The following is a 117,500-nucleotide window of genomic DNA, read 5'->3' as shown; positions in this document are numbered from 1 at the left end:
GACAGAGAAGAGCTTTGTGACAGTTTTCGTTTCATGATAGAGACGGCCATTCCAGAGACGTGACCCATGAACCAAAGCCTGGTCTCTGTGTGAATGAGATGCCGCTGACACACTACAGCGCTTTTCTGTCATTATTCCCGCCTCACGTTCAGTTCTTCACTTTCTTTAACACACGACGCCAACGAGCTACAAACGCCAACGAGCTACAAACGCCAACGAGCTACAAACGCCAACGAACTACAAACGCCAACGAGCTACAAACGCCAACGAGCTACAAACGCCAACGAACTACAAACGCCAACGAGCCACAAACGGCAACGAGCCACAAACGCCAACGAGCTACAAACGCCAACGAGCTACAAACGCCAACGAACTACAAACGCCAACGAGCCACAAACGGCAACGAGCCACAAACGCCAACGAGCTACAAACGCCAACGAGCTACAAACGCCAACGAGCCACAAACGCCAACGAACTACAAACGCCAACGAGCCACAAACGCCAACGAACTACAAACGCCAACGAGCCACAAACGCCAACGAACTACAAACGCCAACGAGCTACAAACGCCAACGAGCCACAAACGCCAACGAGCTACAAACGCCAACGAACTACAAACGCCAACGAGCCACAAACGCCAACGAGCCACAAACGCCAACTAACTACAAACGCCAACGAGCCACAAACGCCAACGAGCCACAAACGCCAACGAGCCACAAACGCCAACAAACTACAAATGCCAACGAACTACAAACGCCAACGAGCTACAAACGCCAACGAACTACAAACGCCAACGAGCCACAAACACCAACGAGCCACAAACGCCAACAAACTACAAACGCCAACGAGCTAAAAACGCCAACGAGCCACATACGCCAACGAACTACAAACGCCAACGAGCTACAAACGCCAACGAGCTACAAACGCCAACGAGCCACAAACGCCAACGAACTACAAACGCCAACGAGCCACAAACGCCAACGAACTACAAACGCCAACGAGCTACAAACGCCAACGAGCTACAAACGCCAACGAGCTACAAACGCCAACGAGCCACAAACGCCAACGAGCTACAAACGCCAACGAACTACAAACGCCAACGAGCCACAAACGCCAACTAACTACAAACGCCAACGAGCCACAAACGCCAACGAACTACAAACGCCAACGAGCTACAAACGCCAACGAGCTACAAACGCCAACGAGCCACAAACGCCAACGAACTACAAACTCCAACGAGCTACAAATGCCAACGAACTACAAACGCCAACGAACTACAAACGCCAACGAGCTACAAACGCCAACGAACTACAAACGTCAACGAACTACAAACGCCAACGAGCTACAAACGCCAACGAGCCACAAACGCCAATGAGCTACAAACGCCAACGAACTACAAACGCCAACGAGCCACAAACGCCAACTAACTACAAACGCCAACGAGCCACAAACGCCAACGAGCCACAAACGCCAACTAACTACAAACGCCAACGAGCCACAAACGCCAACGAGCCACAAACGCCAACGAACTACAAACGCCAACGAACTACAAATGCCAACGAACTACAAACGCCAACGAACTACAAACGCCAACGAGCTACAAACGCCAACGAGCCACAAACGCCAACGAACTACAAACTCCAACGAGCCACAAACGCCAACGAACTACAAACGCCAACGAGCCACAAACGCCAACGAACTACAAACTCCAACGAGCCACAAACGCCAACGAACTACAAACGCCAACGAGCCACAAACACCAACGAACTACAAACGCCAACGAACTACAAACGCCAACGAGCCACAAACGCCAGCGAGCCACAAACGCCAGCGTCCCGTGAATCCGATCGACGAGAGCGTCTTTGTCTCACGGCAACGGGACGAGCTTTACGGACAAACCCAATCACAGGAGCGAGCTTATGAAAATCACACTTAGATCTGTCGAGCACTAATCCCGCTGCAGCCCGCAATCCCATAAAACACAGCTCGGCAGATTAGCCACGTATCCGTGCACATATTTAACTGATTAAAGGTCCCACCGCCGCCTCTCTCGGGGCGTTCGGGGGCCCGGGGCCAGAGGTAGGAGAGACCAACGCCCGTCGCCCCGTCTGAGGACTATAATGGAGATTAGTTTCAAGCTTTGAATACATTTCGTACTTATCCTGGTCCATTTAGAAGTGTTTACGTCGGTTTAAAGTGCTCGAAAAGTGTACTTGAAGCTGCAGTACGTGACTTTCATCCGGGCGTAGGTTTTTAAATCTGTGTAAGTCGTTCCTCGTTGTCACACGCACTTCGTTAATATTCACGTGCATTCATTTTGGGGCTGAAGCTGGACCACCCAAGCGCAGCCCCTCAGAGCGCCGCTTTAAGTCCTTATTTCTGAGTTAACGAGACAGAAGAGTCGTTATGATGAGGTACAGACGGTGTAATGTTACCTCAAAGTGTTATAGTGAGTATTTGGAGAAGCTGCGACTGTCGGGACGTTAACGTTAATGTCACTGTAAAGACGAAGCACGACGTGATTCACAGCGTCTCGTGTTTTCAAATGACGGACACAAAAATCATATCTGAAGAAACACAAATGTGCAAATGATTTCAGTTTGTTCTTGTTTTCAGATTCTCCAGCTTCATTCTGTGTCCGCCCCAGTGTGACTCTGACGACCGATAATGAAGATGTCCTCCTCCTCGCTCTTCCTCCCTCCTCACCCTTCCTCCATCCTCGCTCTTCCTCCCTTCTCGCCCTTCCTCCATCCTCGCTCTTCCTCCCTCCTCACCTTTCCTCCCTCCTCACCCTTCCTCCCTCCTCGCTCTTCCTCCCTCCTCACCTTTCCTCCCTCCTCACCCTTCCTCCATCCTCGCTCTTCCTCCCTCCTCACCTTTCCTCCCTCCTCACCCTTCCTCCCTCCTCGCTCTTCCTCCCTCCTCACCTTTCCTCCCTCCTCACCCTTCCTCCATCCTCGCTCTTCCTCCCTCCTCACCCTTCCTCCATCCTCGCTCTTCCTCCCTCCTCACCTTTCCTCCCTCCTCACCCTTCCTCCCTCCTCGCTCTTCCTCCCTCCTCACCTTTCCTCCCTCTTCGCTCTTCCTCACCCTTCCTCCCTCCTCACCTTTCCTCCCTCCTCACCCTTCCTCCCTCCTCACCTTTCCTCCCTCCTCGCCCTTCCTCCCTCTTCCTCCCTCTTCGCTCTTCCTCCCTCCTCACCCTTCCTCCATCCTCGCTCTTCCTCCCTCCTCGCTCTTCCTCCCTTCTCGCCCTTCCTCCCTCCTCACCCTTCCTCCCTTCTCGCCCTTCCTCCCTCCTCACCCTTCCTCCATCCTCGCTCTTCCTCCCTCCTCGCCCTTCCTCCCTTCTCGCCCTTCCTCCCTCCTCACCCTTCCTCCCTCCTCACCTTTAGTGCACCGGGATGTAATGGAAACACAAATTTGCTCCCATTCTATATGAATTAAACATAAAGATGTGAAACTTTTTCTGTAAACAGAAAATATCTCATAAATAGTTCAAAGATTTGTCCAAATCCATTCACTGAGTAATTAATATGAGCATGAATAACCCCTCCTACCTCAAGGGTGTGGCATGTCAAGAAGCTGATGAGACGGCATGTGTAATGCACTGGTGTGCCTTAGGCTGGCCACAGTAGAAGGACACAGGGTTTGAACGATGAGGTGACGCCGTTGTAACAAAGTTAAAAGCTTTGAAGTTGTTGTTCATCCCCTTTAAGCATCATCTCATGTGTGTTTTTGCCATTCTACCAGTGACAATCGGTGTCAGGGCAATCAAGGCAAGTAGTGATTGACCAGTCCAATCTAAAATTACCGCGTGTCACTCACAACCATATTTAAATTGTTCTAAAATGAATCCAAATGAGCCTGTTTTCCCCTCACTTCTGCTGCTGCTGCTGCTTTTAGTGGCCTCTACAGGCCGCTGAGCAGTACTGCAGGAACCCTGTTCTTCTTCTCCCACCTCTTTTCACTAACTGAGCATGTGCAGAGGAGAAGAGAAGCTCTAACTGAGCATGTGCAGAGGAGAAGAGAAGCTCTAACTGAGCATGTGCAGAGGAGAAGAGAAGCTCTAACTGAGCATGTGCAGAGGAGAAGAGAAGCTCTAACTGAGCATGTGCAGAGGAGAAGAGAAGCTCTAACTGAGCATGTGCAGAGGAGAAGAGAAGCTCTAACTGAGCATGTGCAGAGGAGAAGAGAAGCTCTAACTGAGCATGTGCAGAGGAGAAGAGAAGCAACAGCAGCGCCAAGATTCAACAAACAGACGTAAAAACTATCTTTTAGAGACAAGTCTGTGTTTGTAGCTCAGGCTCTGTTCATGTTTATGATTCGACTTTAGTTAGAAATACAGGCGTTTAATAACAGAGCACTAATTTGTGTCATGAATTGAGCAGTGAAGCTGAATGTTACTTATCTCACTTCACTGCTCAATTCATGACACAAATTAGTGCTCTGTTATGAAATGATTTCTAACTAATGTCTAATGTCTAATCATCATGTAAGTAACATTCAGCTCTAAGTCTGATGCTCATCCATAAAAGTTGTCGGTGTAATCCCTCATTCGTCCAGGCGTGTTCCATAGTAGAAAAAGCTTCAGTTGTAGTCATCTGGACTCAGTTTTAAAAAATAGACGTTTCGACTCTCATCCAAGAGTCATTGTCAATAAAAGAATTTAGATCGAGAACTCCGATATTTATACTCTTCTGTGGTAAGACCCGCCCATTGGGCGGAGCCTTCCTGAAGTAGCAAGAGTTGTTTGTTTCAACAGAAACTCCCCCCTTGTATCTACCGAGCTAGCCTATTCAGAATCTTAATGGGCTATTAGAATCCTCTTTGTCTTTGTGAGACCCTGGCTCAACCACCCTGAGTACCTGATTAGCATCTAAATGTCCTGGTCCTGGTCCTCTGCCTCTCCAGGGGTTCAGTATACCATTATAGATACCAGGAAGATTGAATCTGAGCCCTCCATTTCTGTTTAAAGAAGGTCTTTCTTTTTTAACAAAAATAGCTTCTTTGACTCCTCTTTCAAACCATCTTTTCTCCTGCTTAAAACCTTCACCTCACCGTCTTCAAACGAGTGATTAGAGGCTTCAAGATGGAGATGCACGGCACTCTGAGGTCCTGAACTAGTATTTCTTCTGTGCTGATAGAGCCTCTTGTGTAGAGGCTGTTTTGTCTCACCTATGTACCGTTCTTTACAGCTTTCTTCACTGCATTGGATCGAGTAAACTACATTGCTCTGTTTTTGAGTCGGCAACTTGTCCTTAGGATGAACCAGTTTTTGTCTTAAAGTGTTTCCTGGTTTAAAATAAACAGGGACTTCGTGTTGTCTAAAAATTCTCTGCAGTTTTTCCGACAGGCCAGACACATAAGGGATAGAAACACCCTTCCTTCTCTGTTCAGTTTCCCTTTTGTCCTGCTTCTTGGTTCTCTTCACTTAACTCCTTCTACTTCAGGAAGGCTCCGCCCAATGGGCGGGTCTTACCACAGAACAGTATTAATATCGGAGTTCTCGATCTAAATTCTGTTATTGACAATGACTCTTGGATGAGAGTCGAAACGTCTATTTTTTCAAACTGAGTCCAGATGACTACAACTGAAGCTTTTTCTACTATCCATAAAAGTCAGTGATTTTGGGGCATTTATTCCATTGAAATGAGTGAAATCCTCTCTGTGATGTACAATAGCCTTTAGTTCGAGTTAGATTGTTTTGAACCTGAATCCTAAACACACACGCCTTTTATTTATCTTTTATTTATCTCTACGTCCTATTGAGTAATTCTGCCGTATCCCATGTGAAGGATTATTACCCACAATCCCCTGCAGCAGCTGATTTGTGGGTTGGTGGGAGTTATCGTCCCGCTGCAGCAGTGAGAAAACACACGGATGTAAATATGAAGAGTGTTTGAGTACAGGACAGTACAAGTACAAACACAAATAAAAGATTAATAATACTAAAGTCGCGTCATGGGCTGCGCTGGTTCTGTGTTTTTTCCTCTCATATATTTATAGATGTTGTTGTGTTTAAATATTATCAGTTTGATTTTATTTTGTATTCAATATTTTCTATTTTAGTTGTAATTGTTGAGATTTTGATTGGTTCTGTGCATGACTTTTCCTGTGGCGCCTCCGTCTTGTCTCTGTGGAGCTGTGATCGCTTTGCCTGGAATGTTCCACAGTATGGCATTAAATAAAAGTATAGTTTTAGGCAATACAAATGTCCGAAAACTCCTTAATTCTATCTCTATGGAGTTTTTTCTGACTAAAATAATGTGTACGGACTATAAGTGGCACCTTTTTTCATAGTTTTGACCGGGGTGCGACTTATACTTATATTTATATTTATATGTGATATTATTGTTATTTTCACACTTGCAACCGCATTTCATACTCCAGTGCGACTTATATACCGTATTTTCCGCACTATAAGGCGCACTTAAAAGCCTTTCATTAAAAAAAAAAAAAAAGATTTATAATCCAGTGCCTTATATATGGATTAATTCTGGTTGTGCTCACTGACCTTTGTTTTGCTTAATGCACCTTATATATGAAAAATTATCGAAAATAGACGATACATTGACAAATACTGCATGTTTTTTTCCCTCTACTATGCATTTTTTGGCTTATACTCCAGAATATACGGTATTTAAATCTGACGCGGCGGTTAAGCAACAGCTCCTCCACTGAGAATGACACGGAGCCGCTTCTTATGTTCATTAAAATGTTCCAGTAAATAATAAACTGAAATATACTGCGGGCTCTTACATGACACGAGCACAAAGCCATTACGCCGTGTAACTTCACCTTTATAAATCCACCTTTATAAATCCACTTAACTCTCACATTTCCGGTCCTTTCGCGCGCACTTTAGCCCCGAGTTCAGGCCAAATCCGGGCGCGGCTGGAGTGTAAAGCGTGTAAAGTGCGTCCCGTGTCGGCGGGAGGAGGAGGATTCGCATCTTTTTGTGTGGCGTCGAGATAAATAGGATTAAGGATTTGAGTGATTTAGGCTGAATAATCCGTGTGTGTATCGCGGCGAGGCAGCGGCGGCGCCATCAAAAGAGAAACGCTGGCTAATCCGCGCCAAAAAAACTATAAGACTAAATAAAGTAATGATTCCAAAGAGGTTTTTTTTTCTTTCCGCTCGGCTCTCCAAGGATCTTTGACGGTGAGAGCTGTAATTAGCAGCTTATCTCCTCGTGTGAACTTCAAACGACTCAAAGGAATTCAGAATCTTGATCTGAACGGATTAGACTAATAGTTAGATTTATATTTTGTATTCGGCGTGGACTTTTTTAGTTTCTTCTGACTCGTATCAGTGTATTTCTCTTTTATTCGTCACTATTACCATTTTCTCTGGTAAACAAAACAATCTGTCCATCAAATATGATTAATAACATCTCTTTTTTCTTCATTTATTTTCAGTTTTATCATTTTATCAAGGTCAGTTTATGCTCCAAACACACAAATGGCCTTTTATCTGCACATTTTAACTCTATAACAAGCCTCATTTTTTATGTTGGCTCCAGTTTTGAAATGAGACCCCGACAAATGCATCAATATCTCGCAAAAGCAGCTTCACTCTTCTTTAAAGTCACCAAAACACATCCAGGCGTCGTTTGAAATCTGATTTAACTGTGATTTTGAATTGTTCTCGCTCATAATCAGAGTGAATCAGTGTCAGAAAAGCTTCAGTTTTATTTGGGGCTCATTTAAAATCTCCAGAAATGAAACAATAATGCAGTATTCAGTTTATTTTAAAGATGACGTATTCAAAATCAGCTTTACCTTGTTCAAACGGCGCCTCTTCAACAGTATTTTCTTCAAAGTTGTGATATTTGTACATATATAAGTTGACAAATCAAAAAGTGTTTCTAAACTGGCGTAAATCTGACAATTAAAAACATGTAAATGACAATCTGCTGCTTGTTATGAGGAGGTGGGGCTTCCCAGTTTTGCACAGGAAGTCAATGGACCAGTTTATATCACTTTACTGAGCGAATTTAGTTCAATATTGACGATTACAGTGAACAAAATGTAAAAATTATGATCAACTTCTACTTCAATACCTGAAAAAAGCATAATGTTGTTCCTTTAATAAGCTCCACCTTCCTTTAATGAGAAAAATGACAATGAAATACAATAAAACCAGTCCAAAAAATATCTAAAAATACAAATTCAACATAAAAAGCCTCTTTAATGATCCCGATCGCTCTTTTTGCAGAGTGTGCGCGCAGTGATACGCCCGGGCTAATTAATAAGCTTGTGCGCGAGCGAGGAGAGGCTGTTTGTTGTGGCGTTAGCGCTTAGCGGCGTTAGCGCTCAGCGGCGTTAGCCATCGGATTTGGACGGTTTAAACTGTGTGGGTTTGCACAGCTGGGACCGCGTGCTGTCGTATCGGCGCCGCATCAGGGATCAGAGAGAGCGTCGCAGAAAGGCCCCGCGGACGTTAGAGTTATGTCGTTATTGCTTTGACTCTCGAGGTCGTGGAGAGGATGCTCATTGGTCGATCGGGTCGTCGAGTTGGGAAGTGTTTGGCGCTCGGGAGAAGAGGATCATCAAATGCTTTGCGTGTGGTTTTGACGAGTTTGAACTGCTTTTATATTCAGTTTATGCCTTTTTGATTCGATTTGCTGATATTTGGCGCTGATACTTTTGGGGGGGAGGAGCCTGTGTGCCACTCCCAGTTTGTCCTCTTCAGGTTTGTGTGTATGAATGGAAAGAGGAGCCACTGTGACGTTTCAGCCTGGAGGATTACCGCCGACTTCACCTGCGCCCCGCCCACACCTGCGCCCCGCCCACTCCAGCGCCCCGCCCACACCTGCGCCCCGCCTTCACCCGCGTCCCGCGATGATTTGTATTTATAAATAGTTCAAATGAGAATCTAATTTTGATACTTGTTTTGGTATCAGTTCAGAGGACATGGGATTTTATATTCTTTTGACAACTCTCATTTCAATGGAGACAAGATATATTTTCTAGCAACATAAACACCTTAAATTAAATAAATGCAAATAATTAAATCATCAAAACAACTAAATACAATAAAAAATGAATAAAAATAATAAACTAAATAAAAATAAAAAATAAAATAAATAAAAAATAAATAAATAAAATAATAAAAAATAAGTTTAAAATACCATAACAAAACGAAATTCATTTCATGCCATACTAATGTTGAGTTTAGGCCAAATTCACCCTGGACGCCAGAGTTGGACGACCGAACATTTGAAGGCGATGAAGGACTCTTAATACACAGACTGTTCTTAAACAAGTTAGAAGCTGCAGCCGTAAACCTTCTCTCAGGTGAACTAAAAAACACTTCCTCGTTTTCGTCAAGCTTCACTCGGGTCGCTCCATTTGCATCTCTCTTTTCTCGGGTCGCTCCATTTGCATCTCTCTTTTCCAGTATTATGAGACGCAAACCAGAAAAGCTCACATCCTGTACATCGTGAACTCTGAAATCTTCAGGCTTTTGTCTTTGGCTTGTGGTTCAGCCCCAGGTCACATCCAGGTATTAGCCTTCAGCGAGCTCCGAGCCACGGGCGGGGTCAGGAACATGCAGTTTAGATACAGAAGTTAGATTTAATAAAGCTGCTCACATGTCAGAGCAATGGAAATTCAACTGTGAAAGATCCATCCATCTTGCATCTACCGTATTATCCGGACTATAAGTCGCACCTTTATTCATAGTTTTGGCCGGGGTGCGACTTATACTTATATTTATACTAATGTGATATTTGTTATTTTCACACTTGCAACCGCATTTCATACTCCAGTGCGACTCATTTATGTTTTTTTCTTCTCTATTATGCATTTTTTGGCTGACTTATACTCCAGTGCGCAAAAATGTGTAACGGAATAGGCTTTGGTCTGCTCTAGTTCAAGTCGATGTCTTCTTTAGCGCTGTAGTTGGACAAAGTGAACGCAGCCGCAGGATTTTACAAAAACACATTTATTGTCTAGACATTTCAACCGTTTGATTAGCTGGCATTAAGACCATTTAGTAGTTCTCCTGATTTGTTCATGTAAAAGACGTACAAAAGCTGGATTTCTAAAGCAATAATTCCTGTAAGAAAAGAAACGACATATTTACATTTTTACAAACATCCAACAGGCAAGACAAAAACAATAGCACAACGTAGAGACTTTATCCACCTTCTGGGGAAACCACCAGAAATAGATTCTTGTGACGCCATTTGTGTCTCGTAAGACTTTTACATCGTATTTCTTTTAATTTTGTTTAATTTTTTTTTACAGAAGTATAAACCCTTTGAAAGTTTGTGACAGAATACAATCAAAATAACATCATTAATTGGGCCATAAACAATATTAGTAATACTTTGTGATCATTTTTAAAAGCCACTGCATTTGGCATTACATCGTGGCAATAATTGTAATTAACTGCACGAGGTTAATTTTAGATTGAGCGCTTGGTTAACGAATGTATTTTAATTTATTTGACGATTTAACTGAAGGCAAAATCGTGTTTATTTTTCTCAGTACTTGACCTGTAAAACCTAAAGACTTGAGTGTAATTATTGAGCTGAAACTAACGATGATTTTTGTTGTCGACTCGTTCAGCGATCATTTCTATTGTGCAGTGACACTTTTAAACACATTTAATCCAAATAAAGGCTGAAATATGGCGACTGAAGGCTTCCAGACCGACAATATTTACGAATAAAGTTTATTATTGAGTAAAAACAGTAATTGTTGATTCTTTTTTGACATTTTGATTAATTAATGCCACTGCGTTTGTTATAAAAAGGCATTTTCGTACATGTTTTGAGCTCGTTTAGTCCAGATAACGATACCAAATATTATCGTTTAATCCTTCATCATTGCAGCTCTAATGTATTCATAAATCCTACTTTATTTCCTACAATTCAGAGGCTAGAATATTAGATCTGTCATTAAAAAAACAAGAAAATTACATTTCTGCACTGGAAAATTCAATTGCATGACTGAAATAAATCACTAGCGTTTACCTTTGAAGGCAGCTCGTCATCGTCAGTAATTATCTTTCTAACCATCGTTTCTGATGCCAAACGTTCGAAAGGGTTTATAGTTGGTCCATATGTAGTAAGACATCGCGGGAGACGTAGGCAAGGCTCGGTACCATTTAAATAAACCTAAAAAATCATCTGTCGTTATTTAATATCGTGACAAATTTATTCCTGTTAAACGTTTCATAAATCCTGTCTATATCTTCGCTCCGTCTCTACGAGCAGGACTTGGTGACTCGCTCCGTCGCGTTCCCACGACGACGCGGCTCGACAGGACGAACGACACAAACGCGAGCTGAGGTTCTAGGGTCGAAAAAGAAAGGCTGTGGGTCGAAACGGTTCCTCCCGACTGTCCGTCCCGAGGAATAATCTGCGTCTCCGTGCGACGCTCTCATTCTGTACAAACGTGGAGGAGAATCGTGTCCCGTCATTGTCCGCGTGGCTCTCCAAAGGAACCCAAAGCGTCTCCGGTTTGCGTTTCCCGCGCTCCGACACTTAAGAGTTTGTGGTGGGACGGTCCCGTCTTTAGAAGCAGCAGTGGAGCTCCGTGGTTCCCGTGGTTCTCAGTAGATGACCTCGTAGACCGTGGCCTTCTTGTCTCCCGAGCCGGTCACGATGTACTTGTCGTCCACGGAGATGTCGCAGCTCAGCACGGACGACGACTCCTTGGACTGAAAGAAAAAGAGGGCGTAAGAGGTCGGTTCGGAGGGCGGAGGAGGTTATAGTGGAGCTGTGTGACGGAGGAGAAAGATCTGATGCAGAGAACTTAAAAGAACTCAAAGTACTAGTAGAGGAGGGCACAGAGGCTTGTGGAGAGGGAATGTGTTGTCGTGATACTTTAAACAACATGAAGACATTAGAAATAGAGTTCTACACTTGTGAACCTCCAGACTGATGCATCAAGGCTGAATCTGAAGAGCTGAACATGTGACTTAAACATAGGACAGGCTGAGAAATAGATTCTCAAAGTTAGGGGCCTGGGGGGCCCCCCAAGCAATTTCAGGGGCCCACAAGCGCGCGCGGAGAACATAAGAACAAGATAAATGTGTTGTTTTAAACCTGGTTATTAGCATGTAAAACAATTTAAAGTACTTTTATCTGTTATTTGATATGAAGAGCACAAATACTGAAACACTGGACTCATCAGCTTAATCTCTTTATTTACTTCAGAGTTTGTCAAAAATAGTACTTAAAGAGAACGTGTGCTAAAGCCGAGCAGTGGAAACAGACATGGCGTAAATGACACTTTTGATCTACAGTCAGATCTCACCTGGAATATGCTGGCTCCGTACGGCGTTCTCCAGGCGTTCAGCAGGTTGTCTTTCCCTGTGCTCACAAACCATTTACCTGCAAAACAACAGAATTTAATTACAACCTTCACGATCGACTGGGCCACGGCCAAACTAGTAAGTCCCATTTTCAAAAGATAATTTCCATTGTAGTTTTTTTGAATACATTTTGAACCAAATAAAGATTCAAATATGGTGACTGAAAATACTCATGAATCAGAAATGTTTGATTCTTTTTAGACATTTATCTTGAATAATGACGCTTCTGGCTTCATGTGTTTTGGAGTCGCTGTCGTCCAGATCTTTAATGTTCGTTATTGTGTTTATTGTGACACTCACCGCAGTAAGCGAACTGCAGGGAGAGGACGCAGCTCTCGTGGAGGTGGAGCTGGTATTTGTCCGGCTTGGTGACGTGAAGGACCTCCACGTTGCTGCTCTCCATCCCCACGGCGAGCCACTCCCCCGTGGGACAGTAGCCCAGAGAGAAGATCTGTAAGCAGAGAAGGCGCGGTTACACTTTGAGAAGGCGCGGTTTGAGAAGGCGCGGTTACACTTTGAGAAGGCGCGGTTTGAGAAGGCGCGGTTACACTTTGAGAAGGCGCGGTTTGAGAAGGCGCGGTTACACTTTGAGAAGGCGTGGTTACACTTTGAGAAGGCGCGGTTACACTTTGAGAAGGCGCGGTTACACTTTGAGAAGGCGCGGTTACACTTTGAGAAGGCGCGGTTACACTTTGAGAAGGCGCGGTTACACTTTGAGAAGGCGCGGTTACACTTTGAGAAGGCGCGGTTACACTTTGAGAAGGCGCGGTTACACTTTGAGAAGCTGCGGTTACGCTTTGAGAAGGCGCGGTTACACTTTGAGAAGGCGCGGTTACACTTTGAGAAGGCGCGGTTACGCTTTGAGAAGGCGCGGTTACGCTTTGAGAAGGCGTGGTTACGCTTTGAGAAGCTGTGGTTACACTTTGAGAAGGCGTGGTTACGCTTTGAGAAGGCGTGGTTACGCTTTGAGAAGGCGCGGTTACACTTTGAGAAGGCGTGGTTACGCTTTGAGAAGGCGCGGTTACGCTTTGAGAAGGCGCGGTTACACTTTGAGAAGGCGCGGTTACGCTTTGAGAAGGCGCGGTTACGCTTTGAGAAGGCGCGGTTACACTTTGAGAAGGCGCGGTTACGCTTTGAGAAGGCGCGGTTACGCTTTGAGAAGGCGCGGTTACGCTTTGAGAAGGCGCGGTTACACTTTGAGAAGGCGCGGTTACACTTTGAGAAGGCGCGGTTACGCTTTGAGAAGGCGCGGTTACGCTTTGAGAAGGCGCGGTTACGCTTTGAGAAGCTGTGGTTACGCTTTGAGAAGGCGCGGTTACACTTTGAGAAGGCGCGGTTTGAGAAGGCGCGGTTACGCTTTGAGAAGGCGCGGTTACGCTTTGAGAAGCTGTGGTTACGCTTTGAGAAGGCGCGGTTACGCTTTGAGAAGGCGCGGTTACGCTTTGAGAAGGCGCGGTTACGCTTTGAGAAGGCGCGGTTACACTTTGAGAAGCTGTGGTTACGCTTTGAGAAGGCGCGGTTACGCTTTGAGAAGGCGCGGTTACGCTTTGAGAAGGCGCGGTTACACTTTGAGAAGCTGTGGTTACGCTTTGAGAAGGCGCGGTTACACTTTGAGAAGGCGTGGTTACACTTTGAGAAGGCGCGGTTACACTTTGAGAAGCTAAACGTATGGACCGGCTTTTCTAGGTCTTGTCTGCACCATTTCCATGACGACTCGACTGATCAATGACAAAAGGTGCAAAAGGGCGTGAGCTTTTTGACTGAACTCAATAAAGAATATTTACAGACTTTTCTGGCAATGGTTTTTCACATTTTCCTTTTTTGAACCAAATTTGACTCGAATGAAACCAAACTGATGCTGCCTGAGAACGTCTTAAAGACCAAATGTAATAATGACTACTCTGTGTGTCCGGATCATGACTATTTTATCACCAAATGACAATATAATCATAATTCTAAAATCCCTGAATACTAAGCACCTGTGACATAGTACAGAGCGGTGAGTGAATGCTAAGCACCTGTGACATAGCACAGAGCGGTGAGTGAATGCTAAGCACCTGTGACATAGCACAGAGCGGTGAGTGAATGCTAAGCACCTGTGACATAGCACAGAGCGGTGAGTGAATGCTAAGCACCTGTGACATAGCACAGGGTGGTGAGTGAATGCTAAGCACCTGTGACATAGCACAGGGCGGTGAGTGAATGCTAAGCACCTGTGACATAGCACAGGGCGGTGAGTGAATGCTAAGCACCTGTGACATAGCACAGGGCGGTGAGTGAATGCTAAGCACCTGTGACATAGCAGAGCGGTGAGTGAATGCTAAGCACCTGTGACATAGCAGAGCGGTGAGTGAATGCTAAGCACCTGTGAGGTGAAGTCGTGCTGCTGCAGCTGGCGGCCCTCCCTCAGGTCCCAGGAGCGCACAGTGTTGTCCAAACCTCCGGTCCACAGTTTGGTCCCGTCGTTGGAGATGTCGATGCAGCTGGCTCCGTCTGTGTGGCCCTGGAACTGCCTAAAAGAGCCACAAGAGCCACAAGAGCCACAAGAGTCAGACAAATGCATTTCACAACAAGACTGGTTTGACTGATCAGGACCAAATGAATCTCCCAATACATATACGTTTATGATCTTGATGACCATATTAGGTGATCAGGAAGGTGCTAAAATGTATGCGCCATATAATGAACCAGAAATATTGCACAAATATCAATTCATGCCCATATTTATGTCCCTTTGAGGTCATTTTAAATCAATATACTCTATATTCTAATTTTGCTCCTCTCCAATTGTATAATGCAAAAATGACTGAGCTTTAAATCATATTATAACACTGTTAGTACCTCATCAAAAACAGTTGTATTTATTCATGACGTCTTCTCCCTCTGAGCCTCATAAACACTCAGTTTCAAATATCACACATGTGTGAAGATCTACGTGCTGTGGTGTTTTTAGGTCCATAAATCATCTCCTCATTCTGAGCATTGCAGCCGTCAAATCACATTCATTACAACTGCGTGCTTTCAACAGCGTGTAGGTGCTAGCTAGCTTTTGTTTTTTTCATATGGCTATTCTCTTTGCCAGTAGATAAATCATGGTTCATAGAAAGTGCTGTTCAGTTTCAGTAGATTAATTATTTAAAGTTCTAAAACATGAAATGCCAACGTAAACATTCTCTAGAACATGTTTAAAGGCCAAGAACAAAACAAACTATGCAGAATATTGCCACACAACACAACACAACAGATATGTCGGTGTAATCCCTCATTCGTCCAGGCGTGTTCCATAGTAGAAAAAGCTTCAGTTGTAGTCATCTGGACTCAGTTTGAAAAAATAGACGTTTCGACTCTCATCCAAGAGACATTGTCAATAAAAGAATTTAGGTCGAGAACTCCGATATTAATACTGTTCTGTGGTAAGACCCGCCCATTGGGCGGAGCCTTCCTGAAGTAGAAGGAGTTAAGTGAAGAGAACCAAGAAGCAGGACAAAAGGGAAACTGAACAGAGAAGGAAGGGTGTTTCTATCCCTTATGTGTCTGGCCTCTCGGAAAAACTGCAGAGAATTTTTAGACAACACGAAGTCCCTGTTTATTTTAAACCAGGAAACACTTTAAGACAAAAACTGGTTCATCCTAAGGACAAGTTGCCGACTCAAAAACAGAGCAATGTAGTTTACTCGATCCAATGCAGTGAAGAAAGTTGTAAAGAACGTTACATAGGTGAGACGAAACAGCCTCTACACAAGAGGCTTTATCAGCACAGAAGAAATACTAGTTCAGGACCTCAGAGTGCCGTGCATCTCCATCTTGAAGCCTCTAATCACTCGTTTGAAGACGGTGAGGTGAAGGTTTTAAGCAGGGAGAAAAGATGAAAGAGGAGTCAAGGAAGCTATTTTTGTTAAAAAAGAAAGACCTTCTTTAAACAGAAATGGAGGGCTAAGGTTTAATCTTCCTGTTATTTATAATGGGTTACTGAACCCCTGGAAAGGTAGAGGACATTCAGATGCTAATCAGGTACTCAGGGTGGTTGAGCCAGGGTCTCACAAAGACAAAGAGGTTTCTAATAGCCCATTAAGATTCTGAATAGGCTAGCTCGGTAGATACAAGGGGGGAGTTTCTGTTGAAACAAACAACTCTTTCTACTTCAGGAAGGCTCCTCCCAATGGGCGGGTCTTACCACAGAACAGTATTAATATCGGAGTTCTCGATCTAAATTCTGTTATTGACAATGACTCTTGGATGAGAGTCGAAACGTCTATTTTTTCAAACTGAGTCCAGATGACTACAACTGAAGCTTTTTCTACTAAACAACACAACAGAACACAACAGAACAGAACACAACAGAACACAACAGAACAGAACAGAACAGAACACCACAGAACAGAACAGAACAGAACACCACAGAACACCACACAACAGAACACAACAGAACACAACAGAACAGAACAAAACACCACAGAACAGAACAGAACAGAACAAAACACCACAGAACAGAACACAACAGAACAAAACACCACAGAACAAAACACCACAGAACAAAACACCACAGAACAGAACACAACACAACAAAACACCACAGAACACAACCGAACAGAACAGAACACAACACAACACAACACAACAGAACAGAACACAACCGAACAGAACAGAACAGAACACAACCGAACAGAACACAACAGAACACAACAGAACAGAACACCACAGAACAGAACACAACACAACAGAACAAAACACCACAGAACAGAACAGAACACAACAGAACACAACAGAACAGAACAGAACAAAACACCACAGAACAGAACAAAACACCACAGAACAGAACACAACAGAACAAAACACCACAGAACAGAACACAACAGAACAAAACACCACAGAACAAAACACCACAGAACAGAACACAACACAACAAAACACCACAGAACACAACCGAACAGAACAGAACAGAACAGAACACAACACAACAGAACACAACCGAACAGAACACAACAGAACACAACAGAACACAACAGAACACAACAGAACACAACAGAACAGAACAGAACACCACAGAACAGAACAGAACACAACACAACAGAACACAACAGAACAAAACACCACAGAACATAACATAACAGAACACAACACAACAGAACAGAACACAACAGAACACAACACAACAGAACAGAACAGAACAGAACAGAACACAACACAACAGAACACCACAGAACAGAACAGAACACAACACAACAGAACAGAACAGAACAGAACACAACAGAACAAAACACCACAGAACATAACAGAACACAACACAACACAACAGAACACAACCGAACAGAACACAACAGAACACAACCGAACAGAACACAACAGAACACAACAGAACACAACCGAACAGAACAGAACAGAACAAAACACCACAGAACAGAACAAAACACCACAGAACAGAACACAACAGAACAAAACACCACAGAACAGAACACAACAGAACAGAACACAACAGAACAAAACACCACAGAACAGAACACAACAGAACAGAACACAACAGAACAAAACACCACAGAACAAAACACCACAGAACAAAACACCACAGAACAGAACACAACACAACAAAACACCACAGAACACAACCGAACAGAACAGAACAGAACACAACAGAACAGAACAGAACAGAACCGAACAGAACACAACAGAACACAACAGAACAGAACACAACAGAACACAACACAACACAACACAACACACCACACACAGCTGGAGTTGAACCTTCAGCCTTCAGGCCACATTTCCTCCGGTTCGTACCTGACCAGCGTCTGGTTGTGCAGGTCCCACACGGCGATGTTCCCGTCGCTGCAGCAGGAGAAACACACTTTGGAGTCTGGGCTGATCGCCAGCGCGTAGCACGCCGGCGCAGATGAGGTGAGCTCCGCCTTTATGCGAGGAGTGGGCGTGGCCAGATCCCAGATGGACAACGTACTGGCCTCGCCTCCGACGATCAGCGTGCGACCGTCGGGGAGCAGGCGACACGAGCGGATGTAGTTGTCCCGGTTCTGTGGAAACAAAAGACGTACTCGATGTTCAAAAGGATCGTCACTATTACATATGTTTTATCCTCGTGGACTTCTAATATATTGATAAACTCCTTGGGAAAAACACAATTGTAGACCCAATTTGACCAAAGAATGAAGTTTTAGTTTTAAGACTAATGAGAATGTTTTTTTTCACAATAGCTTCTGAGAGTCGTGCCATTATTCAACCACAAAGACTTTATAAGATTAAAATGGCACGTTTGTGGAGCCCGTTTCCCACAAATAATGACAAGGTTCAACATCTGTGGATATTCTTTTCAAAGGCAGTGACTCTCCTGTAGCGTTACATAGGCTCCTCCCCTCCATCTGATACCATGACGATCAGATACAAGACCTCATACCGTATTTTCCGGATTATAAGTAACATCTTTTTTCATAGTTTTTTTTTTTTTAGACTTATGTGTAATATTATTCGTTATTTTCCCACTGGCAACCACAAGAGGGCGCTCTAGGCTCTAAGCGACGCAGAAAAGAATCTGCACTTCCTCTTCCTCTGGAGTTTGTGGAGTTGTTTAGAAGTGACACAGAGGAAGAAGAATTCAATGGATTTAGTGATTTGGGGTAAAACTGATGCTTTGCTAAACTTGTTAGCATGTTCTTTATGCTATAATTATCTGAATAACTGTTCATATGTTACGTTAACATACCAGACACTTACCACAGTTCTGTCTGTGCCTCATGTAGCTGAAGGTGTTAGCGTTAGCATACGTCATGTAGCTGAAGGTGTTAGCGTTAGCATACATCATGTAGCTGAAGGTGTTAGCGTTAGCATACGTCATGTAGCTGAAGGTGTTAGCGTTAGCATACGTCATGTAGCTGAAGGTGTTAGCGTTAGCATACGTCATGTAGCTGAAGGTGTTAGCGTTAGCATACGTACACCTATTCACCATGTTCTCTCATCTGTTATTATTTTAAACTGCATTTCAAGATGAAATGTCTGTTCTTGGTCTTGGATTTTATCAAATACATTTCCCCAAAACATGCGACTTATACTCCAGTGCGACTTATATAGGTTTTTTTCTTCTCTATTATGCACTTTTTGGCTGGTGCGACTTATACTCCGGACGCCCTACTTCCTGATCCTAATGTGCGGCCGGTGCGTGCTTGCCGAGGCCCCTCACCAGGCAGTCGAGCTGGGACACGGGGCTCTTGTTGCCCGGGTGGCTGATGTCCCACACTTTGACGCAGCCCTTTCCTCCGGTGTAGACGTGTCTCGTGGGGTTACTGATGGTGACGGCGCACACCACCTCGCCGTGGTTCAGGGTGTTGATCTGCCGAGCGTGCCGAGGGATGCCGGGGCCGACCAGAGCGTCCGGGGGGAACGGCACCGGCTGCATCTGCCCATCGGCCGCCACGTGGAACGAGTACGCGCTGTGGAGAATCAGAAGGACACGATTAGCCCTCGAGAAAACGTTTATTACACACGTGCAGTTTTCAGCTCTGATAATGTAGATATGGATAAAATCTAATAAACGGACAAATCTGATGTTATGAGGACAAACTGGTAAAATATCAGTGACAGATACTAGTGTACAAATATATCATCCTAATGAAAAACACTTTCCAAAAAGCCCCAATAACAGAAGTATTAATCTTCTTATTTGTTTAAATTTGAAGATAAATTAAACGTTAACCAACCTGTGGATTAAGTTTCAAATGCAGTCGTCCGCACAATGTTTAAAAAATCAAGACATATTATCCACAAACTCAGGGATATCTGATGTTCAATCGAGTCAGATGCCCCGCCGCGCCCGAATCCTTTGATGTCACAGTAAATTGGTTCTCTTTAAATCCACCCGATCCTTTCACGTCGTCGCTAAACTGGGAATAGGCTTTCGAGGTAAAAGCCGTGTTCGGCCGCAGCGTTATTAAAACTGTGGTGGTTTTTAAGTCGTCACGTTTGGCTGGAGTCGCCCTCCGTCCTCGACCGCTCTGCGCAGTGAAGCAGCTGATGAGGAGCGTGTGCAACCCCAATTTTTGTCGTTTAAGTTTAATGTTAAAAGATGTTAATAAAATGAGATTAAATTATATTGAATTGTCCTAAAGGCAAGGCAAGGCAAGTTTATTTGTAGAGCACATTTCATAAACAAGGCAATTCAAAGTGCTTCACAGCAGGAAAAATGGATTCAAATCACAAAGAAATTACAGAAACAGAAATACAATAAAATTAACTAAATTAAAAATTATCAATCCAACTGATATTCTAAACTAATAAAATCACAAACAAAAGAGAAGAGTGCAAAGAAAAAATCCTTTCAGTCATATGCGCAGCTAAACAAAACTGTTTTTAGCTTAGATTTGAACATTGTCAGAGTTGAAGCCTGTCTCACATCTTCAGGAAGACTGTTCCAGATTTTAGCTGAATAAAACTGAAACGCAGATTCCCCATGTTTTGTCCTGACTCTGGGCACCAGCAAGAGGCCGGTCCCTGAGGTCCTCAGAGTCCGAGATGGTTCATATGGCACTAACATATCCAAGATGTACTTTGGTGCTAGGCCATGGAGAGACTTGTACACAAGCAGAGCTGCTTTAAAGTCTATTCTCTGAGCCACTGGGAGCCAGTGCAGAGACCTGAGAACAGGACTAATGTGATCATACTTCCTGGTTCTAGTCAGGACCCGAGCAGCAGCGTTCTGGATGTACTGCAGCTGTTTTACAACTCGTTTGGAGAGACCAGTGAGCAGGCCGTTACAGTAGTCTAATCTACTGGAGACAAACGCATGGATAAGTCTCTCTAAATCTGGTTTTGACACTATATTTTTGATTTTGGCAATGTTTTTTAGATGGTAAAAAGCTGCTGATGTTATTGATTTGACGTGGCTATTAAAGTTCAAGTCTGAGTCCATTATTACCCCCAGATTTCTAATTTGGTTTGTAGGTTTTAGAGCGAGACTCTGGAGGTGACCGCTAACACTTTCTCTTTGTTTCTGTGGGCCAAAAACGATTATTTCAGTCTTGTCTGAGTTCAGCTGGAGAAAGTTGTTTTGCATCCACAAACTGATCTGTTGGATGCAGTGACAGAGTGAATCTACTGGTCCATAGTCACCTGCCGATAGTGAAACCTAGATCTGAGTGTCGTCTGCATAATTGTGATAGGACACATTTTCACTGCGTATCAACTGACCTAACGGCAGCATGTAGAGGTTGAACAGAAGGGGACCCAGGACTGACCCTTGGGGCACTCCACAGGTCAGGGTCATGTGGTCTGAGACACAGCTACCAATTTCAACAAAGTACTTCCTGTCTTCCAGATAGGACCTTAACCAGTTTAGGGCAGTGCCAGTGATGCCCACCCAGTCCTCTAGTCTCTGTAAGAGGATCCCATGATCGACAGTGTCAAAAGCAGCACTCAGATCTAACAGAATTAAGACTGAGGCTTTGCCCGTGTCAGTGTTCAGGCGGATGTCATTTGTCACCTTGACAAGAGCAGTCCTCAGTGCTGTGATGAGGTCTAAAACCTGACTGAAAAACATCAAATGAGTTGTTTATTAAGAGGAAATCTGTGAGCTGTTGGTAAACAACCTTTTCAAGGACTTTGCCCAAAAATGGCAGATTAGAGATGGGCCGGTAATGACTCAGTACTGCGGCATCAAGACTGCTCTTCTTTAGGAGAGGCTTTATGACCGCAGTTTTCAAAGACATTGGGAATGTTCCAAATTGAAGCGACATGTTAACTATGTGAGTGAATGGTGCTAACAAACTGTTCAGCACAGACTTTAGAAATCTGGTGGGTAACACATCAAGGCAACATGTAGATGAACTCAGACTGGTGATGATCTCATGGACAGTTTTGTCAGTTACTGGTGCAAAGTGAGTTAGCTCTAAGTGTCTTGGTGGTTTTAGGGTAATTTTTTGCATTGTGGGATTTATAGCATTTTTAATGCCCTGAACTTTGTCATTAAAGAATAATGCAAACTCATTACACTTGGATGTGGAAATGAGTTCTAACGGCAGCTGAGCTGGAGGGTTTGTTAATCTGTTTACTGTGGCAAACAGGACACGCGAGTTGTTACTGCAGCTTCCAATTATTTCAGAAAAATATCTTTCCCTAGTTCTACATAAGATTAGGTTGTACATGTTCAGCTTTTCTTTGTAAATCTCTTTTTGAACCTGGAGCTTTGACTTGCGCCATTTCCGTTCGGCCCTGCGGCACTCCCTTTTCTGTGCCCTGACCGAATCATCATTTCTCCACGGCGCCTTCTGCTTATTTTTAACCATTTTAGCCTTTATAGGGGCGATGGTGTCCAGAACATTCAAAACACTAGATGTAACAGAGTTCAACAAATCATTTACATTAGAACATGAGACATTTTCAAAGTTTATCATTTCCATAAACAGTGCACCTGTGCCATCACTTATGTGTCTCCTCTGAACAACTGCAGGACCAACCGGAGGTTGGGGAGAAACAGACAGGTCAAAGAAGACACAGAAATGATCAGACAGAGCAACATCGATCACATTAACATTTGAAATATTTACCCCCTTTGTAATTATGAGATCTAGAGTGTGTCCTTTGCTGTGGGTGGGGCCTCTCACATGCTGAGTAAGACTGAAGGTTTCAAGGACAGCATCAAGCTCTTTAGCTTTTCTGTCACAAATATTATCAACATGCACGTTGAAATCACCTGTAATGACCAAACCATCAAAGTCTGTGCATATGACTGAAAGCATCTCAGTAAAATCATCAATAAAACTTTGGCAGTGCTGGGGAGGCTTGTATAAAACAATGAAGAGAATGGATGGAGACCGTTTTAGCTCCATTTTAAAGGATACATACTCAAATGATGAAAATACCCCAAAAGACAACCTGCGGGTAATTATTTCATCTCTAAAGACAGCACAGACTCCACCCCCTTTTTTGTTTTCTCGTGTTTCAGATTCAAACTTAAAGTTGGGTGGAGCAGATTCTATCAGAACTACATTTCCTGTGTTTTTGTCAAGCCATGTTTCAGTTAAAAACATAAAATCAAGATTATAAGAAGAAATACAATTATTAATTAAGAGAGATTTGTTACATAAGGATCTGACATTTAGCACAGCAAGTTTCAGACTAGTTTCAGTGGGACTGGGCTTTATCTTTTCACAGGGAATATGAATCACATTTCTCAGATTGGGCCTGACTCGCATTTTGTTTTTCCATCTGTGTGATGATGTGACTACAGAAATAGCACTAGGGGGGGCTCTTTTTACACACATTTAAATGTCTAATGCAATTAAAAACAAATAAATTACATCCTGTGTAGAAAACAAAACATTACAAAAACACTGATGCACTCACGGCTTTCCTCCGGGGATCCCTGTCAGGCTGGGGGGCATCCCTGGGACCCTCATGTGCGGGTGTGGATCAAAGCCCACCTGAGGAGTCAAAACACACAATGAGCACACAGTTAACAGGCTAGCAGGCTAACAGGCTAACAAGCCAACAGGCCAACAGGCCAACAGGCCAACAGACAAACAGACAAACAGACAAACAGACAAACAGACAAACAGACAAACAGACAAACAGACAAACAGACACATTACTGACTGTTGCTGACTGTACAGTGTATTTAGGGCAGAGATCGATCACGTTTGAATCAAATCAAGATCCAATTTGTTCTGATCAACAATGAAAAGCGCTGGGCTTTTTAATCCCGTGTTTTATTGCCGAGCCGCTCTTTGTAAAGCCTGCACCGGGAGTTTGGAGCAGTTCTTTACGTTAAATGCCACACATTTTAAGTGTTACATTTGACATCAAGTCTAGACTAAAATCTAACTGAAGTCATTCCAGGGTGGGGCATTTCTTTTGCATTATTACCATAACAATATTTTGCATCAGGAATGTGTCTGTGAATGTCTTTATCGCGGTTTCGAGTCACAGATAACGTGAATGGAGTGTCACTGCCTTGTTATATTACACTAGATAGTTCTGTAATTCTGATATTCAAATTCACATTTTCAAAACGTTTGCTACAGCCACAGTTTTTATGAAAATATCTCACACTTCTACAATCAATAAGAGGAGGGATGTGTTTCATCTAACTATATCATGATGACAAAAAAGGACTCCGAGCTCCTGACTCGGCCCCTCAGAGCACAAACAGAAGATCCGAGTGGGCAAACACACGGGGCCCGCTCTGTAAACAGCCGCGCAGCTCTGAAGCCATTTAAACACTTTAATGAACGCTGTGCAAACACGCAGGAGTGACGAGGTGATGGAGAGGAGCGTAAAACTACTGCTCCGACACAGACGGGGTGAGATGCACGCCTGTGATGTTTACAGCTGCTACGACGCTCTGGCAACTCCTACACACGACAGATGTAAACTACACGTAAAAGGCCTGGCAAATAATGACTGAGTGGAACCATGTTTTTGGGGTTCAATATTTACATCATGTGTAAACGATTTAAACCTTGTCGGTGTAATCCCTCATTCGTCCAGGCGTGTTCCATAGTAGAAAAAGCTTCAGTTGTAGTCATCTGGACTCAGTTAGAAAAAATAGACATTTCGACTCTCATCCAAGAGTCATTGTCAATAAAAGAATTTAGATCGAGAACTCCGATATTTATACTCTTCTGTGGTAAGACCCGGAAGAGCCTTCCTGAAGTAGCAAGAGTTGTTTGTTTCAACAGAAACTCCCCCCTTGTATCTACCGAGCTAGCCTATTCAGAATTTTAATGGGCTACTAGAATCCTCTTTGTCTTTGTGAGACCCTGGCTCAACCACCCTGAGTACCTGATTAGCATCTAAATGTCCTTGTCCTGGTCCTCTACCTTTCCAGGGGTTCAGTATACCATTATAGATACCAGGAAGATTGAATCTTAGCCCTCCATTTCTGTTTAAAGAAGGTCTTTCTTTTTTAAGAAAAATAGCTTCCTTGACTCCTCTTTCAAAACATCTTTTCTCCCTGCTTAAAACCTTCACCTCACCGTCTTCAAACGAGTGATTAGAGGCTTCAAGATGGAGATGCACGGCACTCTGAGGTCCTGAACTTGTATTTCTTCTGTGCTGATAAAGCCTCTTGTGTAGAGGCTGTTTTGTCTCACCTATGTACCGTTCTTTACAGCTTTCTTCACTGCATTGGATCGGGTAAACTACATTGCTCTGTTTTTGAGTCGGCAACTTGTCCTTAGGATGAACCAGTTTTTGTCTTAAAGTGTTTCCTGGTTTAAAATAAACAGGGACTTCGTGTTGTCTAAAAATTCTCTGCAGTTTTTTCCGACAGGCCAGACACATAAGGGATAGAAACACCCTTCCTTCTCTGTTCAGTTTCCCTTTTGTCCTGCTTCTTGGTTCTCTTCACTCTGTTGAGGGCCCAAGCGGGGTAACCACAGGCTGAGAGGGCATTTCGGACATGTTTTTCCTCTTTCTTCTTGCCCTCTGAGCTGGTGGGCACACCTTGAGCTCTGTGTTGTAAGGTTCTGATCACACCCAGCTTGTGCTGTAGTGGGTGGTTGGAACCAAAGAGAAGATACTGGTCTGTGTGTGTAGGTTTCCTATATACTTCTATTTGGAGTTTCCCGTCCTCTCCTCTGATCGTGGAACAATCAAGAAAGGCCAAGCGATTCTCCTTAGCGTCTTCTCTTGTAAACCTGATATGTGGGTCCACAGCATTGATGTGATCAGAGAAGGTTTCCAGCTCTTGTTTCTTGATTGTTACAAACGTATCATCGACATAGCGAAGCCACAGTTTTGGGGCTATGCCTGAGAATGAGGCCAGTGCCTTCTTCTCAAAGTGCTCCATGTACAGGTTGGCCACTATGGGAGAGACGGGCGAGCCCATGGCACAGCCATGAATCTCTGTAAAATTGTCCCCGGAATTGAAAGTAAGTGGTGTGCAGACAGATGTCCAACAGTTTGCATATGTGTTCAGGTGTCAGTTTGGTAATTTCCTGTAGGGTGGTGTCTTCCTGCAGTCTGATCCTCACTGCTGCTACTGCATCAGAGGTCGGGATGCAGGTGAACAGGGACACAACATCATATGAAACCATGAGGTCATCTGGGTCCAGTTGGAGATGTTTCACTTTATCCACAAAGTTGTGCGTGTTTTCCACATGATGTTCCGAATTCCCCACAAGCGGAGCCAATATAGTTGTTAAATGCTTGGCCACATTGTAAGTGATAGAATCTGTGCTGCACACTATGGGTCTGAGTGGAACTCTTGGATGAGAGTCGAAACGTCTATTTTTTCTAACTGAGTCCAGATGACTACAACTGAAGCTTTTTCTACTACGATTTAAACCTTTCAAACATCTGCTCTAACACCACCTGCTGAACGAAACCATGCACAAATCAAACTGGGGAAAATACCAGCTCACAACAAAGAAAAGCCCGAAACAAGTCTTTACCTAAAACCCTAACAACTGTAGCCTACCGTATTTTCTGGACTATAAGTGTTTTTTCATAGTTTTGCCTGGGTGCGACTTGCAATACTTTACTAGAATGTGTTCCTTATATTTCTATTTGGATCAGTTGGTTGGATGTATGGAGTGTGGCGCTGACCATGGGCGAACGTCCGTACGCAGCCACGGCGGCGGCGGCGGCGGCGGCGCTCATCTGCGGCGACATGTTGTGAAGTCCGGCAGCGTACGCTGCAGCTCCGGCTGCTCCGGCCAGCTCGCCGTTCATCCCGGCCGCATGGGGCAGCATCCCGAACGCACCCGGGTACGGGCCGGGTACAGCCAGAGGAGTCCTCAGACCTGCACCTGCACAACACGGGGATCCAAGACAATGATTATGCAATGTTTCCATAGAAAAATGATTCAAATTGCACATATTTGATATTGAAAAAAGATCCAGGTGTAAATTTCTTTCACTTTGTTGACATGTTGGATACAAAAATGAGTGAAATTTTCATATCATATTTAATGTTTGCGTAAACTAGATCTGACAGGAAATTAACCTAGAAATTATAATTCCACCTGACTGTTTGGAGCAAAAAATCTGGCTAAAAATGAGAAATAATTAAACTCTCTTGTCGTGTGTAGGTGCGACTTTAAGGGCTGATCGTTATGTCTCTGTGGGAGAAAAAGCATTGCACTACTACTACCTCTGCTTCCGAAGAGTGCACACGCTTTTTTGCTCGCTCCGCTTGCTATCGCTGTTTTCCTTATTTATTTCGCTTTTTAATCAGTTTTTGTCTTCCAAACATTTTTGCTTTAGACTTTTTCAAGTAAACCAAGGATTTTAAGAACATTTTTCCAGTTTTAATAACATATCTGACGCCAGTGACATGTCCGGGAGAAGAAGGGAGAAAGACTGTGAACGCTGTCGGAAATATCAACAAGAAATTAATGAGCTGAAAACACGGGTATTTGTTTTGGAATCTGAAAAAGTTCTTCACGATACCATTCCTGTGTCAACCGACGGTAAGAAGAGCACACTTTTTACAAGAAAAACTGCTACTTTCAACCTAAACCGCAGTGACTCTGTCGTTTCCAAAACTGTCTAAAAACCAGAAAGACCAGGCTGTTTCTTGGAACAAACTTGGAGCAAAGCCTAAACGATACAAAGATAACGTGAAGTCGCCTAAAATACAGCTCACCAAGAGATTTTTACCACTTTCAGAGATGGAATTAAATGAAAAAAGGAAAGATGACGTGGCCAAAATACAGCGAGGAGGATCTGTGCCAGGAGCCAAGGTCACGAAGATTGTTTTAGTTGGGGACGGCGCGATAAGTCACGTGACGCATGAAAAGATAAACACACATTCTTTTCCAAGCGCCACTGTTTCTGAGATAACGTCACTCCTTCCAAATATTATGGCTAAGCATGGAGGAGCTAAACAGCTGATTGTGCACGTGGGTGCAGTGGACATGCGGCGGGAACAGACTGAAGTTTTGAAAAAAGACTTCTTGAAGTTATTCCACGTGCTTGATAAAATGGAAATCAAAACATTCATAAGTGGACCTCTTCCAAACATCGACAGGAGGATAAACAAGTTTAGCCGGCTTCTTCAGCTGAACACATGGCTGTCCAAAGAGTTTCCCGAGAGGACTACACTACATTGAGAACTTCTATCTATTCTGGAAACGAGAGGACCTGTTTAAGAGAAATGGCCCCCACCTATGCAGAGGTGGAGTGAGGGTGCTGACAGAGAACCTGCTCCACGCTCTGAGGCATTAGACTGGGCCTGGACAGGGTCCTGAGCAGATAGTTAGAGAAGAGAGGAATGAGAGAAGAATTCCTGCTCCATCAGCCAGAGACCGAGCCAATGTTTCAACATCAAAAGCACCACAACCTCAGCCTCCACCAAAGGATTCATCAGCAGCTGCTCCACCACCACCAGCAAAGGATTCAGCTCCAGCTGCTCCGCATTCACCTCCACCGCCTCCAGCAAAGGAACAATCTTCAAAGGCCTTGGACCCATCTGTGACAAGCCCAACAACATCCCTGTCATCGCCCCTGCCTTCACACCAGCCCTGGGTTCCCCCTGCAACATCTACTCCCACTAAAGATTCATCATTCTCCTTCTCATCTCCACTCTCACCCATGGGCCTTCCCAGCCATTTTGAAAGTCTGATCAAATCAGGCATTAAGATGGCTCCACTCACGGCCAATATAGCAAGGGCTATGTCTTCCCTGCACAAGCCGACTACACCAACAAAAGCCCCACCACCCATCCCCCCTCGCCTCTCACCTGGTCCTAAACTCCCCTTGGCTACAAAAGCCCCACCACCCATCCAACCTCGCCTTTCACCTGGTATCTCCCATAGCTAGGATGCACTGGGTCTCAGCGTTGCCGGGACTTATTGTCACATTAAAAATCAAACCAACCCGGGGCCCTATGTAAAAAGAGCCCCCCCTAGTGCTATTTCTGTAGTCACATCATCACAGAGATGGAAAAACAAAATGCGAGTCAGGCCCAATCTGAGAAATGTGATTCATATTCCCTGTGAAAAGATAAAGCCCAGTCTCACTGAAACTAGTCTGAAACTTGCTGTGCTAAATGTCAGATCCTTATGTAACAAATCTCTCTTAATTAATAATTTTATTTCTTCTTATAATCTTGATTTTATGTTTTTAACTGAAACATGGCTTGACAAAAACACAGGAAATGTAGTTCTGATAGAATCTGCTCCACCCAACTTTAAGTTTGAATCTGAAACACGAGAAAACAAAAAAGGGGGTGGAGTATGTGCTGTCTTTAGAGATAAAATAATTACCCGCAGGTTGTCTTTTGGGGTGTTTTCATCATTTGAGTATGTATCCTTTAAAATGGAGCTAAAACGGTCTCCAGCCATTCTCTTCATTGTTTTATACAAGCCTCCCCAGCACTGCCAAAGTTTTATTGATGATTTTACTGAGATGCTTTCAGTCATATGCACAGACTTTGATGGTTTGGTCATTACAGGTGATTTCAACGTGCATGTTGATAATGTTTGTGACAGAAACGCTAAAGAGCTTGATGCTGTCCTTGAAACCTTCAGTTTAATGTGATCGATGTTGCTCTGTCTGATCATTTCTGTGTCTTCTTTGACCTGTCTGTTTCTCCCCAACCTCCGGTTGGTCCTGCACTTGTTCAGAGGAGACACATAAGTGATGGCACAGGTGCACTGTTTATGGAAATGATAAACTTTGAAAATGTCTCATGTTCTAATGTAAATGATTTGTTGAACTCTGTTACATCTAGTGTTTTGAATGTTCTGGACACCATCGCCCCTATAAAGGCTAAAATGGTTAAAAATAAACAGAAGGCGCCGTGGAGAAATGATGATTCGGTCAGGGCACAGAAAAGGGAGTGCCGCAGGGCCGAACGGAAATGGCGCAAGTCAAAGCTCCAGGTTCAAAAAGAGATTTACAAAGAAAAGCTGAACATGTACAACCTAATCTTATGTAGGGAAAGATATTTTTCTGAAATAATTGGAAGCTGCAGTAACAACTCGCGTGTCCTGTTTGCCACAGTAAACAGATTAACAAACCCTCCAGCTCAGCTGCCGTTAGAACTCATTTCCACATCCAAGTGTAATGAGTTTGCATTATTCTTTAATGACAAAGTTCAGGGCATTAAAAATGCTATAAATCCCACAATGCAAAAAATTACCCTAAAACCACCAAGACACTTAGAGCTAACTCACTTTGCACCAGTAACTGACAAAACTGTCCATGAGATCATCACCAGTCTGAGTTCATCTACATGTTGCCTTGATGTGTTACCCACCAAATTTCTAAAGTCTGTGCTGAACAGTTTGTTAGCACCATTCACTCACATAGTTAACATGTCGCTTCAATCTGGAACATTCCCAATGTCTTTGAAAACTGCGGTCATAAAGCCTCTCCTAAAGAAGAGCAGTCTTGATGCCGCAGTACTGAGTCATTACCGGCCCATCTCTAATCTACCATTTTGGGGCAAAGTCCTTGAAAAGGTTGTTTACCAACAGCTCACAGATTTCCTCTTAATAAACAACTCATTTGATGTTTTTCAGTCAGGTTTTAGACCTCATCACAGCACTGAGACTGCTCTTGTCAAGGTGACAAATGACATCCGCCTGAACACTGACACGGGCAAAGCCTCAGTCTTAATTCTGTTAGATCTGAGTGCTGCTTTTGACACTGTCGATCATGGGATCCTCTTACAGAGACTAGAGGACTGGGTGGGCATCATTGGCACTGCCCTTAACTGGTTAAGGTCCTATCTGGAAGACAGGAAGTACTTTGTTGAAATTGGTAGCTGTGTCTCAGACCACATGACCCTGACCTGTGGAGTGCCCCAAGGGTCAGTCCTGGGTCCCCTTCTGTTCAACCTCTACATGCTGCCGTTGGGTCAGTTGATACGCAGTGAAAATGTGTCCTATCACAATTATGCAGACGACACTCAGATCTAGGTTTCACTATCGGCAGGTGACTATGGACCAGTAGATTCACTCTGTCACTGCATCCAACAGATCAGTGTGTGGATGAAAAACAACTTTCTCCAGCTGAACTCAGACAAGACTGAAATAATCGTTTTTGGCCTACAGAAACAAAGAGAAAGTGTTAGCGGTCACCTCCAGAGTCTCGCTCTAAAACCTACAAACCAAATTAGAAATCTGGGGGTAATAATGGACTCAGACTTGAACTTTAATAGCCACGTCAAATCAATAACATCAGCAGCTTTTTACCATCTAAAAAACATTGCCAAAATCAAAAATATACTGTCAAAACCAGATTTAGAGAGACTTATCCACGCGTTTGTCTCCAGTAGATTAGACTACTGTAACGGCCTGCTCACTGGTCTCTCCAAACGAGTTGTAAAACAGCTGCAGTACATCCAGAACGCTGCTGCTCGAGTCCTGACTAGAACCAGGAAGTATGATCACATTAGTCCTGTTCTCAGGTCTCTGCACTGGCTCCCAGTGGCTCAGAGAATAGACTTTAAAGCAGCTCTGCTTGTGTACAAGTCTCTCCATGGCCTAGCACCAAAGTACATCTTGGATATGTTAGTGCCTGAGGGACCTCAGGGACCGGCTTCCTGCTGGTGCCAGAGTCAGGACAAAACATGGGGAATCTGCGTTTCAGTTTTATGCAGCTAAAATCTGGAACAGTCTTCCTGAAGATGTGAGACGGGCTTCTACTCTGACAATGTTCAAATCTAAGCTAAAAACAGTTTTGTTTAGCTGCGCATATGACTGAAAGGATTTTTTCTTTGCACTCTTCTCTTTTGTTTGTGATTTTATTAGTTTAGAAAATCAGTTGGATTGATAATTTTTAATTTAGTTAATTTTATTGTATTTCTGTAATTTCTTTGTGATTTGAATGCATTTTTCCTGCTGTGTGAAGCACTTTGAATTGCCTTGTGTATGAAATGTGCTCTACAAATAAACTTGCCTTGCCTTGAGAAGTTCCACATAAATTTGTGGATAATAATAAAATATCTAATCTAAATATAGAATGCCATTTCCAGTTGAAAGCGTATTTAATACAAAAAGCATGTGTCATTTTTCAAGTGTATGAAGCAGTATTTCTACAGACGCGTTTTAGAACATTGCTCATGGATTGAAAAATAAATATTGCAGTATCGTTGTCGGGATAATCACCCAAACTATTAATACATTCACTTTTGCCGCCATCTCCCGTGTCTACAGTGGAATATGAGCCATGACGAGGCCGGGACACCGAGCCCTTAGTGTGGGGACGGCGTTCTTACCGGGAGGATGTGGGAGCTCCATGGAGGGCGGTTTGGCGAGGCTGGGTCTGATTCCGGGGGTGGAGCTTGGTCCTGGGGTGGAGTCGCCTCTGGGAGTGGGCGTGCTCGACTTCAGCCCTGGTGTCCCCGCCTTCTCTCGCTGTGGGCACAAGTTTGAGATATGAAAACTAAATTCATTACATCTGTGCCCGTTTTGCAGACTAATCAATAAAATCTACGACTGATTCTGTGTCGGTTATTCTCTTTGAACTCAAGACTCCCTCCATCTTATCCGTACCATGGCCATCTCTTTGGACTTGAGGGAGGAGGAGCTCGCCGACGAGGCCGTGGAGGCGGGACTGCACGGATCCTTCTTCAGCAGACGGGCTTTATCCAAACCGTTCTCTCGCGGCGATGGGAGGGGCGTGCCGCGAGGGGAGGCGGGGTCCTGGACACACAAACGGGCCAGTTAAACTCACGCCCCGTCAGAAAACGACACGACATCCGACTTTAACCGCTCGATACAAACCTCATTTGAAACGTCTACCACCAAGTTATCGTCGCTTTTCTCGCCGTCGCTGTCCTGCGAGAGAGGAAAGCCAAAGAGGACTCAGTACGTGCGCGTTACGGCGTTTGAACTGAAATGAGGCAATACTCAAAACGTACGTAGTGACTGGAGTCCTTGTCCTCCACCTTTCGCTTCTTCGTGTCGTTGGGGAACTCGGGTCCGTTCCGTCGCTTGTCCGAGTTTCGCAGACTTTCAGGAAGCATCGAGTTGCTCTGAGAAAAGAGGGAGGGAAATGTTATTCCTGACATACATTTATTCACATTTAAGATATTTGTGGCAGAATACAGTCACACAGCACGCACAGCACGCACAGCACGCACAGCACGCACAGCACGCACAGCACGCACAGCACGCACAGCACGCACAGGACGCACAGCACGCACACACTTTATCTCATGGCACAAATGTAACTCAGCATTTAAGAGAACGCTAAACTATAATTCAAGATGTGGATGTTCAGGGTTGGGAGGGCTTTTCTGAACACATGGAGGCTACATATTTTATTATTTGTGCCCAGTTATGTTAAATTAAATGGCATTTTTTGTTTATTGCAATTTCCCTTGAGTATTCATCCAAAAACAACAATTCAACAACTGAATTATTGTGCCGTTTTAATTGGATTCAGTTCAATTGAAAGACATGAATAATGCCTTATGTACAAGTCAAACTGCCCTTTTACATCCAGATTATACTTTTCCATTTTTTGATTTTTGCGTCAGGCCAATATTGCACGATCCATATTTCTGCAATATACTGTGCAGGATTAATGTGTCGTGTCATGTGTGGACAAAGAAAGCGCATTGACCCGACAGAAGGTTAAGAAAACATTCGATCAGCCTTGTTACTGTTATTTCAGTCCGAGCCGAGAGGTTATTCATTCAGAGGAACACGAGTTGGTCTTCCTCTTGATCCGGCCGCTCTTCACTCGACCAAAGGCAGTTAAAGCCCGCGGAGCTGGAGATGCTGATTATGTTAAGTGGCTCTTCAACTACCTGTGCTCCCTCCCGCCGCCCTGACCCCGCGCGCCTCGCCGCGGTGGCTCTCCGCTTCCCTACGATCTGACCGCGCCTTTTACCCCCCGACGCCATGAGCTCAGGAGTCGGACGCAGAAAAGTACTAGTAAACTAAGTATTTGAGTGTTAAAAAGGCAGAATAAACTTAACATTTACACCTACATTTACAGATAACATTTTCCTATGCCTTTTTTCTGCTGTTGTCCAGTTAAATCCTTATAATCCTGATAAAATAATTGGGTTGAATTCTGTATAAAGTCATTTAGATCTCTACAAATAGGTTTTTAAATACATGGGATCCTTGTATTAGTTCTTGTAGTTCTACATTTGTTCTTGTACTAGTTTATTCTCCTCGAGTGCATATGACGGGTTAAACTGCACGTGTCGCTCAAACGATTATATCATAGAAGATTTCGCTAAAACAAATCGTATATTGAGCATGAGCAGCAGGTGTGACATAGGTCGAGGCGATTCCGCAACCGTTACCAAGCAACCGTATTGTAAACAAAGGCTAAAATCCTTGCGCAACAGTTATGACTTGACAATTATAAAGCCTGATAACACCTTTATTTGCTGAATGATTGTTTAAAACTGTCTGAATGTCACTTATTGACGACAGAGAGGAGATATTGTATTAGAATTCTATCAACTTTGACATTTTTTCAAGCTGCCACTGGAATAATATGATATAATATGATAAATATTTACCACAGGAACTGAGAATAATGTAAAGAAAAAGTTGAAAATGTATGCGCTTTAATGTGAAAAGTCACCTACGATGTAAAAATGCTTTATAAATAAGACCCCAGAAAGGTTACTTAGAGCATCTTTACAGTTTAAGCACCACTTCCGGAGCGTATAGAACACCGTTACCACCTTTTTAATTTACAAATAACCACAATTGAAGCCTGACCTCAGAGATATTGCTCGCTCGCCGCCGCAAGTGCCCCAAAAGTGTCTAAAAGCAGTCTGTCAGTGTAATAAACACCCAGACCACAAACGCCCCGGCCCCTCCCCCCCTTCACTCCTCCCCCCTTCGGCCCCCTGACCAACGCATCCCATTGTTAATGGATTACAGCTTCATGTCGAGTCCATTATAGCCGCAGACTGTCAATGAAATGTGCATCCAACAAACACAAACACATTTGAGCACAAAGCGCAGTGGGAGAGGGGGAGCGCGGGGAGGGATGGAGGGAGAGAGGGAGGGTAAAGGGTAAATGAAGGAGGAAAGGAGGACACAAGAGTAGTGTGAGAGCAGAGAGGAGAGGGAAGAGAATGAAGAGACGAGAGGAAAGTGAAAGATTGTGCGAGTGTGTAGGGGAAGAGCAGAAAACGACAAGAGGAGGGAGAGAAGGAAAGAGGGGAGAGAGAAGAGAGGGAGATAGATCACGTGAGAGTTTGGGGAGGAAAAAAGGGGGGATGGCAAGGGAGAGAGAGGGAGAGAGAAGGGGGGGTAAGTCAAAGAGCAAGTGGAGTGAGAAAAAAAGGGAAATGAGAGGGGTGGTGTAGAGGAGAAGAAAGGATAACAAGAAAGAAGAAGGGAATAGAGAGAAGGGGGAGAGATGGTGCGGAAGAAAACAAGGGAGGAGAGAAACAAGGGAGTGTGAGTAAAGGGGAAAAAAGGGATGTGAGAGAGGGATGGTTTAAGTGTGAAGAAAGGGCAACAGGGGAGGAGAAGGATAGAGAGAAACAATCAAAGGAGGAGAGAGAAAGAAAGAGGAGAGAGGCGGTGCAAGAGTGTGGAGAAGAAGGAGAAGAAAGAAAAGAGGGCGCAATGGTGCACGAGTGTTGAGGCGACGGGATAACAAGGGAGGAGGAGGGAGGGAGAGTTAAAGAGAGAGAAAGAGAGAAAGAGAGAAAGGGGGGAGGATGCCCGAGGGAGGGGTGTAAATCCGTCTTCTACTCCGGTCCCCCTCCTTCACTCCCCCCGGCATTCAAAAGCCTTTAGTGAGCCGAGCACTGGAGCACTGACCCGCAAAACATAAGCAATTTCTCCCTCTCCATCCCTCCCTTCCCCTCTCTCCATCCCTCCCACCCCCTCTCTCCATCCCTCCCACCCCCTCTCTCCATCCCTCCCACCCCCTCTCTCCATCCCTCCCACCCCCTCTCGCTCTTCACCTCCCTCGCTCTTGTCTTTAGCTACATGTGGGGCTTAACCAGACTAAGCTCGTAGGTGGATTAAGCCCTTCAAACTGTATTTCTCTCAGTCTGAGGAGGGAATCAAAGTGCTGGGCCGCTGCTAATGCTAATGCTAATGCTGGGTTTAAGGCTAAAGGATTAAACCCTTTGTTTACAGGAGGGAAAAGGCACCTGACTCGCCTCATGTTTGCACAGTTTATAATTCCACTCTAGTTAGATTATCAGTATGAATATTCTACTTTTTGATTTTTTTTTTTTTTTTATACAAAATGTATGAGAAAAAGAACATGAAGATAAAAATACATCCTGCGTGAGCTCCTTCTTCAGGTTATTTTTGTTGGTAAATTCTAGATTTTATTTGGGTTATTTCTAGATGTTATGCATGCCTTTTTATATATATTTTGCTACTATTATTATTTGTTGTTGTATGTTGCACCTTGATGCCAAAGCAAGTTCCTAGTTTGTGAACAATGGCAATAAACCTGTTCTGATTCTGATTCACAGAACAGCTTAGCTCATACTTTAGTCCTATTGCAGATCTGGAATAGACTTTTTATTGGCCTGGTTCAGATCTGGAGGCAAATATTTACTTAGGTTGTACTTGGTGTGAAAAGTTTTAGACCCACTAACTTAGATCCTAATAAAACAACGTACTCTTAAATGAATTTCAAATCTGGTGTTTCCTTCTTAAAATGGTTAACGCTGCAGTACCAAAACCAGGTATTTTAAAAAGGTGCTGTACTTGTTTTTTCTGGCTTAAAAACAGAAGAAGTTCATTTTAAACTCTTTGCAGGGGTCGACATGTATTGCTCACTTACCCAACACACCCCCAGCATCACAATGATTCACCTCGATGAGTTTATAAGAGCTTTTCACAGCTTTTCGAAGCCGGAGCAGAGTTTAAAGCTAGCAACAACTAGCGTGCAAACGGTGCACTTCCAGCGTCGCAGAGAATGCTTCATAATAAGACGCAGACAGCTCACCGCGATCTCATTTTCACCCAGAGAGCCGACAGCCCCTTCAATTCAAATTGCACACATGCACGATTCCCCCCCCTCCTTCTCCACTTTACTTTACCAGTCCCATCTTTCTTTCCTCTCTCACTTCCTTGTTTTCCGACTCATGTACAAGCCCGGTGTCATATGACTGCCCTCCTCCCCTGCCATTTCCCAAGCCCCCTCCCCCTGTGCACTGGTGATATTAAGCACAATGAGTCTTTAAGCGCGGGATCAGAAGCAGGGGGGAGAGCGAGAGAGAGAGGGTGAGAGCGAGAAAGAGGGGGTAATCTGCTCACTGAGGTGTTAAATAGGCACAACAATGCGGGGCCGGGGCCGGAGCCTGCGTGGAAGTGTGACCGTGCTAAAAAGCCCCGTTTGCAGGAGGGAGCCGAGCCGACAGCTCCGGGGAGACGAGAGGGAGGGGGCGGGGATGAGGGAGAGAGGGGGCGGGGATGAGGGAGAGACGCCCGGGCATAAGCGGTCCCCGCGGACTTCCCCAAAACACTGACAAGTCAAAACACGGGCAGCTGTTTAGGGGCACGCTGCAGTCAAAAACAGAGCTCTCGATGAGGACGGGACGGACAGGAAACGGTGCTGGAGGTCGGACGTATAACGAGACATGGAGAACGCCACACTTGTGATTCTGGGGATCAATTAAGATCATCAGGTGCTATACAGTGTCTATAAAAAAATAAAACTAAAAAAAACTCTTATATTCTTCTTTTTAATATGAATATAAGAGGATTTATTTTTAAAGGAGCTTTTTTATCTATTTAAAGTTTATAAGTTATCTGTTCTTTGTTGTTTACTTATGTACCTACTTTGTGTTGCAACCCTGGAATTTCCCTATTGTGAGACAAATAAAGGCTTATCTCATCTAAAAACTATTAATGACCACAAAAATACGATTAAAAATGTGTAACCTTCCAAACAAGAGTATAGTTTGTACATTTGTATGATCCATTCGGGTTTGTGTACTCGACTTCCACCTTTTTTTTTGTCGGAATATAGTCTGAATAAAAAAACCTATATATAATGAGAATAATTTTGCAACTAGCATAAACCACAGCTGCCCTGAAGCTGACCGACATGAGAAGTGGCTGCTAATCTGTGCCACCGGCTTCAGCCACTGCCACCATACACTCTCACACAGCGCTCATACAAAGTGACGCGTCTTTGCCGAGGGGACGATTGTGTAAAACATCTGACTTGTTGAATTCTCTCTTCATTATAAATCCCGGGGCCAGTTTAGCACGACAGTTTTTTTCTTTGAGATAATAAGAGTTGATTGACAGACATTTACATAACAAAGCGTGGTTGAAAAGGACAATGCTTACTGTGCCGGGCTCTCGGTCTGATGCGGCGAGGGAAGCGGGTTTGGAGCGGCATCGCAGGGGCAAAGGGGGGAAAGTAAGAAAAGACTTTTGTTAGAAATATATTTGTACCTGGAGTGGTATTTCCCATCAACATATTTAGTACATTTAAACTGACCTGCGCCGCTCGTAAACTACGCTCTGTTCCATCTTAACACTCATGTCAGTCTAAAGCAGCTATTGTTTTTAGCTTTGGTTAAACAAGTTGACTTTAAAAACCAATGCTGCACAATATTACTGCAGTATTAATGTAGTGCTGCACAATATTACTGCAGTATAAATGTAGGGCTGCACAATATTACTACAGTATAAATGTAGTGCTGTACAATATTACTGCAGTATTAATGTAGTGCTGCACAATATTACTGCAGTATAAATGTAGGGCTGCACAATATTACTACAGTATAAATGTAGTGCTGTACAATATTACTGCAGTATTAATGTAGTGCTGCACAATATTACTACAGTATAAATGTAGTGCTGTACAATATTACTGCAGTATAAATGTAGTGCTGTACAATATTACTACAGTATAAATGTAGTGCTGCACAATATTACTACAGTATAAATGTAGTGCTGTACAATATTACTGCAGTATAAATGTAGGGCTGCACAATATTACTACAGTATAAATGTAGTGCTGTACAATATTACTACAGTATAAATGTAGTGCTGCACAATATTACTACAGTATAAATGTAGTGCTGTACAATATTACAGTATAAATGTAGTGCTGCACAATATTACTACAGTATAAATGTAGTGCTGTACAATATTACTACAGTATAAATGTAGGGCTGCACAATATTACTGCAGTATAAATGTAGTGCTGTACAATATTACTGCAGTATAAATGTAGTGCTGTACAATATTACTGCAGTATAAATGTAGTGCTGTACAATATTACTGCAGTATAAATGTAGTGCTGTACAATATTACTGCAGTATAAATGTAGTGCTGTACAATATTACTGCAGTATAAATGTAGGGCTGTACAATATTACTGCAGTATAAATGTAGTGCTGTACAATATTACTGCAGTATAAATGTAGTGCTGCACAATATTACTACAGTATAAATGTAGTGCTGTACAATATTACTGCAGTATAAATGTAGGGCTGCACAATATTACTGCAGTATAAATGTAGTGCTGTACAATATTACTGCAGTATAAATGTAGTGCTGTACAATATTACTGCAGTATAAATGTAGTGCTGTACAATATTACTGCAGTATAAATGTAGTGCTGTACAATATTACTGCAGTATAAATGTAGGGCTGCACAATATTACTACAGTATAAATGTAGTGCTGTACAATATTACTGCAGTATAAATGTAGTGCTGCACAATATTACTACAGTATAAATGTAGTGCTGTACAATATTACTGCAGTATAAATGTAGTGCTGTACAATATTACTGCAGTATAAATGTAGTGCTGTACAATATTACTGCAGTATAAATGTAGTGCTGTACAATATTACTGCAGTATAAATGTAGGGCTGCACAATATTACTGCAGTATAAATGTAGTGCTGTACAATATTACTGCAGTATAAATGTAGTGCTGTACAATATTACTGCAGTATAAATGTAGTGCTGTACAATATTACTGCAGTATAAATGTAGGGCTGCACAATATATCGTTAAAGTATCAATTTAGCTCCAATGTAAATATATATGTTTTTAAAAATGAAAAGGTTGAAACATCCGGATCTTACTGATGGTTTTCCTTATTGAGTGGAAATTAGCCTTGATTTGGTCTTAGTTTTGGCTCATTTTTATAAGTTTGTCAACCGTAATACATTAAAGCATGTACAGTTTTGTTTTAATAGAACTGAAGTTGTCAGAAAGTACATTTCCAATCACAGCAAATAACAGTCCAACTTAAATATGAAATACTAAGCTGCACAAAGTAGGTCAAACATGATATAACACTTCTGCCAGTTTAACATTCCTTTATTGGGCAGAGTTTGTACCTCTTAAGTGCTCCGGCCCTCCAGGATGCGAGTCGGGCCCTGCCAGGTGAGGAGGTTTCTTATCGGACCCGTCTTTGCCCAACAGGTGAGGGGGCATCGCGCCAAGGGCCCCGGAGAGCGCCAGGAGCCCCGCGGAGCCGCTGAGCTGGGACGGGTGGAGCCCGGCGGGGTGCGGCGTCATCGGGACGGGTGCGCCGCCGTGGTTATGGGAGAGGTGCTGCTGTTTGGGAGGAGCGCAAGAGGAAGAACGAGGAGGATCAGAGGCAAGTCAAACACCTGGAGACAAACGTGAAGACTCCAAGATGTCTTTCTACGTGAACTCTGATCAGGATCCTAGAACTATTAACAAACTATTGCAATTGTTACGTCAAACGCTCATCAGAAAAAGAGCTATTAGATATATTGGACGTATAAGATCTGGAGAATGAATGTGAATGTGAAATGGTGTTGTATCAGGTTCGGTGGACTGTGCTGACAGACGCACGATGCAAGAAAATAGTTCTTACTTCCTCAATACGTTGCGACAGAAACGTGCACCACAGTAAGTTCTGACCAATCAGCGCGACGGCGGCTAAAGCCCAGCTAGCACGTGCTTAGAGAGAGGCTAGGCTCAACTTTTAGTCACTAAGTTTATGTTAAATAGAGAGGAATTCCTTTCAAAATCCGACCTTTGTGAAAGCCAAACACAAGCAGACTTCTTCTTAGATTATATGGTTATACTTTTCAACATGAAACAAAAACTGGCAAAAAGCTCCAAAATGTGGTGACGGTATTGAATCACAACGTGGCAATGGTTCCCAGTTAAAACACTGTCCATTTAAGAATTCCAGACACAACATTTCAACAGGGCCTCGTCTTCCATCTAAAAACACGTGAACTCGTAAAACCTGGGCGTAAAAGCCGCTTTAACGCCGTCGGTGTCAAGTCGAGTGCTGGAGTAGAATAGAAAGAGGCGCTGCCTGTCTTTCACCGACGGGTAAATCAATAACGGTCTGTAATTTCAGTAGAAGTGAAGCTCTGTTCGAGTTGTCAACAGATGGGTCGTTTTCCTGAGCATCTAACTTTACGGCAACTTCAGTGAACGCATCCTCTGTGCATCCACTCCAGCCCTTTACTCCCCCCCCCCGGGGTCAAACACTGAACAATACTGACAGCTGGGATCACAGAGCCAAGGATGTGCTGAGGAGGGGGGAGACGGGGGAGAGGAGCCCCAGCTGCTGCTCCACGGACAGCTCAGTGAAGGGAGAGAGAGAGGGGAGGTGGAGAGAGAGAGGGGAGGTGGAGAGAGAGAGGGGAGGTGGAGGGGGGGTTTGGCTGGCAGCCCTGCTCTCTCTTTCACACCAAATCAAGCGCTCGTCGGTGCGTGAAATGTCTTTGTGTTCCAAAACATCATTATTGCCTCCTCAGACAGTAGCCGCGGGAATGGGAGCTCGGTGATTCGCTGCAGGGAGGGGCGGAGAGGGGGAGATTAGAGGGGAGAGAGAGGGAGAGAGGGAGAGAGAGAGAGAGAGAGAGAGGGAGAGGGGAGGCAGATCCGCAGGGGTGGGAGGAGTGCTGAAGGTCAAACCCACTTTTATCTCACCTAATTGACTAACTCGCCCTCCCTCCCTCACCCGCGCCCCGTCCCCCGTCCCGCTCTCTGCGCCTCTCAACCATCCCTCATTCTCTGCGTCCTGCCCCTATGAATGAAAGCAAAACAACTAAATAGTCTTTTAACCCGGGGGCCCTCGTGCTCGCACACAACACTCACACACAACACACACACACACACCACATAACACACACACACACACACACACCGCGGTTGGTTTGCCAAGCAATCAAAGACAAACACACCCACACGTCACACTCGATCACTCCGACATGCTCACAGGCCGGGCGCGTCGCATTGGGCCGGGGCGCGGGCGAGCGGGCCGACTCCGGCGTCGCACCGCTGCTCGCCGCCGCCGTTGTTTAGCGCGAATCAGCGACGCCTGGCTCCACACGGACGCGCGCACACACACAAACGGACGCGCACAGCAGATGCAAAACGCGGCCCCGGACTCCTGCCGGGCGTAAATGGAGGGGAAGGATTGATGTATGGGGGGGTGGCGGGCTGGCGGGCGGGGGGAGAAAAGGGGGAGAGCACGGTTTGTCATGGGAGGTTAGTGCGAGCTGGTGATGTGTGCGCCGAGGTAGGGCCGCCACGCTTCATTACACTCATTTAACTCACAAACGGGGTGAATGACAGGCTGGCGTGGGAGACTGGAGGGGGAGGAGGGCGACGCTTTGACCCCCTGCTCTCTTTTACAAACACTGGAATCCTGCAATTAAAACTCAAACACAACTGCCAAAGAAACGCTGCCCCCGACCCAGACCGCCTCTGTCCCGCCAACTAACAAGCCACCAGACTGCACTCCTCGCAAACTCACGGTGAAGGGGAAAAAAAGGACTTCCACAGCTTTTCTCTTCCCCAAAGTTCTATCAAACTTACTGGCAAATGGTCAAAGGCCTCCACCCACCCACACACACGTTTAATTACCACCCAAAAACAAGGCTTTATCAAAGAAATTAAACTGATTAAGCGACTGACGGACAAAATATTGTACTGGGAATGTGACGAAACGATGGAAAATATGGAAGAGATGACCAAATAAGGAGAAAGGTCAGGGTTGGCAAAGCATGAAGCGTGGCCTTGCACAAAGTACGCAGAGCAGATGAAGTCAAGACGTTCCCCACCGACCGATGAGTCGACAAAAACGATTAAAAAAGTACATGTGAGTGCGCAAGACTACAACTGTTCAGGAGCTCACGCTAAACTAGAAATATAACAGAAGTGAATGGAAAAAGGACTAAAATCTCCCCCGTTGTGACTCGTCAGCAAGCTCGCTCCATGACTGTCCAGCAAAAATCCTCGTTTTTGATTTTGTCTGTACTATTTCTAAAGTTTACGAGTCGGGACCAGAGGCAGAGCCTAGCACCGGTTTGACCACTCTGATTGGCTACGGCAAAGTTGTCTGGACCTTACAGTTTTTCGCAAGAATGACCATTTTGTCTAAGCTAAATCTGAACACGAGGAAAGAAACTGTCACAAGAGATGAAGAGAAAATAGCACGTTCATTTTAAATAAAACACGCACAATAAAAGGATTCTCAAATATTAGGTGTACAGGTCATTGCATATTGCTTTTTATTTGACCAAATGGTAAATGTATAATGTTATTAAGTTCCACCAACTCTTAATACAAAATAAAATAACCATTCTATCCAAATTCAGGCTGTATTTTTCACATTACATATTCTTCCTTCACAATAATTGCACAATAATCTTGATTTATTATGTACTCAGATTTCTCATTTAATTATTATTAATGTTGTTTGATTTAAGAGAATTCTTGGGAAAGTATTTACCAAAATAGCCTGAAAGAGGAGCACCGAGGCCTCGCCCATCACCTGAACTAGTTTGTCTTCATTCCTACTCAGTGAGGCTTTATTAACGTTAGAGTTGGGTGTAAATGAAGAGGCACATGTTCTCACAGTTTATAAGACAGAAGCTCCTACATGATCCAGAACTGACAAAAGAGTTTAACCATGTTTCCTGATCAATAACAAGAGGGTTTTGAACTGCTCAGCTTCATCCAAAGTTTAATTTTGTATTTTCTGTGATGTCATTTTAGCTCCATAAATTAAAAGAGCTAAACTTTGTGACTCATTTAGTGTGGGAGGATTTAAATGCAAAGATCCTTACTATAATACATCCACATACCGTATTTTCATAGTTTGACTTATATGTGATATTATTATTATTATATCATTTTGTTCGCCACAAGAGGTTGTCAGTGTGAAAAATTTCCCCCAAAAATGCGACTTATATATGCATTTTTTGGCTGGTGCGACTTATTCTCCAGAGCGACTTTACCTTTGTGGAACCGCCCTCTGCACCTGTGTAATGATTAATTTGTGCCCGTTTCATTAACTCATTAGGCATTTATTTAAACTAGGGCTGTACTCAGGAAGTTCAAATGCATTTTGATTGTCTACATAATAAACGTACATTTCGCGACCTTCTAAACCCTTTTGCATGAATGTATATGAATCAGGACACATCGTAAAGCGGCCCAAACTGCAAATGTGTGGCGTGTAAAGTAAAAGGAGGAATACGCACTGCTGGAGGGAGGCCTGGCAGTCCGCGCACCCCAATGACGGCGTTGAGCTCAGCCATGGTCACCTGCTTGGCCCGCTCCACGGCCTGGACCACCTGCTGCTGGTGCTGGACGAGACACAGGCGCAACGGGTTAAAACGCTGCGCTCGCTTCAGTTCCGGGTGTTTGAAAGAGACCGAAAAAGGAACACATTCAAATCGCGCCGTCACACCGGGGAGCTGGCGTTCAGCCTCCGCCTCCCGTTTTGATTACCAAAATATTACGCACGCAGAGGAAACGTAATAGTCGACGAAACGAACGCCGGAACGTGTGGCACTTACCTCCTGTGATAAGAAGGGAATGACTTGTGCGCAGATGGTGTTGAGTCTCTTGGCGATTTCGGTCTGATGGAGAAAATAACAGAGAGAGTGTGGAGAATTAATGGTTAATCACATAATTACATTCATTATGGAAAAGGCAGCTGTTACTGAACATCAAGAGCATTTTGCTTTGGTTGAAATCCCATTTGTTAAAGAGAATTACTTGGGTTTTTGCGTGCAATCATAGTTTTGAGCCTGTAGTCTGGTCCTGATGTAGACTTGGTTTGGTTCTGTTCTAGTCCCGTTTTAGTCCTGGTTTAATCACAATCACAGCCAATTTTAATGGTGAATATTCCGTGTGAAGACGATTTAATAGATGTTTTAGTTTACTTGTATAGTTTTTTTTTTTTGCTTTATGAAAAGGCCTGGGATTAAACCAAGACTTAAACAAGACATAACAAGTCTACATCAGGATTAAAATTGGTGTTAAAAGTGTTAAAATGGGTAATAAACAGTTCCTTGTGCGTTCCAAGTGGAGGATTTGTTTTTAAGTGGTTGGCTACTACTCACTTATCAAAATCATAATGTTCACAGGTGATGGCACGTGCTGGTTTCCTCCCATCAGCCTAAAACATGACTAATCCTCCAGCTCCTGACTAAACCTTTCTCAAGCTTTATTAAGGCCATTAAATGTGGTTAAAGTTATTTAGAGTTAAAAGAAAGATGGGTGCTCGAGCGTGGCACTGCTAATGTCAGGTTACCTCAGTGGTAATAAAGGGTGGGTCAAATGCGGCCCTACCCAATTTTCCTTTGTAATTAAAAATAAAATGTGTTTACATCCATAATTCAGGAAGTGCGCTAGCATTAGCATGCTAGTTGTTGGCTGTGGCGCGATGGCAAAACTCTGCTCTGGCTTCTGAATGTTGTGAAAAGTGCTTATGAACTAATCGTGGTGAATAATCAGGACAATAGGAAAGTGAGGAATAACTTTGGACAAATGCAACCCGTTTAAAATGAACTTTTCTGCATTTTTAAGACGGTAAAAACGATCAGGTTCAGAGTCTTTAACTGAGCGCCCTGCCCGTGGTCGGGTTTCCTGCTTTCTCACACTTTATTCTTGTTCCTTTTCCCATCAGCAGTTCGGTGTAATCTCATCACTGCCAACTTCACCCCCATCCGCGTATCCATGGCAACACATCCGCAGGCCCCCCAGCTCCCGGAGGTGGGTACGAGTGGCTGAAACCCGATACCCCCGCAGTGGCACCAAATCAGATAAGGCCACTTGCGTTACATATCACGCAATTAAAATGGATACGCAGGCTGCCACGGCGACGAGGCAACTGGAGCAGCCATGAAACACAGTATATTTGCCCATCAGACGTTATATTATTGTAGGATTTTAAATGCATTTTATATCTTAGTGAGATGAAAATTTTACCATGAGCCAACACTAGGGCTGCGTGATTTTGGAATAAAAACTAAATTGCGATTGGACTTTCATATGATATATTATGAAAAAACAAGGCCGTGGCTGCAGAGCCGCGGCGCGGCCAAATGGCCCAGCAGTTTCAGGAGCCGCGGCACTGCCATATAGCCTCATGGCTAACCCTGACCCTAACTTTAACCCTAACTTTAACCCTAACCCTGACCCTGACCCTAACCCTAACCTTAACCCAGCGCGGTCAAATAGCGCAGCAGTTTCAGGAGCCGCGGCACAAAATCACATGGCAGTTTTGACCGCGCGCCGCGGCTCTGCAGACACTCCCAAAAAACAAATATTTGGTTCTTTGTAGAGCACAATCCATTGCATTTGCGATTTGATAATTGCCTCGACTCAAATTATGGCATGATAGATAACCTGAGATAACTCTGTGTGAAACGTACGGCAAGTTGAAAAATGACTTGTAATCTTGAATTTTCTTTGGGATCCATCCTCCAGCATCTATTTTTGCTCATTTGTCTGTGTGGTCCGTGTCGTCTCAATCCTGGTTTATTCAGAGCAAAGTATTGATTTTTGTCTATTGAAGAGATCATTTTACTTTGACAAACTAATCAGCAAAATGAATAAACCGTCATCAAAAATTTAAAAAGACTGAGCACAAATTGAATATTGCTCACGTTCACCTGATGCATCACCTTATATGCTCCCTTTTCATTTAGACAACCTTTGAACGCATGACTTTAAACCGCGTTAATCCATTTAGAACGACGTGACACGCGGGCTGTCTGCGGGCTATAAACGGAGCCGTTTGCAGATTCTTTATGGGTCCTCGCAGGTTATATCTCGCCGTAAGGACACCCGGCGCTGCCTTTAGACCTCAGACAATGCCACAGTTCATCCAATCATGTAGTTTAACGGCGCCAATTAAAGCGGCGCTGCCGACTAAATACGGTCCGGACTGGCTTTACCCCGGATAACAGTTGGCCCGCCGCCAGAGCTATAAGAGGTCCGTGCTAATGCTATCGTTCTGAAGCCAATGAGTATCACGTATAATGGATTGTTATTACTGCTGCCACTTCCCTCGTTCATCTCTGCATAAAGCGCTGCTGGCAGTATTATTGTGATATTTGGTTACTGCCGCAGTTAAAACAAACACCGTCTTTTCCGGACTATAAGTCGCACCGGAGTATAAGTCGCATCAGCCGAAAGATGCATAATAGAGAATAAGAAAATACATGCAAGTTGCACTGGAGTGTGAAATGCAGTTACAAGTGTGAAAATAACAAATAATATCACATATAAGTCGTATAAATATAAGTATAAATCGCACCCCGGCCAAAACGATGCAAAAACTTATAGTCCGGAAAATACGGTACGTTCACGCTGTAACGCGCTAGTCAAACATTGGCAAAATAAAAACAGACCAAATCAAGGCAAATTTAGACTGAATAAATAAATCATGAATACAATCTGACAATTTCAACCTTTTTCCCTTTGAAAAACACTTAATTTGTGTCAGATTTAGGGGGTTATTTGGGGTAAGATTTGGGGTTAATACAATCTTGATTATTGCGTTAGCGAGTGTTACGACTTTGAGACTTGTGTACGGCGATATGCGTGCTCAGGCTGGACTCAAACTGGCATCCCTCGAACGCTTACCTCACTAGACAACCGCTGACCCATTTTCAAACACGGGTCTTCTGGAGATATAAAAAGCGCAGTATTTTTAGCATAAATTAGCATAGGTTGGCGCAAACACGCACTCATCCAATCAGTCAATCTCGTTATGTCCAAATTATCCAATTGCCGAGCGGCTCTAAATAAAGAGCCATTTGAAACCGCTTAACCTGTGCATCAATTCCCCGAAGCTGGACTGACGGCGAGGCCTTCGAGCCCCTCTCAAAAGCCCTCCAAAACACACTCTGCATCAAAAGCGCGTGAAGATGGACCGCTAAAGGTCGATAAAGCGAGCGGCCTCATTTTGTCCATCGAAGCTGAAGCTACATTTACTAAACTGCAACAAATGTGCCAGTGCGTCTCAGTAACGCCACGATATTTAGACTCGGTTAAATGAAACATGAGCTTTCGCTGTCAAAATATGGGCGATTTGGAATGTTGCGAGGTCCCACGATCGACAACCTTTACGCCTTAAGTCCATTTATGCGGCGCTATTCTGGGAAGCACGATGTGTTACGATGTAAAGCCTGTACCGAAGCTTAAGGGCAGTAAAGCAGGGCGTCTTTAAAAAGGGGTTAGGCATAACATCTGAGGAAACCCAGCCAAACTTTAAGCTAATTCTCCCGAGCCAACGACCTAACAGAGTAGAACGCCAGCGGGCGACGTGACAAGTGTCTAAACTACAAACGAAGACTGCACCAACGGGACCTAGATCTTCTGCACAACTTTGAGAACGCGAGTTAGTCTAAACTCTACCACGAACAACTGAACTACCGGTAGTCGAGGACAAGAAAACAACATTCGGGTAACGTGGGACGGTGGCATTTGCAAAGTGGGATCGGATCGGAGAGCGACGCAGAGATCGAGCACGTTCCCGATGCTTTAAAGAATGAGACGCGCCATCGACGGCGTGGTACTCCTTGGGAAATACAAGCTCAGAAAAGTTCAGAGGATTCATCAGAAATAAAGAGCAGTCTGTGATAAAACAATATAGTTTAGTTACTTTTGTCGGGACTTTAAAAAATAAATAGAAAATCCTTGAATTTCGCACTTTAGAAAATGAATCACTGAACAATGAGTGGCTAAAAAGACATTTATGCTCATTACTGTAAGCTTAACTTGAATATTGTTGGCCAGTCTATAGTACAGTGAGCCTTCCCACAATATCTCAATAAAGATTGTACCGTGAGATACACAAGTATAAGATAAAGAGTCTTGCCCAATGGCAGTGGTCTGTTTTGAGCTGGGATCAGACCACCTTCAGTTGGTGGTCAAACACTGAGCCCCTGCCATCTTTCCTTTGCAATACTGTGTCATTACTAGAACTGCTTTGTCAAATAACCACATTTCAGAATCCAAGCAGGTACAATTTGTCTTTTTTGGTTCCAATTTGAAGCTGAAACTTAAGTTCCCGAGAGCGCGCCCAGAGAACAGACTTCTCATTACACATATAATTGGAGAATTATTGGCAGAGCGCGTACACACACAAGCCAGTGTACCCAGCGGGGGGCCGGTTGTTAGTCTGCCTCCCCCAGACCCCCCGCCTACACAAGCTTGTTGCTCTGACAACTGCAGCCCCAAGCTAATGACCTCCCCCTGCGCTGTGCCGTGTGTTTGTGTGGACCACTCAAAGGTGCATGTCCTCAGAGGAAGAACAGTAGCTTCAGCTCAAATGAAAGGGAAGGAGACATTCCAGAACAGGAGAAATAATCCACACTTTGGGACAAAAATAAATGATTGTCAATGGAGGACGGTGCCTCGGTTACCGCGGTGACACAATGCACACATTAGCACAGTAGGATTTACGTTGTCTGAAAAGAGGAAAAAAAATTAAAAAATGGATTCAAACGACACATTTTCATGGTCCTGTGTGTGCCTAATGACCCGAACCCTAACAGACCCCAAGACATGAAGGTATCGATCCATCTAATGCTAATGCTAATGCTAGCTTGTGAATGTAACCGTAGCCTTTATATAGAAGTGGACGTAGGGCACCGTACTGTTCGGCTGGAGCCATTAAAGCAGTTATAGCGGCTAACGTAGCTGGAGACTTAGAGTGTGCATTTAATGGCAACCGTGTGGCCAATCAGGAGTGAGGATGTAGACGGTACCGCTGGTTTCCATGAGGCGGACGCTTAGCAACGAGAGTTGCTAGCGGTCAACCTCGCAAAAGAAGGCACCGGATTGTAAATGAAGATATGAGTGACTGACCAAAGACGAGAGCAAAAAAGTATAAATTAAGATCACAGGGATCGTAAAGTAAACACAAATCAAATGCTAATCGATACTCAAACTAGTATTGAAACTAGATAGTCATTTGAATAAAGGAAACACTTAATTAGACAAAATTCTGGCCTTTTGTGAACAGTTTTAGGACGATATTGAGCTTTAATATAAGACTACAATGTTCAAGAAGATGCAACAATTTTGTGGTGAAAATGTCAGTTTATTGTCTGATATTTTGACTAAAAAAAATTGCTTTTTAAATGATCATTGTGGTAGAGAATCGAGTATATTCCCCAGTATCGATATTGAGTTTGAAAAGTGAGTATGTAGACATCAGGCTGTGTTAAAACAAAGCTCAGATTAATGTCTAACTTGAGTGACATAGAGCTTCAGACAGAGCAGTGCCTCCAGTTAGCTAATGATATTCACGTGAAAGGAATAAAGACTGTATAAATGTAGACGCCAGGGGTCTATGTCAACCCCATGTGGAATTCATGTTTCTGAAATAAATAACCAATCAGAAAACCCACCAAAAAGCATTTCGACACTTAAGAGGTAATAGTCTATCGCCGAATTCTGATTTCACACGAACAGTAAATCAGAGGAGCCCTGCTGACGCTCGACAGTGATAATGAGAGGAATGTAGAGAGAGAAGTATCCCTCGCCCCCAGTGAAGGAGCCGAGCCAATCCACCTCCAATTTCCTCTCTTCTCAGCGGTCGATAGCTGCAGTAATTACTGGTAAATGCCCTGAGCCGGGCAGCTCCGTGCAGAGAACAGCCAGAGACACCGACAGGCCTCAACGATTTTTGGGAGAAGAACTAATTGGGATTTTTCCTGACAATCATTCGGAGAAATCAAATCTTAGTTAATTGTTCGATGATTGTGTAAAGTTAAATGCAGATTAATCCCGATATCGAGTGCAAAACTAGACGAGTTTTCAGTCCATACGATGTGCTTCTCTTATTACAAGTAATATTCTCAGTATTCTAAACGCATAGCTTCAAAACAACTAACGTATTTTCCAGAGTATAAGCCAAAAATGAAGAAAGAAAAAAGAAAAGAGAAAAACATATATAAGTCGCACTGGAGTATATGTCTCATTTTTTTGGGGGAATATATTTGATAAAATCCAAGACTAAAAACAGACATTTCATCTTGAAATGCAGTTTAAAATAAATAACAGATGAGAGAACATGGTGAATAGGTGTACGTATGCTAACGCTAACACCTTCAGCTACATGACGTATGCTAACGCTAACACCTTCAGCTACATGACGTATGCTAACGCTAACACCTTCAGCTACATGACGTATGCTAACGCTAACACCTTCAGCTACATGAGGCACAGACAGAACTGTGGTAAGTGTCTGGTATGTTAACGTAACATATGAACAGTTATTCAGATAACTATAGCATAAAGAACATGCTAACAAGTTTAGCAAAGCATCAGTTTTACCCCAAATCACTAAATCCATTGAATTCTTCTTCCTCTGTGTCACTTCTAAACAACTCCACAAACTCCAGAGGAAGAGGAAGTGCAGATTCTTCTTCTGCGTCGCTTAGAGCCTAGAGCGCCCTCTTGTGGTTGTCAGTGTGAGAATAATATCACATATCGATGTGAAGTCGCTCTGGCCAAAACTATGTAAAAATGTGCGACTTATAATGCAGAAAGTGCAGGTGTTGCCAACATCCAACTCTGAAATCTGAACTTCTGAACTAATACAATACAATATTTGTTTAGGTCTAACCCGAGTCAGGTTTTATGGATTCATAGTATTAGTTTGCAGAGATGTAAATAACTTCAACCTTTGTGAAGTCTCAATAGGACTGTAATTAATCCCGCCTCCCCAGTGAGAAAACGGTCCCCTCGGTCTGTTTCCTTAGCCACCTTTGTTTACCTCTCGAATGCGCTGGTGCATGAACACGTTTGCCATGTGACGTCTGTGTTCAAATGTCACTGTACTCATGGGTTTAGATACCTGCACGCTTACAAGCCTGTGCTATTCAGCCAGCGAGGATGTGGACTAAACAAAAGTTAAAGACACGTTTGCGTCGCAGTGAGTCAAACATCGCGGCTCAGGACCACCTCCTCTAAATGATTGTTTTCTCTGGATTTATCTGGAATCTTTTGATTTGTCCATTGTCCAAGTTCCTTTGAGGCTTTTTCATTTCAAAATCTAAAATGAAATCTAAATACCGCCCCGAAAACGTATTTTATCAAATCACTTTTACGGCACCACAAATGAAAAGACTTTAACTGATAAAAGTGTCTCTGATTTCATCTGCTGACCAGTAGTTTTGACCAGGACTGCTGCTGACCAGGACCCACATACTTTAGTTTCCCAGGACAAAGTATGTGGGACTAAAACAACTTTAACCATGACAGATGAACAATAATGACAATAATAACAACAATGACAATAATAATAACGATGATAATAATAATCTGCATATTGTAATTTCCCCTCAGCATTAATTATACTTTGCTTATTCACAAATCCTGGTCAGTCAGTAATTAGCAGTTAATAATAGGGTTCAAAAGTATCAAAAATCAGATAGTGATACTAAGCCAATAATGCAAAATAGATACGTATTTAATGAGGTATTGAGAGTAAAAAGAAGTCGGTCAATGCAGTAATTAACAGCTGCATTATACATTGCGATCGAGCAGCCTCACTCCTGACATCATCATTTGTGTCCTTACAAAGTGTCCTCTGACAGTGCGAGACCATAAAAAGATGCGTTTGAATATAAAGCGGTTTAACCTCATCTTCCGCCCGTGTCGCCGACTTGCCCTTGAAGCGGCGCATTACGCAGCACGGCGCAGGTTACGTCAGGGCGATTACAGAGCGGACGAGAGGGCCGCAAAGGTCGGCCTCGACGATCACGGGTCTAACCACGAGCGGGGACAGAGTGCTGGAATATTAATTAGCGTTTCCAATGGGCTCGGGCGACAAGAGAGTTTGTGTGTGATCTGTACGGCGGCTCAAACGTTCACATCCAGCCTAAGATGTATTGTACTAACTCTAACCCACATCTAAGTTTTATTTCAGTGGTGTGAGACTTGTTTTAACAGTTTCTTGTTTTTTTTTTTTTCGTCTTATGGTCAATGTTTGTATCAAAAGAAGCTAAAACCTAAGTTCCTGAGAAAGAAATAACATTATACATGTAACTCCAACGAGGTCAAAGTTTCATGTTTTTTTCAACTTAAATGACTATTTGAGTGGTGCTGATCTTCAAAGATTGAAAAGTGGGCTTAAAGCGCTGTCTTTGTAAAATTATCGTGGAATTATTTACAACTGAATAAAAAACGCAATTTGAATGTGCAAAATTATCAAATCACACCGGCAGTTATTTGGCTCATCTAATGTACTTAAATAAACTAATACAATAGAGCTGCAACTAACAATTATCTCAGTAGTTGACTAGCCTGCGATTCTTTTTGAAAATGTCTGATATTCTTATTATTTCTATTATACATTGAAACTAACATAAACCCAATTAGGGCTGTGCTCAATATAGCGATATCGTGATGGGCCTCTTGGCAATACATGCATCGATACAGAGCTGTGTATCGTGATACTTTAAAACAGCTTCAAGTCATAAGAAATGACCTTGTATGTGTTTTAATGTCTGTTTAGTCCAGATAACGATTACAATTAACAAAACATGACTGCGACTTATTTTCATCGACCACGAGTCACGATTAATTATTCATCTTAATCGCCGTCGACCTACATGGAAAAAAGGACCGTCGCAAACACGTTCTGAAACGCGCATGAGTCGTTTAAAATAGTTCATATTTCAGACGCTAATCCTTCTGAACACGTTTAAGACGCGAGTGCCGAGCCCGATGTGTAAAACCAATTTGCGAATCGCACAAAGAGTTTGTCGAAAAACCGCGGGATAAAAACCCCCTCGTTACGGCGCGTGTGTGTGGTGATGGGTTTGCCCTGTGACTGCCACGCCGGTGCCTCGCTGCTCCTCCTCCGAGCCTTTCCCTATCTGTTCCTTTTAGCCGGGCTTCATTGTGATCGATCGGCGCACCCCCCCCCCCCCCTCTAATGTAATAAAGCGGCCGCTCCCCCAGACAGCGCCAATCAATCTACTGAGCCATTCATCCTGCCTCTGGGCTCAGCCGGCCGGCCCTAACTGCTGCAGCCGAGACAGAGCGCCATCGATCACGGACACACACACACACACACGGACACACACACACACGGACACACACACACACGGACACACACACACACGGACACACACACACACGGACACACACACACACGGACACACACACACACCCCCAGTACCTCTCTTTCCCCTCCTCTTCTCTCTCTCTCAACACTCTCCACCTCCTCTTTCCTTCCTCTCCACTTTTTACACTCTCTCCTCCTCCTCCTGTTTTAATAGCTCCCTCACTCCATCCATTTCCCTCTCTCCCTGATTCTCCTTCCCTCGTTAACTTTCTCCTCCTCTACCTCGTTAACTTTCTCCTCCTCTACCTCGTTCAGCTCTCTCCATTCTCCCTCTCTGCGTCCTCTTTCAAACTGTTACTCTCGCTTTCTTCCATCTTCTTCCTCTCACCGTTTCCTTCCTTTCATCATCTAACTCTCTCCTCGGTCACTCTAAATCCTTCTTTGAACTCTCGTCCCTCCACAGTCTCTCCCTCTTTCCTTCCTTCCTTCCCTCCCTCTCCGCCTCCTGTTTTAATAGCTCCCTAACTCTTTACATTTCTCCCCGTCCTTTTTACTTCTGCCTCATTCCCTCATTAAATTTATCATCCTCTTCTACCTCTCTCCTCCATTTCTTACCCCTTTTAGCTCTCTCCATTCTCGTCCCCCTCTTTCCTTCTTCTCCACTTTTTACACTCTCCTCCTCCTGTTTTACTAGTTCCCTCTATCCATTCCTCTCCTTTTTTTTAACTTTTGCATCTTCCCCTCACTCTCCGATTCTCCTTCCCTCATTAACGTTCTCCTCCTCCTCTACCTCGTTCAGCTCTCTCCATTCTCCCTCTTTTAAACCTTTACTCTCTTTCTTCCATCTCCTTCCTCTCAGTTTCCCTCCTTTCATCATCTAACTCTCTCCTCTATCTCTCTCTAAATCCATCTTTTAACTCTTGTCCCTCCAGTCTCTCCCTTCCTACCTCTTTCCTCCCCTCTTCCACATAAACGACACAGCAGATAAACCAGCCTTTGCGGGGTGGAGGGAGGTGGGACATCGTACCTGTTTGTGCATCTCGATGTTGAGGCCGTAGGACATCTCGTAGTACTGAAGACACAAACAAAAGGTTGAATGGTTAGGATATGTCAAAGAACATTTCTAAACCCTGCCACACCTGCTCTTATTGATCCGTTTCAAGGCCTCCCCCGCATTTCCCCCACGTTTCCCGTGCTTTTACCTGCTCCAAAGAGACCGTCACGTCGCCTAAATGCCACATCAGGCGTACATTATTGTACATTAGTGTCATTGTGACTGAGTGCTCTCCAGTACATTTGCCCTACATTGACAACACTTCCTGACGGAGCTCGCAGACAAAAATGAGCCCATTCAAAAATTACAAAGTGATTATAAAGTCAAATGTGACACTCTAATCATCTGCATTAGCATGTGTGATAGTCAGAGCCACACCTGGAACAGAAGCCAGGTGTTTCTCTGCAGCAGAGGGCTTCATAAAGAGGGCTGTTTGTTCAAGGTCGACAGACACGTGTACTGTATAAGTATACTGTACGCACGTATACTCATACTCTACGCACGTATACTCATACTATACGCATACTCATACTATACGCATACTCATACGCACGTATACTCATACGCACGTATACTCATACGCACGTATACTCATACGCACGTATACTCATACGCACGTATACTCATACGCACGTATACTCATACGCACGTATACTCTACGCACGTATACTCTACGCACGTATACTCTACGCACGTAAACTCTACGCACGTAAACTCTACGCACGTAAACTCTACGCACGTAAACTCTACGCACGTATACGTGTACTGTACGCACGTATACGTGTACTGTACGCACGTATACGTGTACTGCATGTATGTATGTACTGTACGCACATATACGTGTACGGCATGTATGTATATACTGTATGCACGTATACGTGTACTGCATGTATGTATGTACTGTACGCACATATACGTGTACTGTATGTATGTATATACTGTACGCACATATACGTGTACTGTATGTATGTATATACTGTACGCACGTATACGTGTACTGTATGTATGTATGTATGTATGTATTGTACGCACGTATACATATACTGTACGTATACTGTATGTATGTATATACTGTACGCACTTATACGTGTACTGCATGTATGTATGTACTGTACGCACATATACGTATACGTGCACTGTATGTATGTATATACTGTACGCACGTATACGTGTACTGTATGTATGTATTGTACGCACGTATACGTATACTGTACGTACGTATACGTATACTGTATGTATGTATATACTGTACGCACGTATACGTGTACTGTATGTATGTATGTATGTACTGTACGCACGTATACGTATACTGTACGCACGTATACGTGTACTGTATACATGTAAGTGTAACGAATAAGTAACGAAACACATGGGCCCAACCACATCACATTTTTACACACAAATACTAAAATGGAATACTTTCGCAGCGAGCTGCATTATAAGTATTTGATTGGACCATGTAGCAGAGTATTGTTCCCCACACCGTGTGGTAAGGTGGTACTCACCATCACATAGTGCCGCTGCATCTCGGTCTTCTCACTGGCCAGTTTCTCACATTCCAACTTCAAACTGCAAAAAGACAATGAGAACATTTGAATTTGAATATTGAGAGCACTACATGTGGGGGAGATTTTATGTCAACACTAATAAATGCATCTAATTACAAATATAGAGGCCAATCAAAGCTCTTTGGAATGCATTAGTTTTTCATTCCACATTTGTACATGGACAAAGTGAGTCAGGTGTCTTGCCCAAGTACAAAACAACCGTTTAGCCGGGTCAGAGATGAAACCGCTGCACTTCCCGTAAAAAGAAGACAAAACACACAGAAGACATTGAGCCATACGAGTTGCAAAAAAGTCACTAATATTACATCAACACAAGTCGTCGTTACTAGATTTGGTAGTTGTGTTTTACATTCAGGTCACAGTAGTGTTGCCACAATACGATTTCAAATTTCAACCTCCATTTTGACAATAGCTCAATACTCTCAAAAGGCTTTTTTTTTTTTTAAACAATAGACTAATTTTCAACACAAAATAACTTTCTTTAGGTTACCATGTGGTCCTAAAAATATTCTAAAACGGTTTAGAAAAGGTCACATTTTGCCCACATTGTGATGCATTTCCTTGAGTATTTGATCTTGGATACTTTTGATAACTCTACTTTACACCCGTCCAGCCTAACCGCAGCAGAAGCAGGTTTTACACAGCCACACTGGACATTTTGTTGTATCGAATCACCCAAAAACGTACAACGATTGCGTTTTACAAAATGCGGCCGCTCAAACCGCGACTCGAGCGTCGTTAATCCTGCCGCAACAACGCCAAGTGCAACGGAGGTCAGTGACGTCTCCTTAACTTCACTAAACTGTATCCTGCAGTTGCTCTAACCCGTCCAATCCCCCACTGTAAACACATGGGACGTTTCACCTGTTGCTGCTCGAGTTCGCAACACACACACACGACCCTTACTGTATACACCACTGCAAGCTTTGTCCCACACACAGGGGAAAATAAGAGTGATTTATGGAAGACTGGGCCCACACGCCGCCCTCCCTCCCTCCGTCTCCTTCCCCCTCTTCTCAACCATCCATCCAGACCGACCTACCGCAGAGTCCGACCGCCGCGTGGGTCCGCTCCATGTGTGTCGGGGGTTAGACCAGAGGCTGAGGCTTGGGCCGTGTTCATTATGGCGAGGGAACGGCTGTGGTCGGGGTGAGGTTTTAATGTTAAACGAGAGACGACAATGAGAAGGTCGTAAAAGGCGAGGGCGCGCGCGTGTGTGTGTTTGGGTGAACTCGTGGTATTCGCCGGGCAGGTACGGGCCACGTGGAGGGTTTGAAACTGGCCCGGATCCAAGGCTAAACTAGGACCCAAGCGGGACGTGAACGAGCGACACGGACTGATTCACAGAGAGCCTACAGCAGGTCCAAACTGGGACTAAACCAGGTCTAAACTGGGACTAAACCAGGTCTAAACTGGGACTAAACCAGGTCGAAAGGTCTAAACTGGGACAAAACCAGGTCTAAACTAGGACCAAAGCAGGTCTAAACTGGGACTAAACCTGGTCTAAACTGGGACTAACCCTGGTCTAAACTGGGACTAACCCTGGTCTAAACTGGGACTAACCCTGGTCTAAACTGGGACTAACCCTGGTCTAAACTAGGACCAAAGCAAGTCTACACTAGGACTAAACCAGGTCTAAACTAGGACCAAAGCAGGTCTAAACTGGGACTAAACCTGGTCTAAACTGGGACTAACCCTGGTCTAAACTGGGACTAACCCTGGTCTAAACTAGGACCAAAGCAAGTCTAGACTAGGACTAAACCAGGTCTAAACTAGGAGCGAAGCAGGACGTGAACAAGCGACACGGACTGATTCAGAGAGAGCCTATACCAGGTCTAAACTGGGAGTAAACTGGGACTAAAGCAGGTCTAAACTGGGACTAAACTAGGTCTAAACTGGGACCAAACAAGTTGAAGTTGTCAACTAGTCAGCAATGTGACTTGAAGATTCTTTTTAAATATAAAGCCAGATTATGCCAAATGGAGATAGTCAACATATATAATACAGGATAGTCAACAAAACTGGACTTAACCAGGCCTCAAATTGGATCCGACCCGAAAAAGCATAATAAATAATATATAATAATAATAATAAATAAATCAGGCCCGACTCAACATAAAATGAAGAGTATTCGACAGCAAACCCTGTGGTGTTGTTGGCTGTACAATGACGCAATCGCACACCGCTTTGGTATCTTTGGGCTAAACAGACCTTGCCTCCGGCGCATTTGTGAGAGCGAGAAAACAAATGGAGGAAAGCCCGAGACCTTCGTGAGAGACGTTCACATTTTCAAGTCAAAACTAAAAACATTTGAATGAACTAGTAGCGGACCGGTAATCTAGGACGACGCCAGGACGGAAGACGTGAAACGGGCGGAACAAGGTCTGAACACTGGAGAAAGTATAATGGATGACAAACAAATCATGTTTTACTGCCATTTGGGGTCTTATTGCGCGTAAAACGAGCCACCTCTGCAGTCTGGACCTTAACAAACACGACAGCCGTTTAATTGCACGCCGCGAACAGCAAACGGAACAGAAAACACAAGTCTAATCACAGTCAGATCGAACGTTACGCAAAAAAAAACATAATATCGGCCCCCGTTGCCCACCTGTGGTACTGCGCCTGTAGGAACTGGAACTCCTCCTTGATGCGGTCCAGCGACTCGGGGATGGTGAACTTGAAGGGCTGCCCCGGGGCCTGGTGGGGCGTCTAGCACACACAGACACACACAAAACACGGTTATAAAAATAATAGTTCCTCGCCGTGAGTCACTCGACGTGCATCTGGTGCGCCTCGAGCTCCGGGCCCCGACACCGGGCCATGTCGACAACCTCTAATTATTGCAGACGTTAACATTTTATGAAGCTCGGATGGTGGGGCCCGGAAAGACTAGGCTAATAATCATGTGTCAACACCAGGATGTAAACATGTAGTACAGATATTTAAAAAAGGGAAATAACAGGTCTCAAGTGAAGCCTTTCAGTCGGAAGTGGTCATTTTCGCTGTGGGTTTAATAATAAAGACGGTCGTTGGGAGTCAAAATCATTAATAGCGGGGCCTTTATCCACGTACACGTTAAGAAAATAGTGTTTAGGACGTAGCATTTGACGTAGCGTGCCGCCTGTTGGTCACCTTTACGTACAAACAAACGGAACGCAACTGGTTCTGTCATTTGGACATGGAACGCGACGTAAAACAGTCTTTACATTACTGTGTTTAAGGCGACGCGAATATGAAACTGCTTATTAGAGAAATATTTTTTGGCTAGCGTCTTATTTGCCTGTGTTGCTGCGTATTATTAGCACATTGTAGCGGTTCGTAAAGAAATACATTCTAAATTTTGGGATAGAGGCAAAAGTGAAGTGAAACATAATGTGATTAAACTAGAAACCGAATAATATTAATCATGAAAAATCGAGGTGTTTTGGGGAAATGAAAACCACTCAGGAACATGGGTGATAGTATGTACGGTCATTAGCAACTGGGTTTTAAGTTGCTTTTAACACAAATTATACTTTTTTGTGATGCTCGAATACATTCGCCCCGCGAATTCAAAACGGTAGCTTCTTTCTTGTTACGAAACAATTTGCATTCACTCTGATAAGATCGCGGTTAATCACTGAGCACGTGTTGTACTTCATTTTGCATCCAGTTACCGCGCAATTTTGACCATTCTCACAAACAGCGTCAAAAATGGACCGCAAACATGAGGGCGGTGGGCAAATTCCGGCCCGCGAGCCTTGTGTTGGACACGTGGGGTCGTTGTTGTTTTTTTGGGGAGGGGGGTTTGTAAAGAGTCTTACCGGGTGGCGCCCCTGGGGGAACATGGTTATTATCCGGTTTCCTTTACGGTGGAAAGAAGCAAAAACGGTGTACAAAAAAGGGGAGTACGGGACGCTCAAGAAGAGGAGGACCACCACCGGGAAGTATCCATCCGCCGCTCCGCAATATCCCTCGTTAATTTCAAGCCAAACTGACCGCCCCGGTGCTCCGTTCCGAGTTTAACGAGCGATTAACGTGAATTGTGAACCCCCCCCCTCCGCTCCGGCGGCCGTAAATCAACCGGAAAAACACGGGAAACGGCTCATTAGCTCGGGGCGAGGAGGAGGAGGAGAAGAAGAAGAAGAGGAGGTGGATAAACACGACGAGCCAGGTGAGGAGTGAAAAGGCGTTTTTTTGGTTTGCGTACAATCCCGATATATTCCCCAGAGAAGATGCGCGAGCCGACGGCCACAAAGTGCTCTTCCCAAACGAGTTAATTGCGCTGAAGAGTCCCCACTTGACCGGGACACCGCGACCGTCGAGGCGTCCGAGCGTCCACACACAAAACAAAAAGCGAGCGCGTGTTTAGTTCCCGGTTGAGTTTTGAAAAATCTTCTTCCGCGTCGGAAAAATGTGTCGCGAAACTTGCTTGAAAACAACTCCGTTCGTTCGTTCTTTCTCTCTCGCGCGCGGCGGCTACGTTGCTCCCCGTAGCTTCGCGTTACCTCAATGGCAACTTTCTCACGCGGTTTCACGCTCTCGGGCTAACCGACGCGCCGGGCCCGCCCCCTAAGTTGCGCCGGGCCAATGGGGATGCGGGTTCCACGTGGGTCCGTCAGCGTTTGGCCAATGAGCGCGGCGGAAAGTGCCCAGAGCCGGTTGACCTCGTTGAGCTACGCGGAGGCGGGCCAATCAGAGCGCAGCGGGGCTAAATCCTTGGCGTTTCGCTGCTGTGGGCGTGGTTAAAGGGGGGGAAGGCGTCTGGTGCGCGTGAGCGTGATGCTTATTTTGATCATAATGGTGAGTTTAATCGTGAAACTGTGTTATAAAGTGTACTTGGAGTTGTGGTTGTGTTTCAGTAAGAGGCAGTGGTTAAGGAACAGTCATTTGGGTCATGCAACGTTATGTTATTTACATGTAGTAGCAATAGTTTTGTGCTTATTTTGATCATAATGGTGAGTTTAATCGTGAAACTGGGTTATAAAGTGTACTTGGAGTTGTGGTTGAGTTTCAGTAAGTGGCAGTGGTGAAGGTTAGGTTAAGGAACAGTCATTTGGGTCATGCAAAGTTATGTTATTTACATTTAGTATCAATAGTTTTGTGCTTATTTCAACAATGGATGTGATATAAACTGTTAGACTGGGCGACACACCGACTTACAGTTAGTTCTGTTTCATAACAGGGCTTTGGTTATAAAACGTTGTCGTTTGAGGGTGTTGCAATTATAGCTTTTCTTATTTAGGCAACGAAATAAATACGCTGTGGGTTTAATTGTCTGGGTTGCAAAGTCACCTAATGTTATAATGCTTTCAGATAAAGGCTATAGTAGTTGGTCATCTAAGGTCATCTGGGTTAAAAGAGGCTATTTTACTTCAAAACACAGCAACACTTGGTTATGGTTAATGACCTACAGATGAGTGTTTTCACAATAAACACGTGCGAGGCTATACGAGTTATCAGAACATATACATTGGACATGAGTTATTATGATTTCCATTCTGATACTGAAGATAAGAGACACATTATTCTCTCATAATGTAGCATATAATAGTTATCATAGTCAATAGCCTACAATCAATCTTTATTTCAGACTCACCTTATTCTGTCCCACCCACTTTTTTGGGTAAAATAACAAACAAGTCAACAATGCATTGATTCCCTGGGCCAGAAAACAGCTTTTTAGTCTGTGTAGAGCCTATTTTCTCTATTTCTATGTTCACTAATACAACCGGAAGTAGGATTACGTGGCATTGCATTGCTCAGGTGGGCTTCTGGAATAAAGTGAATACACTACAACGTATTTAAACCCAGACAGAAGACAAACAACAAACAATAGGCCATTCATATTCCACAGGCTGTTCCGTACAAGCATCCACTTCCTGCAGCACCTCCAGAGTTCAAAGGTGCACATGACACTGCTCTGCTCAAGCATGAATGAAATATTCATCATTTCATTTTCATCAATTCGCTTCATAAATTAATTTACAACGTTTCGGATCGCATCCCTACACCGATCACCCACGGGCCTATAATAATGATGATGCAAACTGAAATAGACTCTAATTTCTTCTTCTTCCTCTTCCTCTTCCTCTTCCTCTTCCTCTTCTTCTTCTTCTTCTTCTTCTTCTTCTTCTTCTTCTTCTCTTTCTCAACAAAACACTGGAGTAGTCAAAGTCCCGCCCCCGGAACGAAATGCCTGGGAGTCCCGTCCACAGTAGCTGCCACTCCGGAGGCGCGTGGGGCGGGCTCTGCGGTGGGTGAAAGGCAAGTCGCAGCTGTCAATCAAAGTAACGTGGGGCTCAGCAGGAAAGAGGAGGAGGAGGAAGAGGAGGAGGAGGAGGAGGCGCGTGCACGGACAGACAGGAGCGCGCGCGCCCGGATGAATCACCGGCTCTCTCTCTCGCGCGCGCGCGCACACAAACACGCGCGCACGCTGCAGACAAGAGTACAAATACATGGCTTTCGTGGTAGCTGCTGTGAAGCTTCCTAACAAGTGTCAGGGCAAATCAACTCAAATGTCTCTTCTTCCCTCCTTCCTGTCTTCATGGGATGTTCTGGACCCACACTCTGCACACGGGTTTAATAATAAGACCGCTTAATGTAAAATCATAAAGGAAAGTAACTACAAATGACCTAATCTTGCTGTAATGGAGTAGATTATTTTTTTTAATCTGTACGTGTGGAGTATAATTTAGCCTCGTTAGTCTTACATTTTAAATTATGTCTACAGTTTGAGTCCCGAATGTCCTAAATTGCAACTTAAATCAGCCATTAAAGCCTAATTAATTTGTTTTTGTATTCAAATATTGATCTAAAATGTGATTACTTTTACCGACACATTTGAAGTGGCCTACTCTCTTTCCACCACTGTGCAAAATATGGACTAATATTTTCACATTGTGGCTGTAATACAATCTCTTGTTTTGCTTTTTCCAAAACCCACAACCACTTAAAGTCTGAATGGGAAATCAAAATACAGGCCCAGTGCCAGTGTAAGCAAGTGGTGTTTCAGCATTATATCACGTGAAGAGGTCAAGGACATATTATGCAGGCTTGTCGTGGCATATTTACATTTCTTTGTTCTCTTTGTAATATGTAAATTCGACCCTACGGCTCTATAGTGATTTTGGATTACCATATTCAATTGCATGCATGGTAAAACAATGTCCCAAAGCCCACTTTGTAAAACCGTAACATTATAGAGTTGTCAAGTATCTAATACTGTTTGTTTTTATCATCGTGGTATCAAAGCTGACATTGAGTATCATATCCTCTTATCAAAATTAAACGACTCACACTTTACTTTGGTGATATGGAGCAACAGAAGACACTGAATAATATTATAAACTATGCTGAAAAGGCATGCGTGAAATAAGGTGTTATGAGAAACTGACTTAAACACTAAATGGACAGAACAACAGTGCAAAACGAGCAGTGTAGATGGTCAAAAATGAACGTATTGATTGCGAATTGGACGGATCCACCTCCCAGTGCAACTCGCTGTGTGAAAAGGCCTGTGTCATGATTAGTGGGGGTTGAATGAGTGGCTGTTTTTTTTCAAAGTGGGTCATAAACCAGGCTTAGGGTGTGCCCCTCTTATCCCGTCTAAGCGCCATTCACTTCACATGGAAAGCCCCTCCGCCCCACGCTGACCTGTGATTGGTTTAGAGGGCTCAACCCCTGACCCCGTGCCCTTCGACCGCCGCGGGGGTTGATCCAGTCCTTATGAGAGACTCCTGACTGTGACCAGGCCTGACCCTTTCCCATGGGCACACATAGGCTAAACATACACAGGTGTTTGGCCCACGGTGCGTGATGGACGGTTAGCGACGCTGCCACGTGCACGCGCAATGATGGACGGTTAGCAACGCTGCGACGTGCACGCGCAATGATGGATGGTTTGTGACTGTAATCTCATCTCATCAGATTAAGTTAGTTTTGTTAAAATATTTTGCGTTATTATTGTTCATGCTTCTCTGAGACCAATGTGTGCTAGTGTTTAATAGTCCAAAAACCAGGAAGTGAGCTGTTAGCATGCTAGCTGTTGTTTCCTTTACAGTGAATGCAAAACTTACTTTGGCCTGTGAATGTTAGTGAAAAGTACTTGTATATTAATTGGGGTGAATAATCAGGAGGCTTGAAATGTTTAAGTAAGTGAGGAATAACTTTGGACCTCCTGTTAAAAAAAAAAAAAACATTTCTAAGACAAATCAGGTGCAGTGCCTTATTTTTTGTCTTTATTATGTCAACTTTTGCATTTAATTATTTGATTTAGCAGAGGAGAAAGTGCACAGCCCTGTGGAGTGCCTGTAAAAAAAATGCCTCGGACACTCGAACGCTCGGCATAGGAACTCCACAGGGCTCTGCACTTTCCCCTGTAATCTTCTCCCTGTACACCATATGCTGCACCTTCAGCCAGGACTTTATCAGGCTCATAAAAATGACATAATTGGCTAACGTTAGGGCCAATATTACATTCTCATTACAGTGCATTGTGATATACTTTTTTATACCTGCAAAATATAGAAAATGTCTTGCTATATTTATCATATTCAGAAAGTTTCACGGGCGCTGCCATTAATCGTGTCATTTGTTTCTGGTTGTGTGTTTTTGCTCCACATATACAATCTTCAATCAGATTTTAGTCATGGTCTACCTCAATTACAATAATAATGTAGTTCTCAAATGTATTTTTTGTCACACATTGCGATTATGTTGGCAGTTTACGGTGCATATTTTTACACACGTCGAGGAGCCTTAACAGTTATTGAAACAAACTGCACAAACTGAGTATAACATGCATTTCACAGTCTAACAGGCGATGAGAGCCCATGCAGAGCAGGCGTTGCCATTTACTGATTGCTTCCATTCATCCATTTTGTCATTAACTATGAAACCCCGTGTGGACATTTATAGATCAGCAAAGAAATTACTTAAATGCACCCGACGGGCCAAGCTTATTTGGTGAAAACAATACGCAAAACTATAAAACAAGAAGATGAATCTGTTTGTTTCGACTTCCTGTGGAAATAAACAATAACTGCAATATCGTGTATCTTGTTCCCCACATTGTGTGCTCTAATCCAGTCCTTGTCTATAGGAAGGAACAGCTTGACCCTCGACAAAGCTCCCGTCATGTTTATAATGGTTCACTTTCCAGTTACACTTAAGCTATTTAAACAGAAATAAAATGAGCGACCATTTCATCAACAGATTAATTCCTGATTGAATGGACTGAAGTTCCCTGTGGAAGCCTCTCCTAATGCCAAGTTGGCAGGACATGTTGTTAACTGAGTCAGAGCAATACGATTAAGTTTATAGGGTTAGTCAGGGCTTCACAGTAGAACCATTAGGAACAAAGGCCATCTGAGCGCTTTAAGGAGAACTGGAGACTTTATCTGGGTAACACAGGTGAAAGTCGCCAAACATTGGGCTCAAGCAAGAGTACAGTTACTTCTCATTTAGGAGTGCAGTAGTGCTTCAAAGAACAAGAGTATGTGAGTACATTTCTACTCAAGAGAACTACAAAAATATGCTTTATAATTTGTAGTGTGGAAAGTAAAATAAAATAAAATAAATACAATGAATACAATGAATACAATAAATACAATAAAATAACATAAATAACATAAAGATAAGATAAGATATTCCTTTATTGTAATATAAAAATAACATTAAAAAAAATAAAAAACATAACATAACAACATAATATACATAAAATAACATAAATAAAATAACATAACATAAATAAAATAGATTAAATATCATAAATAACAAAGAAATAAAATAAAATAAAAGATAACAAATGATGTCTTATTGATAGAGCTTTAACCATGTTGGTCCAATTATACATATACATAACATGGGGGATATTTGGGTGACCACCTCCAAAAAGTAGAACAAATTTGACCATTTGGTGGGACGCATGAAGGTTGGGCTCCACAAGTTGGACCTTTTTACTTACTGAAACTTATTGAGACGACTGCAGCTTTTTATTCCAACCAAAAGATTTTACGTTTTTGGAGATCCAGATGATATTTGCAGTAATCCATCAGAAATGTGTCAAAAAATGGTAAATGTATCTTATATAAAACGAAAGGAAAGTCAAATCAATCTCAAACTTGCAGAAATATTTGTACTTTTTTGAAAGATTACACTGCAAGGTTCTCATGTTTTTGTTTTTATGAACTCTTTTTTTCCCTTTGCTATTTGAAAGTTTTATTACCAGAGGTGGGAAGAGTAGCCAAAATACATAAGAGTGTAATGTTACTTTAAATAATATTACTCAAGAAGAAGTTAAAAAAGTGACTGAAATAATTGCTCAAGAGAAACGAATACTTTATAAGAGAGTTTAGACGTAAAATGCAGTTAAAATATGATTTGAGTTCAAGTAATTGGACAAGCAAAACGTAAAAAAACTGAATGGATTATAGTAATTCCAAAGAATAAACACAAAAATAAGTCATAAGTAAATAATTGGTGTCAGAAAACTCCTGAATAAATTTTCTTCCCAAAGTTACTCCAGTATTGCGCCGAAAACCACCCACCTCTGTTTATTATTGACGATACACTTGATAGTGAAAGCAAAGTGGTTGAAGTGCCTCGCCCAAATACCCATGAACACAACAACAGTTTGCAATGGTTTTAGCGGCCCGCATCAAAAACCTCCAACCTTTTGACTAGTGGGCGAACTTCTCCACCTAGTTTCCCACTGCTGCTTTGATAACCAAATGTGGACACTCACCAGGCAAATCCACAATCGCACATGAGCTCAGTGGCCGCCTGATTTCCTTAACAAATCCACCACCTCCTCTCTCCTCCCCCGCTCTCCTCCCGCTCTCACCCGCTCATTTGTTTAGCGTGGAAAAGCACACAATTAGCCCTTGCTTTGGATGAGGGCACCAGAAACCTGCCACATAAAGCCTCATTTGGTTTGCAAATAGGCCCATTTCTTTCTGATTTTAGTGGCTTAAAACAAATGGGCCGGTGTTTTGTTTAGAAATGGGGGGGAGGGAGGGGGAGGCGAGGAGGGGGTGTGATGTGTGAAGTGTCTATTTTAGGTGCTCCGGGTCATCTGGGCTGGAGTGTGCGCGGGGAAGAGGCTCTCAGATAATGACTGAACAAGCGGCTTTGTGAAGGATGACAAATGGAGTGATCCCACTCACAGGAGCCGGAGTGTGAGAGGAGAGGTGCGTGTCTGTCGGGGAAGAGAGCGCGCCCATCTGTCATAAAAAAAGTCAATACACAGATGCTATCGACGCTAAAACTTTGCTTTCTGAACAGGTGTCAGTGTTGGAAAAAAGAAGATATTTCCAGGGGTTTTTCGGTTGCTTGATAATTGTCTGTTGTCAGGTCACAATGCATATAAATAAATACACATAATGGTCTTCCTTCTGGGACGGGGACCATGGTAAAGACGAAAAGCAGAACAAGAATAACGACTGAAGTCTGCAAAGGGGAAAACCACGTTAGGGATTGGGATGAAGCCAAAGCAATAGAAACATGCACATCGAACACTAAACTGAGACGAGGGGGCGCTCACGCTCCCTCATACTTGGGATACTGTTTGAAAAAGAGTCCTCATAGAAACAGTCGTAGAAGTAATCGAAACAGTTCCATTGACTTCCTGTTCCGACCTGCAGGACGGAGGAGCCCCGCCCCCCTTTACTTTGACATTTCCATCGTGACAAGCCGCAGTTACGAACTCCACATGTATCACTTTGTGTCTTAATTGTTCAAATGATCACACGTAAGCACAGGGATGTGGGTGGGGATAGGGGGTAGGGGGGAAGGTACTCCAGCCTCAGATACAGGATCACTCAACATGCACGACGCCATAAAAACACAACTTTGAGTAAACTGATGCGGAGGAAACGCTGTAGTAAAAAGGTCTAAAGCTCATTCAAGTTGATTTTGCATAATGTCCCCTTTAAAAGATATATTCCTTCACGACTAGACCAAACGTATCGTCCCAACAGATGAGACTTTAACTCGTTGCCGTGAACTCGCTGTTTGCCGACATCAAGCACTTACAGTATGAACGAGTGTATTTAGCCAGTACGTGAGAGAGTCAGCGAGTGCCTCCGGAGTCGGGAGTTACAGTGTGTCAACAGTGGGTACTTTACATGAGGGATTAGGCCCGGGCGCCTTTTGTTTGCTTTGGACTCCTGAGTGTTTTTTTTAATGAGAAACCAACAAAGTCATTTGAATTACATCTGCCCCACTTGTCGGCGTTTCCTCTGCGATCAGGTGGAGGCGCTTGCCGTGCGAAGAATTTGCCACGACCGCATTGGCAAGGGTTTACGTAAGAGGACAACATGGCAACGGCAACAGGTCCAAAAAGGAGCTGTAATGGAATCGTGATTACATTTGTGAGTTCAAAGATTGAGTTCTCACGGCGCAGATTTTAAACGTGTCCAGGAGCGTTCACGTTTGAGAGTATCCCATGCACTTCAGGACATGTTTGTAGAGATCCTGGCCAGTGGAGTGTCCCAAGGATCAGTTCTTGGACCAGTTTTGTTTTCATGATATTTGTTTCCTCGGGGATAAGTTTCTAAGAAAAACATGTCTCTCAACATTTATTATTTGCCTCTCAATACAAAAACGTACTCTGTTCAAACACTTCACAAATGCCTCCCTGAAGTAAAACCCTGAATGTCACTGAAGGTCACTTTTTAAACATGAATGACAAAAATGTTTAGAGATGATCTTGATTTAAAAAATGTTATTAATGAGTTTTTATCATATCATTGCTGATGTTGTTGGGGAAAAAATCTTGGGGTCTTTCTTAATAATAACTGTAAACTTGACAAACTGATGACTTATGTGCAAAGTACTCGCACCCGAACCGAACGGAAAAAGTAGCTCACGCACTGATAACGTCTCGCCTCGACTATTGTAATCCATTGTACTTTGTGTACTTTGTCCTTGACCCATCCTCAGTTTGCAGACTACGGTTGAAAACGCGGCTGCACGCCTGCTCGCTGGACACTTTGAAACATGTTAAATAGCCCACGTGGTTGTCTTAAGTTTCAAAACATTCACTGCCTTTGAAACCTTTGATTGGACCACGCCCGCATCAATAATAGTACCATAATAATTGCAACGTTCACGATTAGATTCTAATTCAATGTATAATGTGCCATCTTCAATGCAGCTCTAAACATACAGGGAATATTCTTTCATACATGTCAATAAAGTTCTTAAATTTTCCATTTGTAATACATAATATATCTACATTTGTTTGATAAGATTACAGAGAAAGCAGGTTCTTGAACAGGAATAGCCTACATATAGGGTAAGGCACAACAAACTTGAAATGCATTTATCATAACCAAAATCATGTTTGCCTTTCCGTGCACAGACCCCAGAGGCTCAGTGTTAGCATATGGGATTAAGCTGTTTGTACTGAGCAAACCAGCAGTGCTAACAGGAGACATTCCCAGGAGCTTAGGCTCATCAAAACAAAGGTTGTGTTCTAAGAGTAAATAACACGTCGCCATTGATTAGGATTAGAATATGCAAATGAGCTGTTGCATCATGAAACAGAGAAACACCACAATACAAAGTCAAGAAATGCTATGCTTTTGCTATGTCTTTTGCTTATAGTGTTTTTAAGGTTGAAGAACACTTTTTAAATGTGTCGTCTGCTGCATTTGACCCGTCCTGCCATGACACTGGGCCTTCTCCAGATCTTGGTCTACACTTGGTCTCCACAAGGCGATGGAGAATTTGACTTATCGTGCATGTTTTGGTTGACGGGGTGAACTCGAGCCCACAGGAAACCCACCAGACACGGGCAGAAATATGCAAACCACGCACAGAAAGGCAATGTCTCTCTGTGGTTTCAAAACATCAGAAACGAAAATACATCATTTCTGTACATACTGTGCATTTATCTATTTTGTCAACACTTTATTTCATCATAGTTTATATTTGACTATATTAAAGGCTCATCGAAACAATGCCGAATGCAAAATTTTGTACAAGTTTCAAAATGCGGCCCTCGGTGAAAAAAAGTTTGGACACCCCTAGTTAAAGTGATGATCGTTGTGTTTTAAAAGAGGGTGCTGTTCAGCTTTAAAATGTGCCAAATGAAACATTAGTATGTGCAGAGCCAGAGGAACACTGCTGGACTCTTCCTCTCTCATTCAGTCTATTCTTTTCATTATGCCACTAAAATTATATGGTGGAATGAGTAGAGCATATTTTATTATTCCATGCAATTTATCTGTTCATATACTCCGGTCCTCTTGACTCTCTCTTACGTTCCGATGAGAGCTCATAATTCAGCGAGCGCACCCGGACATCCATTCCATTTTATCGTCTTGGCTGCACTTCTCTTTCTGTCAGATAATAAAATGTTCGCCTCGTTAAATAGCATTGTTAGATTTGACCATCCCGCTCTCAGACATGTTCCATTTAAACCTCGTTTCTACTGATAGGTCTCATTTCTATCCGTCCACAGCCCCCCACAGAAGTCTGCACATTATCCATAGAAATCTGATTCCAGCATGTAACTGCGGCTCATGATCAAAGGTGGCTCGTAATTAGTTATGTCGAGTAGAATGAACAGTATCTCGTTACTGTTTTTGGTTTTCTTAGATTGCTGTATGTCTAAGGAAAAGACCACCTGAATCAGAACGTTATTGTCTTCATTGGTTTTGGCTCGACGCCCCTGTTCATGCATGTTCGAAATTAAAAAATGAACAAACAAACATTCATTCATTCATGCTTATACCGTATTTTAAGGACTATAAATCGCAATTTTTTTCATAGTTTTGCCCGGGGTGCGACTTATACTCCAGAGCGACTTATATGTGATGTTATTTTCACATTGACAACCACAAGAGGGCGCTCTAGGCTCTAAGCGACGCAGAAGAAGAATCTGCACTTCCTCTTCCTCTGGAGTTTGTGGAGTTGTTTAGAAGTGACACAGAGGAAGAAGAATTCAATGGATTTAGTGATTTGGGGTAAAACTGATGCTTTGCTAAACTTGTTAGCATGTTCTTTATGCTATAGTTATCTGAATAACTGTTCATATGTTACGTTAACATACCAGACACTTACCACAGTTCTGTCTGTGCCTCATGTAGCTGAAGGTGTTAGCGTTAGCATACGTCATGTAGCTGAAGGTGTTAGCGTTAGCATACGTACACCTATTCACCATGTTCTCTAATCTGGTATTATTTTATTCTGTTCTGTACATTTCCCCCAAAAATGCGACTTATACTCAAGTGCAACTTATATATGTTTTTTTCTTCTCTATTATGCATTTTTTGGGCTGGTGCGACTTATACTCCGGTGCGACTTGTAGTCCGAAAAATAGGGTACTCTAGAGCTCCTGCAGTTGTGGTCACGCTATCCCAGCATGCACCACCAAACGTCACACTGGCAGCGATTTTGGCGGAGAAGTCACCGGGAATTCACGCAGAATCGAACCGTGTCGGCCGCGATGATCAAACTTCATCAGAGTTTCGTGGATTCTTTTTGAGCTCTTGGATGTACAAACGATCGAGGGCAGAAAAAAGACATTTTACAGGATTTACGAAGCTCCAGACTGACGAGAGGAGAGGATTTCTGTAACTAAACAGACTTGTGCTGAGTCAACATTTGCACTGCTCTGTTTTTGTTTGTTTTGTTTATTCTGTTACGAGAAGGGCCATTTCCTCTGGAAGGACCTTCTGCCACATGTAGGTCATCTTAAGTATGTCTGCACAATTATGATGTGATGTGCATTTTTAAGCCTGACCATCGATAACGATCGCAGAAGATTCAATTCTACAGCGTTACACGACAGCATTGATGTGTTTCCAGCGGGACGTCCAGATTAGATCTTCTTTCACTCAGAAAGGAATGTGCTTTTCATTTGAATCATGTTATAAGGCTGTAATCGGTTAGACACGGTGGATATGTTAAGCGCAAGAGGCTTTACATTTGCCCAGTTACTTTGGACGGGTTTATGAAGACACCTTTGGGAGAAGCTACAATCCCGACTGCCATTGCCACATCAAATCATCAAAGGGTAAAACTAACCTGTCTCACAGCGGTCTTACTCTGGTCCCTCAAACCGACCATTCTCTCTGAGTTTGTCGCTCCCAAAGTTGGCGTGTCCGTGGGCAAGACACTTCACTCACCTGGAATACGTGTGAATGTGGTGTGAGAGTGATCGGGGGGTGTTGGCCGCAGATTGGCTGTGCTCAGAGTGGGAGTGATACACCATAAAAGATCCTCGCTTGCAGCAGTTCTCCAGTGGGAGGAGAGGACCTTCTGTATCTGCTTGGTTCAGGCATGTCCAAACTACGGCCCGAGGGCCAAATGCGGCCCTCAGACAATTTTTTGTTGGCTTCCTGCTAAGTTGGTCCAAACAACAAGAAGTAGTAGGTTTTACTGTAAAATTGGACAAATTCAAGCATTTTGATGTTATATAAACCTAATATTAATGTTTTAAAGTCTTACTAAAAGTGTGGAGGCATCAAAACTATGTTGAATACAACATTTCATTCGACTGGTTTGACATAGTCGGTTTGTTTGTGGCCCTCTGCTCCGTATAAGTCTCAAAACGCGGCCCCCGGTGAAAAAAGTTTGGACACCCCTGGCTTAGTTGAATCCACGTGGTGACTTTTTCTTGGGGGACAGGCAATGTAGTTTCACAGTTGGAGCAGAAATCATGAGAATATTCCACCCTGAATAGCTCAATTTTTTAGTATATATATTGTTGTTGTTGCTGTTGTTGTTGATGTTGGATTTAAAATGAAGGTTCTCATATTTTTTGTCTCTTCCTCTGGTCAGGACAAGTGCTCCAGACAAAATCCACTTACTGAGATGTTCACCGGAGCGCAGACTTTTGGCATGTGCTTGAAACCGCAGCATGGGCCGGTGGGGAGTTTGTCGACTTCTCGTGTAATTTATGAGCGAGCATTAAACGGCCGCTCAACAGGCAGCCAATCATGTAAACACATCAGAGCTTCAGCCGGCTGTTAAAACACACCAAAGGAACAGCGAGAGAGAGAGAGAGAGAGAGAGAGAGAAAGAGAGAAAGAGAGTGGGACGGAGGGGGGAGAGAGAGAGGAAGGAAAGAGCCCAATGGAAAACACGTGTGTCGACGGAGCGCGCCCGGACGAGGTGGAAGTGGTGCAGTGTGAGGCTGAGGCCTGCTCGTAAAAAACTTGCAAACACGTATAAACTATAAACGTAAACACACGTGGAGGGGGGGAGGAAGGGAGGAATGAGGGGAGAGCGAGAGCGTCAGGTCAAACGGGGGAATCAAAGCCTGCGCTCGCGTCCAGATGCTGCTCGCCGTGTGGGTCTCTCAGATCTCCAGCCACTTCTGAAGATGATCCTCAGCGCGGACCGTTACTGTGTTATTTGTGCTTAAAGTCAGTGTCCAGGAGTGATCCACCGTAGAGAAAGTGTAAAGGTATTACGGACATGTTTGAAAAATTAAGAAAAAAAATAATATCAAAAAGTAATTTTCAATCTGAGGAGCGTTCGGCCATCAAAAAGTCATTTTCAAGCTGAGGATCTGTTTTGGGCCTTGCAGTCCCATTGTAATCTGAAATCTGAATCTGATCTGAGACTCCCTGGCCACTGTTAAGCACCTGATTAGCATTTGATTGACTTGTTTCGCACTTGAGCAAGGAACAAGGACACTACTGTAAAAATGACAACTTAAACCACCATTTCTGCTCAGAGGGATTTTCTTTTTTCACAAGAAATGCCTTCTTCTCATCTCTTTCAAATCATCTCTGCTCCCTGCACCTCACTGTCTTCTAATGAAGTGGTTAAAGTTAATTTTAAACTCATCGCAATAGTCCTCATGTTGCCTAATTCATTCCCAGCTGTCTAAATATTCAACGCAACGAGTTTAAAGGCGCTTTTCCCAATTCTTTGGGGCCTTACTGTCCCGGTAAATCTGACAAACATTAGCATGCTAACGGCGCACTTCCTGCTTCATGGAGAATAAAACACTCTCAGATGCAGAGAGCGCATGTCATCATTTTCAACCAAGTAGATGACTTTACAATATCTGTACTGGGGCAAAAATAAATTCAATTTCTAATAATACAGGCCCTTTAAGGCGACGGTGGACAGCTGATTGTAGTCCAGAATTCGAGTGCCTTCTGTGTTAATGTCTGTCTTTTGTGCAGTAGTGGTTATGTCTCATCACAACCTTCTTCACTGTAATGCAAGGATTAAATAAACTACATCTGTTTTTGTACGGGCATCTGTTGCACGGTTTAAAGTACAAAGTAATGAATGTCCTTCTGTCTAAAAATCCTTTGTACTTCTTCACATGAGGGACAGAAACCCCATTCCCTCTTGGCTCGGTTTTGCTTTTGTCCTGCTTTATGCTCAACATGATTCTATGTAAGATTTTACTCTAAATCTTCCTATTTCAACAATGGGCAGCGGATGTGAAGGGGTCAAGAGGCCGTAACTGTTACCATAGCAACCATACTGTAAACAAGAGCCAAAGCTTGATTAATCCATACAATATTTATACTTTGATCAATGCAAATACAGGAAAACATCGTTATATTCGATCTTTAAAAGAGCCTAACACCAAATAGGCTGATACTGAGGTTCGCTGTGAATAACTACTGTTCTTTTACCTCTCTGAAAACGTGTACCAAATGTAATCTCATTCTTTTGTTCTAAATTGTCCTCCGGTGACTTCTCCTGTGATATTACGAAGAGATTGAGGATTTCGTGTAGCATTAGTGTGCGGCAGACATGTTCTTTGTAGCCGTGATGAGTGCGTTTGATCAGTCCATTCTTTTTGAAGCGCTCTCTGGCACTTTAGCTCCACTCTTTACCAAGGATAAAACAGAAAGTGCAAAGAGAGCCAGAACAGCAGCATGTCTTTTATGTGGAGTGTGGGATGAAAGAACAAGTTCACTCTCCACGGCGGCGGCAGCTGAATCTAAAGAAGTAGAGAAGAAGAGAGTATAGGGCCCATTGTTGTGACGTACACAAACAAGCATCAAACCTGCAAAGAAGCCGTGGTTTTTAACCTCCATCCGATCACGGCCACCATGAAATCTGACCACTGACCTTTGTGATCCAAGACACTCGTTGTGGTAGTTACAATGCAAAGTTCAAGAACAGCAGGAGAGTAGAAATATGCAGTTAGTTAAGATAAAGGACTATTTAAATCGATTAATTGTAAATACAATATTAAAATATACTTCTAAATCTAGGCTAAAAACATTACTGTTCACCTCAGCCTTTATTTGAAATTATAGATAGTTTAATTCACTACTACGGGGTTATTTATTGTATTTTTTATTGTCTTTTGTGAAGCTCTTTGGGCTGCTTGTGGACTTTTTTGGGCTTTTAACATGTTATACTATTGTTCCCTTATCAAAAACATACTTGAAGTTGTATTTAACTTAATGAATGCTCTGATAAATCTGATTTTAAGTCCATAAATCCTCACCAGACTCGTCCTGAGCTTTTCTATCTCAAATCACGTTCATTACAACAGCGTGTTGACATTAGTATGTTGGGCTAAGTGTGCTAGCACAAATCATGATGCGCCTCACAACAGAATACATGATTATAGTTATATATTTACAAAGTTATGAAACGTAAGATACTCAAACAGAGGTACAAGTTTTAAATCCACATCTCACAGTCCTGATCCTCTGCTTTACAGGACTTTGTTCACAATTCAGTTCATAAATATCTTATCAGAATGGGCTTGAGTTGCCAGATCCTACGCCTAAAACCAGGCCAAGTGTTGAAAATGATTCTAACGACAAACAAGTTTATTTCAAACTGTTGGCAGCGCTCCACGTGTCTCTCATTTACCTGATGCACTCCCAGCATTCAAATCATTTTATTCTCTGAGGCCAGAGCGAGTTTTGTCATCACAGTGGCGCTAACAAACATTAGCACGCTAACAAACATGAGCATGCTAACAAACATTAGCACGCTAACAAACATGAGCATGCTAACAAACATGAGCACGCTAACAAACATTAGCACTTTATATGTAGTTAAAGTGCCGTGGTCTCATAATAGATTCCTTTACAACACATCTGGAGCAAAACTAGATTTTACTTTTTATTACATGCAAAAAATTGGGTACAAGCCTTTTCACACAAAACGTGATGAGATTCTTAGTAAAATCCCATTATGATTCAAACACATTTGCTTCATACTTGAGAACACAAATGGTTCATGTGATGTCTATGTTTCTAATGTTTGCTCAACAGCGTTTTCACCACTGCAGATTACAATTTGTCAAAAAGTCAGGTGCTTTCTGTTTGGACAAACACTTCTGCTTGTTATGACTGTGCTCAGTCAAGCATGTCCCTCTGCTCTCTCCATTGACATTGCCTTTTTTGTCCGTGAGTGGTTACATTATATGTCAGGTGCCCTTCCACGTGCGTGCGTGAGTGCGTGCGTGCGTGCGTGCGCCGTGGCTTGTTCATTCAGAGCCTTTGTGTGAAAATAGGAACAAAGATGTCTCCTCGACGCACCAACTCCTGGTTTGTTTAACAGCCATGCAAACAGAGGGAAATACCCACCGCCGACGCTCATAATCGCGGCCTTGTTATGGTCCTGGGAATGCAAATACGCCGCGTTTACATTTCTGCATGTCATCTGTGTAAGGAAGGCGTGAGTACTCGCGAAACCGCCAGCACTAAGACTTTCGACGTTAGAAGCAGCTTAAATCATTTGCAAACAGTTTGGGTGACAATGATCTGTGCACACATCCAAATGCAAATAGAGCGCGGAGCCGGGCCAGTGTGTTTGCGCCGCCCGGGTTTGCACGCGGTGTGGACTGCGAAGACGGCCTGCGTGGAGGGGAAATGGAATGATGGGAATACATGTTTGAGGTTAAAGCAGGCGCGAGAGAATGAACAAACAAACATATTCATTTTCATTTCATTTCACCAGGAAAGTCCCGTCGGGATTCGGCGATTTCCCTTTTTCTACGAAGTCTTGGCCCAGAGGCAGCACGACCCGCAGGCAAGACGTTAAAAAGGGAAATACAGAGAAATGGTTATCATGTGCGGAAATGCCATCCCTTTGGGCAAAGTGATAAAAGCGTGGATTAGATATCTGTCGCCCCCTGCTGACAACGGTGGGGAATGAAGCATGTCGGTCTCTAAAGGTTGCGTCTGTGCGACTATTGGTAACACGGAGCGAACAGATGTCGTTGTGGTTGTTCCCCTCGCCGAAAGCATATGTGAAGTTTCTTTCTTGAAAGGAGATCTGCCACATGCTTGTCTCCATTGGGCTGTTGTTATTGTCGTTTGCCTCGAGCGTTCCACAAGATGACGCTGAACACATTGTTGCGTTGATTCATTCAAGGCGTTTGTGAGAAGAAAACAGATTTAAAACACGCATTGGCCCGAGGAAAGTGACATTGTGCACTTTTTAGTTTCGATAAAACGCTAACGCTAAGGTGTCCATTCATAACTTGACGGTCTTTATGTTACGCCATACCCGGAATCTTATGAATTATTGTGCGGACGGGCAGTTGCGTTGAATCCAAACCCAAGTGTGAATCCTGTTAGCGGCTTAAACGTGGCGAGCGTGTCTCCTCCAGCTGCTCCCGGGCCGATTCCGGAGACGGGCTTAGACGCTGAGACACTCAATCATAATTAAAGCGCAGCTAGCTCCACAGCAGACGCACACGTGAAGATGGAAACGTCCACACGGCGGCAGCGGAGCGACGATCAGCTCCGATATGTTGAACCCGTCGCACACGTCCTGGACTTGTGACTCGTGACTTCACTTAAACGTAGGACTGAAGACTTAGGAGTCGTCTCTGACTTGTAGGCTTTGTAGAGACGTGCAGGTTTACCGTCAATTTAAACTAGTGTCAAAGTTATCTTCATCTGCCATGTCAGAGATTACAATTGCCGATGTACCGTATTCTCCGCACTACAAGGCGCACTTAAAAATTTCTCAAAAACTACAGTGCGCCTTATATATGGATTCATTCTGGTTGTGCTTAGTGACCTTGAAGTGATTTTGTGTGGTACACGTTTTGTTTCGCTCAGTGCGTCTTATAGTCCAGTGCGCCTTATGTATGAAAAATGATCGAAAATAGACCATTCATTGACAGTGCGCCTTATAGTGCGGAATATACGGTAGCTAACGTCAGATAATGTGGACTTATCTGAAGCTAGCTACCGTATTTTCCGTATTTTTCTATTGCTATGCTTGTGTTTGAGCCTGTTTATGGTGATTAATAATGATTCGAAAAGGATAACAATGCACTGTAGCTATTTATTTGATGTATCGCTGTGAACAAATAAAAGTTCATTTGATATTTGTTAATCATAAAAGGAACGAATTGATATCAGAGCAGCGTTTGTCTTCTTTTGGCAGCCGTGCAAATGCAGTGTGTGCGCCGCTTGTCCAATAATAAGGATTGACAATTCATTACTTATCAATAAAGTCAGATCTAATCAGAGTTGGTGCACAGGGGACACAGTGACCGGCTCGTGAAGCTTGAGCATTATCAACTCCAATGATCGATCCAAATGTTTCTGTTACAGTCATTTGAAACCATTCCAAGTACTCCCTGCTACAGTATGTGCTCGGGGACCCCTGGTTGGGAAACATGGATCTAAATTCAAGTAGCAGTTTATTCATCTTCAGGATTAATGATCATAAATGGCTTGAGAGGTCGTCGCACTCATTTGGTGTTGTGTATATTTCATCTTTTTTTCACGTTTTTTTAAAAGTATATACACAAAACGTAATAGAACACAACATGAGGCGCTGGTACAGCTGGCAGCCCGGTGTAAACGCTCTCTCTTCTTTCTCACACTTATTGTGCTTTATCTCCTATATTTTGTAAATATAGTTAGTATATTTTTTCTATTTTACTGTACGATAGGGACACGCGCTGGAATAGTTTTTTTAATTCAACTGTTTTTGACTTTTTTCGGCTGGATTTGAGCGTTTTTCGTTGCGTTCGTTGTGTTGTTGTGACGTGAGCTAGCTCCGGGCGAGCCCACCAGCCTCCGGCCCCGCCCCCCGGCCGGTGCCGTACCGCGTTTCCACAAAGGAGGAACTCATGAAACTGCGGACAACAGTCGTCTTACCCGGAGATCGTCACGTTATCCCGTCACAATACTGACCTAACCTAATACTGATGTGCAATTCTGTCGTATGTGCAATTGCTGTTGGAATTCATGTGCAATTACTGTGAAATTCATGTGCAATCTATGTGCTGTCGTGACACATATTCATGTGCAATTACTGTCGGGATCACATGCAATGGTATTTATTTATTTATTTATTTGTCTATGGGAGTTTTTATTTATTTATAGGAGATCTTCTACTGAAAGTGTTTTTCAGACTTCCTATAAGTGATCTGTTCTTCTGTATCTACCTCTGTATCTACCTGCGTTGCACCAATGAAATTTCCCCATGTGGGACAATAAAGGAATATCTTATCTTATCTTATGACAAGAGAGCGACAAACACAACAAGAACACAAGCAGACATCAAGCAATCGGCAACAGAAAAAGGGGAAAATCACGGCGCATTTGAAGTAAAATAGAAGTCCATTTCAAAATTAAGTCTGAATGTCAGTTTTTCCATTCGTCTGATGTCACTCTCTCAGTCCATTGAGTCCTTGATCGTTGGTGAGGTTTGTGTCATCCATTTTCCTGCCGCCAAAAGTACGTTCCAAATGTATCTGCCTATTGTGTCCATGGCAGGGGTTTTGAGACCCCAAATACATAGTTCTAAAGTTCAGAGAGGTGGCAATCTATTCATTTTTCTTCAATTCTGGCATGTTTGACTCGTCTAGACCGAGAAAAGCTTGGTTTTCAACAGTTTCATTCCACAGTTCCTCTGCAGAGGGCCAGGGATTTCAGTTGCAATTTGCATTAAAGTAGCTGCCACCTGTTTGTCACCAACGAGATGTTATTGCTTTGCCATGGAATGCTTCACAATATGGTTTATTCATGTCAATGGAGACACGCAGATGCTGCTATTAGGCCATGTTCACAGCAATGAATGATAAAACTGAATTAAATGCAAGATAGAGAAATGAAATGCCATATTGTGGGGGGGAAATAACATCTCCCTGAAGACAAGCAAGTGGCGAGCCCCATGAAACGTTACAGAAAAGTGCACCTTTAACCGATTGTGAACGATCGGATTACTTTAATTCGTTTTCCATTTCCTTTTTTGTCAACATTTTTATCGGCCCCTCTCAAATTCCATATCCTGTCACATGCACTGCTCGTTACGTGTCGGAGCCCATTTTCACGTGACGCTCCCGTTTTGGCAGCGCACAGTGAGGTTCCTCTTGTCTGAGCTGCAGATCTGAGGATGTTTATGTGGTTCAGTCACACAAATGTGCTGTCAGTTATAACTGCTGTGGCCAGTGGGTTTCCACTGTAGACCGCAGCGCTGCAGAGCCGAGTCTGCATCCTGTGCACGTGTCGCAGCGCTCAGCAAACACACGCTGCTCGTGCACTAAAAGCTGAATTAGCTTTGAAGAGGCACTGTGCAACCTTTGTGTTGGAGTGTCCGCCACCTGCTGGTGCTTTATCTGAGACGTGCCATTGAGGCCCGGAAACCTATCATCAGTTACGTTTTATTGCTAAAAATAAGTATTGGCCTGTTTACCTGCTTGTCTCCAATGCAATAACATCTCCATGGAGACGAGCTGGTGGAGGACCCAACACTAGAACACAGTGCCTCTTTAAAGATGATGAAATGTGTGTCTTTGTTGTGAAGCTGCAGCACAGGCACTTTTAAAGTTGTTCAATTGTACATCTGCTGCAGGAAGGATTCTTGAACTGATTGAACTGCTAAATGTAACAGGAACGTCTTCTTTTATTTTATGTTCATGTTCGAAAAATACATGAAAAAGAATTAAGAGAATGAGAAACTGGAGCTGGTTGCACTGTGACCACAATAACAACCATAATATCCTCATGTATCTTTTCACGGTAACACGATGGTGGATATTCTCGGTTGCTTTAGCCTGTCACCTTTGACCTGCATACTCCTCTCTCTTACATCGCCCGTCTGATCGCACGACCTCAAAGGAGCTCCCTGATTGGCCACTGAGCGCTGAACTCATTAAAGCTGTACATCCTGGTTTCATAATGGCTCCAGGAGGTGAACTAATGCCAATAGTAGCATTAGCGCTAGTCTGTATTTACACCTGGGATCCCTGCAGATACAGGGCTAGCCATTACACCGCTAATGCTAAGCCGCGCTGATAGACTTAACATTGATCTGCGAGGTTGTAAAACGGTTAGTCAGGGTCATTGGAGGTCAGAAGCAGGAGCTAGCTTTGCCCGCTGCTCTTGCCAGGATATACAGTTACGGCTAAACATGACCTCACCCTATTTTGCCCTTAATGTGTTTCAATAAATGCCATCTGCAATGAGATTTCCTGTGCTGGGTTCACGAGACCTTATAATATGATCATCTGCACATAGTTTAAGGTGGAGGTGGAGGGCAGTTGAGAATTATGTGGTAGAAATGTCAAAAATATAGACGTTTAGACCTGTTTTTTGGTCAATATATCTGTAATTGCTAGATATTGTTATTGTGGAGCCTGTCTCAAGCCGTTAATCATACGGCTCAAGAGTTGTGCATCAAAGGTTTGGACTTTTCTTTCACAAACGGTGGACAAAACCAATGGAGATTTTAAGATACTAAATGCTAAATTGAGCGTCCGTTCAGTGAACAGAGACGAGGGGGCATATCAGCTGTCACGGACCTGGGATACTGCACCGGAGAAGTCAGACTGCGCTGTTCCCCTGACAATGTACACGTAGTACTTTTTCTACCGGCCCATCTCTAATCTGCCATTTTGGGGCAAAGTCCTTGAAAAGGTTGTTTACCAACAGCTCACAGATTTCCTCTTAATAAACAACTCATTTGATGTTTTTCAGTCAGGTTTTAGACCTCATCACAGCACTGAGACTGCTCTTGTCAAGGTGACAAATGACATCCGCCTGAACACTGACACGGGCAAAGCCTCAGTCTTAATTCTGTTAGATCTGAGTGCTGCTTTTGACACTGTCGATCATGGGATCCTCTTACAGAGACTAGAGGACTGGGTGGGCATCACTGGCACTGCCCTAAATTGGTTAAGGTCCTATCTGGAAGACAGGAAGTACTTTGTTAAAATTGGTAGCTGTGTCTCAGACCACAAGACCCTGACCTGTGGAGTGCCCCAAGGGTCAGTCCTGGGTCCCCTTCTGTTCAACCTCTACATGCTGCCGTTAGGTCAGTTGATACGCAGTGAAAATGTGTCCTATCACAATTATGCAGACGACACTCAGATCTAGGTTTCACTATCGGCAGGTGACTATGGACCAGTAGATTCACTCTGTCACTGCATCCAACAGATCAGTTTGTGGAGGCAAAACAACTTTCTCCAGCTGAACTCAGACAAGACTGAAATAATTGTTTTTGGCCCACAGAAACAAAGAGAAAGTGTTAGCGGTCACCTCCAGAGTCTCGCTCTAAAATCTACAAACCAAGTTAGAAATCTGGGTGTAATAATGGACTCAGACTTGAACTTTAACAGCCACGTCAAATCAATAACATCAGCAGCTTTTTACCATCTAAAAAACATTGCCAAAATCAAAAATATAGTGTCAAAACCAGATTTAGAGAGACTTATCCATGCGTTTGTCTCCAGTAGATTAGACTGCTGTAACGGCCTGCTCACTGGTCTCTCCAAACGAGTTGTAAAACAGCTGCAGTACATCCAGAACGCTGCTGCTCGGGTCCTGACTAGAACCAGGAAGTATGATCACATTAGTCCTGTTCTCAGGTCTCTGCACTGGCTCCCTGTGGCTCAGAGAATAGACTTTAAAGCAGCTCTGCTTGTGTACAAGTCTCTCCATGGCCTAGCACCAAAGTACATCTTGGACATGTTAGTGCCATATGAACCATCTCGGACTCTGAGGACCTCAGGGACCGGCCTCCTGCTGGTGCCAGAGTCAAGACTAAACATGGACCGGCCTCCTGCTGGTGCCAGAGTCAGGACTAAACATGGACCGGCCTCCTGCTGGTGCCCAGAGTCAGGACTAAACATGGACCGGCCTCCTGCTGGTGCCAGAGTCAGGACTAAACATGGACCGGCCTCCTGCTGGTGCCCAGAGTCAGGACTAAACATGGACCGGCCTCCTGCTGGTGCCAGAGTCAGGACTAAACATGGACCGGCCTCCTGCTGGTGCCCAGAGTCAGGACTAAACATGGACCGGCCTCCTGCTGGTGCCAGAGTCAGGACTAAACATGGACCGGCCTCCTACTGGTGCCCAGAGTCAGGACTAAACATGGACCGGCCTCCTGCTGGTGCCAGAGTCAGGACTAAACATGGACCGGCCTCCTGCTGGTGCCCAGAGTCAGGACTAAACATGGACCGGCCTCCTGCTGGTGCCAGAGTCAGGACTAAACATGGACCGGCCTCCTGCTGGTGCCAGAGTCAGGACTAAACATGGACTGGCCTCCTGCTGGTGCCAGAGTCAGGACTAAACATGGACTGGCCTCCTGCTGGTGCCAGAGTCAGGACTAAACATGGACCGGCCTCCTGCTGGTGCCAGAGTCAGGACTAAACATGGGCCGGCCTCCTGCTGGTGCCAGAGTCAGGACTAAACATGCACCAGCCTCCTGCTGGTGCCAGAGTCAGGACTAAACATGGACCGGCCTCCTGCTGGTGCCAGAGTCAGGACTAAACATGGGCCGGCCTCCTGCTGGTGCCAGAGTCAGGACTAAACATGGACCGGCCTCCTGCTGGTGCCCAGAGTCAGGACTAAACATGGACCGGCCTCCTGCTGGTGCCAGAGTCAGGACTAAACATGGACCGGCCTCCTGCTGGTGCCCAGAGTCAGGACTAAACATGGGGAATCTGCGTTTCAGTTTTATGCAGCTAAAATCTGGAACAGTCTTCCTGAAGATGTGAGACAGGTTCTACTCTGGCAATGTTCAAATCTAAGCTAAAAACAGTTTTGTTTAGCTGCGCATATGACTGAAAGGATTTTTATTTGCACTCTTCTCTTTTATGTGATTTCATTAGTTTAGACAATCAGTTGGATTGATTTAAAAAGGGAGTTGGACTCCGAAACACGTTGGACGTGTAATAGTACGTACCATCAGTTGGACTGATTTAATAAGGATTAAAAAAGGAGTTGGACTCCGAAAACATGTTACCCTTTGTGGCTAGGTGTTTTTTTATGATTTTTTTAAAATTTAGTTAATTTTATCGTATTTCTGTTTCTGTAATTTCTTTGTGATTTGAATGCATTTTTCCTGCTGTGTGAAGCACTTTGAATTGCCTTGTGTATGAAATGTGCTCTACAAATAAACTTGCCTTGCCTTACTTTTCTGTGACCTGCTTCTGCCCACGGAGGCGCTATTGCTTCATCTAGAACGTCCCATATGGTTTTGTCTTGTTTTAAACGTATGTCTCGCAAATATTCAGACGTTTTTAATTGGAAATACATGCACGCTTGCCTCGCCCGCTTGTCTCCGCGGAGATAAGTGCATTTAACGCCACGCTGTACCCCTTTAATAAGCAGCAGGACGTGACCGAACTGTCAATTTTCCGCCTATTCTGAAACTGTGAATATGGCAGGTGTAGACAGTTGTTCAAACAGGTGAGGTTAACAGTGTTTGCTCTGTGTTCCCGTGTGTTCTGTGAAGGACTAAGCTAAGAGAGGAAGCACTTACACTTTCAAAGGTCCATTGTGTGGACAGGGTTTGAGCAAACAGACAGACGTGGGTAATACAGGGTTGTAGTCGCGGTAAATGGACTCTGGTGCACTTTTATTTATTCATGGGCAATCAGTCTTATTCATCCAAGTGCATTTATACGTCCGCCTTGACTTTAAGATAAATGTGTTTTGTTGCAGATGGCGGGTCAATGTGCCTAGAAATGTATGTGTAAAACAGAGCATTTCACGACAGAACATGCATTATAAACTCTTTGCAGTGGCCCGAATGTACTAAATGTTCACCGCGATGCGTTTATAAGCGCTTTTCACAACTTTCGGAGACCAAAGTGAGGTTTGCCGTCGCGATGAAGCTAAGCTAACAACAACTAGCATGACAAAAGCACACTAACACCAATTTTTTACGCAAATAGATGCTTTTTAAATAAATAATATGTACTGGGCCAAGACAGATTTTCTTTATTACTTGAAAAAACGGCATCATAAAGAGCCCGTGGTCACTTTTTCTTGGTGTCGGTCAAGCTAACATTAGCGATTCGTTCTGTACTGACTGCCAGACTTTCCATGTACTTGCCTCCGTGTTATCTTTGTGCTACCGGCTTTTCAGAACTGATTATTATACGTTTTAGTTCCAAAGAAGCTTGTAAATGGATTTAAGTCTGATTGTGGCGTGAATAGCAGTTCGTTCATTCACGTGACGACATGACATTCTTGAATCTCTATCTGTTTCAGAATGAAGGGAAATGAAGCTAGTTATTCTGACTGAGGGAAAAGGTCCTCGGAATGTTTCATGTTTAACCGTGACCCAGAAAACCAAAAAATAGATTAAAAATGAGCTGGAGACGGATCAAAATTCTTCTTTTAGTGTTGTGTTTCGTTTAACCTGGTTTACGGTTCACGTCTCTGTAATTCCCGGGTGTAAACACTGTTCACTGTCTTCTCTGTCGGTATAAATAAAAAAATAAACGCAAAAGCCAAAAAACAGGAAATTAAAGCCAAAATCTTTCGCTTTAAAATGCCGCTGTAATTGGAATTTGTTGCCGTGTAAATGTCACAACCACAGCTGACAGTAAAAATAAGAACTGTTCTGATATTTGAGAATTGAACACATAATTAAGATAAGATATGCCATTTAATACATTTGGATCCAATAGGTCGAGTAGATACATAAAAAGTGTGTGGTGCTTCTCCCTAACAAATAGTACGGTTCAACACATTTGCATCACGAGTTTGGATATTTCATTCAAAAACAGCAGAGTTATAATTTAATTCCATCGGAAATTGCGACATGGTCAAATTCGAGGACATAAACGCAAACTCACTGAGGAGCAAAATGGATTGCGAGGACCTGTGGCAGCACTAAGTCACATTTAGAACAGCTAAAGTCATCGTGCACGCTTAAGTTCTCACCGTGACCGGCGCTGAAGACAGAGGCGTTCGGCGTGCGATGTGCTACTGAACATTCACTGATGACTTCACGCTTCTCATCTGCTCGGCCGCGCCTTCTTACGGTCGTGGAAACCAGGGAAACGGGTCTGATCAGGGGCTGGAGGCCAATCACGGCCGTGGAAGAGCAGTTTGACCTCGAGACGGCAGGAACACAGTAACGACACGAGAGATTTCACCAGAATTACTTCAAATTGAGCTTGGATTCAAACACCGCCGGGGCAGGGGAAGACTGGATTAGCGTTAAGTGTTTCGAAAGTCGTTTGACATTTGAGAGAAGAAGCGAATAAACGGATAAACTACAATACAAGAACCCTGTGAGTTTCAGAACATGTTTGTGAAGGTGGAATTTAAACCACAAGAAATTTAGACTATTCTAACACTATATTTTGTTCATTGCAGAGGACATTTTATTTTATTTTTTATATATATATATATTAATATATATATATATACATATATATATATATATATAATTTTTTTTTTTTACTTTTTAGTGAGACAAAAAACAATGACAATAACAACATAAAAATGATAATGAAAAGACACAAAATAAAATAAATAAAATAAATAAAATAAATAAAATAAATAAAATAAATAAAATAAATAAAATAAATAAAATAAAATAAATAAAATAAATAAAATAAATAAAATAAATTAAATAAATTAAATAAATTAAATAAATTAAATAAATTAAATAAATAAAATAAATAAAATAAATAAAATAAATAAATAATTAGTTACCAAAAAACAATTTTACATTTTATGATCTAAATAAATGCTGCCTTTGCAATTTGATAATCGCTCCAGCTCGATATCCTGTGCAGCACTCTCCAGGCTCTCAAAAGTTGGAATATTAACTTCATTGGCTTATACAATATCAAACAGCTTTTCATGTAAATAAATAAATGCCTCCAGCAGCTGTACTGCGCTGAATTGTGTCTTATTACTCGTGGACTGGTCCGTATTAGCCGCCGGAGGAAGTGGCGCTCGCGGCGAGCTGCTTGTGTCACATCGTTAGAAGTCGGCTGGTTGTGCGCTGACACGAGGCCCGTCTTCTGCAGTAGCTGTGGTGAGTGAATGTGTGTCGTGTGGGCTCGCAGTCGTCGAAAGAGGATTTTTGGGAGTGGAGAACAAAGCATAAAGTGGCTCTAGACTGGAACCGCAGCGAGCAGCCCTGACGCATTAAGTGGAGCGGTCTGTGTGAACGCTCCTCGGGGAGTTGTGTTGTAATGAAAGGCAGACTGGAGGGTCAGAGCAGGCGGCGGGGTGCGTGACAACCTGCTAATAACTTTTTAACCATCACAGCGACAAGAGTGTGCGTCTGGTCTATTTTAGCAGAAATTCTGACTCTATTAAAATGTGCAGAGAGGAGCTTTGTCGGCGTCTGCGCTTTTCTCTCGGCTGGAATTAACAACAGGTGGATTTCTTCGACCAATCGGTTTCAGAACGACGACGTTTTTTGCCTTTTCCCGACGGCTTTCGGCGAGAGCAACAGCCTTTATCAGTTGAATGCGTGAATTCAAAATCCGGCAGCAGCGAGTGGTAAAGATAAAAGATACTGTACACATTTATGGTAAGAAGCAGTTCTGTGAGGTTACCACAAATTTACAGCATTCTACAGCAAATATCTCTTTACCATATATAAGTCGCTCCAGCTAAAAAATGCATAATAGAGCCGAAAAAAACATATATAAGTCGCACTGGAGTATAAGTCCAGAGTATTTATTTGATGAAATTCAAGAGCAAGAACAGACATTTGATCTTGAAATGCAGTTTAAAATAATAACAGATGAGAGAACATGGTGAATAGGTGTACGTATGCTAACGCTAACACCTTCAGCTACATGACGTATGCTAATGCTAACACCTTCAGCTACATGACGTATGCTAACGCTAACACCTTCAGCTACATGACGTATGCTAACGCTAACACCTTCAGCTACATGATGTATGCTAACGCTAACACCTTCAGCTACATGACGTATGCTAACGCTAACACCTTCAGCTACATGAGGCACAGACAGAACTGTGGTAAGTGTCTGGTATGTTAACGTAACATATGAACAGTTATTCAGATAACTATAGCATAAAGAACATGCTAACAAGTTTAGCAAAGCATCAGTTTTACCCCAAATCACTAAATCCATTGAATTCTTCTTCCTCTGTGTCACTTCTAAACAACTCCACAAACTCCAGAGGAAGAGGAAGTGCAGATTCTTCTTCTGCGTCGCTCAGAGCCTAGAGCGTCCTCTTGTGGTTGTCGGTGTGAAAATAATGAATAATATCTCATACAAGTCGCTCTGGAGTATAAGTTGCACCCCGGCCAAAACTATGAAAAAAGATATACGCAATTTCTTCTTACAGTGTGTCTTATGGTCTTTAGCCTCCAACAGCGAGTTTTCCCCCTTTTCATATTTATTTCCCGTATGTATTTTGGACGTGTTGAGCTTCTCGCTGCTGTGTTGCTTTGGCAGAGAAAGCGCTTGCTGTTTTGTGAGGGGCTCCAGTTCCAGACCACAGTCCTGATAGATGGTGCACTTAAAAGGCTGCGGGCGCTCCACTGGTTTGCAATGGGCCGTGCGACATCCACATTTACGCTGCGAAATCGGTTTATCCGTTACGTAAAGCGACTTGAATCTTGTTACAGTTTAATACCGGGGGAATATGACTGGCTACACTGCATTTTAATTCACTTCACTACATTTGAAAAAGGAAAATTGCATCGTTGTCTTTATGGTTTTCCCGGTTTATTGTTTACTTCCTGGTTGATCGTATTCTGTGTGTCATGTGGCGCGCGGGAAGTTGAGTTGTAAAATGCACATGTCACTCAAGTCGGGAGCAACAATTCAGGAGCCGGGGTCAAATACTGCAGCCCGACCTCTACGCCTGACGTCACCTGCTGTGTGGAAATGGAGTGCACTGTGTATTTTTATTTCATGTGTACTTTTATTTACTGCTTTTGTGTATTCACCGGCCCGTGGACTGCAGATGGAAAGCAGCAGGAGCTAAATCTGGTGCGGATCATCTTTTCTCTTGAAGATTTATGATTTTGTGTGTGGTTCCTGACAAGTAAAGACTAAACTAAACTAACCTTTGAGCAATGCTGATGGACAAGAACACAGGTCCGTTCAGAAGAGTCCTCTGACTAATGAATTGGTGCAAAAAATAGCACTTAAGAACAAAATGCAGATTCTCAGAGGGATTTTTAAGCACACTTCCTACAGCCCTGTGTGACCGTTGGGTCTAAAAGCTGTATAAAAGGCAGCTGGTTACCACATTTACTGCAGCGCCCTCTACTGATGGATTGACGCTAATGCTACACGCACGAGTTCACACAAAGCTACAGTTTGTCAGGTCTTAAATTACAAAGAAAGTGCAACTGTTTGTGATATTTTTGCAGCTGTTTTGGCCTCTTAGATGTGCCGTGTTTATCGAGTCACAGGTTCAAATGTTGGAATAAGAATAAAGTAAGCTCCATCATAAGAAAGCAATTGTATTTGTGAAGTTTTTAATGTTAACTGTGCAGAAATGTGACTTTCTAGTGGTCGCCATGGACTGTTTTGCCTGGAATGTTGTTGAAAAAAAGTGTTTTGAGGCCTTTTATTTTGTGTGAATAATTGTGTGGTGTTTGTTTAATGTGTTAATGTATTTGTTGTGAAAAGGCACGTTCTTCAAATACGAATCAAACAAAGATACTTTTTCTTCAGTTGAAAAACTTGTCATATGTACTTCAAGGGTCCATTCACCGTTGTCCTGTTTTGCATCAGTTTGTGCCCAGTTTTTTTTCTTGATGATGTAGACTTGGTTTGGTCCTGGTCTGCTACTGGTTTAGTCCTGGTTTAGTCCTGGTTTAGTCCTGGTTTAGTCCTGGTTTAGTCTTGAGTTCGGGTTTAGGCCAAGGCAATAAAAACACCTGTAATTGAATCAATGCAAGATAAACAAGTTGTTGTTGTTGTAATGAAAGGTCGATCTCGATACTAAGGAATAGGATTGATACTCGATTTCATCGCTGAATATATGTGTTCTTAGATCTGATCTAAAGTTAAACACAAAAATAGTATTGATACTTGCTTAAATGAGTATCTACTGTAGTGTCGGTATCGAGTTGTATCTGATTTTTGATCGTTTTGACATCCTGTGGATCAGTATTTAATGACATTTTAAATGGAAATAAATTGATCTAAAACGACTTAATAAACAAAACAAGTCCTTTGCGGATCACAATAGCACTTTTCTTTTTCTTTCCATCTGTGTTGAATGGCTACAGGACGCTGCTCATATGTATCTGTATCACCGATTAAGAAACATAATTTGGGGCACAGAGTAAGTCCAGGGCAGTGGGCGTGTCTGGGGGGTGGGTGAAAACAGGGATATTCAGAGCAATAGAGTCTTGAATCCAGAAGAAAAAATATTAGTCAAACATGCACAACTTCGAGCAGGTAAATAAGAACGGAAAACTATTATAAACTCTTTAAAGTCGCTTTAGCATAAACTCTCTTTCCGTTTGACGTTACAATATTGATGTAGTTTAACTCCACACGTTCATTCTGTGTTTAAATTGATCGCTGTCTTAGATTATACCCTCCTCTTCCTCGTCTGTCTTGTGTGCGCATTTGAACCGCTAAGTTTACACATGTGTAAAGTGAAGCCGTGACCACACACCCCGTTGCCGCGCTCCTCGACAGCCTGGGCAGATCAAACGGGCCGCGCACATGCTCCCAATTAGAGCCAGTCCTCGTGTTTCGCCGTAAAAAAAAAAGACTTCAATAACTGCGAGCACGCCGTAACCCGCCGTGTGCAAAGATGTGTGTACACAGCCGGCCGCGGGGCAGTGTGTTGTGGTAAAAGTGGCGCGCTGGATTATGTGGCCACTGCGGTTGCGGCTGCAGGGGGACGGTTTTTCCCCCCCTACAGTGACCCCATCAGAAGCCTACGGAGAGGGCCCACCCACAACCAGGAAGTCGGCGGACGCCCACGGTTGCGCCGACACCTGTTTCGCGTTTCGCAGGCCCGGCGGTGGGTCTTGTTTGTGTACGTTTTTGGGTTGAGCGGCTTGATGAGTGTCAGTTGATGTGGGTTTGACCTTTTTCTATTCTTAGTAAATGGATAATAAGTGTCCAAAGGAAAATAAACATGGGAGGAGAGACAAAGGGTGCAGTTTAAGGGTGGGCGACGTTGACAAAAAAGAAATGGGTTATTTTTTTTGGAGTGTCCCGATATCATGGCAATCCATAATATACAGAAATCAAACATCCGGTCGTTATCTGATTGCTTGAGTGATCAGATTATTGAAATGTGATGTGAACTGCTGCATCTGATGTGGGTGATCTGATTTCTTTCTGATTGTTCACGCATGTGCAGAAGGAAAACGGTGCTAAAAAGGCAAAATAATGTGTCAAAGGAACAAAAATTAAAGAGAAAATGTTGACTATTGAAAGTGATTTAAAACATGATTGTACTTTGTCTTCAAAATACAACAGCAAATCTAAAAATGCACTTATTAACTGATCGTATTGTGTGCCTGCCAGTGCCAAAATCTTTATGTTGATAATATTAAATTAATTTCTTGCAGCGCTCCTTCAAATATGATGTGTTTTGTTAATTTTTGTGTCTATCCTTTGAAAACACCTTATTTTGTGCATTATTTAATGTTTTGTCCTCATTATTTCATATTATAAATCAGATTTTATGTTTAGCCTGTTATTCTTACTTGAGTAAAACTTTCCCCACTTTGTATTTCTCTTAATATTCTTGGAGGAGGGAGGGAGGAGTCCAGAGATTTTTGAGCTGTCACAAACAAAGAAAAGTCAGAACAGAAGAATAAACGGGCAAAAATGAAGAGCAGATTGTGACAGAAGCACCGACGTCACAGTCATGTGAAAAACTCCAGACTTCACTTTAGTTGTTTGTAATCTTCGACGTGATGTGACTGATTATGGACTATTTCGTGCTGTTGTACTCACTGTAAGGTTCCTCAAAAACAGACAAACAGACAATCAAGTTTGCGGACCACACCACCTCATCGGGCTCATCTCAGACGGGGATGAGTCTGTCTACAGGAGGGAGGTGGAGCGGCTGGTGTCCTGGTGCAGCAGTAACAACCTGGAGCTCAACGCCCAGAAAACAGTGGAGATGATCGTGGACTTCAGGAAAGTCACAGACCCCCAGCCCCCTTCACCATCTTGGGCTCCCCCAGCACCACTATGGACTCCCTCCTCTTTCTCTGCACCACCATCACCAGGACCTCAAGTGGGGGCCCACCATCAGCTCCCTCACCGGGAAGGCCCAGCAGAGGATGTACTTCCTGTGGCAGCTGAGAAAAGCCAAGCTGACAGCGGAGATGATGGTGCAGTTCTACATGGCCATCATAGAGTCCATCTTCACCTCCTCCATCACCGTGTGGTACGCTGGAGCCACAGCCAGGGGCAACAGAGACTACAGTGTATTGTGTGCCTCTGCTGAGAAGATGAACGGCTGCGAGCTTCCATCTCTGCAGGACCTGTATGTCTGCAGGGCTCTGGGACGAGCAGGTCGGATCACAGCCGACCCTTCTCACCCTGGACACGGACTATTCGAGCCACTCCCCTCAGGCAGGAGGCCACTCCCCTCATGCAGGAGGCCACTCCCCTCAGGCAGGAGGCTATGGTCCATCCACACCAGAACATCCCGCCACAAGAACAGTTTCTTTCCCTCTGCCTTTGGACTAATGAACACTTCTTAAACACTGTCACTTTAACTATAATTTAATCACTCGTTGCACTGTTCACTTTCTGCACTACATATGTATATCTGTACAACTGTAAATGTGTGTACATATTAGAGACATATTACATATTATTACAGCCTATTTTTTATTTCCTTTTTTATTCTATTTTTTTTTTTTATCTGATAGCTTGATAGTTATGATTGTTATGCTTGTTGTTAATTGTTCATTGTTTTATGTTGCATCGATCACCAAGACAAGTTCCTATGTTTTTGAATTTTGTTTTGTTCATTGACAATGGCAATAAACCTATTCTGATTCTTATTCTATCCATTCATCCATTTTCTTCCACTTATCCGGGGCCGGGTTGCGGGGGCAGCAGTCTAAGCAGGGACTCCCAGACTTCCTTCTTCCTTCCCAGACACTTCACCCAACTCCTCCGGGGGGATCCCGAGGCGTTCCCAGGCCAGCCGAGAGACATAGTCCCTCCAGCGTGTCCTGGGTCTTCCCCGGTGCCTCTTCCTGGTGGAACATGCCCGAAACACCTTCCCAGGGAGGCACAGATGCCCGAGCCACCTCAGCTGGCCCCTCTCGACGTGTAGGCCGAGCTCCTCACCCTATCTCTAAGGGAGCTCCCAGCCACCCGGCGGAGGAAACTAATTTCGACCGCTTGTATCCGCGATCTTGCCCTTTCGGTCATTACCCAAAGCTCATGACCATAGGTGAGGGCAGGAATGTAGACCGACGGGTAAATCGAGAGCTTTGCCTTTCGACTCAGCTCCTTCTTTGCCATAACAGTCCGGTGCACCAATCCGCCTGTCAATCTCACGCTCTTTCCTTCCCATCGTGAACAAGACCCCGAGATACTTGAACTCCTCCACTTGGGGCAAGGACTCCCGACCCACCCGGAGAGGGCAAGACACCTTTTTCCGGTCGAGAACCATGGCCTCGGATTTAGAGGTGCTGATTCTCATCCCAGCCTCTTCATACTCGGTTGCAAACCGTCCCAGTGCATGTTGCAGGTCCGGGTTTGATGGAGCCATCAGGACAACATCGTTTGCAAACAGCAGAGATGAGATCCTGTGGTCCCCAAACCGGACACCATCCGACCCTTGACTGCCGAGAAATTCTGTCCATAAAAACTATGAACAGAACCGGTGACAAAGGGCAGCCCTGTCGGAGTCCAACATGCACTGGGAACAGGTCTGACTTACTGCCAGCAATGCGAACATGGCCCCTGCTCCGGTCATACAGGGACCGGACAGCCCTGAGCAAAGGGCCCGGACCCCGTACTCCCGGCGCATGAAAGGACACCCCGAAGAACAAGGTCGAAAGCCTTTTCCAGATCCACAAAGCACATGTGGACTGGTTGGGCAAACTCCCATAAACCCTCGAGCACCCAATGGAGGGTATAGAGCTGATCCAGTGTTCCACGACCAGGACGAAAACCACTCTGCTCCTCCTGAATCCGAGGTTCGACTATCGGTCGGATTCTCCTCTCCAGTACCCTGGAATAGACCTTACCGGGGAGGCTGAGGAGTGTGAGGAGTGTGAGTAGTTGGAACACACCCTCCGGTCCCCCTTTTTGAACAGAGGGACCACCACCCTGGGTCTGTCAGTCCAGAGGCATGGTCCCCGACCGCCATGCGATGTTGCAGAGACGTGTCAGCCAAGACAATTCTACAACATACAGAGACTTTAGGTACTCAGGGTGGATCTCATCCACCTCCGGAGCCCTGCCACTGAGGAGTTGCGAACAACCTCAGTAACCTCTGAGTCCTCACTCTCTGTTTCCACTTCAGAAGACGTGACAGTGGGATTAAGTCCTCAAAGTATTCCTTCCACCGTCCGATGACATCCCCAGTCGAGGTCAGCAGGTCTCCACCTGCACCGTAAACGGTGTTGGTGAAGCACTGCTTCCCCCTCCTGAGGCCAACTGATAGTCCTCCTCCATGGCCTCCCCGAACTCCTCCCAGCCCCGGGTTTTTGCCTCTGCGACAGCACAAGCTGCGGCCCGCTTGGCCTGCCGATACCTGTCAATGACCTCAGGAGACCTACAAGCCAGAGTGGCCTGATAGGCCTCCTTCTTCAGTCTGACGGCATCCCTTACTTCCGGTGTCCACCACCGGGTTCAGGGGTTGCCGCCACGACAGGCACCGGAGACCTTGCGACCACAACTCCGAGCAGCCGCATCAACAATGGAGGCGGAGAACATGGGCCACTCGGACTCAATGTCCCCAACCTCCCCCGGGACATGGGAGAAGCTCACCCGGAGGTGTGAGTTGAATACCCTACTGACAGAGGGCTCCACTAGACGTTCCCAACAGACCCTCACAATGCGCTTGGGTCTGCCAAGTCTGTCCGGCTTCCTCCTCCGTCAGCGGATCCAACTCACCACCAGGTGGTGATCGGTTGACAGCTCTGCCCCTCTCTTCACCCGAGTGTCCAAAACACACGGCCGGAGGTCTGATGACACGACAACAAAGTCGATCATTGACCTCCGGCCTAGGGTGTCCTGGAGCTACGTGCACTGATGGACACCCTTGTGCTTGAACATGGTGTTCGTTATGGACAATCCGTGGCTAGCACAGAAGTCCAATAACTGAACACTGCTCAGGTTAAGATCGTGGAAGCTGTTCTCCCGATCACCCCTCTCCAAGTGCCCCTGTCATTGCCCACGTGGGCGAGGAAGTCCTCCAGGAGAACAACGGAGTCCCCTGTCGGTGCACACACACACACGCAAATTGTTTGTATCGGTCTACTGACTTAAAGCACAGTTTTCCAATGACAGTTATCAGCAGCTTAGGGAGGTCACGTGTAAAGTCATCACTACGGTGTGTATCATTTGTATATGCCCTTTGTTACGTTGGACCACACTCCCAGTTTACTATATGAAACGGATCAACTGCTGTGATTCAACTTTTTTGCCATAGCATAACATGGTAAACGGAGAGCTTTTTTTCTCTCTTTCTCTCTCCTTCCCTCTCTTTCTGTCCTTCTTTCTCTCTTTCCTTGTTTTTTCTTTTTTACGGTATAGCGTAAAACACATACTTTGAAGACGTGCAACTACAGTAGTTCGCGGTAAATGCATCTTTTCAGTTGGCTGCCAGCCGCCATTAAAATAAACACAACAACAACAACAACAACAACAACATGGTAAACAGCAGAAGCTCTAGTCAAGATAGAACTTCTTATTTTGTTATTGGTATGTGTATGAATATTGAATCGTCACATATGCGTTCTGCGGCCTTCATTTCTTTAATGCAGCTACCAGAAATTCACACAAATTCACAATCGTAATAAAAATGTTGAATCGTTATGAGCTGATGGTTCAATTTTAAAAACCCAAATCAATGCATTTTGTTGTTTAATTAAAGCTGGGGTACCCGGTTTTTTATTTCTGTAATTCGTCCCTAGCTATTTGGCACATTGTTAATATCCACATGCAATCATTTTTGGATGAGTGCACAGCTTTAAACAGCTTAATTGGGGAGGCCCACCAAAGCACAGCCAATCAGAGCACTGCTTTCCGCTTTTACTTCCTGGTTGATGAAACATAACAAAACCATCATCTGCACTGTCAGCATGGCTTTCCTCAGCTGCCGCAGGAAGTACATCCTCTGCTGGGCCTTCTTGATGAGGGAGCTGATGGTGGCTCCCACTTGAGGTCCCGGGTGATGGTGGGACTTTCCTGAAGTCCACGATCATCTCCACTGTCTTCTGGGCGTTGAACTCCAGGTTGTTACCGCTGCACCAGGACACCAGCTGGTCCACCTCCCTCCTGTAGACAGACTCATCCCCGTCCGAGATGAGCCCGACAAGGGTGGTGTCGTCATGGCGATGAGGTTGGTGTCGTCCGCAAACTTAAAAAGTTTAACGGAGTCGTGGCTGGAGGTGCAGCAGTTTGTGTACGGGGAAAGGAGCAGGGGAGAAAGTACACAGCCCTGTGGAGTTCCTGTGCTGATAGTCCGAGTGTATTCTTTCCCAGTCTCATGCACTTAAGTAACTTATGAGTAAGTCTACAAGTGACAAGAGCTTCATGTTGACAATATTCAATATTTCAACATTTGTGTTTCTTGCACCACTCCTTCAGCTATGACTTAGTTTTATATACTTTTTTGTAACATTTTTTGACAAATACGTTTAAGCCAGACAGGAAATTTACTGACAAGTAAAATATTATACTTTTATTACATTTCCAGGAGAATTTTTTTTTGTGTTTGTTATAGTTAGGCCCGAGCCGAAGGACGAGTATCGTCCCGACGAGGGACTTATTAGGCCCGAGCCGAAGGACGAGTATCGTCCCGACGAGGGACTTATTAGGCCCGAGCCGAAGGACGAGTATCGTCCCGACGAGGGACTTATTAGGGCCGAGCCGAAGGACGAGTATCGTCCCGACGAGGGACTTATTAGGCCCGAGCCGAAGGACGAGTATCGTCCCGACGAGGGACTTATTAGGCCCGAGCCGAAGGACGAGTATCGTCCCGACGAGGGACTTATTAGGCCCGAGCCGAAGGACGAGTATCGTCGCTCGGTAGCGCCACCTCAAAAATCAAATAACATGGGGCCAATGGGAGCCCAATGCCAAAAAAAGTGGCCGTAAAAATATGACGCTTGCTCCAAAAAATAGTTCATGGGCGGACATGTATAAAATAATAATATAACCCCGCCCTAAGTCATACAGGAAGTCGGCCATATTGGATAAACTTGGCGCTGACAAAAGTGTACCTCGTCGTACATTTGGCATTTTCTCTTCCAGTTTTGATCGAAATCGCTTCAAACTTGGCCACAAGACACAAAACCCATGAGCAAAGTAGTGTTTGAATTCTGACGCTGATATGTTTTATGGCATGGTCATCATGAATTTTAAACAAAATTGCGATTTATGGAAATTGAAAAAAAATTCTAAATTTCTTACACATTTTTTTGTGTGAAAGTTTTGATGTAGCGTTTGTGGAGATTTTAAAGTTGAACGCAGTAATGTGCAAATGTAGTGGCTAGCTAATAAAATGGCTCTCTAGCGCACTCCCCAAATTCGATTTTTAACAATTCATATAAGACCATTTATTTGTCATAAACAGAAGGATTGAATGTGTGACCGGACACAATGTGACAAAATTACGTGACTTTAGCTTGAGGTTTTATAGGGGGGGGAAATTGCGGAAGAAAAGAGTTTCCGTTATTATTATTCTTTTTTTTTTTTTTCTCCCACAAACCACCCCAATTTTGACCCCCTAAACGTTAACGAAAAGTCAATCTTTTTCGACCCAAAATTCAGGATCGGTGAAAAATGTATCAAATTGGTGTCTAAAAAAATGAATGACGCAAAATGAATGACGCCACCTACAATTTAATATTTTTTTTTAAATATGACGGTAACTCCAAAAAATATACCATGTGAAGACATGTAAAAAATTATATCATGATCCCGCCCTAAATCATACAGGGAGTCGGCTATATTGAATCAAACACGGCAATGACAAAAGTGCACCTCGCCGTACATTTGGCATCTCCTCCTACAGTTTTCATTGAAAACACTTCAAACTTGGCCACACAACACAAAACCCAATAGTAATAGAATGTTATTCATTTAAAGCTGATAAGCCATTGGGTATAGTCATTATGATTTTTTAAACAAAATTGCAATATTTGGAAAATTTTAAAAAATACATAATTTTCTTAGTCTTATTTTTACAGGAAAATTTTAATAGAGCGTTTATGTATATATCCAAGTTGAACGCAATGATATGCAAATGTAGAGGCTAGCTAATTAAATGGCTCTCTAGCGCCCTCTCCAAATTTGATTTTTAAAAAGTCATAAAAGACTATTAATTTGTCGACAACTGAAAATATTTATAAGGAGGTAATCTGAGACCAGGCACAATGTGAAAAAATTACGTGACTCTAGCTTGAGTTTTTATAGCTTTGAGTGTTTATTTACTTTATGCTAATCCAGTGCTAGCTGTGCTCCATTCATTTAATAGTTTAGCATTAGCTCGACATTAGCTCCTGACCATACATTCCTATGGGTTCTGTTAGCTTCACGCTATGCTATGCTAACGTTAGCTTTTGGCTTTTCACTTAAATATATCACCACATTGTTTTTAGTTATATTATTATTTGGTAATTTGGTATAGTACAGTAATTAAATAATATGTTATTTTGGTAAAGTAAGACTAAGACATTAACTTAGACACAGTATGTGTCATTATTTAGTACTTTCCTGATTTTTTGTGGATTGGAAAAGTAAAGCGGAACATTTGTGCCAAAGGTGTTGCACCAGGTTAATATTGACGGCACAACTTCCTGTTTCCGTCAAACGTGATCTGGTTTTGTGCCACAAGACACAAAACCCATGAGCAATGACGTATAATGAAGTTTGATCCGATACGTCTTCAGGTATGGTCATCGTGAATTTTAAACAAAATCGCGATTTATGCCAAATTTAAAAAAATTCTACGTTTCCTAAACATTTTTTTTTTGGAAAGTTTTGACATAGCGTTTGTGGAAATTTTTAAGCTGAATGCAATGATATGCAAATGTAGTGGCTAGCTAACAAAATGGGTCTCTAGCGCCCTCTCCAAATTTGATTTTTAAAAATTCGTAAAAGACGATTTAATTGTCGTAGACAACTGAAAATATTTATAACAGATTAGGTTGTGAGCGGGCACAATGTGACAAAATCCCATGACTCTAGCTTGAGTTTTTATTTCCCAAAAAAATGGTCGAAAAAAGCGTTTCCATTATTATAATTTTTTTTCTCTCCAAAACCACCCCAATTTTGACCCCCTGAACGTTAACGAAAACAAAAATTTTTTCGACACATAATTCAGGATCGGTGACCTATTTTGTCTTAGATTTATGAAACTTGGTACATACATACCTCAAGTAAAAAATTGTATTATGACCCCGCCCTAAACCCCACAGGGAGTCAGCCATTGTGGGCGGAACACAGTATTTTAACACCTCATACTTTATTTTTTCCCACCTTGGATTTTCAGTTAAAAGGCGTGAACATTTGTCAAAATGAACTTCACATGTGTGATTAGAGGTAATTTTTTTGATTTTTGATACAATTCCAAATGTGGGCGTGGCAAGCGCGTTAACAAAAATGGCGATTTTTTTGTGATAAAACTTGCGTTTCTCTGTAATGAAATGTTCTATTTCCCGGCATTAAGAGACATTTTGTGTAAAATAATGAGCTGAACGCAATGATGTATAACATATACAGCTAAGTTTTACAAAGGCTCTACAGCGCCCCCTTGAACATTTAAATGAGGTCAAAAAATGTACTTAAATATAGTAAAATCAAATGACTATATTTACCATTCTGATTGATAAAGCCAGGGACCATCAACAAGCATGTTACCATGGAAACCTGACAAATTGTCAATGATTTATATGTGTTTTGGTTTACAAGCATTTTGAAAGGGATGAAAAAATGTACTTTGATGTAGACAAATTCAATTTGGCACAGACATCCTTCACGAGCAATGACCACATCTCCAGCTAAGAGGCAAAGTGTTTATTCTCGTAAATTAGAATGATAATTAGAAGAGGAAAGGAGGGAGGCGCACAAAGTCACAAACGCTGATGTGTGTGACCTGGATGTCTAAATAGTTTAGCCACAGGAAGGGGCGGGAAAGGGGTGTGGTCCTGCTCCAAAACTTAAGATAACAAACTTATCTTCATTCATTGCCTTTTTAAACAAAAAAGCCAATGACAGCATACATCTAGCTGCAAGCATGTTACCGTGGCAACAAGACAGACACTGCCATATACTTACATGTGTTTTGGATTACAGGCATTTTGCATGGGATTTAAACATGTACTTTGTCATTAACAGTTAAAATTAGGCACTTACTCTCCATATCACATTGAACATAAAAGCCAGTGGGGACATAACTCTATCTCGAACTGTGCAGTTGTGAAAATGTTGAATGAAGTATTATGCAATCATTCACTGCAAAAGTTACATAATGTGCCTTTAAGCTTATAAAAGATTATACAATCATCCAACTTTACATGACGCTTCCTCTGGGATCAAAAGTTTCTCTTTCATCTCTTTTATTTTGTTGTCATGTTGTTTGTCTAGTTCTTGTTTAAGTTCTTTGAACTCCTCACTGCAAACTTCAGCTTTAAAGCTCTCCTCTAACTCCTTCACCTCCTGGACATGTTTTATCTCCAGCTCTTTCAGGCGTTCTATCTCCATTTTCTCATTGTCTTCCAGAAGCTTTTGTGTAAAATCAGCCAATTCCTTCTCTTGAGTTTCCTTTAGTTCAGCTGTTTTTGTCTTTATGTTTTTCATTTGTTTTTCTAAAAGATCATTTTTTAACGTATTAATTTCTATTTCATGTTGGAGGATCTTCTCTGCTCTCTCCTCCTTCAGCTTTTCTTTATTTTTTATTTCACAAGCCAATTTGTCCATTTCAAGTTGTTGTTCCTTTTTTAACTGTTTTAATTCGTTCTTCTCTTTGATCTTGAAGTCAGACTTAATGTCTTCTTCCAATTCCTCTAATTGTTTGCTGTGACTTTTCTTTAGTGAGCGTAGCTTTCCCTTGTTTTTTTTCTTTTGAGTCAAAAGTAGAATAACAATGTCTCCCATTTCTTGTTCGTGATTGGACAGTAATTTAGTGATGTCATCTGTGAGGGACGTCTCTTTCTCACTCAGGGTTGCAGCAAAGTTCTTACACATGTCAGTTTTCTCATCTTCAAACTGCTTCTGAAGAGTTTCCATGTCCGCCATACGTTGAGTCATTAAGGCGACTATTTCTGCCTCTTTTTTGTCTCTAAAGTCATTGAATTCTTCCGCTTTTTTCCGCGCTTCCTCCTCAAACGTTCTCTGTAATTGTTCAACTTGTTTCTGGTGCTTCTCCTTTAATTTCTGTCTATCTGTCTCCTCCTGCTCTTGTCTAATCCGATCTTCCTCTTTTCTTTTATCTCTATCTTTTTCTTGTTGTTCATTGTACTCGTCTTGGAGTTTTTTTATTTTTTGTTCCTCTTCTTGTCGTCTTCTTTCCTCTTCTTTATTTCGCTTTTCCCACCAAATTTCTCTTTCATTTTGCAAGTGCTTTTTTTCATCTTCCATTTGTTTGCTTACTTCCTGTAATTTTCGATCAATAGTTTCTTTGGACTCTTCTTCTGTCTTAATTTTCTTTTCCAAGTCTTTGCGTTTTTGTTCCCATTCCCTGAGCTTTTGTTCTTCTTCGTCCTTCCTCTTTCTATCATCTGCCTCTCTCTCTTCCTTCTCTCTCTTTCGCAGCTCCTGCTCTTCTTTGATCTTTTCCTCCTTTTCTTTGAGTTCTTGTTCTCGCCGCCTTCTTTCATTTTCTGTTTCATTCTTTTGTGTTTCTAACTCTTGTTTCATTTGTTCCACTTCTTGTTTGTGCTTACTCTCCAAAAGCTCCCTCTCTCTCATCATCTCGTCCTCTTTTTCCTTCAGAATTCTCTCCATCTCTTTCCTGATGGCCGCCTCAGCTTTTTCGAGCATTTCGTTGGTGTAGCATTTTCCTCCGTTCTCCTTTACCATGTTGTCGATCTTCTGCAGCAGCTCTTTCACCTGAGTGCTTTTTGCCTGTTCACTCTTTTCCCTGTTATTAAACACATGGTATCTATTCCCACAGTCAGAGATCAGCTTTTTAAAGGAAGCATCACATTTATCTCTGATGAAGTCTTCAACGGTCGTGCCGTCTTCTTCCAGATTGTCTCCATGAGTGAGAAGGATGATTGTAAACCTTTGTGCATCTTTACCAAATCCAGTTTGGATGTGTTTCAGTGTTTCTTTCTCTTCATCTGTGAGTCGTCCAATGCTTAGCGTCAACAAAAAGACGTGTGGTCCAGGAGCCAAAAGGCTGACACACCTCATCATTTCATCAATGATGCACTCATTGGACATGGTTGTATCAAACAGTCCAGGAGTGTCCACCACAACAATAGAACGTCCTTCAACTTCAGTCTTTGCTTTTTCACAACCTCTGGTGACTGATATTTGACTTGCTTCAGATTTATACTCCTTTCTTCCCAGGATGGTGTTTCCTGAAGAACTCTTCCCACTCCCAGTTTTTCCTATCAGCACAATCCGGAGACATTCTGTATTCTGCTTTTCATCACCTGCAAACAGACAGAATATATTATTTTTCATGAATATGACTTTCAACGTAAGCAATTCAATGTTCAACAAGATTTTAGGAAAACAAATGTAAATGTTATCAAGATTCTGTATCTGTCTGGTAAAAAATGCAAGCTTGTTAAAGCAAATAAAATGTGTATATACTTACATGTGATCTTCTGTCCTGTTTTCATGCTTTCAAGTTCCTTGTGAAGTTCATCTATTTGTCCTTCCAAAAACATTTCCTTTGTGAAGCTTTGAGGTTCATTCTTGGCCCTTAGTTTCTTTACAGACTCCAACAGGTCAGAGACGTGCTGCTGGTTCCTGGTGTTGAAAATAAGATATCCTCCTCCACACTTCTGAGAGAACTCCTGGAGGTCACTGTCTCCTCTGACAGCTGGAGCAGTGGCATCTGAGTCCACAGTGACCAGAATCATAAAGAGAAGGACTCGAAAGCTGAGTGTGTCCTGGATAATCTTAAGCTCAGCCTTGTCCTCGTTGGTGAGAGAACCCTGTGGCAGGACCAGGATGAAGGCATGGACGCCCTCAGGAGCACAGAGGGAGATGCATCGATTCAACTGCTGGGTCACTTCCTGCAGAGGTTTTCCAGACAGAGTGGGCAGCTCCACCAGAGACACCCAGTGCCCACCCACCTCTCCCTGATGGTGAACACAGTGCTCTGGGCTGCTCGCTGCAGGGAGCTCTGCTCGCCCTAAAATGGACTTCACTGCTGAGGTCTTCTCTGGTTCTCTACTTCCACAAAGAACCAGGTTCAGAGACGGCCTTGTTGGGTTTTGGTCTAACTCGTTGTCTATACTTAGACTTATAAAGGACCCTTTATTTCTTTTAAATACGTTCTCAATTTCCTCCATAAATGTATCACAGTTTATTTTATCCTTGCTATAGCTTCGATTCTCACAATCTGAAATGAGGTCCTCAACACATTTTTGGGGGTTTTTGCTCCTTTTGTCTCCGAGGACAACCATTGAGTGTCTAAAAACATCAGGTCCAAACAGACTCAGGATGAACCTCAGTGTTTGCAAGTCGAGCTCAGTGAAGTCTGAAGGCTTCACCAACAGCAGCAGCACATTTGGTCCTGGTGAACACTTGGACACACAAGTCTTCACCTCTTGTATCACAGCTGCCACAGGCTGACTGAACAGATTTGAGGTCTTCACTACTGTTATTTTGTGCCCGCTCAATTCTCCTTTGAATGCTTCCATTTGATTTTTGGTGAATTTTATTTGTGGTATGATGCCATCTGGAAAACGCCCTTTTGATTTTTTTCTAGAGATTCTGTTCAGCAATTCTTTCTTTGTGTCTTCATTTTTTCCAAACAATATAATTCTGAAACATTGTGCTATAGTAAAAGGGAAATAATTATAAGAGGTTTTAATATTTTTTTGGGATGATTGTACTTGTGTTTTACATTATACTTACATTGTCCTTGTTTATGTGGCGGGTCTCCTAAAAAGAAGGAAAAAAATGTATGTAACTAAATATAACATTATATTTAACATTATATAGACTATACTGTAGACAATGTAATACAGTTGCATGCGGACAAAAATTAACAAATATGATGGAAGCACCACACATCCCACAGTAATGAGTCAACTTTAGAAAATGGAGGTTGAAGTTAGATGTATGAATAATTATCAGTTTCCAAATGTAATGAACATACAAACAACAAGCATGTGTCTGCGCTGTCTACAATTAACGTCATATTGACAGTGTTTTATTTGCTGCTCCGTCAAAATGAACAGGATAAGATGATCACACAGGTACCAGGCTGCATCCCTCCTGGAAGGGTCTATATGAGAACAATCAGACGCTCCTACGGGCAAAACTTGGCACGTTGGCTGAGTGGTTAGCGCCTCCCAGCTAGAAGGTTCTAGGATCGATCTGGGGGGCCTTTCTGAGTGGAGTTTGCATGTTCTCCTCGCCCCCGTCTGCCTAGGTTTCCTTTCCCCTGGGTGCTACCTCCGTCCCCCTACCTCCAAACCAGGACTAACCATCAATCGTCGTACAACTTGCATTTATAATGACTAATGCATTTAATCCTGGAGATACTCAAATGAAGGCTTTGTGCATTGGAAGATAGAAAATGGAATGGATACATATATTATATTGTTTGTTGGTTCATGCTATTGAAGAGTGCAGACGCATTCCTGCTTGCTCCATTTGCTATCGCTGCTTTCCTTATTTATTTTGCTTTTTAATAAGTTTTTGTCTTCCAAAGATTTTTGGTCATGACCTTTTTAAGCTGCGACAAGTTGGCCACTGTCCAGGGTGTACCCCGCCTAAGGCCCGAAGTCACTGGGATAGACTCCAGTCACCCGCGACCCCAAAAGGGAACAAGCGGTAGAAAATGGATGGATGGATGGACCTTTTTAAGTAAACCTAGGATTTTAAGAACATTTTACTGTTTTAACAACATATCTGACGCCAGCGACATGTCCGGGAGAAGAAGAGAAACAGACTTGTGTGAACGCTGTCGGAAATATTAATATGAAATGTATGAGCTACAAGCATGGACTCCAAGATACAATTCCAGTGTCATCCAGTGGTAAGAAGTCAATTTTTACAAGGAAAACTGCTACTTTCAACCTAAACCGGAGTGACTCTGTGTCGTTCCGAAAATTATCCAAGTCCATAAAGACCAGGCTGTATCTTGGAACAAACTCGGTGCAAAGCCTAAACGATATATAGATAATGTAAAGTCACTTAAAATACAGCTTAAAAACAGATTTTTACCACTTTCAGAATCTGAATTAAATGAACAAAGGAAAAAAGACATGATGTGGCCAAAAGGCAGCAGACAGAGAGGATATGTGTAAAACGTCAAGGTCACTGATATTTGTCCCCTGATTAAAGTAAAGATCAACACGCATTCTTTTCCCAGCGCCACTGTTTTTGAGATAACGTCACTCCTTCCTAATGTTTTGGCCAAACATTGTGGAGTTAAACAGCTGATTGTGCTAGTGGGTGCAGTGGATATACGGCGGGAACAGACTGAAGTTTTGAAAAGAGACTTAGTTATTCAACGTGTTTGAAAAAACGAGTTTAGTCAGCTGCTTCAGCTGAAAACATGGCTTTCCAAAGAGTGTGCACCTAGAGGACTGCACTACATTCAGAACTTCTATCTATTCTGGAAACGAGAGGACCTGTTTAAGAGATATGGCCCACACCTATGCAGAGGTGGAGTGAGGGTGCTGACAGAGAACCTGCTCCACGCTCTGACAGGGTCCTGAGCAGATAGTTAGAGAAGAGAGGAATGAGAGAAGAATTCCTGCTCCATCAGCCAGAGACCAAGCCAACGTTTCAACATCAACAGCATCACAACCACAGCCTCCACCAAAGGATTCATCAGCAGCCGCTTCACCACCACCAGAAAAGGATTCAGCTCCAGCCGCTCCACATTCACCTCCACCGCCTCCAGCGAAGGACTCATCAGCAACAGCACCACAACAATCTTCAAAGCGGCCAGCGCAGGAGTCATTTAAATTATTCCACATAGAGTCCTTATCAAAGGCCTTGGACCCATCTGTGACAGGCCCGACAACATCCCTGTCATCGCCCCTGCCCTCATAGCAGCCCTGGGTCCCCCCTACAACATCCCACTAAAGATTCCTCACTCTCCTTCCTATCTCCACCCTCACCCAGGGGCCTTCCCAGCCATCTTGAATGTCTGATCAAATCAGGCCTTAAAACGGCTCCACTCATGGCCAATATAGCATCAAAATCAAGAGTTATGTCAGCACTTATGAACTCTTCCCCGCACAAGACAAAATCCCCACCACCTTTCCCCCCTCACCTTTCACCTTAAGGTTAAGGTTAAGGTTAGGGTTAATGTTAGGGTTAGGGTTAAGGTTAGGGTTAAGGTTAGGGTTCGGGTTAAGGTTAGGGTTAGGGTTAGGGTTAGCCATGAGGCTATATGGCAGTGCCGCGGTTCCTGAAACTGCTGGGCCATTTGACCGCGCCGCGGCTCTGCAGCCATGGCCTTAAAAATCAACGTACCCCCAGATCTTTGACTTTATGCTTGTTAGGCCAGGCCATGGAATGCTCGAGTCTATTGTTCTTTCCCTCGGGGCGCGCCGCCGGGCCGTGTGGATCCACGTGAAAAGCTCCATTTTATTTGAGTTCGGGCCGATCTGATCGCTTCTATGTCCCTATGTGTGACTTTCATCCATGTTCAGGGGGTCAAAAATGCCTGAGTATGAACATGAAGAATAGGAATACAAAAAAACGGGGGAAGAACAATAGACTCGAACATTCCATGGAATGAACATTCCATTCCATGGCTCGAGCTTGACAAGAATAAAGTCTTTACTATACACATGTAGTACTTTTACGCAAGAATGCAGACACTCGCAATGGCTTCTGCCATTGCACTTTATCTAGTTAATGATTTTACTGAGATGCTTTCAGTTGTATAAACAAGCTTTGATGGTTTGGTCATTACAGGTGATTTCAATGTGCATGTTGATGATATTTGTGACAGAAACACTAAATAGCTTGATGCTGTCCTTGAAACATTCAGTCTTACTCAGCATGTGAGAGGCCCCACCCTCTGCAGAGGGCACACTCTAGATCTCATAATTATATTTAAAATGTCAATGTGGTCGATGCTGCTCTGTCTGATCATTTCTGTGTCTTCTATGGCATGTCTGTTTCTCCCAAACCACCGGCTGGTCCTGCAGCTGTTCAGAGGAGACACATAAGTGATGGCACAGGTGCACTGTTTATGGAAATGATAAACTTTGAAAATGTCTCATGTTCTAATGTAAATGATTTGTTGAACTCTGTTACATCTAGTGTTTTGAATGTTCTGGACACCATTGCCCCTATGAAGGCTAAAATGGTTAAAAATAAGCAGAAGGCGCCGTGGAGAAATGATGATTCGGTCAGGGCACAGAAAAGGGAGTGTCGTCGGGCCGAACGGAAATGGCACAAGTCAAAGCTCCAGGTTCAAAAAGAAATTTACAAAGAGAAGCTGAACATGTACAACCTCATTTTATGTAGAACTAGGGAAAGATATTTCTCTGAAATTATTGGAAGCTGCAGTAACAACTCGCGTGTCCTGTTCAACACAGTAAACAGATTAACAAACCCTCCAGCTCAGCTGCCGTTAGAACTCATTTCCAAATCCAAGTGTAATGAGTTTGCATTATTCTTTAATGACAACGTTCAGGGCATTAAAAATGCTATAAATCCCATACTGCAAAAAATTACCCTAAAACCACCTAGACACTTTGAGCTGACTCACTTTACACCTGTAACTGACAAAACTGTCCAGGAGATCATCACCTCGTGAGTTCATCTACATTCTGCCTTGATGTGTTACCCACCAGATTTCTAAAGTCTGTGCTGAACAGTTTGTTAGCACCATTCACTCACATAGTTAACATGTCGCTTCAATCTTGAACATTCCCAATGTCTTTGAAAACTGCGGTCATAAAGCCTCTCCTAAAGAAGAGCAGTCTTGAGTAATTACCGGCCCATCTCTAATCTGCCATTTTGGGGCAAAGTCTTTGAAAAGGTTGTTTACCAACAGCTCACAGATTTTCTCTTAATAAACAACTCATTTGATGTTTCCAGGTCAGGGTTTAGACCTCATCACAGCACTGAGACTGCTCTGTTCAAGGTGACAAATGACATCCGCCTGAACACTGACACGGGCAAAGCCTCAGTCTTAATTCTGTTAGATCTGAGTGCTGCTTTTGACACTGTCGATCATGGGATCCTCTTACAGAGACTAGAGGACTGGGTGGGCATCACTGGCACTGCCCTAAATTGGTTAAGGTCCTATCTAGAAGACAGGAAGTACTTTGTTGAAATTGGTAGCTGTGTCTCAGACCACATGACCCTGACCTGTGGTGTGCCGCAAGGGTCAGTCCAGGGTCCCCTTCTGTTCAACCTCTACATGCTGCCGTTAGGTCAGTTGATACGCAGTGAAAATGTGTCCTATCACAATTATGCAGACGACACTCAGATCTATGTTTCACTATCGGCAGGTGACTATGGACCAGTGGATTCACTCTGTCACTGCATCTAACAGGTCAGTGTGTGGATGCAAAACAACTTTCTCCAGCTGAACTCAGACAAGACTGAAATCATCGTTTTTGAACCAAAGAAACAAAGAGAAAGTGTTAGTGTCACCTCCAGAGTCTCGCTCTGAAACCTACAAATCAAGTTAGAAATCTGGGGGGTAATAATGGACTCAGACTTGAACTTTAACAACCATATCAGCAGCTTTTTACACGCTTAAAAACATTGCCAAAATCAAAAGTATAGTGTCTAAACCAGATTTTGAGAGACTTATCCATGCATTTGTCTCCAGTAGATTAGACTGTAACGGCCTGCTCATTGGCCTCTCCAAACGAGCTGTAAAACAGCTGCAGTACATCCAGAACGCTGCTGCTCGGGTCCGACTAGAACCAGGAAGTATGATCACATTAGTCCTGTTCTCAGGTCTCTGCACTGGCTCCTGTGGCTCAGAGAAAAGACTTTAAAGCAGCTCTGCTTGTGTACAAGTCTCTCCATGACCTAGCACCAAAGTACATCCTGGACATGTTAGTGCCATATGAACCATCTCGTACTACCTCAGGGATCGGCCTCCTGCTGGTGCCAGAGTCAGGACTAAACATGGACCGGCCTCCTGCTGGTGCCAGAGTCAGGACTAAACATGGACCGGCCTCCTGCTGGTGCCAGAGTCAGGACTAAACATGGACCGGCCTCCTGCTGGTGCCAGAGTCAGGACTAAACATGGACCGGCCTCCTGCTGGTGCCAGAGTCAGGACTAAACATGGACCGGCCTCCTGCTGGTGCCAGAGTCAGGACTAAACATGGACCAGCCTCCTGCTGGTGCCAAAGTCAGGACTAAACATGGACCGGCCTCCTGCTGGTGCCAGAGTCAGGACTAAACATGGACCGGCCTCCTGCTGGTGCCAGAGTCAGGACTAAACATGGACCGGCCTCCTGCTGGTGCCAAAGTCAGGACTAAACATGGACCGGCCTCCTGCTGGTGCCAAAGTCAGGACTAAACATGGACCGGCCTCCTGCTGGTGCCAGAGTCAGGACTAAACATGGACCGGCCTCCTGCGGGTGCCCAGAGTCAGGACTAAACATGGACCGGCCTCCTGCTGGTGCCAGAGTCAGGACTAAACATGGACCAGCCTCCTGCTGGTGCCAGAGTCAGGACTAAACATGGACCGGCCTCCTGCGGGTGCCCAGAGTCAGGACTAAACATGGACCGGCCTCCTGCTGGTGCCAGAGTCAGAACTAAACATGGACCGGCCTCCTGCGGGTGCCAGAGTCAGGACTAAACATGGACCGGCCTCCTGCTGGTGCCAAAGTCAGGACTAAACATGGACCGGCCTCCTGCGGGTGCCAAAGTCAGGACTAAACATGGACCGGCCTCCTGCTGGTGCCAAAGTCAGGACTAAACATGGACCGGCCTCCTGCTGGTGCCAGAGTCAGGACTAAACATGGACCGGCCTCCTGCCGGTGCCAGAGTCAGGACTAAACATGGACCGGCCTCCTGCTGGTGCCAGAGTCAGGACTAAACATGGACCGGCCTCCTGCTGGTGCCAGAGTCAGGACTAAACATGGACCGGCCTCCTGCGGGTGAGGTAGCAGAGGTATAGCAACTTAACTCCAGTATGGAGATTAGCCACTAGTATTTTTAATTGCCTATTAAAGATATTTCTAATTTTATTATAAATATTATACGATTGATTCCTAATAAAGGACCTGGAGTGGCGTTGCTGGTTTTTATTCATTATAAACAAATAATCAGTATTATAATATTCAATCCTCATGAAAACAATGATTCATTTTTCATTTTCCTTGTAAATGATACTGGCATCGTTGCTAAAGTCAAGGGTGATTTTAAAAGTCTCTTACCAAGGAGCTGGGGTTGATGGTTATATTTGAAAAATACATGTTCTCCATTGTTTTCTTTCATCAGTTGTTCCAGACGTGTCATCAACTCTTCCTTATCCAGGTTGAAGCAATAAAGACATCTATATTGGCAAAATCGCATCATGTCTTGTAAGTGTGGATGTTTCTCTTGCATACTCCCTCCTTCCCCCGCTCGAGGTGTGGATATCAGCAGCAGTGCATGGTGGAAGGCCTGCTCACTGAACGTCTTCAGGACTGACTGCAGACGGATCTTCTGTTGCTCGGTGAAGTCTTCAGGCTGTAGAACCAGCAGGAACACATGAGGACCAGGGGCGGAGGCGTCCGCTATCTCTGTGACTAACTCTGTGAGTCTGTTTGGAGCGATGTCGGGCTGGAGCAGGTCAGGAGTGTTGATCACTGTAATTTGTGTATTATGTTGCTCTTCTTTACATATTTGGAACTTCTGTGAGTCTGTCTCGGTATCGAACACATTCTTTCCCAAAATGAGGTTCCCCACTGAGCTCCTCTGCCTCCAGCTGTTTCCCAAAAGGATCAACCGTTGTATGGAAACTGTAAAGAAAATAAATAAATCATAATACATAAAGTTACTTTTGTAGATACACAATAAGGCTGTGTCAAAACCATCTGTAATCCACAGGTTGTTAATCTTCCATTCAACTTTATTTTGTCTTATAAATAATGCAAACAAAATACAGACTTTTCAGTGCCATTTAACACCCAAAAAAGGAAAATTTATTCCTCCAAAGTCTGAACTCATAACCACATCTATTACAGGAAAAAGACCCAAGATGATCCTTGACCATTAAAGGTTGAATGGACGATTTTTTTGGCCCAAATCTGAGTCTTATTTCCTCGTGGCGTGGACTGCCCATTAGTCCTGCCACGTATCAATCATAAAACTCACCTATCGCTCACCTGCAGCAGCGTGTGGTTCGTCCTCACCTTTCCGCGTGTCTAAGCGCATGGATCTATCATAATATAGTTCCCTTAGTGTACGGGGCAAAATGAAGACGGAGAAAGACAGTTCGAGCTGACTCAGAAGAAGACGGAAATCTACGGGAGACGAGAGATGCGATGCGATCCGTCGCACTAATAAACAAACGCACGTGTGTGTTGTATCAGTCCACACGGGGGAGTGGCATGTGCACTTCCGCCTGCGTTCTCAAATTGCCAAAAAATCGTCCATTGCGCCTTTAAACATGACCTAATCTCAAATTTGATTAATTCATCTGAATTAATTCATTAATTGCCAGCCCTACTAAATATTGATCCTGTCATTTTGTAGTAGGGTTCAATTGCCAGTGCCGTGGAAAGATGAGTAAAATACATAAACACATAAAGACACATTTGTAAAGTTACCTCATAATCACCAGAGGGCAAACATTGCTAAGAGTCACATTAACAACATTTTAAAATAAACTAGTGAGTAATAGTGTATAAGACAACTATAGGACTATGTTAGTATGTTACATATCAATGTGTTTGAAACCAATTCTGATCAACATTCTGATGACTTGAGATCATTTGTATGTGATGCATGTGACTTACAGTTAGGACGCGGCCATGTTGGACTGTGTCTTCCATCCTCTGTTAATGAACAAACATACACAAATATGAACTTGAATGAAATAAAACATGTGTTTTATATTGTTGACCTTACCAGACGCTGCAGAGGCCATAACTGGGACTCACAACAAGACCTCTGCTGAAAGAAGACATGTTGTTACAAATGTTGTCAAATGTAGGCCCACAAATGTAATGTAAATCTGTTCATCCATTTTCACTTTTTATGTAACTGGTACAATGGATCGTGAAATAGAAACTTACCAAGCGCCACAAATACATCAAATTATACAAATTATTAGTTACAAACATTTATTTCAGATAAAGAAATAGGAATTGTGGTGTTTTTTCCTCATAACTGTTTTACAATCATCTGTTTGGGATTTTTACTGCTTAATTTGACAAAACATATGATTTTGATGACATGACCTTCTGATCAGACAAAGCTCAGGGGACCCCCTGAAACCTCTGGTGGCTGGGAACCACGTCCTCTAGTGGCCCCTGCTCGCTGTATGGCCCTGTGGAGCTCCATTGCTGTTTTACCATTGATTACAAAACGGTTTGAGATTACCGGTAGATTTGTTTACTTTGTGTTTTTCTTTCTGCTTTGTAAAAATATGACTTTATAAAATGTATAATTTTATTCACAAAGCATGATGAAGCAAAAAAAAAAGTTAATCTATGAAATCATTCATCTTAATTCATCTTTTGATTATATAAATTTACATTGTCCAAAAAATGCCCCCTAGCCAGTTTTCTATGCCTCATTCAATGCCTTAAAAGTGTTAAAAATAAAAAATAAAGTTACTGTGAATATTTTATGATATCTAATACTGTGAAGAGTTGGAAATTGTCTTAAACTTTAACTTCAACTAAAAGAAAAGTCGCACAGAACACAGAGACTGATTTGAAGTTACACAAAATTTGATAATCAGCAAAAGAATGTGGATTCAAATAAAGAAGACATACTTACATTGGTCGAAGACGTCTTATAAGCTGCATGCAAACTAGGTTGGACAATATTCTATGATCAGATTATTGATCTGAAATTTGTTTTGCAGTAAAACAGGAGCTCATCGCACACTGACTCACACACACCGACTCACACACACCGACTCACACACACCGACTCACACACAGACACAGAGGAAGTTGAAAGTGAAAGGTTTTTTTTAATGAGGCGTGTCTTTACTTTTGTGTTGTTGCTGTACTTTGAAATCAAGTTTAGAGTGCAAAGACTTGACAAATCTCAATTGCTTAAGAGTGGAGTGCATATCTATTTTCAGTCATATGCACAGGTTAAGAGTTTTGGCTCGGATTTGAACATTGCCTGTCTTTAAAGTAAACTTATAGGTCAGCCATTTCATTTCTGCTTTCCACCTCAGCGAAGGAAACATTCTGCCACACCACTTCCCGTGTTCTCACGCAACCAGATATCCTTAGTCTGTTGTCTGGAAACAAATACATGGATGAGTCTGGTTTAGACCTTTTGATTGACCTTTGATTTTGGCAACGTTGTTTGAATGGTAAAAAGCTGCCAATGTTATTGATTTGACGTGGCTGTTAAAGTTTAAGAGTCCTTTATTACCCTCAGGTTTCTAACTTGATTTGTAGGTTTTGGAGAAAGGGACTGGAGGTGACCGCTGATATTTTCTTTTTCTTTTTGTACATCTTGTCTGAGTTTTGGAGAACACTGATCCGTCGGTGTGAACACAACAAGAAAAAACTATCGTCCTGGATTGCAAACCTGTGAAAACGAAGAACTGGACCTTTTTCTGCCTTGTCTAAACCCTCCATGTCATCAGAGTTAGTCGTAGTTGATGTTTTCTCTCCTGCCGTCTGCTTGGATTGACTGGAGACTGAATAGCATGTGTGACAGTGTGTTAGGCAGGAAGAGAGTGGTGTGTGAGTCTCGCCCCGGGCGTCTGAGCGGAAGCTTGCGGTCGGCATTTAGAAGGATTAAAAGCTGTCAAACACGTCAAGCAGGACTAATGATCCTGTTTGCACAACACTGCGGGGATCGACCAGGAGAGCGCTGCAGAACATGTATGACTTCAATTCAGAACATTGATTTGTGTACGATTTATTTAATTAATGAGTTAGGAAATACACAAAGAGCATATAAAAAGTGGTTTAAATTACATTTCTAGATTATTACTGCACTCAAAGATTTAACGTTTGACTTGTAACTAATGCATTAAGTAACCTATTGAATATTTTATTATACGTCATTGATAGTGGCTGAAAGTAATAAAGTACAAAAGTAAATGTCGACCAACGAAAATAAATAATAATGAACCAAATACAAAACAGGTGAATGAAACCCTCCTCTTTTTTTGCAGTGAGATGGAGAGATGACTGACGGACAGATTATTCACTAACCCATGTTTTTATTTAATTTATTTAATTTATTTAATTTATTTAATTTATTTAATTTATTTAATTTTATTTATTTAATTTATTTAATTTATTTAATTTATTTAATTTATTTAATTTATTTTATTTATTTTATTTATTTTATTTATATATTTTATGCATTTATTTTATTTCATTTATTTTACCTATTTTATTTATTTCATTAATTTTTTTACCACTTGTCCGCAATGCTCCACAATATGGCATTAAATGTATCTTTCTCCATTCCAGCCCGGTTACAGGTCAGATCTGTGGAGAGGTGACCCTGCCCACACCATGGTTGAAATGACATAAAAAGCAGAAACCAGAGACACAGAGGTCTGAGAGGATAAACGCATTAGAGCAGCTCAGTCATGTTCTTATCAATGGTTTATGTTTGATTGTTTCTTCTTGTTGTTGCTGGAGGCGTGTCTTTATGTGTCTGGTTTGTTTACGCCTTTATTTACTCTGACGGCGAGCAAAACTTAAAGAAATCATAGGTTATGTTCACAATATAGAAATTTGATGATGTCGTAGTTTAATAGACGTCTGTTTTACTCTAACCAAACTTACAATCCACAGTTTTAGAGTTTTATCATTGTTTGGCCTGAAAACATATGAATAATTTGACAACAATGACGTTTTTTGGGTTGAATAATGGTGTCACTTTCTGAAGCTAATGAGGGAGAGAAAAAAAACCAGACAGATAAAACATTTGTACTGGTTTTTGTTTCATGTAAATACAGACATGTTATAAACCAGGTCAACAAATCTGCATTATAACAACCTTACAGCATTATAACAGTAAAACAGTCAAATCTGCCCCATTTTGCATCACTCATAATGATAATTCTATATTTTATTGAGAAAACGTGACATATAAAGATCTAAACAGTGAATATTTGCATAATTCATACTTTGTGTTCTAAGAATGCGTCTGTTGAATATTCTGCACTATTTCAATGCATCTTAGTCCTTTTTTTCTGTCTTATAACTCAATAAAATGCATCAAAGAAGACCCAGAGGCAAGCTGTGTTCAGTGCAGACTCAAGCCTTTTTAGCTGTACTAGTATTATTATTTTTTATCTTGAAAGTGCATATGACAAGCGCTTATCTCGTCCTAATTATTTGTCTGTTTACTGAAGGGTTTGGGTTAGTACACGTGGAAAAGATGAATCACAGTCTTACGTCAGTCAAGTGGCAGTTTGTGGAGAGAAATATGAAACATGTTGAAAATGACAGGAAGTTGTGGTGTAATCACGATGTAATGTGACATTATTGAGGGCTGTAAAAAGCGCATGATCGTTTGGGCCAATTCGGCAGAAGGATTGAGGGCAAACTAAATCTAGTCTATGTCCTGAAATTTGGCCCGTGTTTACTGCATGGTGAGAGAGAGAGAGAGAGAGAGAGAGAGGGGGGGAGAGAGAGAGAGAGAGAGAGGGGGGGGGAGAGAGAGAGAGGGGGGGAGAGAGAGAGAGAGAGAGGGGGGGGGGGGAGAGAGAGAGAGGGGGGGAGAGGAGAGAGAGAGGGAGA

The 117,500-nt window shown here is 43.2% G+C and overlaps 2 protein-coding genes across 3 annotated transcripts; both read right to left on the bottom strand.

Moving 5' to 3' along the window:
* Positions 1-9,935: 9,935 nt before the first annotated feature.
* LOC140346542 (transducin-like enhancer protein 1) lies at positions 9,936-61,250 on the bottom strand. 2 transcript variants are annotated; one of them, XM_072432662.1, is made up of 20 exons: positions 60,958-61,250; positions 59,763-59,863; positions 57,089-57,152; positions 55,557-55,601; positions 45,009-45,071; positions 44,691-44,795; positions 40,548-40,767; positions 38,535-38,551; positions 33,146-33,259; positions 33,009-33,062; positions 32,778-32,927; positions 32,501-32,639; positions 26,878-27,080; positions 23,674-23,750; positions 19,517-19,766; positions 18,109-18,356; positions 14,699-14,846; positions 12,634-12,784; positions 12,276-12,352; positions 9,936-11,676 (listed from the first exon to the last, which is right to left on the bottom strand). In XM_072432662.1, exons 1-20 carry the CDS (start codon positions 60,979-60,981, stop codon positions 11,569-11,571), a joined length of 2,358 nt encoding a protein of 785 aa, XP_072288763.1. In that variant the 5' UTR covers positions 60,982-61,250; the 3' UTR covers positions 9,936-11,568. The 2 variants fall into 2 exon arrangements, with proteins under 2 accessions (XP_072288763.1, XP_072288764.1); XM_072432663.1 differs by having other exon boundaries at positions 40,548-40,764.
* Positions 61,251-101,972: 40,722 nt separating this feature from the next.
* On the bottom strand, positions 101,973-112,250 carry LOC140347119 (uncharacterized). Its single transcript, XM_072433456.1, has 4 exons — positions 111,993-112,250; positions 105,525-105,551; positions 104,254-105,444; positions 101,973-104,086 (listed from the first exon to the last, which is right to left on the bottom strand). The coding sequence occupies exons 1-4, from the start codon at positions 112,162-112,164 to the stop codon at positions 101,988-101,990; spliced, it is 3,489 nt and encodes a 1,162-aa protein (XP_072289557.1). The 5' UTR covers positions 112,165-112,250; the 3' UTR covers positions 101,973-101,987.
* Between the last annotated feature and the right edge of the window lie 5,250 nt (positions 112,251-117,500).

The sequence above is a fragment of the Eucyclogobius newberryi genome, unplaced genomic scaffold (genome assembly GCF_026437365.1).
Source record: "Eucyclogobius newberryi isolate DKJ021-1_F unplaced genomic scaffold, fEucNew1.0.hap1 SCAF_6, whole genome shotgun sequence".
Classification (NCBI taxonomy): domain Eukaryota; kingdom Metazoa; phylum Chordata; class Actinopteri; order Gobiiformes; family Gobiidae; genus Eucyclogobius; species Eucyclogobius newberryi.
Note: the sequence above shows the minus strand (reverse complement) of the source record. Positions and strands in the feature narration are given on the sequence as shown.

Bases quoted from the DNA above. Each gene is read 5' to 3' on its own strand.
- LOC140346542 (XM_072432662.1), bottom strand. From the start codon at position 60,981: ATGTTCCCCCAGGGGCGCCACCCG. The intron at 40,768-44,690 runs GTGCGTATTCCT...CCTCCCAAACAG, and splicing joins TGCCAGGCCTCCCTCCAGCA to CAGCACCTCTCCCATAACCA. The intron at 23,751-26,877 runs GTCAGCGCCACA...TTGACTCCTCAG, and splicing joins CGTACGGACGTTCGCCCATG to GTGGGCTTTGATCCACACCC.
- LOC140347119 (XM_072433456.1), bottom strand. From the start codon at position 112,164: ATGCAAGAGAAACATCCACACTTACAAGACATGATGCGATTTTGCCAA. The intron at 105,552-111,992 runs GTAAGAGACTTT...CCTTCTTTTTAG, and splicing joins CCATCAACCCCAGCTCCTTG to GAGACCCGCCACATAAACAA. The intron at 105,445-105,524 runs GTAAGTATAATG...CTTTTACTATAG, and splicing joins GCCACATAAACAAGGACAAT to CACAATGTTTCAGAATTATA.